Genomic DNA, 144,179 nt, shown 5'->3' on the forward strand with positions numbered 1-144,179 from the left:
TTTTTTTTTATCTATTACAAAGTAAGTTCCAAATAAAGTACCTACTAGACAGCATGCGATTTCTGAGCTCCTGTATTACACAGCTCATATGGGTAGCTCAATGGCGACGGTGATAAAAACTGCAATCTTTTTCATATAAACGCAGCTGCCGCCATCTTGTGTCTAATTTATGGATTGTAGTGACATTGAAACGTGGTTGCAGTTTGTTTCGTTGCTGTTTTGTACACGGTAATGGTCTGTTTTCTTCAGATAATACATGTAAAATGATAAAAGCTTTGTATGGGTATTGGTAAACGTGTCAACATTTACAATACAACACTGACAATACCCCTTATCATGTATTTGCTTTATTATATCAGACTTGGATTATAGCCGTTTTTGTAGAATAGCTCACTCGTTTACTCACATTTATGTAGTTCTAAACTATAGGTCCTTGTGTGGAACATATTAGATTTTTTTTATAATAATTCACTCGCCACAAACAATAAAAACATTAAATATGAGAAAAAAAAACAAACAAATAAAAAATTAAATGATGTTAGAACAACATTAGGGCTAGTAAATGCTCTTTTAAAGAATCATAATAATTTGTTCTTCACAATTAGGCTACAGTAGGCTATATTAAAAATAGGAAGTTACAATGATTGTGAATATTCAATATAATTCAATATTCAAATGATTGTGAATATTCACTCAAAAACAAAAATTCTCTCATGATTTACTCACCCTTATGCCTCGTATGTTTTATTTCTTCAGATGAACACACAATTCTACAAAAATAATGTATGTAATGACTATGAACCATAGGCCAACTGTCATGCATGACGTAAACATTTTGTGAAGCATGATGCAAGTGTGTTGTGAAACTTGTGGGAGAAGTGACGGGGCCTGTCCCACACTTGTGGTTTCTGCACTTGACCACTTGTTTACTTAAATAACCTGTTTCCTGTATTTTAAGTGTTCATATGGGCGTTAAAACTGCAAGTCTGGATAGAACATTTGATTAACCAATGGAACACTAACAACAGTGTAAAAGTTTTTACAAAGCTTTATTTACACATTTTGTACACTTAAAAATAAACTTATACGTTTCTGTCCAGCAGTCCCTGTGAATGACAATTTAATTGTGGTGCTTCTAAGTAATAAAGAAAAAAAAAACATTGGAAACATTTGACAAAATACACATACTAAACTCCATACCAATAAAATGTGCAACACTTTACATTTTACACAAACTATGTGATATCTAATTCAATTAACTTCACTACAAGTTTTGACATCTTGCTATTTCAGGACATGCCAGTTCCTAAACTTGAATTATGGAATATACTTAGCATAAAATTGGGCTTTGAAGCGCCATTAGAGATGTTAGAGTGTGGATTTAGTATGTGTTCAGAGTCAAACCTGGCGTCTTACGCACTTCCTGCCGCGTGTACGCACTCTCAAGCAATGTTTGAATAGTGTCAAAGCTCTTGGGGGGTCCCCCTAACCACAGCCACCCCCCCCCCCCTTCAAAAATAAATAAATAAAATTAAATAAAACCTTATAAAATTATTCATATTTGTTGTCTTGTCCTCATTATCGTTGAGAAAACCTAATTCTAAGATAAAAGCTTATTTTACGATGATCTGTGAATTATGTGCACCAAACAATCACTAAGCAAAGAAGAATGAAATATCTAGCCTAGGTGTGTGCGATATAGACAATGATATTATCCGCTGCAGGACTGCCTTGGGCAGCTGACTCCTAAAGTTTTTGATATTCTACATATTCTGAGTGGTCAGTTCACAGCAGTGACATAAGTGAATCTTTTCCAACAAGTTTACCTTGATTTTTACCCTTTATGGACATTTTTACCTTTATAAAGCCTTTTTTCTGTGTGCATTATCTTTTGCTCAAATTCTTTTAATCAATAAAGTCAAATAGAATAATAAGATTTTTGGGGCTGTTACCAAACAAATAAAATCATTATCAACAAAATTCATCTTTGCAATGCAGAGGAAACACAGAAGCTGCATTTGAAGAGGCATTTAGATGTATTTATACACTGTTTAATGCAGGACATGAATGCATTTAACCTGCAGTTGCAAATGCAGAAATAATGTTTTGATATTTTAATCCTAAAATGTTCAATACTGATACTGAAAAGGTACTTTAAGGCCCGGTTTCAGAGACAGGGTTTAGACTAAGCCAGGATTAGGCCATAGTTCAATTAGGACATTTAAGTAATTTTTATTAATATGCCTTAGGAAAAACATTACTGGTGTGCATCTTGAGACAAAACAAAGGCACTGATATGTTTTAAGATCAGTCAGTGCAAGTTTCTTTCAGTTGAAACAGCTCAGAATTACATTTTAGTCTGGGACTAATCTTAAACCTTGTCTGTGAAAGCGGGGGAAAATGTGAAATGAAAGCCGCCAGTAGGTGGCAGCAAATCATTGTTAGTGAGTCATTGCGATTGAACCGAATCATTTAGGAAATACAAATGTGAGTTGTTGTTTGTAACTATGGTAACGTCCGCCGCGAGACCGCGACTCCAGCACCGCTTCCACTACGAGAGAAAGCAGCAGCCGCATGAAAGGGCCTTTAATGAGCACAGTCAGTCTAGCTAGTGTTTAAGCACTCATAACTCCTCTTATAATCTGTATGATAAATGAATCTTTTACTTTGATCGTAGGTACATCTGCACTTTTGTTGCTTATGATGAGGGAATTCTCAAGTTTCAGTCTGAACAAAATTCAGCGATGACTAATCTGACCGCCTCTGATTGGCCACTGCATTCCTAAAATCAACAGAATGGTGTGTAATTGGTTATGATGAGCAACGCTGTACACATGCTTAAAAATAAAATACGAGGTAACACGAGCAGGTCTAAATTTAATACCGCAATCGAATCTTTTTTAATTTTCATTTTCACGTTTCAAGTATTATAGTTTTATTGAAAAGCCAGCCCCCCCCACCCCAATGCAGTTACATTAATGGCATTGCAATTAAATTTCTTGGCAAAACGGCCCGTTATCAGTAGATGCATGAATCACAACTCAAGTCATGATCTAATCTGCTTGACTTAAGCTTTACAGCATGCTTTCTACTGCAATTACTCAATTTTCTGAGGTAATTGTGGCTGCACATAAGGTTGTCAATTAAAAAATAATTTATAAATAATATAAGTTTTGGGTGAACTATTCTTTTAAATTATGCAGCGTGGCAGTTTCAAATAGGGATGGGCGATACCTCTTTATTTTTTTTTCGATCCGATACCGATATTTTCAAGCCCAGTATCGTCGATATCGATACCAATACCGATACCTGTAAACTAAAATTATCTTTTAAATTATTAAACGAATATAATCAGTAATTATACTCACTTAATATTAGATTTTAAAGCCATGTTTTTTTTTTTACATTTCACAGGCCTTTTTTGTTTATACTGTCAGAAATTAGATATACTAAAATGGTATTTTAGCCCTTTACTGGGGCAGTAACCTCAAAACCTCAGTACCTTTGAGGGTACCTCATGAAAAATAAACATGGTGTTACATATAGTAAGTACTAAAATGTATTATTATTATTATTACCATGGTAAATTTGTGGTTACTACAGTTTTACTACAAATACTGTTTACTTACACAAACTAGCCTATTTAAAATAAATATTACATGTACACAAAAGTTTGGGGTTAGTAAGTTTTTGTAATATTTTTTAAATAAGTCTCATGCTCACCAAGGCTGCACTTACTTGAACAAAAATACAGTAAAAACAGCAATATTGTGAAATATAACCATTAAAATAAATATTTTCTATTTTAATGTAGGCCTATTTTAAAAATGTAATTTAAAATGCATCTGTGATCAAAGCTGAATTTTCAGACATCAGTAAGCGAGCATGTGTGTGTGTGCTTATTCAGAACCACAATCATAAAAAGAGACACACTGCAGCCGCTTGGCTCTAAACAGGACATCCCAAACTTTATTTCCTGTGTAGAGGTGTACTAGGGGAGCAATCACAGTTAGTGGACGTCCATCTTATTAGATTGAGTGCAACACAAAAATAAATCAAAACAAAAAAATCTCGTATTTAATTATTCAGATTGAAATTAAAACAACCTAACGATCAAAACAAAACAGCGTGAAATAAAGCGAAAAGTGCAAGAGAGAAAGAAGAGATAAGAGAGAGTGAGAGGAGGAAAATAGAGTCAGATTTAATAAGCCCATGACAAGAGGATTGTGTAAGACACACTATGCCACAAGGCCACACACACTTGCATTAACATGACTCTCAGCATGAGCTTACAGCGATCAAACACACAATGATTTGAGCCCCTCGATCTGTACAAGACAGATACATTTAGACCAGCTATTACGTTACATACAATACATTCAGTCCTGCTTTGGCATGAGAGCTTTCTGCCATGTTGTTTACACTCCAAAAAACAGCGTCTTGTTTTCCTGTATAAATATTCCCTTTTTAACATTGAATTTTTACCCTCTTGTTTTTAAGCATAACCCTCATTAAATTGTATTAGATTTATGCTTGAAACAACAACAAAAACTAATTGTTTTAGATTTTTAGATATTTCTTACCATAAAACAAGACAAAATGACTAGTTAAGAACAATATTCTCTGCAGTATAAGTGGTTTTGCTAACCTTTATACATGCTATAAATTTATACATTATAAATAAGTTATATGTAGACATTTACACACATATATACGCACTGTTCAGGAATACCAGGAACATCGTTACACATATACACTGCGATTGTTTACAACATACAGCCTACATTATTTCACTGGACCCATTAATGCAAGATGTTAGTGAGGCCTTGGATTGGAGAGAGAGAAAGAGAGTGATAGAGAGAGGGGGGAGGAGGAGGAAATAATATTATCAAAGATTAGTATTAAACCCCTGAAAGACTAGAGTCCATCTGAGCAGTGAGGAAGAGAGAGGGGGTTTAGGAATGTAAGACATACACAAGGCAAACCCTGACGCTTCACACACATTCTCCTAATGTTTTACAGACATTTTCCAGACGGTTCACTGATTTTTGCAAGATGGTTTACAGACTCGGAGCAGATAAATAATAGACTATATGTTCCCTTAATTCTTACAGATATCACAGACTGCTCCAGACCGACCAAACAAACACACTCGTGCACGCACACACACACACACACACACACACTGCTCAGCGAAGAAACTAGAACAAAACAAGCTCTATGCAACAATCAATCCAAAAGGCAATATTTGTCATTCTGAAGTCTCAAATAAATACGTTGTATTCTCTCTTTGATAACGGCAGAGCGGTGACTCTGCCTTCATTCTACTGTACAGTATATACATACATACCTGAACGCTTCAGTGACAAAATATTTCATACTGTTAAATAATATAACCATTGCAACAATCAAGCAAAGGGCCTTGATATATTGCTTCCTTCGTTTGTACGTGCTCCTGTACTAAACGACAGATACTGCCTTTTTAATATACATGTGCAAGTTAAACAAAACAAAATGAAATACATTTAAATGAAACTTACGGATATCTATACAGCTTTCAAACCTCTGTCGACTACATTAATGAAGGGGATTCTGCGTACTATATACAGACAGGTTAGCATCCATGCATTGTCAACACGAAGCACATTAACATTCCAAATATGGACATGGCAAACAAGGGGGCGGGGTAAAGGGAGGGGCTAGGTTCCACAGGGGGGCGGTTTTAATGCAGCCACGCCCTGATTTACAGAGCACAGACGCACAATTGCTGACCCCTGCTCTGCCAAAGCAAAAACATATACAGTATAAACCATAGAGACCATGTACAGTTTTAACGCCCCGTACGGAGAGGCGCACCTGTGGTCGGTTGGTGTGGCGGCTAGCGAGCAGCACGGACAGCAAGAGTCCGTGAAAAACTTCTCAGCAGAACTTGGTATGGCTGTAATTCACATGGTTTCACCAACTTCCCTCCAACTTCATCTGTTTGTTTATTAGTTAAATAGATATTAGGCTTCAGGAAAAAGTCTTTTATTGATGTTGGTTTTGTCCTTTTGTTTGTAGTGTCTTTCTTGTGGATTTTAGAATTAGCAAGCAACAGCGGACCATCTTCATCAGGGACAGAAGGTCATCATCGAAGGCTTCCTACAGAAATGCCCTGGAGCTGGTACAGTATAGTTTCCTTTCATTCAAAATGTAAAACAAAATAAAACAAACACAACAAAAAAAGAAAGAATAAACAGCCATTCAAGCTAAATTTTTCTTCTCTTTCAAAATCAAGCTTCTGAAACTACAAACCCCAATACAGAATCCCTTTAAAAACACTCTTTCGTTACAAGAAAAGGTGTTCAGATGCAGTAAAAGAGCTGTAGGCTGGATCCCTTCAGTACAAACACCTATAAGAAATGTCACCAAGGCCTCTTTATCCTTGCAAGGACATTTTTGGTGTGAGTAAAAAAGGTACGATTGGAAATACAAAACCCACATCAGGGGCCTGTGTGGCACACTGCAGTTCTCCATTAGAAAGATTTTCCCTTTGGCAAATTTGGCGCAAACTACACAATAGATGAAGTCCAAAATATCTACGTCAGATCTACTGTACTCAGTCCAGAAACACGATTTCATATATTTACTTACCCACTAAGACTGAAAACTGAACTTTGGAAAGGAGAGTGAAAAATCCTGCAATTGCATTTTCAAAACTTTAAACCGAGCTACGTTTTTTTTTTTCAGTTCATTTGTGTTAAACCATGCTATCCTAAAGATGTTTAGAATCAAATTTAGATTAGTTCTACAATTTCTGCTTTTAAAATCGACCTACGTCTAAAATCGTGACTACTCTATGAGATTTACCTTACAGCTCCGTATGCAGCGAATCTACAAAGTACAAAGAAGCAATCTCAGCAGGGCTGGAGGGAAAGCATGCCCTCGTAAACTCCACATAGATGAGTGACTGACTGTATCTGTATGAGCAAGTTTATCAAGCAAAAGACTATCGATTATACATGCTTGCAAATTGTGTGTCTGAGAACAAATCGCTGAAAGTATGGTCACTGGTTTTGCGCATTTCTTGTAGTGTGTGTCCGTAAATGTATGCGTGTAGGCTTGGACGGAAAGTAACAGTCATAATTGTAAACTCTCGATGTGATGTTGGCAAAAGCATGTCACATGCTGGATTATCTTCACTACGCGGTCCATCGATTGCATAAATTAATAATCGAATCAGTAACAAACTGCAGTGTTTGTATTAGAAAATTCAGGATGTTCCTTAACTCGAGCTCTTTCGATAGCACTTTACGATCTTTGAGAGCGTCAGATCAAGGCTTTTAAATCAAAGTCTTGCACTAGTGCACCTCTGGTCTCTAAAGCTTCAGCGTCGGGAGAGATTAGAGCTGGCGTACTGCACTCTCCTTATTGTTATTCTCTTTCTGAACTAGAATGAACTGCACCAGTGCAAGAGCGGGATAAAAACCGCCTTCACACGAACTACAAGCTGCTCTTGAGAACAACAAAAGCTGTTTAGGACCGCTCCGATTACATCATCTGTAAACACAAAGTAGTGTGTCTGAAAAATCACCCAAGCAAAATTACAGTACCGCTCGGTCCCCATTAAGATAACAAACCTATAACACACAGCCACATTACCCAAAGTTCCATGGCACTATGATGGGAGCTTACAGATTCCACGGTCCCACGTGGCTTTTATACTGGTTTAGGTTAAAAAGCACAACTACAGTAGTTAAAGGTAGCAATAGTAGCTTTTCATAGTCTATTTTAATGTTTGAACACTGTGGTCACACCCCGTCCAATCAGATGCAGTTACACAACAAACAGAGGACGATGAGGATGAAGGAATGGCGTGTTGAGAGAACAGAAGAACGGGCTGATGGTCTGCGGAAAACTATTATCCTCATGAACCCGAAACCGAGTCCGCCGCTGTTGCCTTCCTCTGCAGTCTTTAGTCTTTGCTTATTTTTCCACAGAATGCATGATCGTGTGTGTCACTGTGTGAAGGTGTGTAGTTCTGCGTGTATATGCATGTGTGAGCGCGTGTACGTGTGTTTAGAAGCCCTTGATGTGGCAGTAAGCCTCCAGAGAGGAGAACAGGATGTAGAGGAGCCAGAGGCTGATGAAAAGCATGGTGGTCAGCCCTTTAGCAGTCCGCGGACCCCCCAGCTCGCCGCCGATGTCGGGTCGGCGGCGGTACATGAGCACCGCCACACAGATAAAGGCGAAAATGGTGAAGAGGGTGACGGAGAAAGCCAGGCTACCCGGCTCCACCCTGAACTCGTGGCCCTTTGAGTTGTGGTAGATGGCGGCGATGGACCAGGCCACTCCGATGCCCAAGAAAACGTTGACGGCGTTGCTGCCCGTCACGTTTCCAATGGATGCGTCGGCGTACTGATCCTGTGTCGCTGCCACCTTACTGGCAAAGGTGTCTGAGAGGAAAATGAGAAAGAGAAAGAAAGGAGAAAGAGAGGTATTAGTAGAGTAAAAAAACAGTTATGATTCATTGATAATAAATAAAAAATAATAACATAGAATTATAATTGTTCTATAAATGATCAAATAAATAAACTAATAAAATGTTTAAAAAAATAATTAAAAAATATGTATCTATTTATTTGATTCTGAGAGATTTAGAGCATTTCTGAGGACAATTTTTGTCCAACCATAAAACATAAAATGCATGAATGTAACAAAAATACATAGATGAGTGAATAAGCATATACTGAGCAAGTTTATTTAGGCTATTGTGATCGGTATAAAATAAATAATCACAAAGTATTTCAAAACTTAAGAATTTTTATGCATGCATTTATTTATTTTGCCGTAAATCACAAAAAGCATTAATGTAAAAAAATGCATAAATGTGACAAATTTAGTGAGGTTTATGCTTAAAACAAGAACCAAAGATAATAAGTAAATAAAATAAAAGTAACAAGTAATTAAAAATATTAAATTAACATTAAATCATTAAAATTAGTAATTAAAAGAGTTTTACTTCAAGTACTTCTTGCTTGTCTAAATATATTTATATCTTTCTTCAGAAAACGAAACAAAAATAACGATTGAGAATTTTTTTCTTGCAGTGCACACACAAATATATACACACACACACAGCACTCGTCTTCTCTCTCTTGCTCGTCTCTCCTTTTTTGGTGAGGATATAATTTTGTAATAACAGCCTGGTTAACCTCTGCATTGAGCTGAAATCTGCTGTTTAAACAGTGTGGTTTCTCTCGCAGAGACAGCTGCATGCTAACAGGGTGATCTACTGCAGACAGCTGAGAAACCATGAGGATGCTGATTGTGCGTTCTGTCTGGAAAGGCCTCTAAATAATCCTAGATGTACATACACTCCCTTTCTAACTCTTTCTTCCTCTCTGTCTCATTTAATCTTCCTCTCTTTCTTTCGTTATGCTAATATGGTCCATAACACATTACGCTGCGGAACTGCTCTGGATATGCTGATATTATTCTTTGCAGCCTGTGGTCACAAAGAGCCATTATCCTCATTTAAAGGTCTTGCTATCCTGGGGATATACACTTTATTATTCACACATTCATATTACCATATTTGTGTTCCTGCAGTGGATCTCAAGTGAAAATATATCCAAAAATATTTGATCCCTGAACATTATATCAAACAAACAAACAACTTGATTTAAAGACAATTTGGTTCCCCAAAAACACTAAACAGCACATGTTCAATTTCTGAAGGATCATGTGACACTGAGACCGGAGTAAGAATATATTTAATTATTAAAACAAAAAGCAGTTATTTTAAAAAAGTATTAATATTTCACAATTTAAACTGTGTCTTTGATCAAATAAATACAGCTTCAGTGAGCAGAAGAAACTAAAGCACAAAATGTTTAATATGCCATTTTATTATAAAGTTATCAAGTTCTTTTTAGTTTTTGCATATTTATCGAGAGCTTAAAGAGGTGTTTTAATGTCACCACTTTCTGCACTCCACAATGAGCGTTCCCACAGAAATGAATCATTTCTGAGTCCACGAATGTGAACAGCTCAAAGTTGTCATCTGGTAATTACGGTAATTCCAGCTCGACACGACTGCAGCACTCAACATCTGTCTAAAAGTGAAGGTTAGAAACTCGCCTGACAAAGTATCTGAGAACAACATCAGCCATTCAAGGGCTTAAAGGACCAAAATTGACTCAACAACATCTCAAAGACACAGCATTATAAAGTGAAAGCTGGGTTTACTGTAAAGTACTTATTTCTGAAACAACATTTTCCTTCTCGTTATTCATCGCTGTCCTGTTGTGTTGTTGTAAACAACAGCATGGATGGAGCCGTTTCCATAGCATTACCATGGAAATTCTCAGTTAAGGCTCAGCTAACACCCAGTCTGGTGTAAAGTCCTGCCAAAGAGCCTGGCAGCGTGCGGACGACAACTGCCGTTAATGTGGGTGTCATGGCAATGAAAAGCTTCATCCCAGAAAGACGCTCGAGAGCAGTTAATCATTACGGACTTAAACGGATCGGCATTCCAGACTGTTATAGACTTCGAAACTGTTATAAACCTCACACTGCTTACATTTGCAAATGGACGCAAATTTGTATTAAAAAACGACCACACATATAGTTTATATTAGTATTTTATAGACTACAAATGTCTCTGTGGCTCAGCCAAGCAGCCGATGTATGTCTGCGCTGGGAAATGCAAAGCGGACTAAATAACATTTAATCCAAAGAGAAAGAATTCACTATAATTAACTTTTAATATCACCACACTTTAGCAGAACTGCATTCAGAAGATGCACGTCAATCATCAAACCCATTTCCATTTTAAATTAAATCGAGCAAATTATTGATTCAAGATACTATATGCTGAATCTAAAGGCTTTGTGTTCTGTTTAAAAGAATTGGTGAACACTGCCTTATCAGTCATTGTACATTTTTCTTCGCCTGGTTTCTGGCTGCTCACTTGGCTAATTAGAAGTTCAGTTGTTTGTTCTCAATACGGCTTTCATCTCCTACTACAGACTGACACAACTGCTCAATAACACTCTGTTCAGTATGCAACATGCAGCATTTGTTATTTTGTCAAACTGTGGAGAAACAGCCGGAAAATAAAAATCATTTGGATGTGGCTGTAACCTTTCACTTTTTAAAGTTTGCTTCATTTACTTACTAATGACTTTGATTTTTGACTAGTTAAATGTATAAGTACCACATTGTTTCTGGCACCTGAACCAGACTTTGTGACTTTATCATGACCATCTCTAAACAGACATAATACAAGAAAATTTAATTTTTAATTGTTTAATAGAAATTATTAAAACATTATTTCATCTGTAAAAATAAAAGGGCAAAATCAGGATGTTATGCAGCTTTTAAGAGGTAATTTCCAAAACTAAGAAATGAAGTTTTTTGGAGGAAAACATTCAAGGAGTTTTCTCCATATAGTGGACTTCAACAGGGATCGGTGGGTTGAAGGTCCAAATTGTAGTTTTAATGCAGCTTCAAAGGGGTCTACGCGATCCTGCTGAGGAATAAGGGTCTTATCTAGTGAAACCATTGGTCATTTTCAACAAAACAAAAAGTATATACACGTGCGTGATTACGTAATGCTTAAGGTCGAGTAAGCGCAAGACGAGCATTTGTAGTTAAAACATCTATAAATTTTTACTCTTCTCTCTCTCTCACACACACACACACACACACACACACACACACACGCAGTTGTAAGCAGGTAATGGTAATTTTAGCTGATAGGGTACAATGTAAATTATTTTTATCTGATAGGGTACAATGTCTCTAAGAGCTGCTGAGATAAAAGCTGCTTGGATGTAATTTTCTCCTAAAACAAAAACCACAAACAACAGCACTTTTATAAACATCTGTAGTACGCGATTATCTTGGACAAAGAATTCACGACAATGATTTCATCACTATATCTAGAAAAATCTGAATGACGATGATGATTAGATTTTGTGTTTGATCTTTTTTGGCCACTGAATAAAAGACTTAAATCAATAAAAACATTTGCTTTCAAAAGCATGTAGTGATGCCTGGAATCACTTTAATAATGAAAATACAGTTTAGGGCAAGATGTGCAGCACCAATCTGTCACAAACATAATATTATAATGAGAACACTATTATAAATATTTATTTTAAAAAGCACATTCACAGCATGAATTAAGAATTCTAACTAGCATGGTTAAGTTCACTTGTGCATTTGCATTGTTTTGTGCAGATGTAGGTCCTAATATTATATTTATAGTATATATCTGATTACTCTCAAACAGGATGCATTTGTGTGTTTTATTAACTCGCTGGCATTTATTGGATATGATTGAATTTAAAGCAATATTTATTTTAGATGTTTCTTTTTCAAATCAAATCAGTACATTACAAATTTGATGTCAGACCTATTTCCTTTTATAAAACCCCATGCTTATTGCCAATACACAATATATATTGCAAAACACCCATTAATATGATATCAATATTTAATTTCTTAAATATCAGTTATCAACAATACTGGTATACTGCAACACCCCTAACTTCCACAAATTGTTCTGCATAAATGTAGAAAAATGGATTTGTTATGAGAACAATATAAACATTTAATATAAAACAGAGCTATAAAATGCTAAAAGTGATTGAAATATAAAAAATGGGACACTGTTTACTAAAGATCTTCAAAACTGGTTTTTAATCAAACTGTGCTACTCGATCAATATTTAATTCATCTTTCTTTTTCTATTGCAATACAATTTAGGGCCAAAAAAGTCCTAAGAAAATTCATCATTTTGTTTTAACAGATATTTCACCTAAAAATAAAAAAAAATCATATTTTTATGACTTTTTATTCCATTGTTGTTTTGAACCCCATTGACTTTGAATGTATGGAAAAAAGCATTATTCAAAAAATATTTTGTGTTTCACAGAGTAAAGAAAGTAATGCAGGTTTGGATCGACATGAGGGTGAGTAAATAAAGACAATAGTAACATTTCTGGGCGCACAATCCCTTTGAGGATGTTTTGAATAAATACTAATTAAGAAAATGATATCCTTGTGTGTGCATGACATTGTCCACGTATGATGGCTTTTACTGGAAAGCAAGACGCAAATGTAAGAAAATTATTTTCTGCAGTGAGATGAGAAGAGCAAAAGGGCGAGAAATAGAGGATGAAAAGAAATGGGGTGAGTGAGGTAAAAAGGGAGAAGTACAGCATTAGAGAGAGAGAGAGATGGGAATGCTTCTGCGTTCTGCTCTCTCAGCGTTTTCTCTATGAGCAGTCCAGTGTGTCTGGAATACTAAACTCAGGGGAACATGTACTGCACTTCCAGTCTGTGTTCTGTACATGAACATAGCTGTGTGTGTGTCTCCTGTTTTAAATAACAGTTATCATGAATGATGAAGGTAATATATGGAGGTGCAATGTAGAAAGCTGCTTTACTCTGCATAATTATATGATATATCATAATCATAGCCTTGCACATATGCACACACACACACACACACACACACACACACACACACACACGAGTGCTTGGACATCCTCATTTTATGATAAATGACTATATGTAAATACAAACATGGGTGGCTAAAACACAAAAATCATGTCGCCCACTCCTCTCTCTCTTTCTCTCTCTCTCTCACCTGGCACTGAAGTTCCCAGCGCTACGAACACCACTGCTGTGACAGAGTCTTTGAGTCCGATGGTGCAGCCGAAGTGGCATGCCAGGTCTCCGATGAAAGCCGTCAGAACGCCAATCATAATGATCGACACCACGAAACACGCCCACCCGTTCCAGTAATCAGTGGGCGGGACAAAGGCAAAGAGAACTTTCCAGAAGACAGTGAGGAAATGCATGACGTAATCGAAGCAGGAGGGGAGCTTCTCCTCTCCGCATTCTTCATCATCATCATCCTCACCTGCAGGAAGATAATGAGAAATAATTAAATATGACTTTATAGAAGGTTAATAAATCCCTAAGTGCTGAAATTGGGCACATGCCTCTTCCACAGGTCAGCCGTCATGGCAGTATAGCTGAAACCTTCACATAAGCAGACACAGGGTTTATCGATATGTAGAGCACATAGTGTGTGTGTGTGTGTGTTCAGGAAGGTTGTAATCTGTTTGATATTCTGTTGGTGCTGCGTTTCCAGACGCCCACATAGTGCTCTCTGACAGGTAAGGCTGTTCCTTTAAAGTGAGATTAGATGCTACAGCATGTTCAGAAATCTCAGCTATTCACTGCAGCAGCTGAGAGCAAATGCATTCAAGCCTCTGGCAGGGGATTTAGTCATTGTTTCATCAAGACATTCATTCTGTTCACAGGCAAAAACCTGATTGCGCACTGTGATTAAAAGGATTATTGATAAACTAGATGCTTAGGCTTGAACACACACACACACACACACACACACACGTTTAGACAGAACATTCATAATGATCTGTATCAAATAAAAACAAATTCAAAAAGATTCAAAGAAGACTGAATCATCATGAGTCACTATTGAAGATTCAGACAGAAATGTCAGCTGATACGAGTGTATATGTTTATTTATCACAGCTCAAGAGTATTAGAATGTCAGGGTGATGTTTGCTGTCACTGCAGCACGTGTATAAATATGCACACATCTGTGCTAAAGAGACAGAGAAGGTCAACGTGACGTTTTATGTGCAGTCCATCAGTGTTTCTGAAGGGAGTAAATGCCTCATAAAAGACCATCAGTTTGCTTTCAGACCATAGTCATCATACATACATACACAACTGACAATGCAATTAAAAAAAACAAAAACGTTAAACAAGATAAATTGACTTGATAAGCAAAATTGTGTAACATCCTGTTCTATATAAATCTTTCTACAGACTGACCTTTACAGATTTCCACATTTGTCCATAAAGAGAGTTTTTTTTTCAAACTTAGATTATATTTGGCAATTGTTTTGCCCTAAATGAGGACATGCTATAGACATATAATGTAAACTTTTTATTTTTTATTATTATTGTTAATATTGTTTATATACTATTATACTATATATATTCATAATTTGAATTGTAGTTGAATTTTGTGTGTGTGTGTGTGTGTATATATATATATATATATATATATATATACATTATTACCTTCATGAATCATGTCCAATTAAGGACATCTTCAAATGTCTCCAAAGGGAGGTTTGCGTCACATGTAACTTCTGGCGACAATTTTGTGTCCAGTCTATAGATAAGTGAACCCCCACACACTCGGTGTTGTGTTTACTCTCTCCTTATCTTTCGATATAAATCATCTCGCTATGCTGCAGAGTCTGACATTTAGCAAAGCTTTTAAACTTTAAACTCTTCAATTTACTGCCATTAGCTGCAGACCTTTTATGCTTCTTTGTCCCTATCTGTGTACACTTGCGTATATGTGCATGTGTGTATCTGCGTGTCCTGATAAAAAGTCCCAGAGAAATTTCTGTTCCATTCTCAGTGGCGCTAGATAAAAAAATAATCCAGTTTTCCATTTGTCATCTGTCAATGATGGCAATCATTAATGAATGTTTGATGTTAGGTAGGATGTTCATACTACTTTTTTCCATAATGAAGGTGAATGGCGACCAGTGGCTACCAAAGTCCAAAAAATGTGTCTTGACACAACAAATCTGAATAAGATTTGAAGGAAAAGACTCACAAGAACAAATCACACTTTAAATCAGATACTTCAAATATAAGTAATATGGGTTTGGAATGACATGAGTGTGAGTAAATGATGACAGAAATTTCCCTTTCAACTCATTTACATACATTAAAGAATATTTAACATGCAAAAAAAGATTGGTTGAAAACAACCAACATCACTGTAGATACTTTATGAAAAGACTTGGTCTGTACTGGTGCTTACAGGTCAGTTCTGACAGCAGACAGAGCAACATACACACACACACACACACACACACAGGCTTTTAACCTTGCTTTGCCCCAGAGCACAAATTGGCGCACTGAGAGGTGTTCAAGTGTGAATCACTAAGTCACCAACACCTGATCCACACAAACACATGCACACACACTTACACGGCTAGAGAAGCAGCCTCTATGATCATTAGTCTCTCTGAGGTCGTGCTGCGAGTGCTAATTACTTCAGAGAAAACAAACCAAAAAAAATCGCTCTCTCGTTTTCTCTTTCTCTGTCTCCATCTACTTTCTTTCTCTCCTTTGCACAGAGAATGAAGACTCCTTTGTGTAGCCCCAAGAAAGTTGAAGCTGTAAAACAGATTTTCTTGAGAAACACAGCAGCCACCAGGGGGCGCTTCACAGCTAAGAGTACCAGCGCTTTTGAAATTTCAAATGGAAACCATAAACAACAACATCTGATGCAATCTATATAACCCACTGATGCCTAATCCTGCTCCTGGATGACCACTTTCCAGCGGAGCTTAGCTTTATCCTTATTAAACACACTCGAACCAGCTAATCAAGCTTTTTAGGATTACTAGAATTCTCCAGGCAGGTGTATTAGTGCAGGCTGAACTCTACAGGAAGATGGCCCCCAGGAGCAGGATTAGACACCCCTGATAACCCAATCGAGACAACGGTTAGTAGAATTTAACTAAAATTGTATTTTAGAATAGCAATAATAACATAAAAGTCTTGCAGGCACTTCTGTCGACACTTACGAGAGATTATCATCTCGAACGAGATGTTCTTTTTTAATGAATCACTAAATCAGACCTTCCAATGTTCCTCACAAACTGAAACACTCACCGGCGCTGACTGTGATGGCCTCGATGAACTGGTCCCTCCAGCTATTGGTGCCAACCAGAAGAGCCAAGTTTGTCTTTTTAATCAGCTTATCAACTGTATTCTATAGAGAAAAGTGAGAGACAGCACACAAAGAAAATGAATGGCCGCTTCATTATATTCCAGTGCATCTTAACAGGAATGAACAAACATAAACACACTTCAGACGTGGTGGACCACAGTTCATCGAGTGCTTCTGACTGCTCTCTGGCCTGCCCCGCTGTGAAGTGTGTGTGGGATCAGAGAGTGTGTACGTTTCAGCACGGCGAGTGCGTGTGGGCTAAAGTGCACGCGTGTGCATGTGGATCGTCCTGAAGTGTGTGGAGGCGATTGATGATATGCCAACGTTTAAGATCTCTGAACTTCCCCAACAGAACGATAGTGTCTTGTGTGTTTCCATAAGCAACAACACATTTTTATACAGAAAAACAGGTATTTCTGAATTATACGTGACCTAAAAAGTTAGTTAGTCAATTCTAAATGTAGCAACCTAGAGTCATGTTTGTGCACTGCAAAGATTAACAGCTATTTGGTAAGTGAAAATGATCTACAAAAATAATAAATGTACATGTTTAAAGTATACTGCAGTAAATAACTTAATGGGAGCTTATAATTACCATTTGACATTATAATTGGCTAAAGTGGTAAATTTATGTCAATATACTATATACATGTAAATTAATAGTTTGTATAAAAATGAAACATTTTGTTGTTATCCACTCAAACTTCATGTCATTACAAACCTGTTGAACTTTTTTCAGAAGACCATAACAAAAGATATTTTGAAGAAATGTTTGTCCAAGCAATGAAAGCCAAAAGGGGTGCAAAACCACATCGGACAATCTTGAATTTCATTGTACGGACACATGTACACTAAAACATTCTTCAAAATATCTTCTTTTGTGTTTTACAGGTTTAGAACAACACAAGGTTAGTATATGTGACAGTCATTTTTGGGTGAAAGTTGCTTTAATGTGATTATGAATAAATGGGAAATATGCAGCTAAATTAACCCACCTTGAATTCATAAGATTCCTCAATGATAACCTCCAGTTTAGGGTGATCTCCTAGCATTGGCTTCCCCATTTCAGCGATACGTCGTTCCTCTTCCTCTTCGCCTGTCAGAGGCTCCGCCTCTTCCTGCCCCGCCTCTTTCTCTTCCTCTGAAAACAAAAGCACCAGTCAGAGAGTAGAAAACAAATCTGCCAAACCAGCCACCTTATATTTCAAATGATCATCGTGTTTGTGGATCAATAGGTTTCTGTGGATAAACTGGATTGTGTAAATAAATCCATTTCATGAAAATGCTACAGTGAACACAAGAATTTGGCTTTGTGGTGGAAAGTCCTCTAAAAGGTCAAAATCACAGATATTTGTTGATAAATTTAGAAAATGGGTCCATTTCATGAAACAATTTTATAATTGAATACACACAGACCACTGTGACCCTGTATATGAGAAATATGTCAGGGGCAGGATATTTTCTTCATTTCTTTCATGCGATGAACCTTCTATGGGCCAAGTGGGATTCTGGGTAAGTATAGTGTGTGATATAAGCAACCCCTGACCATGTGACTGGGTTTAGCCCAATCAATCACCCACATTCACACACACAGTGAAATGAGAGGGTCAAAGGAAAGCAGCAGATGCAGACCTAAAGGCACGGAGTGTATGATGAGGTTTGGAAAGGAAAACTATTAGGTTACAGTAGAAACACATGCACACACTGATGTGGACAGACAAAAGGGAAGGCCTGGGAAAGGAGAAAATGAAAATCCTTTGGGCAGCACCATGGTGATTTCAGTGGAAATGTAATTTTTCCTATCACATATATTCTCTCTATCACTTTCTCTCTCTGTCTCATTTATTTAATATTTCTTCTAAACTCATGAGCTCAGCTGGCATAACGGCTACGCCAACAACAGCAATAGTCATAAAACAATGTTATGATGACTACATTCCCAAGCTCAACACAAACATGAGCCTCATAGGCAGAAATCGCTGCATAAACGAATGAAATATCTAATGGAACAAATAAATCTCAAGCCACAAATGAACCCTGAGGCATTTAGTGGAGGATTCCGGCGCAAGATTCTCTGTCAGATTAATGGCAGAGCAACTCGTTCCTGTAGCCTAAACTGTCTCCCTCTCTGTCTTAATATTTTATGTTCATCTTTTCCAGTGTAATCTGTTCATCTTTTTCTGAGACCGTAAGTTCTCTTTTTTATGAATTACTCAGTTTTCCTCACTTTTCTGCCTGTTGATTTGTGAGGTAACAAAACATTCACATATCACCATGTGTTTCTGTTTCTGTCCCTCTGGTTGCATTATATCCACAAAGGTTTTTTTTTTTTGAGTCTTATACACTAATTCGCCTCTGCATTGTTTATAGTTTTAGCATGTACAGTATAACAGCCTCTCATTTTAAAGAGTTGTATCTTGCTTGGCTGATTGAAAAGGACTCACTAAATCAAAAACAAGAACTGATGAGACAAACTGTAATGGATCTGTTTGAACAATTCTAAGTAATGAAGAACAAGTCAAGATAAAATGAATAGCTGAAAATAGACTGGCTGGAGAACAACTGAAGAGGAACAAGATGAACAATAATCGGGTTTGACTGAAGTCATGCACAGATTCTGCAGTCAGTCACATAGATTATGATAGTAACTATACAGAAAACAAAAATGTGACCCTGGACCACAAAACCAGTCTTAAGTCGCTGGGGTATATTTGTAGCAATAGCCAAAAATACTTTGTATGGGTCAAAATTATCAATTTTTCTTTTATGCCAAAAATCATTAGGATATTAAGTAAAGATCATGTTCCATGAAGATATTTAGTAAATTTCTTACCGTAAATATATCAAAACTCCATTTTTGTTTAGTAATATGCATTGCTAAGAACTTCATTTGGACAACTTTAAAGGTGATCTTCTCAATATTTAGATTTTTTTGCACCCTCAGATTCCAGATTTTCAAATAGTTGTATCTCAGCCAAATATTGTCTGATCCTAACAAACCACACATCAATGGAAAGCTTATTTATTCTTATTTTTTATTTTTTTCGAAAAATTGACACTTAAGACTGGTTTTCTGGTCCAGGGTCACATATAAGAAACTAATTTGCCAATATCCTAAGAAATGAAAAGGCAGGAGATGTAATTTACTACGAAAATTTTTATATAAAAACTTTATTAGATATCACTATATTATGAATTGATTTATGAAATATAAGCAGTAAAACAATATTAAATATTACTAATTAAATCCAATAAAAATAATAATTGATTTTAATTTCTTACATGTAATGGGGGTTTGGGACCACTGAGATTTATTATTTTTTTTTAATAATCTTTAACCAGCTGGTAATCAAAGTAAAACATGTTAGGCCCACTGTTGATTTGCATGCATCACTGAGATGCGAGTGTGATATATCCACAGAAAAAAAGCTGAAAGATGCATAGGAAGTAAATCGAAAGATCAACAGAAAATTAGGCATCTTCGGTGTAATAAAGTAAGGGCAATTAAAAATGAAATGATTACATTTTGATATCGTGATTAGTTTTGGTAATTAAACGAGATGCTGCATATTTTTGTTCTATTGTCTGTAGACGTGAAACACAACATGAAGATAGTGAGTCATGTTTGTCTGATATTAATTTAATAGGCTAAGGTTCCCTCTTCCTTGTTTTGTCCTTGAAGACAGCTTGGTGCACAGTCCATCCAGCCATCCGTTCCTTTCATTTTCATCCAACCATCTCTTCAGCTGTCCTTTATATTTCTAGTCTTTTCTTTTTTGTTTCTTTCATACTAAACCATCTGTTTTCTCTTGTTTTAAATCATCCAGGGTACTTTCACATGTCTTACAAGCAAAGCTAATCAAAGGCAACTGGACTTGATTATTAATTATTTTGAAGACGATTTGCCACTCATCTGAGTTTCTTAATCAGTTTTTTTGTTAATCACTGATGAAGTTGTATGAATGAGTGGCGAAACATCATCAAAAAATGTATAATTAAATCCAGCTGCATTTGATTTGAACATCCAAACTGCACTTTCAATGAAGCTTCAAAGGGCTCCATGTGATCCCAGCTGAGGAATAAGGGTCTTATCTAGCAAAACGATTGGTCATTTTCTAAAAAAATTTAAATGTATAATCTCTAACCACAAATGCTCATCTTGAAGTAGGTCTGAGATGTGTGTCCACGACTTCACGCATTATGTAATCACGTTAGAAAGGCACAAACAAAGTGAATGTGTCAAGAGTAAATCAAACGCCCCCTTTTCAAAAAAGCTAAAATAACGATGTTGGACGATTTTGAAGTTGGAGGAGAAAAACAGATGGAGTTCGGTCCTCCTGCCTACGTCACACGCAACCTTTCTAATGTGTCTATATAATGTGTGAAGTCGTGGATGTGCATCTTAGAGCTAGAGCAAGACGAGCATTTGTGGTTAAAAAGTATGTACATTTTTTTTTTTTTTTTTTTTAGAAAATGACCAATTGTTTTGCTAGATAAGACCCTTATTCCTCAGCTGGGATCATGTAGAGCCCTTTGAAGCTGTTTGGACCTTCAACCCCACTGGTCCCTGTTGAAGTCCACTATATGGAGGAAATTCCTGATATTTTTTCCTCAAAAACCTTAATTTTTTTGCAACTAAAGAAAGAAAGACATGAACATCTTGGACGGCACAGGGGTGAGTAAATTATCAGGAATTTTTTCTTCTGGAAATGAACTAATCCTTTAATACTTTTATTCCCTAAGGATGCATTAAAAGTGATAGTAAAGCCATTTATAATGTTTCAATTTCAAATAAATGCTGTTCTACTGAACTTTTTATTCATCATAGAATCCTGATAAAAATTAATCATGGTTTTTACTAAAGCATATAAAATATTAAAACATTTTCAATATTTATAATAAGAAGAAATATTACTTGACACTGAAGACTGGAGTAATAGATGCTGAAATTTCAGTTTTGCCATCACAGGAATAAATTACATTGTAAAATTATATTAAAATAGAAAACATGATTTTAAATTTTAATAATATTTCACAATATTACAGTTTTTGCTATGTTTAATCAATAAAATGTTGCTTTGGTGAGATTATATAAATTATAAATATAAACTCTGACCCCAAACTTTGAATGGTAGTGTACATTGAAATAAAGCTGTTAATATGCACATAACAATGCCTTTTATGATAGATGTTATTGCTCCCAAACACCAGAAGACACTATTACTTTAAATTGTATCTAACTAAAGACAAGAGCAAGACATGGAGAAGGTCTACCAAAAAGTTCTTCTGAATCTGGCAAGGCTTTTGTTAAAAAAGAAAAGAAAAAGAAAATCCCTTGTTTTAGAGCAATGACTGATTGACAGGTGAGTAGGCAGTTCCACACTGGATGCATAAACATAGATTAACAGCTACATTATGATTGCAATATGGCCACATGGCCACTACCTCCATTATATTTGCTGTTAGCTCTGTCCACTTCAAAATTGTGTTAATTGGGTCTTAATTACATCGGTTTTGGAGCAATAATCATTGACTAACATTAAAACAAGTAGAATTTGGCTCCTACTGTATGTGTAATGTATATTTGTTAATGTGCGAGAAGTTGTGTGTTCAGCGAAATTGAATAAATGTCATTCAATTAGTAAGACAGCACACCGACACCAGGAGAGAAAGAGAGAAGGTGAGACTCTGCCCAGAGGAAGAGAAGAGTAAAAAGCAAAGGAGGCACTGTGAGAGGGAGAGAAACCTCTGTATACTGTCCATCCTCTCCTTCTCCAAAGTGGCGTCTGTAGCTCTATGCAAAAGCTGCATTGCTTATCGTATTCCTCTCGATTAAGAACCTTGACTGATATCGTCTTCCTGCAGAAACAAGACAACAGGAGGGGGTTGGAATAATGCATGCATGATACACACACACACATACACACAAGCAAGCACACGCGAGGGCCTGGCCAGAGGGCTGTCAATGGTGTAGTTTGGCCTGTAGTTGATCCCGATGATGATCCAGAGCAGAGAAGGTTCAAAGTGGACTGGTGTTCAGTGTGTCTGTGTGTGTGTGTTGTATCTGTGATTTCCTCTGCAGGATCAGGCCACGCCCCCCACCTTTCTTCTCATTGGTCTCTACGAGCTGGGGTTCTCCGATCTCCAGGAAGAAGCTCTTGTTCTTCTCGTATTCTTCGTCATCAATTATCCTGACTTTTATTATTTTGCTGGAGAGAGGGGGAGAGAAAGAGAAGGAGGGAGAGGAAGAAAAGAGTGAGGAAAAGACAGGCCAAGGGAAAAAGAAGAAAGATAAACGGCATGCAGTCATGCACAGGCAGTCCGTCAGAATAAGAGGATGATGCAAGAGAGCCAGAAAGAGAGAGCAGCCTCACAAGTCTGACTGTAAATACACATTCGCAAACACTGATACAATCTATAATCCCTCTAATTTTTCTACTCATTCCACAAAATCTATTTATATATAAATATAAATAAATATTTTGTTAAATAATATATACAGTAAATATTCAGATATATAATGTGGCTAATAGTTATCTAGAGGCCATCGTCTTATTTACAAAAAGAAAATCTCAAGATTTTGTAAATGTAAGAATAACAATAATATTGCATGGCTTCTGGATGAATTAAAAATCTGTACTGTTCTAAGATGCAGTCCGTGTCTTGTGAATTAGTCACCGCTGCATATTTACAAGATTTATAACAGCTTCAATTAGTTGCATATTAAATAAAATCAATGGATGTGCAGATGGACTCCAGTTTAAATGTCTATTCATTTAGCTCGGACTCAAGAACTCTCAAGCTTATTTTCACATTTTTATTTTGCCTGAATTCTTCCTCATCTGCACATCCAGCCCTGTATGCTTAGAGGGAACACTGAATACAAACCTCCTTCTCAGAACTAGACACAAAATCCTTCATACACACATTCAGACCACTTTCTGCTATAGGTTTGCATGACCTTTCTCCAAGAGCACCCGCAGCGCACAACATTACAACCATAAAATCTCCACAACCAACCATGTCACATTGGCCTGATGTCATGATTAAAGTCAACAGGAAATCTAAATCGACCCTCTTGGCCTACATTTTTTTTCTCACTGAATATCAAGTATCATGGCTGACGTTGTAGTAATATTTCATTAAATGTTGTTTGTGCTACACGTTTGTGTAAACATTTAGTTCACAATTTAAATAATCTTTACAGGGAAAATAATGTGATAAAGCTCTGAAAATTGTGGGGAGTGATTATGAAGAAATAACCTTTGCTCAGTAAAATGTTTTTGTTATAAAACATCAGTGCCAAGCCAACTGAACAATATCCAGATTTACAGTGTCTTACAAAAACGCACAATCACTTCCAACAGTCATCGATCTTCAATTAAGACAGGTGCTACAGCAAGAAAGACAGAAAGTGAAGAAAATGCATGGAAGAATGAGGTAAGACAGACAGAAAAGTTATCAAATGCTGGCATATGCTGGCAGGGAAGACAAACAAATGCAAACACCCTCTATTTTTGTCTCTCTTTATCTCCCGCTTCTCAAAGACAAATTCATATTCTTTCCATCCCATTGGTTGTCAGAAACACAGTGTTAGATTATTTCCAGATCCACACTGTCAGGTGCAGGAAGCTGTGTGTGTGTGTGTGGGAATGACCCTCTTCACTTCTCATCTGAATGTGGGTTAGGTTCAGCTGAGGTCACGCCAGCGCTCTAATGCTACATCAATAAGTCATAGAACTGCTTTTACACGCACACAAAGGTTTTAAAATGACAGCACATGCCGTTTTAGTATGTGTGTGTGTGTGTGTGTGTGTGTGCGCGTGCATTGTTCTATTTATTCTTTGTACCTTTTGTTCTTATCAAGTGTCTATGACATCTGTCATCTGTAGTTACTGGACACACGCTTTATTTAATTACTCCTCTAATATCTCCCTCTCTCATTTCAAATGATGTATCACGTTTATAATTGTATTAGACAATGGCTATTGAATCTGACAGAAAACAAAGAGATTTAGTAAGTGTGTGTGTTGTAGATGAGATGTTAATTAGAGGTGTTCTCGAGCTCTGTGAATAGCACCAGAAGTTTTATCGTTCAAAAGAATGAACGCATAACAAGCATAATGTTTCACAAGCAGACCCCAGTTAAAACATGTTAACAGTTTGTGCTCTGGAAGAGAAAAAGTGTGACCCCATGACACACAATTCCTTGCTAAACATACTGTCAGATCATCCTTTCACACCTTTCACAACCAGTGTTGCCTGCATCGCTTTTTAGCGGCGGAACAATTTAACTAGTGTGAATCTCCAGTGTGACAGCAAAATAAATCATATTTACCTGAGTTGAGAATATCGAAGTTTAAAAATAATGCAATGAGTTAAAAAAAGATGCGTTTATCATGAAATAATGATGACAAAACACATTTATCAAGCTGCATGTAAACACAAACATACAGCGTGAGATGGGTAGTCTGATTCACAAGTGAAGGACTCTCAGTCTGACAAATCATTTGCTACATGAACTCACTGACTCACTGTTAATGACTATGTACATTTTGTTATTAAGCAGCAAAGTTTACTAAAATTAAGCAAGTCTGTTTGTGTTTAACAATAACTGTAATTAAAAAATAAAAACAATTCTTTACTGAAGGGTTGTTCAAATAGTGTGTAAGTAAAGTGTTTTTTCTATCCTAGTGGACTTATATCATTCTGAACTTATTTATATATTCGTTTATTTATTTTCTCATTAAATCTAACTCTCAAACAAACCTGTCTGCATTTATATATTCATATATGTTTTTTTTAATACATGATTTAGCATGTACCTTATATCAAGCCTCATGCAAACCATTGGCTCGTCTCAACAATGAGGGCAATCTCAATTTTTACTATTCATGTGGGCACGTTTGGTGACCTGACACACACACACACACACACACACACAAACACAGTGCACTTGACGTGATCGACATGAACACACACACCTTGAAGCCTCTTGGATTCAATACAGCATTTCTCTCCTTATTTTCCATTACATTAGATGACAGTGGTTTTATGTGTGTGTACCACATTCCCCTCCGAGAGTGCCTGTCTTACTTTAGCAGCTCAAATTTGAGCCTGCAGGAAATCAAAGCGTCCTTTAGATTAAGCCAAACGGGCAGGGGTTTGTGGGATATGCTCAGGGTCTTGAATCTCTGATCAGGGTGTTACATAAAGCTGCTCTAATTCATGCCTGACCAGAAACCAAGCACTGCAACACAAGATCATACATATGAAAAGTCTTATGAAAGACAGAGAAAAATAATGCAGCACACACACACAAAAGATATGACATTATCTGTTCATTAGCATATCTGCATTGCAGTAGTCTTGATTGGAAGAGCTCCTGACACACACACAACAACAACAACAACATAATTCAAATTCACTTTCAAACTGCTCTTTAAAATACATATATAGCTTATACAGTTCATCGACCGCTTCCTGTTTGAAATTATCTTCGGATTGATCCTTCTAGAGGATGTGCAGACACGTTTTATAGACCAGCTGTGGGGCAGTCAGGAAGCTTGGACTCAAACAGTCTTGCTGCAATGCTTGCAGCTGATCACCCATCGCTGCTGCATTACAGTGAGTTAGCGACTGCAGTGATGTGAACACACCTTTGGGTCTGATCCATCATCTGCTCCATGTTCAGGTTTACCAGGGTTAGGTCAGTGTAGCTGGACTGGAATGAGATCCAGACCTACTAGCTTAATTTATATGCCAAAAGCACACATACACACACAGTTTGACTTACAGCGTCCAGAAACATTTGCCAGCAATTAGATCTGTGCTTAGCAACCGGGAAAGAGACAAAAAAAAGCCACTTTTCAAGTGTGATTTACCAAAGGCCACATTACACCGCATGTAAGAGAGACAAGAGAGCGAGAGAGAGAGAGGGAGTGAAGTAATGTACTAACCTCTTTAAAATTCAAATCATGTCTGCTCCTTAACACAAGGAGGAGCCATACCAAATTGATACGAGCTGACTTGTGTATGTGTGCGAGTGGATGGGTGTGAACATATTTAGAAAGAATATAGAATAAATATATGGGTATTTACTCTTTTACTTGTGCCATGGTGAGACAGAGGGCGGAGATTCACTGAGAATGATTTGCACCCGCTGATAACGCTGCTTATTTGCACATGTTGCGCAAATAAACAATATTGTTTTAGCAGCCGATTCACTGCAGGAATTATGCAAATCAGGTAACAGTGCAAATCACTGTATAGCATCACTACTGCAAAATAGACACCTGAACTGGCTCCTTAAAAATGGATAGAGAACACTTTTCTCCATCATTTGATGAGTTACTGCGATCATGATCAATAAAAAAGCACACAAACTGCTCGTTTTAACCAAATTGCAACAGGCATGATAGTCATTTAATTTAAATATGCCTGGTTAAGTGCTATACCAGTGCAAGCATCTTCTGGTTAAACTGTATAACAAATAATAATAATTTATAAAATAATATTAACATTAGTAGTATTATTAATTTAATTTAAATAATAACATTTTATTTCATAAAAACAAACAAACAAAAACTAGATTGGATATGTTTAAGATGCAGCTGAAATACAACATGCATTTCTCCTCAGACTGTACGTGATAATGAACGATGAACATAAAAACCATTAAACGATGAACATAAAAACCATTAAACTATGGAAAATTAAAACCGAGAGTACAGGAGTACAGAGTGTGTGTATTTGTGCACGAATGTGTGTCTCAAAGCTCAAATAAAACCCTTTTCAACATGACCTGAAGTACAAGGTAATGCATAAACTCATGTAGGCAAATGCAGTCTCTTAATATACTCTGTACTTGGATTCAAGTGTGCATGCAAAAATCTTATGACCTGTTTGCATGCTCACTTAAGCCTATGTAGCCCCAACACGCACACAGTGCAGGTATTGATTGTGGTGTAGTGGGGTGAAATGAGAGCTTGCTGCAGAGACCTGCTAGTGAATAATGGAAGGAGAGAGAAGGGAAGAGAGAGGAAGGGAAAACAGGGATGGAAAACTGAGAAGATTTCAATATGAGCATTACAGGGCGCTGAAGCACAAACATCATCTTCAATGTAATTTTCAGTACTTTAATGATTCGAATTTGTTGACGTTACAAGCTGATTTGTGAGTGTTTAAAATTTTTTCAAGCTCTTTAATAAAACACACACACAATGAATCACCCACTTGTGACATATTTTGTGCATTTGCTCATTGTCCTTTTACAAACTGTAATTATCACACAATGAAATGCGTCATAACTTACAATTCCATTTTTTTGGTAAATACTGATTCTTCATCATTAATGTGGATGTTTTAGAAAGGCCCGTTGCCAGGGAGAAAGTCACATTTTGTAATTTAGTGTAAAACAAGCATAGAATTAATAATGTTTAATGTTGTATTACATATACAGTATATATATATATATATTGTATACGGTATTATATGTATTTGTGTGTGTTTGTATATTTGTACTTTTTGATGCCACAATTTATATAGATTTGTACATAATTAGACTACATGCACGCCAAAAGAGGTGATTATTCTTACAATTTTTTTTTCACTTTTTTCATGTGAGTTTCAGTTTTTGCTCAAGAGGTTTTTTTAAAGTCATTTGATGGAAGTGCAAAAGTGCCAGGAAACCTGCATTCCACGACCTTAATTTGGAAGATGTATCTTGTATCTTTTCTTTCTTTGGTTCGGTTAACTTTTTCTGCTCTCTGAGTTCTCCGTTCCGGGTCAAGGTGAATCCAAACTGAATGAAAGATTTTTGTTCTTGACACAATTTCTCAAGTCTGAACTGTCACAAGAGACTGAAATGACAAGAAGGCCCAATTTCAGAACCACAGCACTTCAAAACCTCCATTGCTTCTGTCTGCTGATATCTGGCTCACCCCGCCCCTCTCTATTGCTCTCTCTCTCTCTTCTCAGTGTCTTCCTCTCTCGTCCTCTCTCGGGTAAGTTTTGATGGGCAGGTCTTAAGTGAGACAGTTAATTAGATTAATGGTAACTGGCTATGTGCCTCAGGAGACTAATGTATGCTTGTGTGTGCGTATATGTATGTGTATGTGTTCTGGTAAAGTGAAAGAACTTTTTAAACTTTAGTGATAAAAGCATTTCAATATTCATGAACTTTGTTTTGCTGATTATTAATAATGTATTAATTGAAAGAGCTGCAGTATGTTCAGATGGGAGGGTGTGTAGACACAGTTCAACAAGGCAGTGTGTGTTGATAGTCCTTACAGCAGGCAGCACAAGGCACATCCATGCCTTCAAGCATGTACATGTCACACACACACACACACACACACACACACACACGGGGGGGGGCACAAGACAGTGGAACTTTTCTCTGTAATGAACAAAAGCTATGTGTCTGTTCGTGTGTGAGAGCTTCAGTGGCTTTCAATCTAGTTCACCTGTCTAGAAACACAACAAGACATTCAGACCTGTCCAGAAATGAAAGACAAAACAGAAAAAAAGAACAAAGGAAACAAAGATAGAAAGATGCATTTTTAATTTTCTATTAAAGGGATAATTCGCCCAAAAATGAAAATTCTGTCATTAATTACTCACCCTCATGTTTATAAAGTTACGAGAATACTTTTTGTGTGCAAAGAAAACAAAAATAACAACTTTGTTCAATAATTTCTTCAAATCTTTTGTTTTAGCACAAAAAGTATTCTCGTAGCTTCATAACATTACTGTTGAACCACTGATGACACATGGACTATTTTATTGATGTCCTTACTACGTTTCTGGGCCTTGACTGTGGTAGCTGTGTTGCTGTCTATGTAGGGACAGAAAGCTCTCGGATTTCATCAAAAATATCTTAATTTGTGTTCTGAAGATAAACGAAGGTCTTACGGGTTTGGAACGACATGAGAGTAATGACAGAATTTTAATTTTTTGGGGTGAACTATCCCTTTAAGGGCAACTGGTAGTGTGTTAGTGTATTAGTGTTGCTAGGTGTTCCTCGTTTAACAATTTTATGAAGTTTTAAGTCCATTTTATTATAAAACATTGTGCAACATGACATTATCAGAGTCAGAGAATACTTCATGTCAAGAAACAAGCAAAATGTTACAATTATGAGTAGTGGGATTTTGGACCAATGAAATTTCACAATGGACGGGCTAATATATTAAGGTTCTGCAATATATAAATATATTGTGGAAATTTAATTTCCTGTAGAGCTGCTTTGCAACGATTTGTATCGTAAAAGCGCTATACAAATAAACTTGAAATGTCCAGTATACAGTACAGACAGACAGAGAGATGCATAGATATTCATCTCACACATTCATAGTGCTGTAGTCTTTTTCTCTGCTGGATTCTCTGGATGTCCATATAAGGATGCATTTCTCAGCTCTGACCTCTTGACCTCTCCTCCTCTAAAGATCCCACGTACATCACTGTAGTAACAGAGTGTACCCCCCCCCCCCCCCCTCTCCAGAATAAGAGCTTTAGAACTGACTCCAATAGCTGCTCTACATACATATGGAGATGCTTAATTTGTGTGTGTGTGTGTGTGTTTGATCCTCCTTATCAAGTGTCTCTAGATCAGTTTGTTGAAGGATTTGCAGAGGTTTCCAATTCTGTTTTGCTGCTCTATTGAACACACTCATACTCCTACATACTAGCAAAAAAAGCCATCATATATTTACTAGAGGTCAAATAACAGCAATCTCTCTCTCTCTCTCTTTCTCTCATCTCTTTCTCTCGTTCCAGTACTCACTCTGGATTTCTTTTCTGGGAAGAGCAGAGATATCCACTTTTCCTCAGATTACTGTCTACTACGGAGCTGCATATTGCATACAACTCTCTCTCTCTCTGTCTCTCTCTCTCACACACACACGCACACACATACACACACTCTTAATCGAGACCCCGGCAGCTACTGGACATTCAGCAGAGACTTGGCTAACCAGAGAGGCTGAGTTCAAGACAAACTGACAGGACACAAATCAAACAGAGCAGAGTCCCATCCCACCAGATCATTATCCACCTAATTTCCAAACAATTCAGCACGGATCGAGAGCAGATGAGGCCCATCAGCTCCGGCCCGCAGCCCCTCAGACGAGTCATGGAGGCCCTGTTCCACCCTGCTGCTCTTGTTAGCACCAAAGATACCCAGCAGCTTGTTTAGATGATCCTCATGCTCACCTCAAGTCATGTCAACATCAGACAAATGTGGCTGTAACACCTCTGCCACAGGAAGTAATGACTGTGTGAAGTGGAGGAAAGATAAATGAACTGATTCGTTGGAAGGGTGCAAGGCAAGCACAACTGCTTAAGAGAAAATTCTACTCATTAGTGTGATAATAATGACAAACAGGAACAGATTGACTGGCCTGGAGACCCTGAGGCCATTTGCACCGTTCTACTGATAGATACAATAATGCAATTGAGAGAGAGCAATGAGTCTACTAGAATAAAGAGGTTTCTACAAATGCTCCAATCACACTTTCCATCTGACAGTTCACTAGTCTTGCCTCAAACCCGTGCCATTGGTTAAAAGAGAAACTGACATAAGTTGCATTTTAAAATATGTTATAAATTATTTTTAATATCTATTAAAATATTAAACAGTTATTTAAGTATATACATTTCTACAAAATAAAAATATTCTACAAAAAAAAAAAAAAACTCTGACTTTTAGACTGTAGTGCACTCTGTTAAGTAGCTATACCCAGAGGCATATAATTCATACATATATATTTGTTATTAACTAAATATAAAATCCAATATTAATTATTTTATTTAAGAAAATGCAGATAATACACTTTTTGAGTGTGTTTTTAGTTTGGAGATAACTGTTCTCCTTGCTTCTAACTGGAATATAGGAGAGCTGAGATCAACAAACCTCTTACAATGCCTCTCCTCTCATGGGTTTTCAGTCTGACTGATGTCAAAGGTCACACAGTGAGAGCCGCAGAGGGAGAGCGTACTCATCACCCCACTGTATATGCAAATAACCTGTAACAAGGTAATTAAAATCTCCATATAATGAAGTCATGTTTGGGCAGGAATATGGAGCCTATAGAGAGAGTTACAACAATGAAGAGGAAAAATAAACAAGCAAGAAGAAAAATACCTATAGATCCTGAGGAATCTTGTGGAAATCTATCATGTTGAAAATAATCCTACGTATATGTGTCTGATATCAAAGTGAGACAGCTGGATCTGGAAAAGGCTCATGGGACTGAACTAAACCTGCGGACCAGAGATTTTCAGAGATTCTGAATCATCGTGCCTTTGAGCAAAACACTGGACCCCAAGTTGTTCTTTAGGGACTGTCCACTGACAGAGCTTTACAGTTCAGTATGTGGCTGTGACAATATCTCGAAAAGTGATGTTTCGTCCCTGAACAATTGTTTTTGATTACATCCTTTAAGTGAACAAACGGATAACTGTCATGCACTGATTGATATGTGTGTCCCTGCATATAAAGACTGACTATTACAAACACATCAGAAATAAAGCAAATAGGCAAGCTTTTAATCGACTGGTCAAAGTTACTGAACAAATATCCTGCTTCAGTGAACCAAGTTGAATCAAATATCTTTGTTAATTATTATGACCGACGATAAACCAATGGGATGGGGAATGCTGTACATTCAGTTCGGCAGGGCATAAGCAGCCCGATGAAAAGAGTGTAGCACTTCAAGAAGTTTTATAGGTTTACACACAGCATAATCCCCAATTTATGAATGTGTAAAAATGACTGATGACCATACACAATTTTCAAGGAGCCTACTGGAAATATATTGCTATGGTGCCTAATGTAATACAATGTCTCAATAACACTCTTTAAACGCTTAAAGTACATTACTGAAACTAATAAATAATTTTTAGGCTATTGCTGTTATCTTTTACTTGATAAAACACCTAGAAACGACGAAGCTGACAAAATGGAGATAAAAACAATCTGCTTTGAAAACACGTGACACTATTTGTCAAGTCTCTTAGTAGATCACGTAGACATGCAACTTTGAATGAAAAATAATGAAATTGGTCACAAACAACTTGATTTTGAGTGAATCTGAAGTGAATGACTCATACTTATTTTAAAACACTCATTGGTTGTAGCCGACTGGTGCAATGATGTAACCCACAAAAAAGTAACTAAATGAATTTCAGAATGAATCAGAGCAATTTTTGTTATTGTTGAATGGACTCAAAAGATGTGAGTAACTGAAATGAATCCAAACCCTATCACTAATATCAAATAGTTATAAAAACTAATCAAAAGGGAAAAAAATCCCACAAAAATGGTTAACATTTAGTAAAAGCCAACTTCATTGACATAATAACAATCTGGAAAGATTGGTCACCAAGGAGGTCTAAACTACATGGCAAATATTGCAAAAATGTTATTTCATCAAAATACATGGTTACTTTTCAGTGGCTGTCAATGGAAAAACATGCTTTTTTCTCCACATAGTACCGACATCTTCCAGCAGGGGCAAACTGCAGAAGCTCTGCTTTAGAGACTGTCCACACACTTAATGTACTGTAATGTGCTTTTGGTAAAAGCATCTCCTAAATGACAAGTAATGGTACTTCGGAGTGCATACTGAAACATTTAATGCATAATTAATAGATTATGCTAATCAGGTCCGCATTCCTCCCACTGTCTTTTTCTCTGCAGACCACTGAACTAATTTAACCTGCTGCAGTACTCCGACACCCTCTATCTCATCACGTTTAGAGAAAGATGTGGTACATTGAGTGAAAAATTGGTCTTTGTGACTACATGAACTGTGGTGAGAGGCGGGATTTAGCAAACGTCAATCAAATCAGAGCCAATCCGATTTCGTTCTACTACATTGATGTCATCGAGCTGTTTGTTTCCTGAAGGTTCAGTGAAGTCATAGCAACTGATTTTCCGAGGCCACTAGGGGAACTTAAAAACATTGCCACTCCAAGTTTTCAATGGAAAACTTGTAATTGCTCCCTCTTTCTCTATAGTCCTTCCCTACTGGCATGTTTTAATAACTCTTTCCTCTTCTTCTCCTTCCTCCATCACTCTTTCACTGTGTGTGCGTCTTTGGAGTCTGCATCTGTTACTGTACCACCCGCCCACACACACACACACACACACACACACACACAGCTATTACTCATACAGCAACACACACACACACACACACACACAGCTATTACTCAGAGAAATACACACACAAATGCATTATAAAAGCTTGTGTCAGTTTTTTTTATTTTATTTCAAAAGGTTGTCTGCAAAGCCAAAGAAGCTCTCAGGAGACAAAAACTAGTAGAAAAAATAACAGGAGAGGACAGATGACAAAAAACAGACCTGTATTTTAATACCAACTGCAAAAAGACGAGGCTCCTAACCTGTGTCTGTGCAAGAACGCATACACAAATATTCACACGCACATATATGTATTCATACCATGCACATTTCTGGAATGACACACATACATATTAAATTAACAGTTTACTCAAAAATGTACATCTTGTTGTTCCCAGCTTAGTTTTCTTTAGAAGGAGATGAAACGTCCAAGCTGCAACTTTCTATTTAACACAAATGAGTGGAGACTACAGCTGTTGTGCCCAAAAAATGTTTAAAACAAGTTCTGTTTCAAAAGAGGTTTATACGTTTAGTGCACTATATTCCAAGTCTCCTAAAGCCAGGCAATAGAAAAAGGCAGAATTTAAGTCAGTGATGTCAAATATTACTCGTTTTCCTTGGGTCCTGTGAGCAAACTTGTATTCTAATGCAAATGTGCAGACAAAATGACTGAAGAATTCCAACAAATGTCACCAGAGAGAAGTCTGACATTTTCACCGGAAGATCAAGTTATGGCATTTTGCAAAATTAAGCTAAAAAAAAGAAAATTAAACATGATTGGCCAAATCGTTCTCAATAAAATCAACATGCATTAAGAAAATAGGGATGAAATATTTTCATTTCATGCCTACTTTAAATTTCAGTGTTTTCCTCACACAAAGCTAACATATTACTGTAGAAGATTTGAAATATAGTGCAAAAGATATATAGATTACATGTATACTATTATTCATTTTGACATTTTTAAAACTGAACTGCACCAGCCCTCTTTGTTCATTGTATGTCAAAGAGCAGCTTGAACATTTTTCCTTTTGTGTCATACAAAAGACAGAAAGCTATATAGGTTTGGATCATATGGGTGATTTAACTGAACTACTCTGGTAATTTATCTAAAAAAAACAAAAAACAGCAATCCAAGCTTTTTTCTGTTTTTCATTAATTGACTTCCTAGTCTGGGTTCAAAGATGCTGATGGGTCAAGGATGAACTATTGTTCGATAAGTGAAAAGATTGAAATATCGATTACGTAACGACCACCACCATCCAGCTCCTAAACGACTCTGTCTTTGTGCTACACAAAACCTCAATTTTAAAGGTCAAATTGCAGTGATCAACACCAGTGCCTGATGCTTCTCTCTCTCCATATGCAGAATGAATGACAGCTCCAGAATTTTTTAGGAGTCAGGTAATTCATGACACTCTATTCAACACCTGTTTTTTGACTCGCAGGCTGATCTAGCAGCACCAACCCATGGAATAAGCCAAAATATGGATGCGAGAGAGAAAGAAATAGAGGGAGAAAGGTACTGTAATAACCATAGGAGGTAGAAGGCTTCACAGGAGCAGGCTTTCAAAGATGCAGAAAAGAAGAAAGAAGGAATAAAGGTAAAAGGAATGTGCTCTGCAGGAAAATGAGACCTCTGAAGCTGTTTGGGACTTTTCAATAGAGCTCCACTGAAGGTTCAATCAATTCTCCAGAAACCGTTTGGGGCATAAATATCACACTAGGCTACATTTTCCATTAGCGCGTGTGTGTGTCTGTGTGTGTGTGTGTGCATGTGGACCTGTAACCTATAGAACATGTAATCATATGAGAAATGCGCCTGTTTTTCACGCTTTTACTAAACTCAGACCTGGTTTAACATAAACACTCTCCGGCTGACTGCACAGCTACTCTACATGAGTTACCATTGATCAACTAGCTAGGACTGCATAAACATGTCCGTTAGTGTGAGCAGTCATCTGAGCACACACACACATATGGAGACACTAACATCAAAGTACTTAAAACCCCCAAAATGACAGGTTGTACTTAACACAGGCTAGTCATCATCCCAGCAACCATCTGCATGGTCAAAAAAAAAAAACTAAATCAGCAATGAGACACTTAAAATGAATGAAAAATGGCAAAGGATGGGATAAAGAGAAGTGAAGTGAGTGTTTCACTCGTTTGATTGAAAGATGGCACTAGTCAGCTTTCTGGTGAAAACGTCCCCCTTAGTTGTATCAGCCCAGCTGTGTGATAATAGTCCACGAGTGAGAGTTCATAGTTTTTGGCACACAAACCCTTTAGGACTGATTAGTGTCTCACTCTATGTCCATCTTAATGTGCACAGTCAAACATCCTTGAGGACTCATTAGTTTCTGCTGCTGTCCATGCTGCTGTCACTTCCACCTCACGTCCACCCAAGACCACTTCTACATCCCAAATCATATACTTCTAGTGTACTGTACTAAGTATGCTGAGAATGGGAAAGTACTTGAGTAATTTCAGTATTTATGACTATATGGTCACTACTATTGCAACATAGTAGCACATCATGAAATTACATTTTACAACTCGAATTCTGGAAATGTTGGGATGTTTTTTAAATTTGAATAAAATGAAAACTAAAAGACTTTCAAATCACATGAGCCAATATTTTATTCACAATAGAACATAGACAACATAACAAATGTTTAAATGGATAAATTTGACACTTTTATCTACTAAATGAGCTCATTTAAAATTTGATGCCTGCTACAGGTCTCAAAAAAGTTGGCATGGGGGCAACAAAGGGCTGAAAAGCAAGAAATTTTGAAAAGACTCAGCTGGGAGAACATATAGCAACTAATTAAGTTAATTGACATCAGGTCTGTAACATGATTAGCTATAAAAGGGATGTGTTAAAGAAACAGAGTCTCTCAGAAGTAAAGATGGGCAAAGGCTCTCCAATCTGTGAAAGAGTGCGTAAAAAGATTGTGGAATACTTTAAAAACAACGTTTCTCAACATCAAATTGCAAAGGCTTTGCAAATCTCATCATGTACAGTGCATAATATCATCAAAAGATTCAGAGAAATTGGAGAAATTTCTGTGCATAAGGGACAAGGCCGAAGACTTTTGTTGGATGCTGTGGACTGTGATGCCATGTAGACAGAAAAGAGAATTGATCCAAGAACTGAGCCCTGAGGCACCCCAGTAGCTAGATGTTGCGACCTGGATACCTCACCTCTCCAAGATACTCTGAAGGACCTATCAGAGAGGTAAGACTCAAACCACTGGAGTGCGGTTCCTGAGATGCCCTTTCTCAATAGGGTTAACAAGAGGATCTGATGGTTGACTGTATCAAAAGCAGCAGACAGATCCAGCAAGATAAGTAATGAAGATTTGGAAGCCGCTATTGCAAGTCTTAGGGCTTCAACAACAGAAAGCAAGGCAGTTTCGGTCGAATATCCACTTCTGAAGCCAGATTGGCTACTGTCCAGGAGGTTGTTCTGTGTGAGAAAGACAGAGACATGGTTGAACACAACTCGTTCAAGTGTTTTTGAAATGAAAGGAAGAAGGGAAACCGGTCTATAGTTCCCTAAAAGAGTTGGGTTAAGAGTGGGTTTTTTAAGAAGTGGAGTTATACGAGCCTGTTTAAATGCTGAGGGAAAAATTCCAGTGTGCAGGGATGTATTAACGATGTGAGTGAGTGCAGGTACAACTGCAGGAGAAATGGCTTGAAGGAGATGAGATGGAATAGGATCAAGCAGACAGGTAGTAGGATGACTGGAAAGGATGAGTTTAGAGACCTCTGCCTCAGAGAGTGGAGAGAAGGATGTGAACGAGTGTATGTTTGCTGGTAAGATATGTTTGATAGATTGTGGTGTGGAAAATTGTGCAATGAGGTTTGTAATTTTATTAATGAAGAATGTGGCAAAGTCGTCAGTTGTTAGAGATGATGAAGGAGGAGGAGGACAAAGGAGGGAGGAAAATGTTTTAAAGAGCATGCGATAGTTAGGCGAATTGTTAATTTTGTCATGATAGTATGTCCTTTTAGCAGTGGAAACATTAGCAGAGAAGTCAGAGAGGGGTGATCGATATAAATTAAGGTCAGAAGGATTTCGTGATTTGCGCCATACCCTTTCTGCGGCCCTGAGTTTAGCAACGATGTTCGCGGAAAACATCAGATAGCCAAGGGGCAGAAGGGGTGGTATGGGCTGGCTTGGAAGATAAGGGGCAGAAAGTATTTAAACAAGACGTCAGAGGGGAACAGAAAGTATCAGTAGCACTGTTAGCATCAAGAGAGGATAACTGTTTAGGGGAAGGAAGTGAAGATGAAACCATAGCAGATAGCCGGGAGGGTGAGAGTGAACGCAAGTTATGTCAAAAAGTGACATGTGGAGGGGTATGTGATGTGTCAGGAATCATGTTGAGGTTAAGAGTGAGGAGGAAGTGATCTGAGGTGTGTAGTGGAGTAACCAGCACATGATCAGTGGAGCAGTGTCGTGTGTAAATAAGGTCCAGTTGGTTGCCTGATTTGTGAGTAGCCGTAGTTAGCACTCTCGTGAGATCAAAAGACGCAAGCAGAGTGTGGAAGTCTGCAGCCTGAGGTTTATCTAGGTGGATGTTGAAGTCTCCAAGTAAGACAAAGGGAGTACCATCCTCAGGAAAGGTTGAGAGCAATAAATCAAATTCTTCCACAAAGTTACCTAGTAATCCTGGAGGACGATAAACAACTACAAAAAGATTTTTAGAGGGTAGGTAATAGTAACCGAATGTGATTCAAAAGAGCTGTTGATACTCAGAGATGGTAAAGGAGTAAATTTCCAATTATTAGAAATGAGCAGACCAGTACCTCCACCTCTTCCAGTCAAACGAGGGGTGTGGGAAAAGGAGAAATTATTGGAGAGTGCTGCAGGTGTAACATTGTCTTCTGGTTTGATCCAGGTCTCTGTCAGGGGCATGCGGTTTAACCTTGAATGACTAGTAATGGAAGTAATGAAATCAGCTTTGTTGACAGCAGACTGACAATTCCAGAGACCAATAGAAAAAGAAAGTAATGTATTAGCAGACATAGGCAAAGTGCGCAGGTTGATAGGATTGCGCTGTCTACAGTGTGTGATGCGTGGTTTGCGAGTGGTACTGATAGTATTGATCTGGAAACACATAGTATGAATTAGTTATAAAAACTAAAACAGAAGTGAAACAAGTAGTAGGAATAATATAGGATAATTAAAAGTCTTATGTCCTCTGCCGGTGTCCCTGTCCGGTAGAGTCGATGGTCTTTACACTCTTCGGTCTTCACACTATTAGGGCTTTACACGAGGGCTGCCGCGACCGCTGCAGCGGTATAATAACCTTTTTTATACCCGTCTAACAAATCACTATTACAATTCAGCTGAACCCACTTTCCTGTTTATCACTAAAAATGGCCAAGCAAGTGCACACACATGTAACACACATGTTATCTATGTTCTATTGTGAATAAAATATTGGCTCATGAGATTTGAAATTCTTTTAGTTTTTATTTTATTCAAATATAAAAGAACGTCCCAACATTTCCGGAATTCAGGTTGTAACTTAATTTTAATTTAATTAATATTGAAAAAAAAAAACCATTTAAAAGATACATTGAAAGTAAAATATATGTAATATGATATACTACATATTTATTACATAGACTACCTTTCAAAAGTTTGGGGTCAGTAAGTTAAAAAAAAGAAAATTACTACTTATTTAATACATCTTTCATAAAGATGTATTAAATTGATTAAAAGTGGCAGTATTTATATATGTATAATGTTACAAAAGTTCAACTTTCTATTCATCAAAGAATTCCAAAAAAACAACAACAAAAAAAAAAAACCTGATCATGGTAACATATTAAGCAGTAGACTGTTTCTAACATTGATAATAATAGGAAATGTTTCTTGAATGTTTCATAGAATCATTTCTGAAGGATCATGAGACACTGAAGACTGGAATAATTGCTGAAAATTCAGCTTTGCCATCACTAAATAAATTACATTTTAAAATATATTAAAGATAAGTTTGAAAACAATTATTTCAGTGCAATATTATTCCACAATATTACTGTTTCTATCATTTTTGATCAAATACATGCAGCCTTGGTGAGCATAAGAGATGTCTTCCTGACCCCAAACTTTGGAACATACATTTGTTTTACCATTTAAAATGTTGAAAAAGTACCATTATAAATGTCTGTAATATTGTAATATTATGTAATATTACCCCAAACAGCACATATGGATCCATATCTTAAAATTCTAATCTGTAGAATCTGGCATTTTTCACAAAATTTAGGACACACTAAACATAATTTTGCACAGTATACAGTATATAGAAAGTGTGCGAATTGTAAGCAGCCCACAATCCCACTGCCTACAAGACAGCTACATGCAGACCTAAAGCCCCTTTTTAAAGGCAGAATATGTTCAAATTCACAAACATTATGCTTCACAGACAGAGAAAAACACTGCACTTATCCCACTTGGATACAGCGAGCAGCGAATTCACCTCCTCACCTCCACCGTCCAGTCTGAATGAGAATTAGCTCTGACAGCTGGTTGTGGGGGCGCGTGAAACAACTGCACACTCACAGACTGCTTGCTATCAAACCTGAAATGCTACAGCCACACGCTGAGCATGTAACTGTGCCATCTGTCAGGTTTGTTGAGGATTGGCATTTTTACTGTGGCTAATTAATTCAAAACTAGCTTGTTAGTCCGCTTGATAAATACTATGTAATGTTTTAGCAACATTTATTAGCTACTCTATTCTACTTTATCTTAATATTTGCTTTGAAGTGTCTAAAAAGGATGATAAGAGGAACCCTACAGCTATTTTAGAAGACTCAAATGTGACTGAAATAAGTAAATAATAAAATAAAACATACAAAAAACACAAAAATCTAGTTAAATGTTTTTCAATTGCCACATGAAGACTCCGGAGAACATTTTTGAGCAACAAAACATTAGCGTCTACGCATGTGCATTTGGAATTGAATCATTAAAATCAACAGTTTAAACTGATTCACAGAAATTAATTAAACTAACCACCTCTAGTTTACGAGACTTTATCAAATCATTCATATTAATGATGAATTTTAATGATAATTCTACACAACACAGATTTTCATCCAGTCAAATGCTTTACAAAACAAAAATTAAAAATGTCATGGCTGTGATATAAAAAATTATTAGATATTAATGACTATTTAAAAAGTCTGTCTAAAGCTCTCAAAAGCTACTCAAAAGTCACAATACAAAATTGTGAAGCTAATTCTTTAACAGGAAAAAAACGTAATTAAAAACACTGATATTCATGATTCATCACATATTCATCTTATATCACCAGCAAAATTGATGCCAATATCATCCTACAGCCCTAATGTTCATTCATGCTATATTCTAACTAAATGCCTTTTAAAGGCCAAACATTCTCAAACAGCTGTGATGAGCAGTAAGAAACACAGTAGATGTGTGTGTGTGTGTTTTGTCAGGCCAAACTGCTTCTCTTTTCCACTTGGTTACAGAGGCCACAATTATCCTCCACTCATTCCTCCATCTGTTCTTACAATACGCAACATCTCTCCTTCATTCTGCTCTTTTCTACAAAATGAGCCACTGAAGCAGTATGTATGTAAGATGAAGTGTGTGTGCAGTTTAATCAGTGGATATATGCATGACTTAGTGAGAGAGAACGAGAGAGAGAGAGGGGCAGAAAGAGAGCACTGCCATGCTAGCATAGAGCAACACAGTTTTTTTGCTGACAAAAACTAAAGATGTAAATTGAAATAGCTCTGTTTAGTTATTTGTCCTCTATGGTAGATGGGTTTGTAATCATAAATACCCATGGTGACACACAACAAACCACAGTACTTTTTGATTTGACATGGGCATTGAGAGAGCAGAATCTGTTATGCTTCAAACGAAAATACCAATTTGTAACTCTGCATCAAAGATCAAAGCTGCCTGAATCTGTGTCTATTGTAAAAATTTAATGTTTCTCTAATAAAGGGCACAGAGTTATACACACATACAGATTTAGCATTTTTCTAATTTGTTTTCACATTGTAAATTAAATAAAATGACTATTGAGCGAGAAGTTGAACTGAAGAATGAACATGAATTTCAGAAAGTCATTGGTTTGTCCCTATATTGTTTTAGTGGAAGCAGCACTAAAACTGCATAAACCCCACAATTTTGTTGCTTTCCAGTTTTTAAAGTTGAAATGTTAAATCTCAGATTCCCAAAGTGGTCTCAAGATTTTAGACCCCAATGTATGTCCAGAAACAGTCTTTGTTAAAGAACGGGAGATTCTTTGCTTTTCTCACACACTACTGTTCAACAATTTTTAATTTTTTTTTATTATTAAAACTCCCCCAGCAAAGTTCCAAAAATGTAAAAAATTCTATTAAAATAGAAAACCATTATTTCCAATTGCAATAATAATTCACATTATTACTGTTTTGTTTTATTTTTTATCAAATAAATGCAGCCTTGGTGAGCATAAGAGACTTCTGTCAAAAACATTAACCTCTCATATTTTACACATAAACAATTCATTTTATTGCCTAAAGTTCCATCAGAAAGACAGAGAGCTAATAAATGAAAGAACTATGGCTGAACTGTCATGTGTGTGGTTCCTGGGTCCACTGGTAAAAAGGAAATGGGGTTGAACTTTGGCCTCATCTGAAAATGACAATTCAAAATATGTTGATGATAACTGACCTCCGGTTGACCTTTAGCCTGTTCATTGTTTTGCTGTTCTCTGTTCTATTGAGATCTCTTAGAATAAAGAAATCTTTCAACCACTTACAGTATTATGGTCATTTATGGTCAATATCTATTTATTTCTCCATCCTGCTGTGCTCTTTTTCATTCCAAACTGACCTACAGTACCATAATTGACAGGACTTTCAATTCCCCTGGAGCTAGCTAAGTGCCTTGCTCTAAGCCACAATGATGATTGGGAAAGACGGTGACCCACTTCCTTTGTCACCCTTAGCTGGATTTAATCCTGCAATAGTGTTGTCGCAGCCCAGATTATCAACCATTCAAGGAATAGTTCACCTAGTTCTATTATTTTGCTCACCCTCATTCAGGGGAAGTCGTGGCCTAATGGTTAGAGAGTCGGACTCGTAATCGAAAGGTTGCGGGTTCGAGTCCCCGGCCGGCAGGGATTGTAGGTGGGGGGGAGTGAATGTACAGCGCTCTCTCCACCCTCAATACCACGGGACTGAGGTGCCCTTGAGCAAGGCACCGAACCCCCAATTGCTCCCCGGGCGCCGCAGCATGGCTGCCCACTGCTCCGGGTGTGTGTTCACGGTGTGTGTGTGTGTGTGTGTGTGTGTGTGTGTGTATTTGTTCACTACTCACTGCTGTGTGTGTGCACTTGGATGGGTTAAACGCAGAGCACCAATTTCGAGTATGGGTCACCATACTTGACAATACGTCACGACTTTTTAACTTAACTTCAGTTCCAAACTCATATGACTCAGAGTAGACGCTGCATTTAAAAAAGTGTGAATGAAAATAAAGCTGTGAGGGTTACAAATGAGTACAGTCTGTTCAATGGTATAGACAAGGGCTGTGAAATTAGATGTGACATATTCAGACTTTGCTTATGAAGATGCATTACATAAAGTATGACATGTCTAAGTGCATTTAAATTCGCAAAAATAGACTGAGAACTATCAAAAATCAGCTCATGCTATAAACAATGTATGAAAAGATTAAAAATTATCAAAGGTTTTTTGACATCAAAACGAAAAAAATAAAAATGCATAAATTGAACAAGCCTGTGGGGGTGCTAGAGATTCTGTAGAATAGTTCAGAGAAAAGTAGTGTAACGTTGTAAAATAATAATAATAAACAAAATACTACTATAAAGTTAATGAAGATGAATTTCATTCAAATGAACAAATATATAACTAAAATTTCACAAACTTATTTAATTCTACTCTCTTAAAGACAGGTCAGAAACCATGTGATTGTGATCACAAATGATTTTATCATAATACAACAGTTTTATATGTTTATTTCCCGAGGAGGTGCTAAAGGGTCTGTAGGACTGTTCAGAGGAAAGTAGTGTAAAAAAACAACAAAATAAATAAATACACAAATAACTACCCGCATAAATAACTAAAGGTGTTACTATAAACATGCAGAGCAAAATCAAGGTAATTGATTTAAGTTTTAAATGTATTTATTTAATATTTAAGTTTGGTGAATGGACTGTTTAGGCATTTATATCAATTTACCAGTGCTGGGTTGTAAAGCATAATTTTGAAATTCAGCAAAATACCTTTTTTTGTGTTCCACAGAAGAAAGAATGTTAGACAGGTATGACAAATGTTTTAATTTATGGTGAACTGTCCCTTTAAGAAGATGACTACTACTCTGCCTGATGCTCTCTGTGTATATTCACACTCCTAGACTCTCTGGAAACCAAAAGAAGAAGCTTGACTGTCACACACATGAAAACTCACGCTTGTGTGAGAGGGGGAGGGGTGTATGTACACATGTTTTTATTTATCATGTTGTACTGGTGCGTGTGTATCTCACCAGTGCAGAGAGGCCTTCCTCTTTTTAACACCTTCTAATTTTTCCTTTGGCTTTCATAATAATCTGAATTATCCAATCATGCAAATTGTTCCTGTAGCAAACATAAAATGAAGAGAGAAAGAATGAACATGCAAAACAGACTGACTGTGCAGTGCATTTCCATATCAATGCTTCTTGGGTGTTTTTAAATGAACACGACAACACACACACTTGAAGACGACCAATCATATAGCTGATTTCATACATTCATACCCCCCTCGATTTACAGCTGAGAGTGACATGTTTATTAGGGCCCAAGCCAGTAAGGCGCAGGGCCCTATTGTTCTTCTAAGGATTATTATTTTTTTTTTTATTTTTATTAGGGCCCAAGCCAGTAAGGCGCAGGGCCCTATTGTTCCCCTAAGGATTATTATTAGGGCCCAAGCCAGTAAGGCGCAGGGCCCTATTGTTCTTCTAAGGATTATTATTTTTTTTATTATTTTTTATTTCGACTATCCGGGTACTTTTGGGGGCCTTAACGTGCCCGAAAACTCTTGAAAATTGGCACGCACATTGGAACCTGCGGCCATTAGGACGCCACAGACGCTGGGACCCGGGCGTGGCACAGGGGCTCTACGGCGCCCCCTGGAAGATTGTCAGAAAGCTTGATGTATAGCTCACACATACTTGCACGTATTCATATGAAACGCGGTACACATATAGAACTCATTGAGCCGAACAACTTTCACGCTGCATGTCTTAGGCTCCGCCCAACAGGAAGTCGGCTATTCAGGGCTGTTTAAAAAGCGCATGCTCTGGAATTTGATATACTCCTCTGAGGATTTCCATACGATTGCCACCAAACTCGGTGAACATGATCTCAAGACATTGGGGACGCTAAATTGCGAAGATATTTTTGATATGTCGAACGGTTTGCCCGTGGCGAGGCGATGAAGTTATGGCGAAAAATGAGACCCAGGAAATGCCTAATAACGTCCACATACATTGTATGATGTAGATCAAACTTCAGTGGTTTGTTCGTTGTATGATGCCGATCGGATAGATGTGACTATTATGACTGAAAGTTATAGCGCCACCAACTGGCTGCAGGAAGTGTGTCATTTTCAAAATGCTTTGAATTCAGCATCTTATTTTTACTCGATTTGCTTCAAACTTCACCAGAATAATGTCAAAACACGGCCGATGTAAAACTGTGAAGGGAATATTGATATCTAAAATTATGTTGCCATGGCAACGTGTCAAAGTTGAAAATTCGTTTCTGGTGATTTTGAGGCAGATAACATGTTTAGAATGTCATGAAACTCAACACACATATCAGTATTAATGATAGTTAGACACTGGAAAAAGCTCATAAACGGGCGTGGAAGAGGCACTCTATAGCGCCACCTTTTGTCAAAAATGGGGGGGTTAGTTTTAGCTACAGACACCAAACTCGGTACATAAATTGTTCTTATTAATCCGGACAACTTTCTAATTTACAGTCATTAGCTACGACCAACAGGAAGTCGGCTATATTTATTTTAAAGTGGGTTTTTTTTTAAAACAGGCTGTAAACAAATTCATACTCCTCCAAACAGAAACACGTAAATCACACCAAACATTTTTTCTCATGATGCCAAAATACTGAAGATGCTAAATTGCGGACGGATTTAGGATATCTTGAACGATGATTTAATGGCAATTTATTAAAGTTACTGTAAAAAATAGATTTTTTTTTTTTTTTTTTTTATCTTTTAAGAGCAGCTTCCAAACACTTCATAAAAAATTACATGCACATAACAATACAGTCTGAGGATATGTGATTAATTTCATGAATTTACAATACACTATGGAGAGCAGAAAATTAAAAAACTATCAGAGAGTTATTAAACTGCTGAGTGAGAGCTCCTGCCAGTCTGCCTCTGATTGAGGGGTGGGGGTGGGGTGGGCTGTCAGTGACTGTGTGGATTGAGGCAGTGGGTGAGAAAGAGAGAGAGAGGGTCTGTTTTTTAAAATCTTAAAAAAATGCTTATAAATCATTAAAGATTTTTATAACACTTTATAATAAGGTCTCATTTCTTAACATTAGGAAATGCATTAATTAACTGAACTAACAATGAAAAATATATTTTTACAGCATGTTAATTCTTCCATGATAGTATGAACTAACAAAGAACAATTTTTTTTAAAGCATTTATTAATCTTTTTAATGTTAGAAAAATAGTCATGTTCAAAAGATAAACTTTAAAATTTAATAATATATTAACACATTTTGGAATTAATATTGATCAATATTAAATGGTATATAATTATTAATGATTTTATATATATATATATATATATAATGATAGCTACAGACACCAAACTCGGTACATAAATTGTTCTTATTAATCCGGACAACTTTCTAATTTACAGTCATTAGCTACGACCAACAGGAAGTCGGCTATATTTATTTTAATGTGGGTTTTTTTTTTTTTAAACGCGCTGTAAACAAATTCATACTCCTCCAATCAGAAACACGGAAATCACACCAAATATTTTTTCTCACGATGCCAAAATACTGAAGATGCTAATTGCAGACAGATTTAGGATATCTTGAACTGCGTTTTAATGGCAATTTATTAAAGTTACAGTAAAAAAGAGAAAACTTTTTTTTTTTTTTTCTTTTAAGAGCAGCTTCCAAACACTTCATAAAAAATTACATACACAGAACAAGACAGTCTGAGGATATGTGATTAATTCATGAATTTACAATACACTATGCGGAGGAGAACATTTTAAAACTATCAGAGATCTCCTGTCTCTGTGCTTCTAATGTTTGCGGTGGGTGACTGGGTGGGTGAGTTCAGTGAGTGTGGAGGGGGAGAGAGAGAGAGAGGGGGTCTGTTTAAACATCTCAATAAAATCCTTAAAAAATGCTTATAAAGCATTAAAGGTTTTGATAACACTTTATAATTAAGTCTCATTTGTTAACAGTAGGGAAGGCATTAATTAACATGAACTAACAATGAAAAATATATTTTTTACAGCATGTTAATTCTTCATTGATAGTATGAACTTACAATGAACTAACAATGAACAAAATATTTGTAATATTAGAAAAATAGTCATGTTCAAAAGATAAAACATTAAAATGTAATAATATATTAACACATTTTGGAATTGATTTTGATCAACATTAAATGGTATATATTTATTAATGATGTAAATTAACAACAGTTAAATAATGTTGTTTTTTAACATTGGTTAATTCACAAATAACATTAAATATTAACAATATATTTTTTACTTTATTCATTTGTGTTAGAAAAAATTATTAATGTTAGTTAATGGAAAAATAAATCATTAAAAAATGCTTATAAATCATTAAAACCTTTGGTAACTATAATAATTTCTCATTTGTTAGCATTTGTAAATGCATTAACTAACATGAACTACCAATGAAAAATATATTTTCACAGAATTTAAAGTTTTATATGTTGTTCTGTGTGTGTGTGTGTTTCACAGAGTTGATGGTTTGGATTAACCCTTTAATTGCCGTATCCCTTAAAACCAAACTGCCAGAGGGTTACTGTGATGCGTGTGCTCGCTGGGCACCGTTTTATCGATGCCACCGGGGTGGCGTATGCTGACGGCTTGGGCCCGTCATCGCTGCTTGCAGCTATATTTTTTTTTTTTTTTTTTTTTTTTTTTTTTTTTTATTATTTTTTATTTCGACTATCCGGGTACTTTTGGGGGCCTTAACGTGCCCGAAAACTCTCGAAAATTGGCACACACATTGGAACCTGCGGCCATTAGGACGCCGCTGAGGCTGGGACCCGGGCGTGGCACAGGGGCTCTACGGCTCCCCCTGGAAAATTGTCAGAAAGCTTGATGTATAGCTCACACATACTTGCACGTATTCATATGAAACTCGGTACACATATAGAACTCATTGAGCCGAACAACTTTCACGCTGCATGTCTTAGGGTCCGCCCAACAGGAAGTCGGCTATTCAGGGCTGTTTAAAAAGCGCATGCTCTGGAATTTGATATACTCCTCTGAGGATTTCCATACGATTGCCACCAAACTCGGTGAACATGATCTCAAGACATTGGGGACGCTAAATTGCGAAGATATTTTTGATATGTCGAACGGTTTGCCCGTGGCGAGGCGATGAAGTTATGGCGAAAAATGAGACCCAGGAAATGCCTAATAACGTCCACATACATTGTATGATGTAGATCAAACTTCAGTGATTTGTTCGTTGTATGATGCCGATCGGATAGATGTGACTATTATGACTGAAAGTTATAGCGCCACCAACTGGCTGCAGGAAGTGTGTCGTTTTCAAAATGATTTGAATTCAGCATCTTATTTTTACTCGATTTGCTTCAAACTTCACCAGAATAATGTCAAAACACGGCCGATGTAAAACTGTGAAGGGAATATTGATATCTAAAATTATGTTGCCATGGCAACGTGTCAAAGTTGAAAATTCGTTTCTGGTGATTTTGAGGCAGATAACATGTTTAGAATGTCATGAAACTCAACACACATATCAGTATTAATGATAGTTAGACACTGGAAAAAGCTCATAAACGGGCGTGGAAGAGGCACTCTATAGCGCCACCTTTTGTCAAAAATGGGGGGGTTAGTTTTAGCTACAGACACCAAACTCGGTACATAAATTGTTCTTATTAATCCGGACAACTTTCTAATTTACAGTCATTAGCTACGACCAACAGGACGTCGGCTATATTTATTTTAATGTGGGTTTTTTTTTTAAAACGGGCTGTAAACAAATTCATACTCCTCAAAGCAGAAACACGTAAATCACACCAAACATTTTTTCTTATGATGCCAAAATACTGAAGATGCTAAATTGCGGACGGATTTAGGATATCTTGAACGATGATTTAATGGCAATTTATTAAAGTTACAGTAAAAAAGAGATTTTTTTTTTTTTTTTTATCTTTTAAGAGCAGCTTCCAAACACTTCATAAAAAATTACATACACAGAACAATACAGTCTGACGATATGTGATTAATTTCATGAATTTACAATACACTATGCAGAGGAGAAAATTTTAAAACTATCAGACAGTTGTTACAATGCTTCAATGAGTGAGAGTTCCCTGTCAGCCTGCAGCTGAGTGAGGGGGTGGGGGTGGGGTGGGGTGTGAGTGACTGTGTGGATTGAGGAGCTGGGTGAGAGAGAGAAAGAGAGAGAGGGTCTGTTTTTTTAAAATCTTTAAAAAATGCTTATAAAGCATTAAAGGTTTTCATAACACTTTATAATTAAGTCTCATTTGTTAACAGTAGGGAATGCATTAATTAACATGAACTAACAATGAAAAATATAATTTTTTACAGCATGTTAATTCTTCATTGATAGTATGAACTTACAATGAACTAACAATGAACAAAATATTTTTAATGTTAGAAAAATAGTCATGTTCAAAAGAGAAACTTTAAAATTTACTAATATATTAACACATTTTGGAATTAATATTGATCAACATTAAATGGAATATAATTATTAATGATTATATATATATATAATGATAGCTACAGACACCAAACTTGGTACATAAATTGTTCACATTAAGCCGGACAACTTTCTAATTTACAGACATTAGCTACGACCAACAGGAAGTCGGCTTTTTTTTTTTATGTGTTTTTTTTTTTCAAAACGGGCTGTAAACAAATTCATACTCCTCCAAGCAGAAACCAAAAATTCACACCAAACACAGAACAAGACAGTCTGAGGATATGTGATTAATTCCATGAATTTACAGTACACTATGGCGAGAAGAAAATTTTAAAACTTATCAGAGATATCCTGTCACTGTGCTTCTAATGTGTGCGGTAGGTGACTGGGTGAGTGACTGACTGTGTGAGTTCAGTGAGTGTGGAGGGGGAGAGAGAGAGAGAGGGAGACAGAGAGAGAGAGAGAGAGAGAGAGAGAAAGAGAGAGAGAGAGAGAGAGAGAGTCTGTTTAAACTTCTCAATAAAATCCTTAAAAAATGCTTATAAAGCATTAAAGGTTTTGATAACACTTTATAATTGAGTCTCATTTGTTAACAGTAGGGAATGCATTAATTAACATGAACTAACAATGAAAAATATATTTTTTAAAGCATGTTAATTCTTCATTGATAGTATGAACTTACAATGAACTAACAATGAACAAAATATTTTTAATATTAGAAAAATAGTCATGTTCAAAAGATAAAACTTTAAAATTTAATAATATATTAACACATTTTGGAATTGATTTTGATAAACATTAAATGGTATATATTTATTAATGATGTAAATTAACAACAGTTAAATAATGTTGTTTTTAACATTGGTTAATTCAAAAATAACATTAAATATTAACAATATATTTTTTACTTTATTCATTTGTGTTGGAAAAAATTATTCATGTTAGTTAATGGAAAAATAAATCATTAAAAAATGCTTATAAATCATTAAAAGCTTTGGTAACTATAATAATTTCTCATTTGTTAGCATTAGTAAATGCATTAACTAACATGAACTACCAATGAAAAATATATTTTGACAGAATTTAAAGTTTTATATGTTGTTCTGTGTGTGTGTGTTTCACTGAGTTGATGGTTTGGATTAACCCTTTAATTGCCGTATCCCTTAAAACCAAACTGCCAGAGGGTTACTGTGATGCTTGTGCTCGCTGGGCACCGTTTTATCCATGCCACCGGGGTGGCGTATGCTGACGGCTTGGGCCCGTCATCGCTGCTCGCAGCTATATTTTTTTTTTATTTTTTTTTTTTTTTTATTTTTTTTTTTTTTTATTTCAATTATCCGGGCACTTTTGGGGGCCTTAACGTGCCCGAAAACTCTCGAAAATTGGCACGCACGTTGGAACCTGCGGCCATTAGGACGCCGCTGAGGCTGGGACCCGGGCGTGGCACAGGGGCTCTACGGCGCCCCCTGGAAAATTGTCAGAAAGCTTGATGTATAGCTCACACATACTTGCACGTATTCATATGAAACTCGGTACACATATAGAACTCATTGAGCCGAACAACTTCCGCGCAGCATGTCATAGGCTCCGCCCAACAGGAAGTCGGCTATTCAGGGCTGTTTAAAAAGCGCATGCTCTGGAATTTGATATACTCCTCTGAGGATTTCCATACGATTGCCACCAAACTCGGTGAACATGATCTCAAGACATTGGGGACGCTAAATTGCGAAGATATTTTTGATATGTCGAACGGTTTGCCCGTGGCGAGGCGATGAAGTTATGGCGAAAAATGAGACCCAGGAAATGCCTAATAACGTCCACATACATTGTATGATGTATATCAAACTTCAGTGATTTGTTCGTTGTATGATGCCGATCGGATAGATGTGACTATTATGACTGAAAGTTATAGCGCCACCAACTGGCTGCAGGAAGTGTGTCGTTTTCAAAATGCTTTGAATTCAGCATCTTCTTTTACCTCGATTTGCTTCAAACTTCACCAGAATAATGTCAAAACACGGCCGATGTAAAACTGTGAAGGGAATATTGATATCTAAAATTATGTTGCCATGGCAACGTGTCAAAGTTGAAAATTCGTTTCTGGTGATTTTGAGGCAGATAACATGTTTAGAATGTCATGAAACTCAACACACATATCAGTATTAATGATAGTTAGACACTGGAAAAAGCTCATAAACGGGCGTGGAAGAGACACTCTATAGCGCCACCTTTTGTCAAAAATGAGGGGGTTAGTTTTAGCTACAGACACCAAACTCGGTACATAAATTGTTCTTATTAATCCGGACAATTTTCTAATTTACAGTCATTAGCTACGACCAACAGGAAGTCGGCTATATTTATTTTAATGTGGGTTTTTTTTAAAAACGGGCTGTAAACAAATTAATACTCCTCCAAGCAGAAACACGGAAATCACACCAAACATTTTTTATCATGATGCCAAAATACTGAAGATGCTAAATTGCGGACGGATTTAGGATATCTTGAACGATGATTTAATGGCAATTTATTAAAGTTACAGTAAAAAAGATAATTTTTTTTTTTTTTTATCTTTTAAGAGCAGCTTCCAAACACTTCATAAAAAATTACATACACAGAACAATACAGTCTGAGGATATGTGATTAATTTCATGAATTTACAATACACTATGCTTAGGAGAAAATTTAAAAACTATCAGAGAGCTCTTAGACTGCTTCTGAGTGAGAGATCCCTGTCAGCCTGCAGCTGAGTGAGGGGTGGGGTGGGGTGGGGTGTGAGTGACTGTGTGAGTGACTGTGTGGATTGAGGAGCTGGGTGAGAGAGAGAAAGAGAGAGAGGGTCTGTTTTTTAAAATCTTTAAAAAATGCTTATAAATCATTAAATAAGGTCTCAATTCTTAACATTAGGAAATGCATTAATTAACGTGAACTAACAATGAAAAATATATTTTTACATCATGTTAATTCTTCCATGATAGTATGAACTAACAAAGAACAATTTTTTTAAAGCATTTATTAATCTTTTTAATGTTAGAAAAATAGTCATGTTCAAAAGATAAACTTTCAAATGTAATAATATATTAACACATTTTGGAATTAATATTGATCAACATTAAATGGTATATAATTATTAATGTTTATATATATATAATGATAGCTACAGACACCAAACTCGGTACATAAATTGTTCTTATTAATCCGGACAACTTTCTAATTTACAGTCATTAGCTACGACCAACAGGAAGTCGGCTATATTTATTTTAATGTGGGTTTTGTTTTTAAACAGGCTGTAAACAAATTCATGCTCCTCCAAACAGAAACACGGAAATCACACCAAACATTTTTTCTTATGATGCCAAAATACTGAAGATGCTAAATTGCGGACGGATTTAGGATATCTTGAACGATGATTTAATGGCAATTTATTAAAGTTACAGTAAAAAAGAGAAAACTTTTCTTTTCTTTTTTTCTTTTAAGAGCAGCTTCCAAACACTTCATAAAAAATTACATACACAGAACAATACAGTCTGAGGATATGTGATTAATTTCATGAATTTACAATACACTATGCGGAGGAGAAAATTTAAAAACTATCAGAGTTCTCCTGTCTCTGTGCTTCTAATGTTTGCGGTAGGTGACTGGGTGGGTGACTGACTGTGTGAGTTCAGTGAGTGTGGAGGGGGAGAGAGAGAGGGAGAGAGAGAGAGGGTCTGTTTAAACATCTCAATAAAATCCTTAAAAAATGCTTATAAAGCATTAAAGGTTTTGATAACACTTTATAATTAAGTCTCATTTGTTAACAGTAGGGAATGCATTCATTAACATGAACTAACAATGAAATATATTTTTTACAGCATGTTAATTCTTCATTGATAGTATGAACTTACAATGAACTAACAATGAACAAAATATTTTTTATATTAGAAAAATAGTCATGTTCAAAAGATAAAACTTTAAAATTTAATAATATATTAACACATTTTGGAATTGATTTTGATCAACATTAAATGGTATATATTTATTAATGATGTAAATTAACAACAGTTAAATAATGTTGTTTTTTAACATTGGTTAATTCACAAATAACATTAAATATTAACAATATATTTTTTACTTTATTAATTTGTGTTAGAAAAAATTATTCATGTTAGTTAATGGAAAAATAAATCATTAAAAAATGCTTATAAATCATTAAAAGCTTTGGTAACTATAATAATTTCTCATTTGTTAGCATTAGTAAATGCATTAACTAACATCAACTACCAATGAAAAATATATTTTCACAGAACTTAAAGTTTTATATGTTCTGTGTGTGTGTGTTTCACAGAGTTGATGGTTTGGATTAACCCTTTAATTGCCGTATCCCTTAAAACCAAACTGCCAGAGGGTTACTGTGATGCTTGTGCTCGCTGGGCACCGTTTTATCGATGCCACCGGGGTGGCATATGCTGACGGCTTGGGCCCGTCATCGCTGCTCGCAGCTATATTTTTTTTTTTTTTTTTTATTTTTTATTTCAATCATCCGGGCACTTTTGGGGGCCTTAACGTGCCCGAAAACTCTCGAAAATTGGCACGCACGTTGGAACCTGCGGCCATTAGGACGCCGCTGAGGCTGGGACCCGGGCGTGGCACAGGGGCTCTACGGCGCCCCCTGGAAAATTGTCAGAAAGCTTGATGTATAGCTCACACATACTTGCACGTATTCATATGAAACTCGGTACACATATAGAACTCATTGAGCCGAACAACTTCCGCGCAGCATGTCATAGGCTCCGCCCAACAGGAAGTCGGCTATTCAGGGCTGTTTAAAAAGCGCATGCTCTGGAATTTGATATACTCCTCTGAGGATTTCCATACGATTGCCACCAAACTAGGTGAACATGATCTCAAGACATTGGGGACGCTAAATTGCGAAGATATTTTTGATATGTCGAACGGTTTGCCCGTGGCGAGGCGATGAAGTTATGGCGAAAAATGAGACCCAGGAAATGCCTAATAACGTCCACATACATTGTATGATGTATATCAAACTTCAGTGATTTGTTCGTTGTATGATGCCGATCGGATAGATGTGACTATTATGACTGAAAGTTATAGCGCCACCAACTGGCTGCAGGAAGTGTGTCGTTTTCAAAATGCTTTGAATTCAGCATCTTCTTTTACCTCGATTTGCTTCAAACTTCACCAGAATAATGTCAAAACACGGCCGATGTAAAACTGTGAAGGGAATATTGATATCTAAAATTATGTTGCCATGGCAACGTGTCAAAGTTGAAAATTCGTTTCTGGTGATTTTGAGGCAGATAACATGTTTAGAATGTCATGAAACTCAACACACATATCAGTATTAATGATAGTTAGACACTGGAAAAAGCTCATAAACGGGCGTGGAAGAGACACTCTATAGCGCCACCTTTTGTCAAAAATGAGGGGGTTAGTTTTAGCTACAGACACCAAACTCGGTACATAAATTGTTCTTATTAATCCGGACAATTTTCTAATTTACAGTCATTAGCTACGACCAACAGGAAGTCGGCTATATTTATTTTAATGTGGGTTTTTTTTAAAAACGGGCTGTAAACAAATTAATACTCCTCCAAGCAGAAACACGGAAATCACACCAAACATTTTTTATCATGATGCCAAAATACTGAAGATGCTAAATTGCGGACGGATTTAGGATATCTTGAACGATGATTTAATGGCAATTTATTAAAGTTACAGTAAAAAAGATAATTTTTTTTTTTTTTTATCTTTTAAGAGCAGCTTCCAAACACTTCATAAAAAATTACATACACAGAACAATACAGTCTGAGGATATGTGATTAATTTCATGAATTTACAATACACTATGCTTAGGAGAAAATTTAAAAACTATCAGAGAGCTCTTAGACTGCTTCTGAGTGAGAGATCCCTGTCAGCCTGCAGCTGAGTGAGGGGTGGGGTGGGGTGGGGTGTGAGTGACTGTGTGAGTGACTGTGTGAGTGACTGTGTGGATTGAGGAGCTGGGTGAGAGAGAGAAAGAGAGAGAGGGTCTGTTTTTTAAAATCTTTAAAAAATGCTTATAAATCATTAAATAAGGTCTCAATTCTTAACATTAGGAAATGCATTAATTAACGTGAACTAACAATGAAAAATATATTTTTACATCATGTTAATTCTTCCATGATAGTATGAACTAACAAAGAACAATTTTTTTAAAGCATTTATTAATCTTTTTAATGTTAGAAAAATAGTCATGTTCAAAAGATAAACTTTCAAATGTAATAATATATTAACACATTTTGGAATTAATATTGATCAACATTAAATGGTATATAATTATTAATGTTTATATATATATAATGATAGCTACAGACACCAAACTCGGTACATAAATTGTTCTTATTAATCCGGACAACTTTCTAATTTACAGTCATTAGCTACGACCAACAGGAAGTCGGCTATATTTATTTTAATGTGGGTTTTTTTTTTAAACGGGCTGTAAACAAATTCATACTCCTCCAAACAGAAACACGGAAATCACACCAAACATTTTTTCTCATGATGCCAAAATACTGATGATGCTAAATTGCGGACGGATTTAGGATATCTTGAACGATGATTTAATGGAAATTTATTAAAGTTACAGTAAACAAGAAAAAACATTTTTTTTTTATCTTTTAAGAGCAGCTTCCAAACACTTCATAAAAAATTACATACACAGAACAATACAGTCTGAGGTTATGGGATTAATTTCATGAATTTACAATACACTATGCGGAGGAGAAAATTTAAAAACTATCAGAGCTGCTTTTGAGTGAGAGCTCCCTGCCAGCCTGCCTCTGAGTGAGAGCTCCCTGTCACTGCTGCTGAGTGAGGGGTGGGGGTGGGCTGTGAGTGACTGTGTGAGTGACTGTGTGGATTGAGTGTGGATTGAGGCAGTGGGTGAGAGAGAGAAAGAGAGAGAGGGTCTGTTTTTTAAAATCTTAAAAAAATGCTTATAAATCATTAAAGATTTTGATAACACTTTATAATAAGGTCTCATTTCTTAACATTAGGAAATGCATTAATTAACGTGAACTAACAATGAAAAATATATTTTTACAGCATGTTAATTCTTCCATGATAGTATGAAATAACAAAGAGCAATTTTTTTTAAAGCATTTATTAATCTTTTTAATGTTAGAAAAATAGTCATGTTCAAAAGATAAACTTTAAAATTTAATAATATATTAACACATTTTGGAATTAATATTGATCAACATTAAATGGTATATAATTATTAATTTGTATATATATATATATATATATGATAGCTGCAGACACCAAACTCGGTATATAAATTGTTCTTATTAATCCGGACAACTTTCTAATTTACAGTCATTAGCTACGACCAACAGGAAGTCGGCTATATTTATTTTAATGTGTGTTTTTTTTTTTTAAACGGGCTGTAAACAAATTCATACTCCTCCAATCAGAAACACAGAAATCACACCAAACATTTTTTGTCATGATGCCAAAATACTGATGATGCTAAATTGCGGACGGATTTAGGATATCTTGAACGATGATTTAATGGCAATTTATTAAAGTTACAGTAAAAAAGAACACTTTTTTTTTTTATCTTTTAAGAGCAGCTTCCAAACACTTCATAAAAAATTACATACACAGAACAAGACAGTCTGAGGATATGTGATTATTTCATGAATTTACAATACACTATGGCGAAAAGAAAATTTTCAAACTTATCAGAGTTCTCCTGTCTCTGTGCTTCTAATGTGTGCGGTGGGTGACTGGGTGGGTGACTGACTGTGTGAGTTTAGTGAGTGTGGAGGGGGAGAGAGAGAGGGTCTGTTTAAACTTCTCAATAAAATCCTTAAAAAATGCTTATAAAGCATTAAAGGTTTTGATAACACTTTATAATAAGGTCTCATTTCTTAACATTAGGAAATGCATTAATTAACGTGAACTAACAATGAAAAATATATTTTTACAGCATGTTAATTCTTCCAGGATAGTATGAACTAACAAAGAACAATTTTTTTTTAAAGCATTTATTAATCTTTTTAATGTTAGAAAAATAGTCATGTTCAAAAGATAAACTTTAAAATTTAATAATATATTAACACATTTTGGAATTAATATTGAACAACATTAAATGGTATATAATTATTAATGTTTATATATATATATATATAATGATAGCTACAGACACCAAACTCGGTACATAAATTGTTCTTATTAATCCGGACAACTTTCTAATTTACAGTCATTAGCTACGACCAACAGGAAGTCGGCTATATTTATTTTAATGTGGGTTTTTTTTAAACAGGCTGTAAACAAATTCATACTCCTTCAAGCAGAAACACAGAAATCACACCAAACATTTTTTCTCATGATGCCAAAATACTGAAGATGCTAAATTGTGGACGGATTTAGGATATCTTGAACGATGATTTAATGGCAATTTATTAAAGTTACAGAAAAAAGAGAACTTTTTTTTTTTTATCTTTTAAGAGCAGCTTCCAAACACTTCATAAAAAATTACATACACAGAACAATACAGTCTGAGGATATGTGATTAATTTCATGAATTTACAATACACTATGGAGAGGAGAAAATTTAAAACTTATCAGAGTTCTCCTGTCACTGCTTCTAATGTGTGCGGTGGGTGACTGGGTGAGTGACTGACTGTGTGAGTTCAGTGAGTGTGGAGGGGGAGAGAGAGAGAGAGAGAGGGTCTGTTTAAACTTCTCAATAAAATCCTTAAAAAATGCTTATAAAGCATTAAAGGTTTTGATAACACTTTATAATTAAGTCTCATTTGTTAACAGTAGGGAATGCATTAATTAACATGAACTAACAATGAAAAATATATATTTTACAGCATGTTAATTCTTCATTGATAGTATGAACTTACAACGAACTAACAATGAACAAAATATTTTTAATATTAGAAAAATAGTCATGTTCAAAAGATAAAACTTTAAAATGTAATAATATATTAACACATTTTGGAATTGATTTTGATCAACATTAAATGGTATATATTTATTAATGATGTAAATTAACAACAGTTAAATAATGTTGTTTTTTAACATTGGTTAATTCACAAATAACATTAAATATTAACAATATATTTTTTACTTTATTCATTTGTGTTAGAAAAAAATATTCATGTTAGTTAATGGAAAAATAAATCATTAAAACCTTTGGTAACTATAATAATTTCTCATTTGTTAGCATTAGTAAATGCATTAACTAACATCAACTACCAATGAAAAATATATTTTCACAGAATTTAAAGTTTTATATGTTGTTCTGTGTGTGTGTGTGTTTCACAGAGTTGATGGTTTGGATTAACCCTTTAATTGCCGTATCCCTTAAAACCAAACTGCCAGAGGGTTACTGTAATGCTTGTGCTCGCTGGGCACCGTTTTATCGATGCCACCGGGGTGGCGTATGCTGACGGCTTGGGCCCGTCATCGCTGCTCGCAGCTATATTTAGCAATTATCTCCTGTATATCAACTCTGACTGCATGAAGAAGAACATCTGGATGTTAGAAAAGGTTAATGTAATGTCAAAGGTCTCAAAGTGACCTACATTCAATCAAGAGCCACTGAAAGGAACGAGGGAATGTCACAAACATATCAACACACATTCATTTCATTCTTGGAGCTGTATGAATCAGTGTTGTGAGAGCATTAGCATGGCTGCAACAAACGATAAGAAGTGGTTTGCATTTGTTCCCTTCTGAAGACTCTCTCTCTCCCTCTCAATCTCTCGCTGTGTCTCAGGCGGCATGGTAAAAAGACCTTTTGGAGCATTCAATTCGCTCCTTTGTGGCTGCTGTCAGCGTTTTAATTGAACCAGGCAGAGATGAACAATACCACAGAGAGTTATGGAGTATGTGTGAGTGTGTGTGTGTGTGTGTGGCAGGCGGGGCAGGGGGAAAGGAACGTTTAGTAAGACTGAGAGAGCTACTTGCTGTGATTCGATGTGAATTTGTCTACTAAAACAAAGTACCAGCTAGAGTCACTGTTGAATAACTCTCATGACTTTTAGTTCAGTTGTTTGATTTACAGTTGCACCTTCACAAATATGACTGGATGAATGTTCTGTCATCATTTACTCACCCTTTAAAAACCCATATGACTTTTTTTTTCTTCCATGAAACACAAAAGGGAATGTTTTGCAGTATGTCTGGCTGACTTCATTCTTTACAAAGAAATGGGAACTGGTTTGGAAAGTGAGGTAACTGAGGTTTTTGGTAAATTATCCCTAAAGAAAGAGCAAAACATTTATTTAAGATAATTCACAGTGCTGGTTTACATAGAAGTTTGTTGAGGCAGTGTGAACCTGCCTTTAGGATCAAATAAACTAAGTAGAGTAAAAAAAATGATAAAAAAAAAACAAAAAAACAAACCAAAACAAACAAAATAAAATAAAATAAAACAAAATAAGGTACTCTACAGTTCAAAAGTTTGGGGTCGGTAAGATTTTTTTTTACGTTTGTAAAAGTTCTTCTTGGCATTTATTTGATCAAAAATACAGTAAAAACAGTAATAATGTGAAATATTATTACAATTTAAAATAACTGTTTTCTATTTATACAATAATGTTTTCTATTAATATATTTGAATTTATTTCTGTGATGGCAAAGCTGAAGTTTCAGCAGTCATTACTCCAGTCTACAGCGTCACATGATTCTTCAGAAATCATTCTGACATACTGATTTGGTGCTCAAGAAACATTTCTAATTATTAACAATGTTGAACAGTCATGCTGCTTAATTTATTTGAAAAAAAAAAATATATATATACAAATATATTTTAACATTATTAATGTCTTTACATCAATTTAATGTATCCTTGGTAAATAAAAGTATTGATTTCTTTAAAAAAAATTACTCATTTGAAACTTTTGAACAACATTGCACTGATATTTCAGATAATATAAATGAGTTCAATTATACAGGTCCTTTTCAAAAAAATTGCATATTGTGCTAAAGTTCATTATTTTCTGTAATGTACTGATAAACATTAGACTTTCATATATTTTAGATTCATTACAACACAACTGAAGTAGTTCAAGCCTTTTATTGTTTTAATATTGATGATTTTGGCATACAGCTCATGAAAACCCAAAATTCCTATCTCAAAAAATTTGCATATTTCATCCGACCAATAAAAGAAAAGTGTTTTTAATACAAAAAAAAGTCAACCTTCAAATAATTATGTTCAGTTATGCACTCAATACTTGGTCGGGAATCCTTTTGCAGAAATGACTGCTTCAATGCGGCGTGGCATGGAGGCAATCAGCCTGTGGCACTGCTGAGGTGTTATGGAGGCCCAGGATGCTTCGATAGCGGCCTTAAGCTCATCCAGAGTGTTGGGTCTTGCGTCTCTCAACTTTCTCTTCACAATATCCCACAGATTCTCTATGGGGTTCAGGTCAGGAGAGTTGGCAGGCCAATTGAGCACAGTAATACCATGGTCAGTAAACCATTTACCAGTGGTTTTGGCACTGTGAGCAGGTGCCAGGTCGTGCTGAAAAATGAAATCTTCATCTCCATAAAGCTTTTCAGCAGATGGAAGCATGAAGTGCTCCAAAATCTCCTGATAGCTAGCTGCATTGACCCTGCCCTTGATAAAACACAGTGGACCAACACCAGCATCACTGACTGTGGGTACTTGACACTGGACTTCAGACATTTTGGCATTTCCCTCTCCCCAGTCTTCCTCCAGACTCTGGCACCTTGATTTCCGAATGGCATGCAAAATTTGCTTTCATCCGAAAAAAGTACTTTGGACCACTGAGCAACAGTCCAGTGCTGCTTCTCTGTAGCCCAGGTCAGGCGCTTCTGCCGCTGTTTCTGGTTCAAAAGTGGCTTGACCTGGGGAATGCGGCACCTGTAGCCCATTTCCTGCACACGCCTGTACACGGTGGCTCTGGATGTTTCTACTCCAGACTCAGTTCACTGCTTCCGCAGGTCCCCCAAGGTCTGGAATCGGTCCTTCTCCACAATCTTCCTCAGGGTCCGGTCACCTCTTCTCGTTGTGCTGCGTTTTCTGCCACACTTTTTCCTTCCCACAGACTTCCCACTGAGGTGCCTTGATACAGCACTCTGGGAACAGCCTATTCGTTCAGAAATTTCTTTCTGTGTCTTACCCTCTTGCTTGAGGGTGTCAATGATGGCCTTCTGGACAGCAGTCAGGTCGGCAGTCTTACCCATGATTGCGGTTTTGAGTAATGAACCAGGCTGGGAGTTTTTAAAAGCCTCAGGAATCTTTTGCAGGTGTTTAGAGTTAATTAGTTGATTCAGATGATTAGGTTAATAGCTCGTTTAGAGAACCTTTTCATGATATGCTAATTTTTTGAGATAGGAATTTTGGGTTTTCATGAGCTGTATGCCAAAATCATCAATATTAAAACAATAAAAGGCTTGAACTACTTCAGTTGTGTTGTAATGAATCTAAAATATATGAAAGTCTAATGTTTATCAGTACATTACAGAAAATAATGAACTTTATCACAATATGCTAATTTTTTGAAAAGGACCTGTACAATGTAGGTGGTCTGTGGCATCAAATCCTTGAAAACTTCTGCACTAACAGATAAATACTCACACAGGCACATGTAGTATATTGTGAACATGCAGCTCAGACTCAATAACAGGTCAGACCGTGATCCGGTAGGCAGCTGGATTATTCTCAGTATAATGGGATTATATGAAGCTGGTGTGCGATTATGACAGATAAGGATGTGGCTGTGAGTTCTGCTCTTGAGCAGCCAGATTAAGGATTAACCAGAGACAAGATGCTCTCATACTAACCCATACTATCCAGCAGGAGTGTGTGCTAACTCTCTCTCTTTCTATGCACTGCCTTGACCTTTTCATTTCATCTCTTATTTTTGCTCTCTGACTCCAACAGTGGAGCTCCAGGCACAGAGAACCCATGAAATTAAACTAGTATATCATCTCAAACACCCACACGCACACACTCAACATTTCCTCATTTAACACCGAAATGGTTGTGGAATGATATGGAGCGTCTACCTCGGTGAGTGAGCGTGTGTCAGTGTGACATTAATGTGTGAAGTCATTGATCAACTTCATCCCAGATTCCCTCAAGCAGTCAGGCACTTTAAAGTTCCACTAAACCGGATGCCAGACGCATTGCTGCTCTCTCAGGGCCTCACGCACACACGAATTGCTCACACGCCAGCCAGAGTGAGTCCACAGACACCCCTGTCAATTTAAAACACATGCTGGATATGAGAAAAGAGTATCAAGACCAAAAAAATTCCCACAATGTCACTCTGCAAAACGACGATGTGTTCATCTCTGTCGCGCACGTCATTTCGCCGCGGCCGCATTCCCCGGCGACCACCCCTCAGACTTCCTCTGATGCTGAGATTTCCCACGAGGCTCATCCGTGTGACAGCACCAATGACAGCGGAGGGGCTGAGTGGGAGGAGCTGTCACGCTGCATGACAGCTCTGAGCCAATCACGACCCAGCTGCAGTGATTGACAGCTCTGAGAGGGCTGTCAATCTCCTCTGTTGTCTTATGTTGATCACAGTTGACATTTAGCTGTTCAGTTTTGAAAGAATCATTTTTTCCATAGCCAAATGCATACTACACAACTCACAATCTTGTTACTGTGTTTGATCTTTTGAGATGTAGTATAAAAATGCTGATAGCACTTTAGTATAGGGACCAATTCTCACTATTAACTAGATGCGTATTAGCATGCCTATTAAAAAGCACATATTCTGCATGACCATATTCTACATTCCTAATACTACGAAATACCTAAACTTAACAACTACTTTACTATTAATAAGAAGCAAATTAGGAGTTTTTTGAGGCGAAAGTCATAGTCGTGGCCTAATGGAAGTCGTGGCCTAATGGTTAGAGAGTCGGACTTGTAATCCGAAGGTTGCGGGTTCGAGTCTCCGGCCGGCAGGAATTGTAGGTGGGGGGGGAGTGAATGTCCAGCGCTCTCTCCACCCTCAATACCACGACTGAGGTGCCCTTGAGCAAGGCACCGAACCCCCAACTGCTCCCTGGGCGCTGCAGCATAAAATGGCTGCCCACTGCTCCGGGTGTATGTTCACGGTGTGTGTGTGTTTACTGCTGTGTGTGTGCATGTTGGATGGGTTAAATGCAGAGCACGAATTCCGAGTATGGGTCACCATACTTGGCTGAATGTCACTTCACTTCACTTCTCTTCACTTCACATAGTTAGTGCTTTGTTAATAGCGAGAATTGGACCTTAAAGTGTGACCAAAACACTGCTAGTATGCACACTCTCTGCTAAGCATACTTGTGATTAAGTGTGAGCACCATCCCAATAAGCAAGAAAAAAAAAAGATAGCGAGAGAAAAGAGCTAAGCATTTGGAAGCCTGTTTCCACTACAGAATAAAATATAAAAAAGCCAATTGTGACTTCTTAGTTCACAATTATGACTTTTACACTTTTGAAAACTTATGAATTTTACTCACAAGTTTATAAATCACAATTCTGATTTTTAAACCTTTATATAAATAATTCTATAGAATATCCTCAGATAAATAGGGACTGTTGTTTCTTGGAATGTCCTCCTTATACTCGAAGTTAAAACTTTGCAGACATTACTAACAAAAGCACAGCACGAATCATTAATAACATGACCAACTGATCAGTCAAACACTGCCTAACTAATCTTGCTGAAAGTACAACTTATCAGGGCTGTTCCCGGTAGCCCCGCCTCCTTTCTCCATGGCAATAGGCTCTGTTTTCTGGTTAATTGACTTTTTGAGAGCAGAGGCAGTAACATCAGTCTCTTTAATGGGGAAAAAAAACAACATCAAGAAATTAAGTCTCTCTCTTACACACTCACTCACACACACTCCCTCTCTAAAGCAATGCATCATCCCTGCTAAATAATAAAAACACTAAATCCCAGGCACACAAAACAAAAATCACATCCAATAGCACGAAACAAAACCCACATCCGAACACTCACACATGCACTGTACCAACAGAGACCAAACTTATCCAAAAATCCACATCCTACCCCCCACATGTCTTTCTCTTCACGCTTCTCTATCTCACTCTATCTTCAGTGCGTGTTGGTTGGACTTGTGTTCTATGTTCTCGGGTTTCATGAATAATTGAGCTAACAGGTCGTTAATTTAATTTAATTAACAGCCTACAGAGGCGTTTGGCAGAGTAAACGAGACCAAAAGAGAGGCAGAAACAAGGTTCTGACCATGGAATTTCAGTACTGACTGAATATTTGACATTTAGTGTGATTGTGTTTAATTACACTTGTCAGCTGCTTGTTTTTCATTTTTCCAATATTTTAATAACAGGCATGCTAATAAGCAACTAATCGTGACAATCGGTCCCTATATACTATAGTGTTCCTAATTAATTTCCACACTGGACAATTTGATCCTCCCTAATTGTATGCCATGGTTGGACCACAAACTAAGCTAGAAAGAGTGTACTTACAGTCCACTTCAAAATACATGGGTGCAGATTGTGAGAAGACCTTTTAACAGCTGGAGGGTCTTGAGTCGTGTCTCATGTCTGAACAACTCCTTTACCTACAGTAACTTCTTCACCCGCCTATCCTTCTTCTCCTAGAGTATACTACCAGTTGAACTCATAAAACTACAAACTGTTCACGAAGTACAAAAATAGACATGATGATACGATCAATATTTCCACAAAACTTGTATGGGTATGTGTGTGTGCGAACATGGTTATTCTGATCATTTCTCATGGGGGATTTCTTTAAGTTCCCAAAGTTAGATGTCTTGTACTCTCAGAAAACCTGCTCTGATAGTTTGCATTTACAAAAAAAAAATCACACACACACAAAGCCATCATCTTCCTGACATGGACCCACATAGAGAGTCTGGAAGTTCACTAGAGGGAGAGGAATGAAAAGAAGTCTGCAAATAGATAACTGGAGGATACAGAGAGAGAGTTTGCCTCATATGGACTTCAACGAAACAGCAATGCCTCGACCCCATTTTCATTTGGTGTGGGGGAGTGTGTGTGTGTGTGTGTGTTTTCTTTGCTGGTCTTCTATGGCAGGGTATCATTTCTGAGACAACCATCTGGATCAAACAGCATCAGATGCTACAGAACAGCACACATGCTTTCTTCTCATCTGTCTACAGGCATCGATGCTTCCCTCTTTCATCATAACACCGTATCCGTCCACCTCTCCTGCTGCTATTCTCTCTTATACTGGATATTCTCTCTCGCCCTCGCATTTTAATAGTCTTGTCATCTCTCCTGCTCCTACATCACCTGATTAAATTAGACGGTAAACCTGTGACACACACACAGACACACACATACAAGCAGTCCCCAGTATTGGCATGTAAGAGCTGTGCAATGTGATTGATGTCATTTTGGGGAACCACTGAAATGAGGTTAGAAACGGTTTAGCTTTTCGAACACATTTAAGACACAGGAGGCACGTGCTCTGAATGTTCAGAAACTGCAGATGGTCCTAAAAAAACTTATTACACACATTTATGCCATTATTTTTGATTAAATAAATACAGATGTTTTTGTCTGTAAATATATGGTTATACACATACAAACATATACATACAAGCACATTGGATTCCATGTTTCATAAGGCAAAAACACTGGTCAGAGGACAAACACAGATGGGCTCTGGGGGTCTTGTTGCCCGGGTGACATTGCTATTTCAACTCATGCACTCTGGGCAACACCAGACAAAGAAGTTTCACAGGGGGGCTGTGTGTGTGTGAGTGAGTGAGTGTGTACAAAAAAGACTGAAGTCATGGAAAAAATGCTGCAGTTTATGTAGCTTTTCAAAACAAGAAGCTGTGCCAGCAAGAGACAGAGAGACGCAGAGCGAGACAGAAAGGGAGAGAGAGATTAATCAGGGTTAGTTATCTTTAAACATTCTTTAATTTTGGTGAATACCAATGATGGTGAAGATTGCTGTTCTTGTTTTGCTGCTTTTGTCATTTTTGAATTAACACGGAACTCAATCAAGAACTACGAAAATTACAAACACAAACAAAATGGACAGAAGTTTTTTTTTTTGTGTGCTGTGAGAACTGTATGTGTCTATATGTGTGTGTGTTTAGGGGATGTCTGGGCATTCCTGGGGGATTCCGACATTTTCCATTCCCTCTCAGAATATCCCAGACTCTTTTCCATGAAACCGGAGCAACGGCTAATTCAGCAACCAGCACAAATGTAATCAGTCGCTGAAACACGAGTCTAATGAATGTATCAACAGAATTTATTTAGCAATCAAATAAATCTTTCCACACACAGGGATGTTACTGAGTAACAACTACTGGGATTTGAGTGCCCATATGCATACCCTGCCACTTAAATTATTTAAATTGAATTTTAAAGACCAGCGTTGAAAATTTAATATGGGGTCAGGGCAAAATGACCTTCACGCTGATAGGGGAATTCACCAAAAATTCATTTGCACACACCGTCTCCATTGTTTTAGCACCCAATTCACTAAAAGAATTATGCAAATCAGGTAACATGGCAACAGTTAATGTGTGTTTCTCATATAAACACATTAAACCTCTATATGTTGTGTTTTTTACTTCATGTCTTCTAACAAACTAACAAGTAAACAAAGTTTTATTGACCTCCTAAAGCCAGAACACATCTGACACGTAGAATTTGTGGTGCCTCTGCGGGCTGGCCTTAAAACTGGAAGATAAACGAATATCAGAGAGAAGAGAGGATCTGATTCATAACTCTGCTGGAGGAGAGACAGAAATATTGCATTTCCTCTCCCTTTGTTTCAACTGAGTGAATGGACACTTCACAGTGATGATTAGATGGCAGAGAATTTAAGCAGAGTGTATTTGTCATAGAATTTGCTAATTATATGCAAATGTATGCACACACAATGATGATACAAGATTAGGCCCATACATAATTGTTGAACAAAAGCTTTTTTATTTGTGGTATTATTTTCCAAGGTACTATCACAAATCATATTATGTTGAGAATTAGTAGATATACCATTAGATTTACTCAATTTATTGACAATTTTAATTTATATTTAGTTACTGTATAATTTATATATTTATATGATATTTGTGATATACATATAATATATTTTTTCACTAAACATATGTTGAAAAAGACGGAAAATGTTTTTTTTTACCTGATTCGAGGAAAGTGCCAGACTTGCACACACAAACAAACAAGTCCTTTTCTTTTTTGACTGGTGTAGATTTCTTAGTGACTTTCATGTCACACCAATATTCTTTCTTCTCAGTGTGAGAGCATTGAAAGGAGAGAGAGAGAATGACTGGAAAAGAACCACAGCAGATAAAAGGAAAAGGGAAGGAGGGAAGACATAAAAGAGTGCAAATGTGATGCGCACATCAAAGCTTCACCATAACGATCATGGCATTTATGATGACATGTACAATAAGTGTGTGTGTGCGTATCTGTGACATTCTAAGGTACAGTCTAAGGGGGATTTTGTCCATTACAATCAAATATCTTTCCCACCCAAATTGCTCCGCTCTTCATTCAAAACACTGTTATGACCTTGACTGCTGATCTGAGACCTGCCTCAATGCTCTCAGAAGTGTTGAAGTCCCATGCTACAAAATCCAGAAAAAACAAGCTTCTGGTGGCAGTAGGTATAACATATTTTCCAGCTGGTCTGAGCTGGTTTAGTTGATTGATTAGCTGCAATACCAGCATTCTTCAACAACCTTTTCAACTGTTAAATTCTCGCAGTATAAAAGGTAAAACAAATATTTTTCTTTAATCTATGGGAAATAAAAATGTATCAGTGACTAGGATTAGCTTTGTATCCATTAAAGATCAGATTTTAGTTAAGTTTTAGATAGATTTAATATGCCACAATGACCAACAGAAAACTTTTACATTTGCAAGTGACTTCTGTGTGACCTATGATTCAAACATCGCTACACTATACTACACTATTGACAGTTAGCATGCCAAATTTGGCTAATGTGATCACTTCTTTGGTCAACCTGGTAAAGTGGTGGAGACATGGCTGAACTGGTTAACATACTTAACAATAATGTTAACCAAACATAACTTGACCACCTTAAAACTTCCTTCGCTCACGACCCCCTTTGAGCAGAGCCAGGCTGTTCATCTCACTGCCTACCAAAATAAGCCCAACAGAACGGACAACAGCGATCTTTCACATTCTGAGTTCCTGTCAATTAGACAGCGTTTCTACAGCAACAAAAGCCTCTCTGCCCACCCACCAGAAAGCTTTGATTCTGGAGACAGACGGACAAGGCGTGCGTGTGACATAGAGCAAAGCAGAAATAAGGGTGCAAAAATAAATATGAGCGTGTTTTATTAATGAACTCACGTCTCGCACTGAGCAACCCAAAATGCTGTCCGTATACCGTGCGTCATGTCACAGCGTCATATCATATCATGTGTGGAGCCTTAGAGGAGGCGTTTAACTGATCTGAGTCAGTCCGACAGACTAACCAAGCCCAGTACAGCTAAGGCTGGCTTATTTCTAAACCATCTCTGTTAGCACCAATGAACATCTTTTGATTTGGCTGTAGTTGGAATTTCAGGACGAGTCTTTTGTCAAGAGCTTGTTTGACACACAGTTAACTAATAAAAGACTAATTTTTAAAAGATACAGATGAATTATGGGATCAGTTCAGTGGAGTGGGTTACAGCTCTTCTGTGGTTTAATTGGCTTCGGAATATGAGAGAAAGAGAATCTGGGGAATTTCACACAAACTGACATGGCATGTGTAAGTATGTAAATGTGTGTGTGTGGAAGGGCTCGGAAAAGACGGTTGCTTAAGCGGAACACCAGAGAATTCTGGGACGTGAGTTGCGCCTTGGGTAAAATCATTGCAGAGGGCTGCAGTGACGCACTCCAAAAGATCACAGTTGCTCGCACACACACCGGGAGCAGTTATTTGGAGAGGACGGGCTGGAATATGACAACAACGATTCAAGCGCTGACAATTTACGACAATCTTGCTCACCTCCCTCAGCGTCACCAGCGTCACTTCTTGTTTTTCATTTAACTAGCCCTCCCTCACCATTTTCTCTGTGAAACGGCATCCAAAAATAGAAGCCAAATATCATCAGGAGATCCAGACGGACGAGTTAAATTGCTCCGTTCTCCATCCAAAACACTGTAACAACAGTGTTGCGGAGGAAAATGCAAGTGTGGTAGCTGGTTTTACATGATTTCTTGTGGTTTGGAGCTGGTCCAAAGTGGTTTAGTTGATCAACTGGAATACCAGATGGTTTATTTTAAAGACCATCTGGGTCAACCTGATTATAGACCATGCTGACTAAATGCTTGAATACATGCACAACTTTCTGAATCTAAACAGATTTTAAAACACTAGGCAACTTTGGACAACTTTGTAAAATGGAAAAAGAGAAAAACTGTTTAAAAAAATATGCATTCTAAAATCAGCTCAAAATGTCAAACATCCTCCGACTGGATGGAATCATTGTCTGAAGTTCCCCTCAATGGGTTGAAGGTCCAAATTGCAGTTTCAATGTAGCTTCCAAGGGCTCTACACGATCCCAGCGGAGGAATGAGGGTCTTATCTAGTGAAACCATTGATCATTTTCAAAAAAAGTAAAAATTTATATACTTTTTAACCACAAATGTTCGTCTTGCATTAGTTTGATGTCACGTTGGAAAGCTCACACGTGATGTAGGCTGAAGTACCGACCCACTGTTTACAGCAAACATGCAAAGAAACTCAAACGCCATTAAATACAGCAATGATGAGGTAAAATAATGATGTTGGATGATTTTGAAGTTGGAGGAGAAAATGAGATGGAGTTTTTGGCAAAATCTTTTGAACCTGTGCACACCAACGAAGAACTAACCACGAGCAACCTTTCCAACATGATCACATAAAGTCCTGGACACACATCGCAGAGCAAATACAAAATGAGCATTTGTGGTTAAAAAAGTATATACATTTTTATTATTATTATTATTTTTTTAAAGAAAATGACCGATTGTTTTGCTTTATAAGACCTTATTCCTTGACTGGGATTGTGTAGAGCCCTTTGAAGCTGCATTGAAACTGCAGTTTGGATCTTCAACCCGTTGGCTCCCATTAAAGTCCACTATATGGAGAAAAATATTGCCATGTTTTCCTCAAAGACCTTCTTTTTGACTGAAGAAAGAAAGGCATGCACCTCTTGGATGAAATGGGGATGAGTAAATTATCAGGACATTTTTATTCTGGAAGTGAACTAATGGTCAACTCTTGCCAAAATCTGTAGACTGGCTCTGACGCTCAGCAACTAGCTTATTCAAAGTGCAAACTGAAGCTAAATTCTGGGTAAAATCGTTAGTGTATTCCATCCTTAGGCTGACAGCGACCCAACTATGTTCCAAAACACAATTTGACCTTCTAAACTATCTCCAGGTATACCTTGACTGAACCGTTGAAGACCTGATTGAGCTGGACAATCTACTGTTCAAAAACAACTCGACTAGCTTGACAGTAAGCCCTGACTCTCCCCTCATGACCCTTTTGGAAAGGACTAGAGCTGTTCGCTTCACTGCCTGCCAATATCAGTCCAACAAAGAAATGGACAGCAGGAGTGTCTCGAATTTAGAGTCAAGGCCATTAAAGGCCCACTAACACCAGCAGCACTAATAAGCAAAAACGAAGATGGATATGCTAATTCTCCATCTTATTCCCTCACTCCTACTTAGTTTCTTTTCTTTTCCCTCAGTTCCCCCCTGCTGTGGCCTGCTCTTACTGCAGTTCACACTCATTACTGTGGGAGCTGTAAATCCGTTTGCCGTTTTCTCACTCAAGAAGGAGGGAGAGAGAGACAGAAAGGAAGGAATGATAGAAGGACTGATGACTGAGTCAACTCCAGTAACCACAGATGGGAAAATGTGCTCAGATCTGAAAGCAGCAACATTAATGTGACATTTTAAAGTCAAAACAGCGTTCTCAACAGATTTTCTTCTTTAATCTGACGTATTCCTGAGTGGATTTGGAAGTTCATTGAGAAAAACATGCAGGGAGGGATTTGATATTATTATAACTTAATTTTGATTTTGTTACAAGTTAATTTATCTTAATTTATCTTTTCTTGAAATAAGTCTGTCTGATAAAAGAGTGCATTATATCATATTATATATTAATGTAGTATTGTATGCTATCCAATACTGATGTTATTACCAATAATAAAATTCTACACTATTTTGACATGGTGGCAAAGGTAATCTAAATGTAGAATACAGGGACATGAGCACGCACAATTAAATATCCTAAATCACCTGGTATATATCCATTATGACTAATTTATATTAATGAAATCTCTGCCAATAACCAATATGGTACCGAAATATAGTGTTTGCAAAACAGCTCTTAATATCTCGCAGACAAAATTTTGCTTCAAGTAAATGCATCTTGTTTAAAGAATGTTTACTTTTACAGGAAACCAAGACAAAATGAATGACAAATGATTTCCTTTGTTCTTTAATTACTGCATCAAATGTTAAGTCACGTTTCACTCACAGTGCAAGACTGAAGTTTAAACAAACTAAAGCTGGTCTGAGCCTCAGCTGACAGAACTGGACATAGACCTCAGACTACAGGAACCATCGAGAAGGACACACGCAAACACAGATACACATACTTATCAGTGTCTCTGTCCTCTTAGTGGACTGGACAACCTGCCCTCAACAAACAGAGAAAGAGAGAACCAGATAGAGATGAAGCAAGAAGAGAGATGAGGAAGATCTATGTCACTGGATGCTTATTGACTCAGAGCAGTTTGAGTGACTGAAGGTCTCAACCCATCATGACAATATTCAGATCACACAGACACAAGACCCCAAGCGCAATGTGTGTGTGTGTGTGTGTGGCGGGTGGCTGTCCTTGCCTGTCCTGGCCACACCCTGCAGGGCATGAGTTATAAAAGGAGCAGAGCTGTCTACACACACACACACACATACACACAACAAACACAGTCTCTTGCTCTGCGAGTGTTGCTCTTTTCATGTTACACCATCCCCAGGGTGACAACGACACAATGAACACCCTAACCTTAAATCTGTCCTCCACCTAAACCCTTAACGTAATCCCCAATCCACAATCCTAACCTCTGATCCTAACCATTCGCTCATTTCCAACCTTATCTTTCACTCTAACTCTGAATTTTAATAGTTCACTCAGTCAATTCCAAACCCACCCCAAAACCTTAAATCTAACCTTAATCTTAATCCTTTAAGAAAACCCTACATTTCTCCAACTATAATCCTGATCTTTTGTACCCTTCCTTTCATAACCTGTCATGATTACAGACAAGACTTCTGCTTATTTCTAAAGTTAATCTAAGTTTTGTTATTAAAATAAAACGCACATATGAGATGAAAAACTTCAAAGATTATTGTTATTTTAGAAACTAGCATAAGTATGACCAAAATAAATAAATAAAAGCTAAATAGCAACATAAAAAACTAAAACGGACAAAAATGACACAAGCACATAAATTATCTAAAACAAACAAAAATTAAAACTGAACTAATAAAATATTAAATAGTAACATTATATAACATTAAATATACTATATAAATAATACTAAAATAACACTAAGTCTATGCAAGATATGTGTGTTTGAACAGTTTGTAATTTTCAAAATTTTGCCAAAAAAAAAAAGAAATTAGTAAAACATGATTAATACAATGTACCCAGAAAAGATGGGTAACTTTTTTCAAATATTTACATAAATCTGGAGAAGCACATGCTGCTTTCTCTGCCCTCATTACTTAATGAACATGCAGAACATCAGTAACAGCATCTACATTTGCTCCAAGGTAAATTAATTTGAATAATTTAATGGTGATTCATGTACATACTGATTCAGGTTGTTGTGTTGACAGTAACTAAAGAGTTCACACTGCCACAGTGAGTATGTTGCAGAAACATTAGAAAAAGTTGTGTTCACTTACACTGATGTTCTCACTTGTAATCACTTTCAAAGGACTGGGATAAGCATTTGCCTCTTCCGTTTTTAATTTAATTTAATTCCGTTCTTAATTTACCACTTTTTTACATTAAAAGGGAAAATGTTTCACAATGTCACGATTCATTCCAACCTATCTAGGAATGCTAATCAAAGGCATTTTTGCTACTTTCTGAGCTCATTTAAATGATCCTGTTTTTAGCACATTCCTATAGAGTTAGCAACACAAACCAAGAAAGGAGGAGCTTAACAAAAGGTCAACTGCATAAAATAAACTTAACTTATACTGATAGCATCTTCCCATTACATTATTCTTATTTCCCCTTCTGCAGCACACCGGAAGGATCCGATTTAACACCAAAATGTTCACTACACCCATAAACATCACTGCAGCCATTGCAGAACAACTCAAGATAATAGAGCTAGCTAAAGATAGCATTTTATTAGCAATTACAAGGATGCTAAAGGGACAGACAGCTATAAAAGAAATGACAATTTTCCTCCTGCCGTTGTAATCTCTGTTGATGTACTAATGACTCTAGACTTCACTCATGAAATCCTCATATTCCACAAATCTGTTCAAATAATCAAATTTCAAGACAATCCCCCTGGATATTCACATTTGACTCAAAGGTTTAATCAGAGGTATTACTGCTGATGTAGCGAAGCAATGCAAGTTAGTTCGGCCAGAGGACGCTTAAAATTAATGAAAGCACTTTTTTAGTCTAATGGCGTTATTGAACAGTAAAAGGACGTAGAAGATCTTTCCTGTAATTATACAGCAGCAGTGATGGTTGTCTGGCCTCAGATCAGTAATGGAAGTAAGATTTAGTGCCGGCCCTTAATCAGTCTGATTAATGAAGCATCTCAGACTCTATTGATACAGACGATACTTGTTTTTGAATAAAGCTTTTCAAAAACTGTCCTACTAGAGATCTAGAGAGAAGGGTATGTACGGTATCTGGAGACTGTGTGTATATGTAAGGAGGCTGTTTGTATAAGTCGGGCGTGTTTTTGCAGGTGATTGAGTAAACGCTGTAAATTATTTGCACGCTTGTGTGTGTATGATTATAAAGCTGTAGCTGTGTTTGTGCTCATCAACTCACTCAAAGTCCAATTTTAGCTGTAAGATAAAATCCTGCTGAAATGTGCGCAGCATTATGCATGTAATTTATTAAACGATAATAATAAATGTCTTATTTCACTGTAACAAGCTTTTAATATTTTTAATAAATATAGTTACAGTGAAATAAGACATTTATTATTATTGTTTAATAAATTAAATCCATTTGGAATACATCCAATCTCATTGGGTGGGCCACAGATGAAAGTGGGTGGGCCAGGCCCACCAGTAGCTACGCTACTGCACTGCTGTCACGGTGTACACACGAGGGAGGAACAAGGAACACGCATACGAGGACGTAAACCCAAACACAAGACTTTAATGTTGACATCACGGCAAGACAGGACAGGACAAGGCAGACATCAAACACCGGGGAGTAACGAGTAGACCAGACGAAATCTAACAGAACAGACAGGACTAATATACTCAGGTAAATCATGAGACGAACACAGCTGGACAAGCCTTAACTAATAATCACATCAGACAAGGACAGGAAACAAACCAAATAAGGGCACAAGAGGCAGGAACACATGACACACACGACAGAGGTCTGACAACTGCATCATTCATGATTTATTTTATCCACCTGCAAATAATCAGAATGCATTTTTTTATAACCCGACCCGTGGATTATTCGCAGCACCAGTGAATAGCCGTGAAACTACTCCGTTTTGTTCTTTCAGTAGTTTAAATGTTTCAATTTCTTTTTTCCTCTTCAGTCTTATGTTGGACAGTATTAAACCTTATGAGTGTACATCAGACTTCTCCATATTGGAGTTTAAATGTTTCTATTTATTTTGTCCTCTCTCTAACATTGGACAATCAAAACGTTCTCATCTTGAGCAGAAAAGAAAGATAACCGTTTCAAAGTTTAAATTCCAACCTAGCCATCTAACAACAATTATACATATATGTCTTACAGATTAATAATTCTAAATGTAGATCAGAAACGTCTTGCTACATCTGGTTTGAGTATTGGTTATAGATAGATAAATAGATAGTAAGAAAAATAACTGTATTTGCAGCATTGTTTTTTTTTCTGCTGTATTTTAGTGAAAGTAATCTATCATTTTGCATCTCACCGTGTTTCAGTTGTTGTTGTTAAAATAACCGTGGCAGCTCTTGAACTTGGCGCTGGCATGCGTCCAGAGAGAGAAAGTGCACGGAGCTGAAAGGGCTTGAATAAAGCGTGTTTACCTTTAGATAAAAATAAGAGGATATAGTGCTGAAAGATATATACCATAAACGACCTTGAGGACTTGTTATGTGATCCGCTCCGCTGTTTTGACGCGCTGCTCACTTAAAATGGTGCTGCTCTTACGGCTCGTGGTCCGGATGGATGCCGGGGTGCGGATGCGGCCTGCCTTTTTAAAACCAGTTAGATAAGTATTTAAGGATAAAAGACTCAAGTTGCTTTTAAAATATTCACAAGTCCTTTTCCTCGAGTCGAGTAAAGTCTGGAGTCATTTCAGGTCAAGTCAAGTCTGAAGGCTATATGAGACTCCAGTCCGAGCCCATCTCTGCCTTGGGTTGCATCAGGCACATTTTGTTTGCATTTATTTTTATCTTATATTAAGTATCCTGATATACATAATGTTATGCATAAACACCATTTTAAAGGAATATTAAAATGTTCACTGTATAAGGAATAATTCTTGTGATTATTTATATAACATTATTAGGCTACATGTTATATAAAGCTTGAATCATCAGAATCGGCTACCTTTTAGCATCCCTAAAAGGTAGCCTTTCGGGGCCTTGAACGTGACAGTTGCATCGTGTTCCGAAGATCTTATGGGTTTGGAACAACATGAGGGTAATTAATGACCAAATTTTCATATTTGGGTGAATTATCCCTTTAAATGTGAGCCACGTTTTTAATGTTGTCGTTCTGAAAAACAGAAAATGAATACAAAAAAGGACAGAGTTAACAGTTCAACTATAGGCTATTTACTTTGATTAACCAACACAAACTTGCTGGCCCAACCATCTTGCCCATCAGTTCACCAACATTAAACCAGCTAGTTAGTCATTCTAAATCAGCTTGAAAATTCATGGAAATTGCAGGAAGCTTTGCAACGTACACGCAATAGTCACATTCAGTACCATCATGTCCATGCTAATGCCCAACTCAACCAAAGCACTTGCTCACCGATGTGCAGCTGACACCTGGCTTATTCTGTGCGACAGAATATGATTGATTATCTTCATTGACATTAGCCGTGGGCAGCTGAAGATACGATGAACGTCTCTTCCAACACTAACGACTGAAGGTCAATGATACAATTAGAAGTGACGTGAACAGCAGCCAGGACAAACAACAGTTAGTGTCTCAACTGATGCTCTTCTAGAAGTAGAAAAGTGCCGGGTCGCCTTGTTGGGTTTCGCTTCCTCAATCAGGATCTGTCTTACGCATCACTAGTCAGATTTTATGGTTCATCTTTTATGGTTATGATAGTTTCATGTCCTTATCGTTTATGTTGCCGTGTTACATCTAATACATTTAACATGATTTCAATGCAGTCGCACGTTTGTTTTTCCATCACAGTGGGAACTTTCTACTGACTTTTATTGTTTTTAAACTGAGATACTGTACAAGCAGTTCTACAGTATCTAATCTTCATAGAAACCTTCAGAATTTTTACATTTTCAAGACATTATTTAGTGCATACGGGTCGGCACTGAAATTTATTCTGCTCTCATACATACTGTACATACAATCAACATCAACTGTCTACTCGATTTAAATAAAACAGATTTGAACCCCTACAGTATCTCTCTCTTTTTCATGGTCAATGTTTCTGTGAACTAGCTAATGTGTGTGTTTGAGTGCATGCATGTGTGTTTGAAATCCTGAGGGGCCGGGTTGTCTGGCCAGATAACCGAGTCTACCCTTCAACCTGTTTCATTATTTAAGACATGTTCTCCCTCGTTTCTCTCTCTCCCTCAAAAACTGAAAAGCAGAATAAGGTGTGAATGAATGAAAGTGTGAAAAATATAAGACAGATATTAGATATAAAAGAAAGAGTGAGTGTGAGAGGGAAAGTGAGTCCCTGGGAAATCAATCTGCTTGTAGTCGTTCATTTCAAGAGTGGAAGAGGAATAAACTGCCCTCTGGCTTCCCAGCATGCATCACCAATCCTAAAGTCTTCAGCAAGCTGAACTCAGCAACTAGATTTATGTTTTTTTTAAAAAGTGCAAACAACGAATTCTCAGTAAAGAAATTCACATAGGTTACACATGCCCAGCTGTTTAAGCTTTCATACAGGATGTAAATTTGCGTGTGCCAGGGCTCAATGTGGCCAAGCTAACTTCCAGGTCACAGCTCTGATGTAAATAATTTGCTAACATGGTGTCCTAATGTGACAAGGCACAATGTTGACATGTTTCCAGCAAAAGACGAATTGTGTGCCCGGGTTGAATGTTAATATAGCCTGTCACTCGCAGCCAATCAGAAGATATTTTAAATTTAAATTACAATACAGTGCAGCAGTCACCGCCCACTTTTTAGTTCCCGAAGTATCCCCTTTCATTTTCTTCAATTAGTGTTCTAAGGCATGAACCAAATCAATCAGCTTTGAGATTATGAAGTGTTTGAAAATCAAGAGAAAAGACAAAGGTGAAAGAATGTGTATTGTACATAATATCTTTCGTAAAACAATGAATTACTCAGCCCATTAAGCACTGTGAATGGCATAATCAAAGAAAATCAGATAGTACATTTAAAAAAAGATTGATTATTAGTATAAAAAGCAATATATTAGCAAATGTGATTATGTATGATTTGCAATTCTTCATAGGAGTTCACTGCTTTCAATGCAGTTTTTGTTTCTATGGTAACAGCAGCTTTTATGATTGTTCAATTTAAAGAGTTTCCCATTTCAGGATTGTGGGTGTTGTAGTTCTTCGATTCAAATCAGACACATGACTTTTTTTAAAGAAATAAAACTGAAATCACACTGACTTATGGCTTCTACCTAAGCATATATTGTCATTTAATGATATCGGAGATCAATGTATGATTGTCTTGAAAGGTTATACTGTATATTAGTGTTAAAGACTTTGACATTGGTGAGATTTTTTAAATGTTTTTGAAAGAGATATTTTATGGTCACCAAGGCTTATTTATTTAATCAGAAATACAGTAAAGCAGTAATATTGTGAAATATGATTTTTTTCAATGTACAGGGTGGGCCATTTATATGGATACACCGTAATAACATGGGAATGGTTGGTGATATTAAAGTCCTGTTTGTGGCACATTAGTATATGTGAGGAGGCAAACTCCTCAAGATGGGTGGTGACCATGGTGGCCATTTAGAAGTCGGCCATCTTGGATACAACTTTTGTTTTTTCAATAGGAAGAGGGCCATGTGACACATCAAACTTATTGGTAATGTCACAAGAAAAACAATGGTGTGCTTGGTTTCAACGTAACTTTATTCGTTCATGAGTTATTTACAAGTTTCTGACCACTTATAAAATGTGTTCAATGTGCTGCCCATTGTGTTGGATTGTCAATGCAACCCTCTTCTCCCACTCTTCTAAGGGGGTCAGATCGGGAGACCTTGGGGGCCATTCAACTGGCCCACGACGACCAATCCACTTTCCAGGAAACTGTTCATCTAGGAATGCTCCAGGAAACTGTTCATCTAGGGATGCTCGGACCTGGCACCCATAATGTGGTGGTGCACCATCAATGGAAACCTCAAGGCCACTGGATATTTGAAATTGCTACATGATGATGTGTTTCCCTCTTTATGCACTGAAGCTGGCACGTTTTTCCAGCAAGATGGTGCACCACCACATTATGGGTGCCAGGTCCGAGCATTCTTAGATGAACAGTTTCCTGGAAAGTGGATTGGTCGTCGTGGGCCAGTTGAATGTCCCCCAAGGTCTCCCGATCTGACCCCCTTAGACTTTTATCTTTGGGGTCATCTGAAGGCAATTGTCTATGGTGTGAAGATACGAGATGTGCAGCACCTGAAACTACAGATACTGGATGCCTGTGCTGGCATTTCTCCTGCGGTGTTGCTATCAGTGTGGGAGAAGAGGGTTGCATTGACAATCCAACACAATGGGCAGCACATTGAACACATTTTATAAGTGGTCAGAAACTTGTAAATAACTCATGAATGAATAAAGTTACGTTGAAACCAAGCACACCATTGTTTTTCTTGTGACATTACCAATAAGTTTGATGTGTCACATGGCCCTCTTCCTATTGAAAAAACAAAAGTTGTATCCAAGATGGCCGACTTCTAAATGGCCACCATGGTCACCACCCATCTTGAGGAGTTTGCCCCCTCACATATACTAATGTGCCACAAACAGGACTTTAATATCACCAACCATTCCCATGTTATTACGGTGTATCCATATAAATGGCCCACCCTGTATATTTATATGTACAATTTTTAAATCGCTGACTTTTCAGCAGCCATTACTCCAGTCTTCAGTGTCACATGATCCTTCAGAAATCCTAATATATGGTGCTCAAGTAACATTTATTATTATTATCAAAGTTGAACAATTCTACTGCTATTTTTTTTGGAAACCATGATAAGTATTTTTCCAGGATAAAACAAAAAAAAATATTTTTTTTTTCAGAAAATCTGAAACAAAAATCTTTTATCAAATATTATGTTTTTGCTTTCAATTTTGATCAATTTAATGATCAAATTCCTTGCTCAATAAAAGTATTCATTTCTTTTGAAACAATAATATTAATAATAAATAAAAATCTTACAGACCACAAACTTTTGAGAGGCAGTAAAGCAGGGCCATTTTTTTTAAACATTAATAAGAAAATGACATTTGTTCTCCACACAAACCACTTTGGTTTCCCATAGGCTCTACAAAACAAAATAAATCACACATTATCAGATTTATTCCATAATCTGCTCTTGATGGTCACGTTAGCGCTCAAACACGCCCATGCACCCCATAGAGTGCATCCTCTCTGCGCTTTCATAATTACCTTGTGTTCTGTCACAGAATGTTTGGCATTTATCGCATTTCTGCGCACAGCATGATATCCTCTCTTGCTCTCTTTCGTCCCCTCCTTCTTTCTCACTCTAATATAAGAAACTTGGCTGCACCTGTCAGGGCTCTTATATAAGACTACAGTACAATACAACATCCCTACTGCAAAACAACTGAAAGCGCACAAACATCTGATCTGATGCAGAGAACATTTATCGTGCCATGGCAAGACGTGAACAGATCAACCCTGCTTTACACGTTACTGAATCAGGAGATGGTGCATCTAAGACAAAAACCAGGGGAACACGTGTGTGTTGCCAGGGGCCTGAGGAGACATCTATAAATACGTTTGTGAACCAGGCCAGAGCGGAAATAGGGAAATGAAGCAGGACAACCTCCACTGAGCCAGGACTAGAAAAGAAAGTGTAAGACAAAGACAAGACTAACAAAGAGAGAGAGATATGAACTGCTTTATATAACACATGACATATCTAGGAATAAAAACTGATTTTTTTTCTGAAAGACACCATGGGGCCATGGCCCCTATAATTTTAGTCCCCTGAACCAAGTAAATAAGTAATATACTTAAGCATAATTTTGGAGAATTTCTATACTTTATTACAGTAATACTGAAACAGAAAATTTCACAGGCAAATATACAGTGGTGTGAAAAAGTGTTGGCCCCCTTTCTGATTTTTTATTTTATTGCATGTTTGTCACACTTTAATATTTCAGATCATCAAACAAATTTAAATATTAATCAAAGATAACACAAGTAAACACAACATGCAGTTTTTAAATGATGGGTTTTTTTATGAAGGGAAAACTAATTCCAAACCCACATGGCCCTGTGTGAAAAAGTGTTTGCCCTGGTTTTTCCCAAAAAAGTGGTTTATCACCTCTGAGTTCAGTTTCTTTAGCCACACCCAGGCCTGATTACTGCCACACCTGTTCGCAATCAAGAAATCACTTAAATAGGACCTGCATGACAAAGTGAAGTAGACCAAAAGATCCTCAAAAGCTACACATCATGTTGAGATCCAAAGAAATTCAGGAACAAATGAGAAAGAAAGTAATTGAGATCTATCAGTCTGGAAAAGGTTATAAAGCCATTTCTAAAGCTTTGGGACTCCAGCGAACCACAGTGAGAGCCATTATCCACAAATGGCGGAAACATGGAACAGTGGTGAACCTTCCCAGGAGTGGCCGGCCGACCAAAATTACCCCAAGACCGCAGCGACGACTCATCCAAGAGGTAACAAAAGACCCCACAACAACAAGAACTGCAGGCCTCACTTGCCTCAGTTAAGGTCAGTGTTCATGACTCCACCATAAGAAAGAGACTGGGAAAAAATGGCCTGCATGGCAGAGTTCCAAGACGAAAACCGCTGCTGAGCAAAAAGAACATAAAGGCTCGTCTCAGTTTTGCCAGAAAACATCTTGATGATCCCCAAGACTTTTGGGAAAATACTCTGTGGACTGATGAGACAAAATTTGAACTTTTTGGAAGGTGTGTGTCCCATTACATCTGGCATAAAAGTAACACAGCATTTCAGAAAAAGTGCATCATAACAACAGTAAAATATGGTGGTGGTAGTGTGATGGTCTGGGGCTGTTTTGCTGCTTCAGGACCTGGAAGACTTGCTGTGATAAATGGAACCATGAATTCAGCTGTCTACCAAAAAATCCTGAAGGACAATGTCCGGCCATCTGTTCGTGACCTCAAGCTGACGCGAACTTTGGTTCTGCAGCAGGACAATGATCCAAAACACACCAGCAAATCCACCTCTGAATGGCTGAAACAAAATGAAGACTTTGGAGTGGCCTAGTCAAAGTCCTGACCTGAATCCTATTGAGATGCTGTGGCATGACCTTAAAAAGGCGGTTCATTTCTCAAACCCTCCAATGTGGCTGAATTACAACAATTCTGCCGAGATGAGTGGGCCAAAATTCCTCCACAGCGCTGTAACAGACTCCTTGCAAGTTATCGCAAACGCTTGATTGCAGTTGTTGCTGCTAACTGGCCCAACCAGTTATTAGGTTTAGGGTGCAAGCACTTTTTCACACAGGGCTGTGTGGATTTGGATTTTGTTTTCCCTTCATAATAAAAAAACTTCACTCAAAAACTGCATGTTGTGTTTACTTGTGTTATCTTTGATTAATATTTACATTTGTTTGATGATCTGAAACATTAAAGTGTGACAAACATGTAAAAAAAATAAAAAATCAGGAAGGGGGCCAACACTTTTTCACCCTACTGTATACTTATAACACCTGACAATTTCATTTAAACCTCTAATATACAAAGTACACGATTGCAAGACATAATGACTAAAATCTGCCCTCTTTTTGTCCATTTTACTGAGCTTTCCTGATAGAGCACATTAGATACAGAAAAAAGTACCAACATACAAAAGTAATATTTACATTTAAGTTTGTGAATTCTGGAAGTTTCACAGATTAAACTGTTCGTTTGTACTTCTCAATTGAGGGAAAAGAATAATCTCACAAATCGACTACTAATAGGTCTACTATTGTAAAGACTTGGTTTATGAATATTAATTAGTTTACAGGATTGGGAGGTCCATGGCTCCTACGCATGACCAAATGAACCAAATATTAATGACAGGTCACAAAGTCCATAGGAGTTTCAGAAAAAAAACTGTAATCTGCATACTGTATGTTTACTGTAATTTTCTGTAATTAACTGTATTTACATATTTTAGCCAACATACATTTTCTTATCAGATTATTTCAAGACTCAATTATCTGGTTTGATAGTAATTTTGTAGCTTTATAGTCTTACTGTATGCAAACACTGCTTCTATCTGTCTTATTCCTCATGGAAAACTGAAGCTTGAAATCTTTCAAATCCAAAAAATAAAAATAAAATAAAGTTTTGAATGACTTCAGTGTGAGTACTGTAAATTCCTTGTCTTCATTTTGGGTTGCTTTTATTAAAAAACACGACAGAAGTCCATTAAATTTCCAGAGTTTTGAAAGAACAACCACTGAGCAATAAAATTTTCATCTGGGTAAACCAATAGGCACAACCTGTACCAAATTGCAAGCAAAAGCAAAACCTCTTATAAAAATGGCAGCAGAAACAACAGCTGGCATTTTAGTGGAGCTAAAAAGCTCTCAATGATTACAAAACAGAATGAGACACTATCAGGGCATGTGCTCCCAGAATTCACTAATAACTAACCCACTCACACTCTCTCTCTCATTCACACCGCTACTGGACAGTCAGTACCAAGAGACACTAACAGGATGGCAGACAGACCACAGTGGCACCCTGACATGTTTCAACCCTGCGACTCACTGATTGCGACTGTGTGTGTGTGTGTGTGTGTGAGTGTTGGCTGAAGGACAGGCTGATTGCTGTGTCTTCATGTTAACCTTTCAGACAACAGAATAAGTGGTGTTACTTTATAAGAGCCTTTCCTGCTTCTGTAACAAGCCACCCACATCAGTGAGAACTGACAGTACCTTATCAAGTTTTTCACTCTGCTGCCATTTGATTACCATAGATGTACTCAAACTCAAAAATATGACACATCATGAGAGAACGACAGTTAAAAACAGAGACAGAGAGAATTTGCCATTCAAAGATCTCTGACATCTTCTGTGTGCTACTGCCAATCATACCTGGGGCGTATATTTGAATTTGAACCCAGTGTGTGTATGTATGTGTGCGAGAGAGCTAGATCCACACATACACACACATTTCCAATGGGAGATGTGTAATGATGTTCTGTCAATAGAGGGTGAATCTTTCTGTCTAATCCTTTTAGAAAACTCTGCCAAAGCCAGATGAGCAGTGAATGGAGAACAGAGAGAGAGAAAGAGACAGAGAAAAGGTGGATGAATAATGCAGTCACACAGCACATCCTCTTGAGCCCTCTAGACATCAAATGAAGGGATCAACACTAACAGACTGAATGCACACACACACACACACACAGACATACACAGAGAGAGACATTTACCTCACAATTTAATTAAAGACATACCATAGGCTTTCGTTTTTACAGGGGAGGTGTGTAATTTCTGTGCCACTACTGAATTGCAAAATCAACAACTGTTTCCAAACACGTTTCCCAATCAATCCTACTTATGCTCTTTTAACTTCAGATGACTATATTGTTTCCAAAATATAGCTGTATGTAAATATATAAAATCACAAACATAAATTGAAGACTTCACAATTTAAACACTAGTCTGAGATATTAATTAGTAGTGATACTCACCTTCAGTCATAAAAAAGATGCCATTAAACAAATATTAAAACAAAACAAAAAAAGATAAAAATATACTGTCTTTATCTTATTTCTACATCAGTGTTTCCCAGCCTTTTTTCTGCCACGGCACAGCTTTGATATGTAAAACAAATTCCACGGCACACCACTAAGAATTACATTCTAAGAATAATAAAAAAAAAGATAGAAAGGGGAAACATTTTTTTTTTTCCAATAATTAAACATTGTGTCATCAGAGTTGGTAATTTGGCTTTATATATGATCAGACACTTGCACTTAATTTCTGAAAATCATACTCAAATGGAGTTAATGAGGTTTTTGACAAGCTAGTGACAGAGATCTGTGTTTTGTTTATCATTAGAACAGCCGCCTCTGAGGCAGTAAATTAATAGCATCGCGTTTTGACCAGTTTGCAGATTATAAAGTTTATTGTAGCTATATGGACGCTCAGTTTCTCTGGTTGTTAATACATTTGGCCAAAATCTCACAATATAAAAGACGAACAGCTATGATGTTTAAAACGTAACTTACAAAAGTGTATTGGCTACAACTAGACAGCAAATAAGACTCTTCTCTGCACTTTATACACACAAAACCATTACCCTTTAAAGACTGTTTCTTGAGTACAGAAAACACTGTACTTATTCAAACATCAGTTCTTTATTTACCCTTGCATTGCAAAGAAGTAGACGTCTGTCTTTAAACTGCGCGTCGCGGCGTTTCATTTTGAATAGAGGCGGGGTGGAGTTATGAGGTTTGACTGACAATTTGAGGATCCAATTGCGTTACGAGGTTTAGCCACAAGCTCTTTTGAATGCTTTTCATTGGTTAAATATTTGTAAAAACCCACAAACCAACATAACAATGATTTAAAATAATAACGAAATATAATAGAGATAAGGAAGTTTTAGATAATTTTCCGTGGCACATTAGTGGTTGCAAAACACTGTTCTACATTAATAGATTTAATGTGAAATTACTGCAACAAAAGTATATTTAAAAACTTTAATGTTAGGTTATTAATTAACAGAAAAAAATGTGCCATTAATTAGTTACTTTTTTTAATTGATTAAACGATTAATCACATCCAAAATAAACGTTTTTGTTTACATAATATGTGTGTGTCCTGTGTATATTTATTATGTATATAAATACAAACACATGCATGTATATATTTAAGGAAAATATGTTATGTTTATATATTAAATATTTTTGTATATAATATAAAATATAAGAATATAAATATGTAAATGTATATGCATATAAATATTTCCAAAATATATGCTGTGTGTATGTATATATACATAATACACACACACACACACACACACACACACACACAACAACAACAACTAAAGTAATTCAGCGATTAAAGGATAAAAGCACATAACAAAATTACATAAGTAAAATTAAAATGAAAACTGAAAATATAAAGATAATTCAAAATATTAATACAACTATAATAGTATTAAAAAAATTTACTTAATACTACTAATGCATTAAATGATGCTAATAAATTCAAAAAGTAATGTGCTACCAGATCACCCATCCAGTGAAATGTACACAAAACACAGATGCATTTTCAAGTGTTTATGCACATTTTGGGGGAATTCACAAAAACATGAGGGAGTTATGCAAATTAGGTAGCAGTATAAACATACCCAAAAAGTGCTGCAATATGTACAACACAAGTCCACATTGTGCTGATCAGTTCTGTTTTGTGGAGAATGCATCAACCCAGCATATCAAGTCTATTTAACTACAATGACTTAACTGAAATACTCAGTGTGCATTTAGTGCATGCTTAACCTGGATAGCAGGTAATGAATGAATAAGATGCAGTATTTTTTAACTGAAATACAGCATGCCAAAAAGATGAATGATTTAGTTATTTTGCCCCATCTGTATTTTTAGTCTGCATGAACACAAACATAAAATAGCCTTTTTAAACCAGTACACAAAACAACACAACAGAACACACAGAGAGATACTGAAGTACCAAAAAAAGAGAAGACTCATTTGACCACAGTAAAACACCTCCAATAGGCACACAGACAAGAACACTATGACTTTCCACAAAATGGAATACATCAGATGAAAAGTGTTTGATTAATTTAAATGGCGTGTTTGATCGATTCCTCTCTCAGGACAAGCACTGATAACTGGGATAAGCGTTATTATCTTGTTATTAGCCTCCCAGGAACTGGACCGAGCCGATACATGAAGTCTATTGTGCGAAGAAAAAGATCATCCCCAGCACGTCTCCATCTGCTAGCTTTGAAACGAAGCAACCTGAAGAGGGGACGCGCGCACAACACGACATAAACAAGAGGGGACGTACAGGATAGCTGGACCTCTGAGAGGGCCAATTTACTGTCAGTGGATTACAAACAAAACTTTAAATACATTCTGTCCTTTTGAACTTTCTATTAATCAAAGAATTATGAACAAATGTATCATGGTTTACACAAAAATATTAAACAGAACAATTGTTTGATAATAACAAGTAATGTTTCTTGAGCACCAAATCAGCATAATAGAATGATTTCTGAAGAATCATGTGACACTGAAGACTGGAGTATCACAGGAATAAATTACAATTATTAAAATATATAAAAAGAGAAAAGTGGTTAATGTATTTCTATTTCTGATCAAATGCAGCCATTCAAATCATTTAAAAATCTTTGACTATTTTGACTATTGTCTACTCGCTGTCCAGCTTTAAAAATAATAATAATAATAATGTCAGTTATCACATATTACCAACATACACAACATTGACACAACAGAGTGAGTGTTCTTGACATTGCCAAAAGACTTGTTTATGAAACTAAAAGTTGAAATCCAACCAAAAAAGATGTAATATTACATATGAATAAGAATCTAAACATTATGCCTCTCTCTCTGTGTTACTCTCTCCCTTCTCTGTCTTTTTTATTCTCCTCCTGCCTTTCTTCTTCTATAATGAGGATGGATCTCTTCTTGTGCTTGTTTCAACATCATGAATCTAAAGCTGAGCTCATTACTGAACCCTGGACATTTAATAACCTCCTTTTCAGGGAGCTAATAAGCATTAATGCTCCTTCCTTAGCTCCAGGCCAGAGTGTGAACTGACATTCAGCAAATCACTTGTGTCGGACAGAGGAATCGCCCTCGCTTTCAGCCTAACTCTGGGAACTTCGACGTAAAAAGTGCCGCATCCAGCTACGCCTGGATTTGTTCGGAAAGAAATGGGACCTGCGGGCCACCGTAGATTAGTGCGGGAAGTTTTAATCCTTTGAAAAAGTCACAGGAGAAAGATCAGCAGCTTAAAAGTTCCACTGCAGAAGGCGAAAGGCCAACTTAAAAGAAGGATGATAGCTTAAGTGTGTGTGTGTGTGTCATAAATCTGGTAAAGGTGTGTAAAATTGATCTAATCCAGGGGGATCGGTCTCCACCGGCAGCAGGATTTTCCTGCTCCACTAATCTTTAAAGAGAACCATGCCAATGTTTCCACATGCACCAGCTCATTTATAAAGCACCCCTTTTTTGCCTCCCTCTCAGTGCTATTTTCTCCCCCTTGTTCCTCTTTCCTCATTTGTGACCTGTAGAATGGCAGCCACTTCATTACGTCAGTTGCTTAGTGATGACTTTTTGTAAGTTCAGCTCTCTCTCTTTCTTCATACATATAGAAAAACACACTAACTCGCTGCTCCTGACTGAGCTTTACTGCGCCACTCTGGATTTAAGGGGGTCATATCTCACACTTTTGTGACATTTTATTATTTTTTTCCTCTGAAGTCAATTTATATTGGTTGCTAAAGGTTTCTTGCACCATAATTTAGTCTTTGATGACTATTTTCCACCCGCTTCAATCCTTAGGCTGTTTTTTTCCACGGAACTTCTGTTATGATTGGCTAACTTCTAAGTAAGTGAAAAGAATAGAGTAGTTTTTAACTTTCATCTCAGTTGGTATTAATGGGATCAACCAAAAAGCTCACTCTGAATTAAATTCTGTCATCATTTACACACCTTATGCCATTCCAAACCTGTAAGTCTTTCTGTGGAAAACAACAAATGATTTGTTTTTCTGATTTTATTTTTTGTCCATCCAAAGAAAGAAATTTCCTTTTAGTGTGAACAATCTTTTAATTAATGTATTTATAAAGATGGGTGTTTTATTTTACACCTGGCAGTGTGACAAATTTTGCTTTAATTCAGTATTCAATGATGATCAAAATAAATGAGCAGCGCTGTGAAAAAATAATTGACTACTATCGTTGACATTCCTCCTATTCTAACAATGAGTGAGACAAAAAATAAATAAATAGATAAATAAATAAAGAAAAAATATAAAGCAATTTACCCTATAATTTTTAACAGATCGTACAGATGAAAAAACATGATTGATTAAAAACACAAAGTATGCATGCAATACAAATTTACCTGACCTCCTCAGGAAAGAAAACGGGCCCCGTACGAACAGTGTTTTAGTGTATTTTTATGCAGTACATCAAACTCTGTAATTTCACCAGAGCAAGTAAAAGCCTGTTTTCCATGATATGCACCCTTTAACTATTTCCTTTTTAATCCAGACACATTCATTCTGAGTGAGTGGATGAAGGAGTGATTTTTTTCCCTCATGTTCAGGCCCAGACTGAATCTGCAGACTTTTTCCACTTTCTCTGCACTTATTTTATCAAACATCTGCAGGACTCTGTAAAATGGTTGTTGTTAAAACACTGCATTAAATGCAGCTGAGAGTACTGCACTTGTACTGGCAACTGAAATAATGAACAAATTATTTAATAAACAAACAAAAAAGCAACCGGCATATGCATGAATGATGGGCGTTTCAATTCATGCGGAAATCTGCGTGGGTCGTGTATAAACATAAAACATCTGAACAAGGCCCAGGCAGGAAAGAGAACGAGAGAAGAAGAGACAGTGTAATGGGTCCTACTCTATTATGTCCAACCACTATGAAACTACTTCTATAAATCAATTCACTTCTAGCACAGGAAGCAGATTTAAAAAGAAGCATTGGGTCTATCTGTGTGGCTACTGTTAGTGTTCTCCTGTAATATTTCAGGTCAAAAAGAAGAAACTCTTAAGGGGAATAATGCACACACACAGACACACACAAGTGTGTGTTCTCTGGTTACAGTAAATAGTAATAGCAGTGTTTTGGCAGAAGTAATCCCCACCTGTTAGCTCAGCACCTGCCAGGGAAGCTGAAACACAACAAACATTACACACCAAACCTTCTCACCCACCTCTGTGACGGACTTGCACCAGTGTGACCCATAACAAACACACACACACAGTAAACATACACCTTTTCACATACACACAGAGAGAGAATTAACTGAAAAATAAAGTGAAAAAAAGATAATGAAAAAACAAAGTAGGGTAGTAAATATGAAATATATATATTACATATATATATATATATATTTCAGCTTTAGATTCATATATATATATATATATATATATATATATATATATATATATATATATATATCATTAATATATTATATTATATGTAAATATGCAAGAAACAAATGCACATCAAGATTATGGCAGTACATACTTAGATATAATATAAATATATATTATTTTTTATTATTAAACTTATTAAACTACAAAGCTTTTATTTATAATTCCATTTAGTTATATTGATATTTTACACATGTATCCATTATCAATATCAATAGTAAATTTAAATTATATACTTACATTATATACTGTTTCTGATCTCCAGATGTGGCATTTATTTCTTAAGGACAGGTGTTTGCTCAAATCCCTAAGCCCTAAATATTAGAGTTCTAAAGAGTGATAGAAAGCAAGCAAGGAAGAAAGAAATGAAGGCAGTTGATAGAGCTAAAAGGGGACTGGAGCGAGGGTGACAGTAACAGTATGTCGGGGTGTTCATTAGTGAGGCTTGACTCAGCTCTCGGGGTGAGTGAGGGTTCAGGATATCTGACAGAAACACTCCCTTCCCACCTGCACAGGAAGCTTGTGCGCTAATTGAAACATCACTGTTAATAACCCTCTCATTACAGACGCACACTCTCTGCCCAGAATGCAACATTTTTCATGCCACTGTCAGAGTGAGGAAAAGAGACAGAGGCAGAAAGGCAGACGCCAACCGACAGAAGGAGAGAGACTAGAAAAGCAAAAAAGATTCTGAGGAGACCAATATGAAATCTTGGTTAATACTGGTTTCATTATTAGCATTTAATGGAGTGCTATTATACACAGTAACCTATTACAGGGTTTACACATCATTAAGAACAGTAATCAGCTGCACTCATTACTTTTAAATATCATAATGGCTTTAAAATGAATGAATGACACTTGCAGGTGAAGTGGGATTTTTTTTCTTTGCCCCATTAGTTTATGGAAAATAATATAAAAATATTTATCCTGTAACGTTTAATTGAATAATATCACTCTTAATTGTCAATTATGAGTCAGCTAATAGCTCTTATAGGCATTTAAAGAGTGTGCAAGTAAGTGTGTGCAAGAGTGTGTGATGAATGCATTACTGAATTGTGTTACAAATGGCACGGTGCAAATCTTGATGCCCCGCACAAAACAATGAGACATTCACAAGTGCTTATAAAATTTAATCGATTATAATTGTAGAAAGTCAGTGACATTAACTTGGCAATCTTGTGACCTCTTAAACATTTCTATTAATTTAGCCTTTTCTCTCAAATATTTTCTGTTACATTTTGAAGATTTTTATCATTTTTAGACAGTTAAATCAGGTGGGCAAATATGGCAGTTCAGTGCTGATGAGCTTTGTAATTTGAGTCACAATTTATTAATGAAATTAAATTAAACAAAATTAAAATAAAACAAATAAACAAAAAAAACTCAATCATTCGGTCTCGAAAAATTATTAAACAAAAAATAAATAAATAAAAATATACATAAAAAAATTATAATATTCAATGATAACTATTAGTACAGATACATTGCATTCCTAAAAATCAATCCTAATCTTGAATCTTGTTAAAATATTTTGTCTGTGCAACATTAAAACTTATTATTACAAAACACACCACAATTTAATTCAAATTAAAATCGAACCAAATTTAACCAAAATACTTCTTACTCGTAATGATGTGAGAATGACCCCTGCATAGGATCGGGTGCATCCCTTACACCAGTGTGTGTGTGAGCCTGTGTCGTTTGAGTGTGTGTGTGCTGCTGCGTGAATGTTCTAGTTATGCTTTTTCCTGCAGCTGTTATTGGCTCTAATGAGAAAGAGCAGATTAACACTTCAAACCTGACCCTGTGTCTCTCTCTTTCTCGTTCTCACTTTACCCCTATAGATGTATCTCTCTCTCTTTCTATCTATCGCCCTCTTCATCTCTCTCTTCCTTTTTCTTTACTTCCTGCCAAAAAACAAAATTGGCACTTACCAAGCAACAAATGGCTTTGGCAGGTAAATCAAATTACTTGCCATTTAGGCAGTAAGTCAAACTGCAAGAATGACCTTCACATGTTAAGTCTTTTAAATAAAAACACCTAGAAAAAGAAAACATCTTTTTATCTATGACAACTTTGTTTACATTTTTTGTTCTCCAAAACCCAATTTGGAGCCATAAAATAGAACAGCTAGAACTAATATGCAAGGAAAACAATTAGATATTTCCTATATTTAACCTATTGTATTTCAGAACATATATTCATAAAAATAGAATACAATTAATGCAAAATTTAAATTTATGACCTGGTTGTTTCAAAACCTAGCAAGATGACTACCTAGACAGCACTCATTGGGCATCATAGTCTGTGATGCCTAAAATGCTGTCTATTTAGGCAGGTAAAAGGTTTTTAAACCCATATTTGCTTTTATATTTCTTCATCAGCTAATCTGTTCTCAACACATTTCTCTCTCCCTTATGTTTAGCCTTCATTTCTTCCTTCTTTCATCTCATTCTGAGCCTGTCCAGCGGGACGGTCTGATGATTAAGTTGTCAGATACAGATTCAGATGTCATTTATCATACCGTTTTATTATTTGCACCTGCAAGCTTTTTGTACTTACACACACATAATCCCATAATGTTGGCTGCTTTATCTGATCTAAAGATGATTTTAAGGACATCTTACCAATGGCTGATTCAAAACAACATATACTACATCAACATACACACATAGACACACAAATACACCTGGATGACCATGTGCAAACCTGCAAATAACAGATGTACAAGCATTAGCATGACTCGCCTTGCCACCCACTGCCCTGGCATTTCATGAACACAAATGTCAACATGCCAGTTAGAGCCGATAATGCAGCAGTACCCTGAATCTGTGTACACTGTGACTGCTTATATTTTATGTCTGGCAAATACTTTTAAAGTGGGATCTGGTGGAAATTAATATAAACCAGTGTTGTGCAAAAGTCAGAACTGAATAATTGGTATCCTTTCAGTATTGAGTTGGAGTTTGAACTGAATAGTCACATTAGGCCTGTGCAATAAAACGGGATCAATATTTATCGACGGTACACCTTCATCGATAACGACAGAAAAAATTTGTTTTAACGCACAATATAGGCACGTGCTATGAGTGACGCAGACAGCACACACAAACACATGCTGAAATGAGTGCTGTGCCTGCCTGTGATGAGGAGATTGTGAATAAAAAAAATAATATTTTTAAAACAAAAAAATGTGTTGTTGTTTGCCTTATAAATTGGGTAAATTAAAAATACAGTGGTTACATTAAAACTTTTTTTTTCTACTGCTCTTTGTTTTCAAAAAGGTCGATACCGAACGATATGAAACATTATATCTTTGATATATTTTTTATCTATATCGCCCAGCCCTAAGCCACATCACAAATAACTGAATTGGAATTGGAATGACAGGAAGAAGAATGAAGGAAATGAAGTGTTCTTTCCATTCAGATCCACAAAAGTTAATTTATTAAGTAGGTTTAAATAGATCAACTAAATACACATTCATAAAAGTGACATTTTAAAACATCTATCTGTCAGTAAGGCCAACAAATCTAAAAAAGTATTTTTTTCCCAAAACGTCAAAACAAACCTTTGTTGAAACAATATTCAAAATTTGTCTTTACAAGCTTTGCTTTTCTAGTAAAAAAATAACAGTTGAATTTTGTTACACTTTAAATTGCAATTCTGCTTTCTATTCGATACATCAGATTAAATTATATTAAAATTCAGGAGTTGAATTTGAAAGTTAAAGCCATTAAATGCAAAAACATGAATTACATTAAATTCAACACAATCTGATATACCGTATAAAACACTCATCAGCAGGCTCAGGGAGAATCTGTGAATTTTTTCAGAATTTTTTATGCACAATCTTCAGTACTGTATGTATTGTGAGCCGAAAGAATAATCAATAAGCCAAATATTTCATGAGCAAACAAGCAATGATCAGGGGATGCGTAGGACATTGTGACTGACAGGTGTTCTAGCTCTGCTGAAATCTGCTTATCAGTTAATGCCAGCACTCCTGACTCACGGAATAATCCAATAGGAGCAAAGAAACTCGAACTTTAGTTCTGTGTTTTCTCTTACAAACTGCAACACTGAAATTAGGGTGGAGTTTGCCTCTGGCACTGGGATGTAGATCATCTATTTTCTCAATCCCTTTTTCTTTTTTTTCCTCTCTCTTTTCCAGAGCAATCCATTCTGCCTTGCATCTGGGTTTTGTTCAAGGGCATCGCAGCACATTGGTGCTTCACAGCCTTGTCTCCCTCCATGAGATCTGGCCTGGAATTCTTAACATCCCATGACACCACCAAAACACAACCATTAGACCCAGAAGCCACCACAATAAAAGGCATATTGAACTGATATTTACCACATTATTTAGAATTTTGATGATCTACTGTGTGACAGTGAGACCACGATCCTGTGAGGAAAATAAAAGTTGTGTGTCTGCAAGCACATCTGTGATGTTAACAGTTTGGCACTAAAGAGAGATTTTGGCAATGCATTCTTCTTTCACTGACATCCAGAATGTTTCTAAGCATGTTCAAACACTGTTTTGGAGTGAATAACATTCACAGGCCTGTATTTAGTAAACAGAGCGTCCAAACGGTTCCAAAAGGGCTCAGAAAGTGCAATGAATCATGGTCCTGCACAGTGAGGTAACCCTGCATTCCAACCTTGTTCCACACTCATATTCCAGAATGTTGAGATAATGTTCTAATTATATGTTCTGGAAATTTTTAAGATCCCAAGGAAATCAAGACATCAGAGTTCTTGAATGCGAATTGAGCTGCAAGGCCCCAATCCAGTCTATAGTCCTGTATAGCACACAACACACCCCCTATCCCTTCATCATTTCATTACAGGAGTGTTATTAAAATCCACTTAAAGGCATGCACAGCTTTGCTCTATGGAAAGTATGCAACAGGCCAACAGGCCCCTGAAAGTCTGACCCTCAACATCTGCTTTGAATCTGGTTAAAATATACACGGCCTGTTACAATCGGTCAATGTGCTTGCCTAACGCCTTGTATACCAGGGCAGATGGACGGTTTTTTGTTTTCCCATATGTCTTATGCAGATGGGCTGATTATTCACTTTCAATAACCTTTGCTCAGGTGCAGGAGACATGTTTGAGATAGCTTTGAGGCTTCCCTCTCATGTCAAGCAACAGCTTGTCAGCAAACAACAAAACACACTCACACTATGATCTGTAGCCTAGAAAATTGATGTTGTCATAATGTCAGCATGGCAAATCCATGAGTCACATGGCGAGGAACCTGTGCAAACTCTGTTGAAAAAAAAAATAGCTTAAACCAGTCTGGCCTACCGAACTTGGCTGGTTTAAGTTAGTCTCCCAGCCTGGTTTAGCTAAAGTGCCCAAAGCTACGGTGGCCGAGAGAGCTCAACGCGCTGCAAATAGAAAAAAACACCTGCAAATTAAGAAAACAACTTCGTCAATTTGACAACACATGCACGACAAATGCTCACAACACAACCAAATAAAGAAACACACTGCAAAATAGAAATAACCCAACTTGCAAATTAAGAAAACAACTTCATCAATTTGACAACACAGGGGCTGCAAATGCTCACAACACAAACAAATAAAGAAATGCACTGCAAATACTCACAACACAACCCAACAAAGAAACTGCAAATTACATTTTTTATTTGTTTGTGTTGTGAGCATTTGCAGTGCGTTTCTTTATTTGTTTGCATTGTGAGCATTTGCAGCACCTGCTGTCAAATTGATGAAGATGTTTTCTTGATTTGCTGGTGCTTTTTCTACTTGCATGTGTTTTCTGAAGTTGCAGTGCGTTGAGCTCTCTCGGCCATCTAACAAAGCCCCTCCTAAACCAGCCTGACCAGGACTAAACGAGGCCAGGTTACTAGCTCAGTCTGGTCTAAGATGTTTTGTTTTTCAACAGGGAATATACACATGAGATCAGCAACACGCATGCATGCACCATCTCCAGAAACAACAAACTTGAGTCAGAAGCTGCAGTCAAAAGCAAAAAGACGACTCATTAAACATTTACGAAGATTACACGAAGCAGTCGATAAAATAATAAATAAACAGGAAACAAAACAGCAAAACATCTGCCAAACAGAATATAATAATCATTATCATTCACACTGACTCTCGGGAATCAGGCTTTGAGGCTGAAAAATAAAGAGAGAGAATTGTGAAAGATACATAAAAAGATGGAGAAGAGAAGAAGATGAGAAGTAGATATGCGGAGTTTTTTTTTGATGACATCCTCCATCGGCTGCTCTTTGCACATAATGCTTCTGATATCACGGTGACATCACAATGATGTCACACAGCAAAATACTTAGCATCAAGCATGCCGCTCCATCAAGCACATACAATTCAAAAATATCTTACATGCATTACATTCCCGTTCTGACAGGCCACTATATTAACACAAATGAAATTCAGATTCTTCTTAACTATAATATTTTAGGAGTGACCCATCAGGACAGGACCCCCCCCCCCCCCCCCCCCCCCCAAAAAAAAAACCCATTTTACTGTAAATGTAAGACTATGACTTACAAGATTTCGTCGTTTTGGAACTCCAGAACACCGTGGGAGTCTTCAAAGTCCTCTCCCCCTCCACGCGCAGTTCCCTCAATGGTTTTATATGGCAGTGACACCACCCCACGGGCGCCAGACGTACGCAGGACCTTCACCTCCATGACACCCACACTCTCACTAATGTGGGTCACTGGCTCTTCAAATGTGAAGATTCCAGCATGGTCATCGTCAAAGATGGTGACTGTTGCTGTGGAGGGCACACCGAGTGTTGCGATGGTCTCCACGTGATTGACTTCAGTGGTCTCTGGCTCATCACCCTCATGAAGCACACGGACATTGCTGAGGTGGATCAGGAAGTTCTCGTCCTCTTCAAAGATGTCATCGTCAATAATTCCAACTCGGATCTCCTTTTGCGTCTCACCTGGCTTGAAAACGACAGTGCCTTCTGTAAATTCGTAATCTGAGCCGGCATTTGCGGTTCCATCTTCAGTGCAGAATTCCACAGACACAGTCTGGTTGAGATCGCCTCCACGTCGGATCACATTCACTGCCACGGTTCCACAGTTTTCCAGGCACTGGTAAGAGCCAGGGTCAAAAAAGATCTTGGAAATCGGGTCATTCTCTCCAGTGTCACTGCGCACCTCATGCATGCTCACTGCTTTACGAGCTTGGTCCGCTGCATGCTTCTTTAGAATATTACCTGCTCCGGTCATTAAACGGGTCGCTTGGCATCGGTAGAATGCACGGCTCTTCTGCTGCTGGCTGAGCACCTGGTAATTAGCGAGTTCAATCAACTGCTCCACCTCTTTATCAGGATGTTTCTGCTTCAGTTCCTTCAGGATCTTCGCCATTTCACGTCTTGCTTCATCCTCATCTAGATCTTTGTCCTCCAGTTCCAAAGCCAGAGTCCCATCCAAGAAGTCCACCGCGTGAGAGTTCAACATCTTCCCGTCCATCTCGATATCCACCTTGGATGGCAGAGGACGGTCCCCCTCCGTTTCAATGATCATGCCACGGTGCTTGCCAGCTCGGTAGCGCTTGTAAACATACTTGTAAAACAGGAGGCGGCGGTCAGCGATCCAAGCAAAGACCACGCAAATTGGAAAGAAGAAAAGAGTGAGAAGACCTTCCCACACCTGAACGACACCTGGCGAGATAACAGCCAAGATCAGGTAGAGCCACAAGTAAGCGAAGATGCTCCAAGTGGCGGTGACGAAGAAAACACGCAGGTGTTTCACTTTGCGATGCTCTCCGTCGGGCACCACGTAGACACAGATTCCAATAATGACGAACATGTTGAAAGCTGCACTGCCGACAATGGTAGAGGGTCCAAGGTCACCAGCTTCAAAGTTATGGCCGCACACTTCAATGACCGAGAGCAGAATCTCAGGAGCAGAAGACCCCAGAGCCATGAGGGTGAGGTTGGACACAGTTTCGTTCCAGATGCGTACAGTCGTAGTGGTCGTTTCACCATTGGGTTTCTTAATGGTGATCTCCTTCTCCTGAGAGGTGATGACCTCAATGGATGCCATGAAGCGGTCAGCAATAATCGAAACTCCCAGAAACATGTATACCAGTGCCACAAAGTAAACCGTGGCCCGGGCTACCTTGTCTCCAAACGAAGGGTTTGGGGGCTCCCACACTGGAAGGATGACTCCTGGGGCACATGAAACTGACCCACCACAGCTCAAAGACTTGTTGGATGGAGAACTATGATCCTGGCTGTGGTCTGGAGCATGTTCTGCTGTCACATGGTGGACATTGCAGAGCAGTATCACCATGATGACTAGACACTGAAAGCTCAGGAAGAGGCGTGGGGAGGTCTCACGATGCCTCATCGTTCCTTACTCGGCGACAAACTTCTGCTATAATAGAAAAAGAAAAGGGGGATGAAGAGAAAAATAGATCAACCAACTAGGACACTGATCACCAACAAGCACTGACACACGTGTTCTCAAAAACTGTTGCATTATTACGACGTGTCTGACATTGATTCAAGGCTGACATTTTTGGAACATTTCATCAGCATTTGCTGAAAGGCACGTTCCCAAAATGTCAGGTAAAAAAAAAACCAACTAATTCTGGAGCATCTGGACTTGATTATCTATTTGTCAGTTTTGTTTATCAATTCAATCATCAGGTTCATTTGAACAGAATGCATATGCTAGTTGTACTCGCTATTAGTCCAGAGTAGTTGGTTCCAAAAAATAATCCAATGAAGTTCAGGTTGGGACGCTGGTGCTTGATTGCAAGCAAGCAGAGCTGACTTAAAACAATGCCAGCAAAATGCATCATCATACAATGGGTGACAATCAGCCCCTGAAGCAAGAAGAAACACTTATCATGGTGCAAAACACATGCATGGACACACACCCACAGTGTCTCACACACACACTCATTTCTGCAGTCATCAATGAGCAGAGTGCACAGCAAAAGCATGCAGACCTTACTCACATGAAACTAAAACCACTAAACTTTTAATAGGCCTACATAATTATTTAATCATACGCATTTCGGTAGCTTTAACGATCGTTTAACCTCGGTTTAGCGATCTGAAATGCAAAAGAACCGAATACAGAGCGCTTTAATTCAGCACTGCTCAAATCTCGCTCACTCTCATTCACATCTACCGCAACCTACTGCTCTCATTCAGCACCTCTACCCCATCCACTGATTAAACATCTGTTATCCCACAAGGTATGCGATGCGGACACGCATCATTTCTTATTTGGGTGCTCTTATTGTTCGGATAAACGTTGGCTACGGTTGCCTTAAGGGTTTTTTTTCGTGATGTGCTCATAGAGCGCGGCGGTTCTTGCAACCAGATCGCGTTTAATACAACTTTCACGTGTACATCAGAATCCCGTAAAACGAGGTGAAAGCGAACGGCCGGTTAAATCATCATCAGCGGACCACTGCGGACCGGACCGGACCGCACCGGACGGGCACGAGAGCGCACCTCTGTATCAAATGGGTCACTCTCCGTAACGTTATATGAATGTGATACTCGATTTGTCGGTGGCCCCCTATTAACCCTCGTGTAACGATATCGCCAACATAGCTGCATGCAAACCCATAATATATACAGAAGTGCTCTTACTGTGACGGTGTTCCGTGAAGTAGTCAGTCTGTGGGAAAACGGCAGCAGGAGTGTTAACGGAGACAGTGCGTGTCGGAAGCCGTCAGTAGTATCCCAGCTCGCATTAGTTTAGGTTTTTATATAGGAGATGCAAGATTAGAGACCCACGCGCGTATTATGCACCCTCCGATTTCCATACACGCGTGTTTTTCCCAAACAGACCCGTAGCGATCAAATATCTGATGCTTTATCAGCAAATCTGTGAGAGCTGAAATATGCGTGCGAGTTCTTCCTCATTCTTCCCTCTCTCTGCTGGTTCAGTGTGTGTGTGACTGTGTGCGTAAGTGTGTGTGTATAAGCGCGCGTGCTGAGTGGGATACGAGCTCTGCGTTCGGGAAGAGAGAGAGAGAGAAAGAGAGCATGGCATCTACGTCAACGTTTCTCTTTTTTCTCTTCTCCCTCTGTTGCCCTCTTTTACACAGATGTATGAACGCAAACGGTCCTTTATCCGTGTTACTGAAGATCAGTGAATGAATTATCAATCACGGTGACCACGTGATAGGCCTACAATACCGTTTTCATTTGTAGTGGTGTAGCCTAATACATCACACGCTCGACATCCCATTCATTTTCTATAGGCTACTGCAACTTCTCCGGCCGGCTGTAAAAACCACACCATTTCATGATGAACGGGTTTGTCTGTGTAAGTAGTAAAGCGGGAAATCCCACTCATTCTCAATTTATTTTTTATGTTCTTCCGCTCTATTAAAATAACTTTTAGCACAATTAATTCGAAACAAATATTTCAAATAATTAACAAAAAGCTGGCGTCCGAACGAAATTATACTTAGTTCAATAGGTCAGTGATTTGTGGACTTGTGAAAGCGCGGTTTACGAATTTTTAAAATACTTCCAGAATAAATCAAAACTTTTTCAGCCTTGGTTGAGCAAAAATAGAACAACAACAAAAAATAAGCGTTCAAATAAACCGAACTAAACCAGAAAGAAAAATAAGAACAACAAAACGAATTATTCAAATCGAAATTTAAACTTGCTCACTGAATGATCCGACTCAAAATAAGTTCCTGAATGGATATACTTTTTAAAAAATTGCCTAAATCGCCATATATGTGAACTTCAGAATTTCACACTATTTAGCTATTCATTTGTTCGTGTGTGTGTATGTAGCTGTATGCATGCAGGTATATATGTATGTATGTATGCATGCATGCATGTATACACATACATACACTCACACACGAACAAATGAATATAGGCTAAATAGTGTGAAATTCTGAAGTTCATGCATGCGCGCACACATAGGCCTACACTTTAATCTCTAATTTACATCTTAATTGCATTATTTCATTAAAACCTAAGCAGATTTATTTTAGCTCTCACCCTTTTCTAAACGCAACCCCCTAGCTTTCTCTTTAAATTATTTAATGTGCAACATGACTTTTTTCTAAGATGCTGACAGTCACACATGTATCAAGATGATTCATCTGATATATATATATATCCTATATATTTTAAAAACATAAAAATAAAAAAAAAACATTACTGCGCATGATCTAGAAACAAAATGGCAGGTCATTACATATCTGCATCAAAAAAGGAGAGCATTTTGCAGTAATCTGTTTCTACCTACTGCCTACCTACTTTTTTGGTTTGGCTGCAATAATGCATTATGTCAACAGAGGCGCCTTAGGGGCATGAAGCTCCGGATTACAGCACAGGTGAGGATTCAACTTTGATGGTCTTAAGTGAATTGCTCATTTTCTCACTCACTCAAACTGTTAGATCATTATATAGGATAAGCAAGCCTTCAGTTCAGAGTCAAATAAAACATACATGGAATTAAATCTATCAAAACAAACATTGTTTAAACCAACTGAGTGAAAACATGCATTTTACCTCAACTGATTTTTACTCTGTGGAATCAGGCAGGTGTGGCAAATAATGTAAGACTTGTAAACAAATATTTGCTCGGGCTCTTTTTTTTTAAACAATTTGTTTAATTCATCTGCATTTGGCTTAGATGTGAAGGCCACATCTGATGACCAGAGAAACTCAATGACAGTGATCGAACCTAAACTACTAAGCACACTGCCACACACACAAAAAGTTACGTCCTTGCGGCTCTTCAGACACCACTGTGGTCAGAGTAGAGGACGCTGAGCTTTGCCACTAATGTAAAAATAAAGTTACAGTAGTCGTTTTTTAATCTAAAGGTGAGTTAAAAAAGAAGCAGCTGCAGTTTTGGCTTTGCTCAGGTGCGGTACAGCGTGGCCTAGTTCTTGTTCATTTTGGCCAGAGGGAGATGTCTCTCTCTTTCTCTCCTTCCCTCTCATTGCTTCTCTACTCATCCCTCATTCGCCCTCTCAGTCTCTCTCATTCTCTAGTGTCGCTCCAGCAGTTTACTGCCAGTTGAAGCAAACCTGATGTGTAAAAATGTCAATTTAAAACCATTATCTATTTCACACACACAAATAGATGTAATAGTTTTCATGCAAAGACAATGATATTTGCAGTACTCAACCTTCACACAAACCTGTTGACATTACTAGATCTAGAGTCAAACATGATTTATGAGCTATTCAAATAGTATTTATGAGCTAATCAAAGAGCGCTTCTTTTTGTCACTATATCTCTGAAGCCATTTTCACAAACTTGAGCAGTACTATTTTTGTTCCATTGGTTTCCATTCATACACATGCAAATGCATAAGATCAGAAACACAAGCTCATGCGAATTTGAAAGTTCAAGTTTAGTGAACTCTGATCTGCAAATTCGTATCACGTGAAGACATAAAATCAATAAGTCATGCCATGATCTCGTAGCAGAATTAAAACGCAAATTTTAAAGCTGCAGGGTTGCAGCGTTGCAGTTAAGTTGAGTAATATTTTTACAATTGGATCTTTTATTATTTGCTCTATGTTGAATTTATGCTTGTTAAAAATACGCAGTTTCCATAGAGATTTCTACTGCTCAAAGTCTAGTGTGTCCATCAGTATATAGCTAAGCCAAAGACACAAATCAATGAAGCTAGTATTTTATGACACAAATCAACTCAGATTCTAACATTATACAATCTGCTAATTCTGTAATGGTATAATTCTGTTTTAGGCCCCACAGGGAATTTTGCAAAATGGAAGCTTACTAATACTGAACAAAGGGTGAAAAGGCCAACCACTGAATATAATTACAGTTACTGAGTAACATTTTGTTGACAACTGAAAAATGCATTATAACAAAGATTCTGTAAGAATGCCGAGCTATTTCTCTCTTTCATACACTATTAGTCATATGATGAGGCCATATTCTTTGATAACAAGTACCCTAATCTGCGATAGACTCAGTGCAATTAAACAGGGAGGGGGTGTTCTCATCTCTTAACATGACAGAAATATTTCCTGTCTCTCTGATAACATTTGATAACTTAACCAGCCTTTTCCTGTCAGCCAAGTCTCATAACTCTCAGCTGTCCTCTTCACTCTCCCACCTTTTCCACTCAGCAGTTTCATCTCACTCAGACCTAATGTGACACAAAACCTGTTTGTCTTCTGTGCTGCTGGTGACATGCTGAATATGTTCTCAATGCGTGTACATGTGCATTTTCTCTTCTTTATGGATGAAAAAAACCTGTATACATCTCTATGTCTGAGCAGCGTTTGATATTTACACTTATGTAAATATGCTACTGACACACGGAAGTATTACCAAACCAAAACATATATTATATTACATTCTATTACATTGTATTTGTATAAAACCTCAAGTTATGGTTTAAACAGGATCGTTTAAATTAAAAATGTGTGTAATCATTGATCCATTCCAAACCCACATTAAGTTGTGACAGAATGTTGAGGTTTCTCTTTCGCCAAAATGATAAAAAAAAAAAAATAAACAATGGAAATGTTTTAATTTAACAGGTAATCTGTTACCAGAACTAGCCAAAATGGTGGAATAAAGGCCTGTTCTCACCAACACAAATGTTTGTGAAAATCTGTTCTGTGATTTATCTCTCCAGACCAATGCATATAAAATAACAGAGGGGCTGAATGAAAGTGCAAATTCCCTCTCTAACAGTAGGTGGCGTTGACAGAAAAACAGAAATACCCAGTTTACCCTGGTAAACAAAGTGCTGGTCAACTTTCCGTTTATGATACCCGCTTGATAAGAGTTTTGCATTCTTTCTCTGCTATTCATTGTTGCAATGTTGTCTGTTTGTGAGCACCACCAAGTTGTAGTTTTTCTGTAACAGCAGCTCTGGGCATGTGACCAAAAATGCAGTTCTCACTAATTGGCCTGATTTCTTTGTGGTACAATTAAAAAAATGTGTCTTTTATTGCTCCAAATATTTGTCTTTGTGTGAACAGGCCTTAAAACTTTGATAAAAACATAAACATGCACATTAAATTTCAGTCCATTCTTCACAATAAGGTATATACAGTACCGTGTGGAAAAGAACATTGAGCTAAATAACTTCTGTTCTGAAGTAAAATAACAATCACACAGGTTTTGAAAAACTTAAGAGCAAGTAAATGATGCCAGAATGTTCATTTTTGGGTCAACTATCGCTACAATCACAAGTGTAGCTGTTAGTGTGCATGTTTGAGGTTCAGTGGGTCTGGCTTTGCCTTCAGGGGCGTTGTGTGCTGCTCCTTTTGAGACCAAACCGTGTCGGCAGCACAGAGCGCCAGAGGTCATGACAGCAGTCACCACACTGGAGTCATTCTGCTCATTCTGGACACGCTCGTGTGTGTCAGTAGATATGTGTAAATAATCAGGAAATTAATTGTATTGCTTTGAAACATCACAAATTATATTCTAATACCCTAGCTATTCCTACTCTACCAATCAACAATCATCTGAAAGATTACTGACAAATGAAAAGGAGAATCATGTTTTGTGTTTACTGGTATATTTATAAGAGCTATTCACCTGACATTGACCTTCATAGGTTCACTTGCTGTAACCTTTTGTACATTAAGGTGTATTAATACTTGGTTATATATATTCAGGGGTAGATATGGCACAAATACATTTACGACTAATGTTTAGGGGTACAGTGGAGGTATCTTTGAGGGAACTGCCCCAGTGACAAAATGTGTACACAACTGTTCAAAAGTTTGGGGTCAGATTTTTATTGGTTTAGTTATTTATTTTGAAAGAAGTCACTTATGATTACCAAATCTGCATTTATTTGATCAAAAAAGTTATTAAATTAAATACTCAGAAATAATTCTTATATGCTGATTTGGTGCTCAACAAACAAAAATGTCTAATTATTATCAATGTAAAAAAAAATACAAAATAGTTGAGCTGCTTAATATTTCTGTGGAAACCATGCTACTTTTGCAGGATTCTTTGATTAATAAAAAGTTTAAAAGAACCGCATTTATTTTAAAATATGTATTTTTTGTTGCCAAATCTTTAAACTCACTTTTGATCAATTAAATAAATCCTTGCTGAATAAAAATATGAAAAAAAAGAAGAAAAAAAAGAAGCTTAAATGTAAAATTTCAGTCAAATTTTCCAGACATTGGTTTTGTATATTGGTGTGCACAAACTGTACCTGTTTTCATACATATGCATGACTGTTTACATGTTTAAGAGCCAATTAGATCATGGAAAAAAACATCTATGGCCACGTTCCAGAAACAACTTGATTATATGCCATGCGGTTTGCATCCAAACAGTTTATAAAATTTTCATTACTGCCATTCCATTAAAATGTGACAGATTTTCTAAGTTAGCTGTGATAGTTGCCAATATCTGAATAGGAATTGAGTTTGTTCAAGCACACCCAAAGACAAGCCAGCAACACAAACCAAACCGATCCAGCAGGAGTGTACTCAGCTGCAAGCAATTTGAGCTCAGATCAGCTGTGGAGTCATGGGATTTAGTATTATTCCAATTACTGGGTCATTGTGTGTGTGTGTGTGTGTGTGTGTGTGCCTAACATCTGTACTTGAACCCCTGCTGTGACTGTGAGGCTTTCTGCCAATTTGTTCCCTTATGACTAACAGTAACGATTAATCACTACTGATATCTTTTATCCCATACTGAGTCTGATCATCATAACTACATGTGTAATGTCTTAAAAACTGCAACAACCCCTAAGATGTTATTGGTTAAAAACCCAAACAACATCAAGGCTGTTGTGGCAGAGTAAACAAGAATTTTCTACTTCCATCAAATAACCTGCAAAGATACAGGCTAAAATATTAAACTGAAAACATTATATTTCTATGTATTGTACATAATAATAATTTGCATGTGTGTGTTTACAGCATAGTATTTCCCAGTACACTCCCGCATCTGTTCCCAAAGGGCCTGCTCCTATAACTGGCAATTTGACCATTACTGTGGCCAAATCTGTAAAAACACTTGCAGCTACAAACATGACATACAGCTATTAATAACCCTGCACTAAACCCAACACTGCAAAAAATATTATTAATTTTATTTTTAGCTTGTTTTCCAGTAAAAATAGACAAATATCCTTAAGATATCAAGGCTTGGTTTCAATTAAAGGGATACTCCACCCCGAAATGAAAATTTAGTCATTAATCACTTACCCCCCTGGTGTTCCAAACCCGTAAAAGCTTTGTTTGTCCTCGGAACACAATTTAAAATATTTTGGATGAAAACCGGGAGGCTTGTGACTGTCCCATTGACTGCCAAGTAAATTACACTGTCAAGGCGCAACATGGCGCTACGCAGACACAGAGAGACAGAAAGGAGACAAATTGTTGATTTTTTATTTTCTTTGTGTTCAAAAAGTATTCTCCTCGCTTCATAAAATTCAGATTGAACCACTGATGGCAGATGGACTTTTTTGATGATGTTTTTATACTTTTCTGTGCCTCGAGAGTGTAATTGACTTGGCAGTCAATGGGACAATCACAAGCCTCCCGGTTTTCATCCAAAATATCTTAAATTGTGTTCCGAGGACAAACAAAGCTTTAACGGGTTTGGAACGACATGGGGGTAAGTGATTAATGACAAAATTAAATTTTGGGGTGGAGTATCCCTTTAAGTTTATTTTTCTTACCCCACCGGCAATTCGTTTTTTCTTGTTTAAAACAATGTTTTGGGAAAATACAGTCTAATACAGTTTTGCAACTGTCTAATACAATTTATTTAGTTTTTAAAGATCTTATTTTTTTCTTGAAAATGACCAAGAAAAGTACATTTATTATGCACAATCCATTCCAAATAGTTTGAGATAACAATTATTGTGTCCACAAATCATTGAACAAAAGATTTTGAGTTCAATAGTCTATGATAAAGATGTATGTGGATAAAAAGATGACTTTTTATCACTTAGTATGTCCCAGATCACATACTTTTTACTTACTCAAAAGTTTGTACTTGGTCATTACAGTTGAAGTTTATATGTGATAAATATGCAATTTGCAGACAAAATCTCAGATATCTTTATATCTACTACACTCTTAAAAATAAAGGTGCTTCAAATGGTTCTTCAAGCGATGCCATAGAAAAAACATTTTTGGTTCCACAAAGAACCATTTCTTCCTTACCTTTTTATAATCTGAAGAACCTTCTTTCACCACAAACAAACTTCAGATATTCTTCATATTTTAAAGGTTTGTTATGGAACCATTTAGACAAAAAGGTTCCTATGGCATCGTAAAGCACCTTTATTTTTAATAGTGTAGTTGCAAACAGTCACCATAATGCTTGATTTATGTCTCCATGTGTATTGCTTAATTCAATTTTAGATAATAATCAGCCTTCTGCAAACATATTGTTTAAAATGACATGAATACAGACTACCAGATGCTCAAAAGCTCATACAGAAGCCAATCTCACAGTAACTCTCACTTTGTCTTATTAAACACAAGAAAACTTCTACAGATATGAGTGAACCTTTTCCGCTTTGCAAGACATGCAATATCTGTAAAAAAAGACTTATTCATTTTTACTCGAGATTTTGGATGTGATTATTTACTCTTTTCATGTACCCTCAACCTTTTAACCGATGCAAATGTGAATGAAAAACATTTATAATTTCATGCTTTTAAGGAAACATTTGAAAATAAAACTGGCAAACAACAAAACCTTATATGTTGCTTGTACAAAAAAGTCAGAATACATGACTAAAAATACTTTTTTTTTTGGCTTGGATGGTGTAGTTCTGGCTAATTGGGCCATGCTAACCAGCCAAACGCTGACCCTCAGGAGTGAGTCACCATGACCTGCCACCACTGATGACCTTCCTGCCCTCCCTGTGTGACAGAAATACTAAAAACCTGCTCAGGAAACGTGGGAGAAAAATTGTGTCTGTGCATTTCATGCCTTTGCTTTTTTACATTTACATTTAGTTATTCAGCAGATGCTTTTATCTAGAGCGACTTACAAATGAGGACAATGGAAGCAATCAAAAAAAAAATATATATAACAAAAGAGCAATGATATGCAAGTGCTATAACAAGTCTCAGTTAGCTTGACGCAGTACACTTGGCAAGGTTTAAAAATTTTTTTTAATTGATTTAATATTTAATTTAATATTTTTTAATAAATTTAAATTTTTTTGACCTTATAGCCATCAGGAATGTTAATGTTAGTGAATTAAACATAATCTGATCACTTTTTGCAAATATTTTCAAATAAGTAAATGCACATGACTTATATTTAATTTATATCCAGCCTATCCACTTCTCTCTTCTCCATAATGTATTCAGATACACCTACACAGTCCACATGTTTCAACAAAACTATATAACGTTCACTGTAATCAACAAAGCATGTCTATATTGCGAGGACCATATACCATGTTAGTGGGACCAATAGAATTTTATATGAAAATCAGTTGGAGCCTTTTCATCTAGACCTGTCAATTATGGTATAAAAGATTTCTCTTTTAAATAAATTTTGTTCTTTTGAACTTTCTATTCATCAAAGAATCCAGAAAAATTCACGGTTCATGGTTCCCACAAAAATATTAAGCAGCACAAATGTTTTAAACATAGGTAATAATAAGAAATGTTACTTGAGCACAAAATCTGGTGTAATGACTGCTGAAAATTCAGGAATAAATTATATTAAACAAAGTTAAAGTTTAAGTTTTTAGTTATAATATAGTTATTTTAGTGAATAAATGTTGCCTTGGTTGAGCATAATGTTAGTGTAAGTGTCAGTTTATCTTACTCCCATCACATTTCTTCCAATATTATATTATATTATTTTATTTTATATTATATTATACGGGTGCATCTCAGAAACTTAGAATATGGTGAAAAAGTTCTTTTTTTTTGTAACTTATTTCAAAAAGTCAAACTTTCATATATTTTAGATTCATTACATGTAAAGTAAAACACTTCACAAGTTTTTTTGTTTTAATTTTGATGATTAGAGCTTACAGTTAATGAAAGTCAAAAATCAGTATCTCAAAATATTAGAATATTTACATTTGAGTTTCAATAAATGACCATCCATACAGTATAAATTCTGGGTATCTCTTGTTCTCTGAAACCACAATAATGGGGAAGACTGCTGACTTGGCAATGATCCAGAAGACGAACATTGACACCCTCCACAAAGAGGGTAAGTCACAGAGGGTCATTACTGAAAGATGTGGCTGTTCACAGAGTGCTGTATCAAAGCATATTAAATGCAAAGTTGACTGGAAGGAAGAATTTGGGTAGGAAAATGTCAACAAGCATGGGATGAACGCAAGCTTGAGAATACCGTCAAGCAAAGCCGATTCAAACACTTGGGAGAGCTTCACAAGGAGTGGACTGAAGCAGGAGTCAGTGCATCAAGAGTCTCCACGCTCAGACGTCTTCAGGAAAAGGGCTACCAAGCCACTTCTGAAACAGAAACATCATCAGAAGCATCTTACCTGGGCTAAGGAGAAAAAGAACTGGACTGTTGCTCAGTGGTCCAAAGTCCTCTTTTCAGATGAAAGTAAATTTTGCTTTTCATTTGGAAATCAAGGTCTGGAGTCTGGAGGAAGAGTGGAGAGGCACAGAATCCAAGCTGCTTGAAGTCCAGTGTGAGGTTTCCAAAGTCAGTGATGATTTGGGGTGCCGTGACATCTGCTGGTGTTGGTCCATTGTGTTTTATCAAGTCCAAAGTCAATGCAGCCGTCTACCAGGAGATTTTAGAGCACTTTATGCTTCCATCTACTGACAAGCTTTTTGGAGATGCTGATTTCCTTTTCCAGCAGGACTTTAGCACCTGCCCACAGTGCCAAAACCACTTCCAAGTGCTTTGCTGACCATGATATTACTGTGCTTGATTGGTCAGCCAACATGCCTGACCTGAACCCATACATTGAATATTTTCAAGAGAAAGATGAGAAACAGTCAATCCAACTATCCAGATGAGCTGAAGACTCAATAGTGCCTCAGCAGCGCCACAGGCTGATCGCTTCCATGCCACACCTCACTGATGCTGGAATTTGTGCTAAAGGAGCCCCAACCAAGTATTGAATGCATAAAATAACATACTTTAAAGAACTTTAACTTTTCTGTTTTGCTAATCCTTTTTTTGATTGATCTTAGGAAATATTCTAATATTTTGAGATACTGGATTTTTGACTTTCATGAGCTGTAAACTTTTGAAATGTTTTACTTGACATGTAATGAATCTAAAATATATGGAAGTTTCACTTTTTGAAATAAGTTACAAGAAAAAAATGAACTTTTTCACAATATTCAATTTTTTTTAGATGAACCTGTATTATGTTATCAAAATATTCAATATTTAAAGAAACAGAACAATTCCTTTAAGTAGTCAAAAGCTAAATCTTAAAGCTCAATCAACTCAAAAATGAGATCATCGGGACTTATGAAATACCACTTTTAAGAAAAAAAAGCATCTTCTAGCAAATCATAATGCAAGAATGAAAGACTAGTAATGAGAGCCTCAGCCTGCTGATGGTAATGCAAAAGCAGCAATACAGAATCCTATTAAAAATATCAAACATAATATATATATATATATATATATATATATATATAGTAAAGCCCCCAGGATTTCTGATTTGATTTGCTTTGCTATCGACAGGATTAAATGGAAAAATAAATAATTTCTTTACAACTCCATTAACATTCCCCAGCAATGACCAGAAAGATGAAACAGAGAGATGAAACTCATATACACTCATGCAAATACTCCCATACTCAGGTCTTTCTATTCCAGCAACTTTATAATAGACAATCCATCAACCTAACTGTCTCATTGCCTTTGATAATAGCTGTCTGTCTGTCTGTGTCTGTCTGTGTGTGTGTGTGTGAGCATGTGTATGCGAAACAAACAAAAAGAAAGAAAAGGCGGAGAGTAATGGGGACAGAACTCAAAGCCAGCTGCGGTCTGTCATGTGCAGAAGGGACCAGAGATGAATAGAGGAGAAAGGAAGATGAGATGAAGGGACAGATTTCTGTGCAACTGTCTGCATATGTATGTGTGAATAAAGGGCAGGGGGTTGTTGAGCAGAAAGGTTTGAGTGGGCATGCAGGACCACAGGAACTGTCAGCTTCGCAGCACAAAAACGTAGCACACGTTGCACCGTCGTTTCAACAAATGTAAGAACATTTAATGGTCTCGGGCTCGGCTACTTAAAAGGTAATTACCATAATTATCAGAAACCCTCTCGTTTAGCATGACACGGGGAGTCGTTTGAACGACGTGCAGCGCTCACCAGAAATCCAGCACATTTCTTGGAAAAATTCATTCGTGTTTGATTGCTCATCATATGGAAAGTGCGTAGAGTTCATGGGTCATTCATCGAGATATGGAGAACTGACTATTTTGTGATTTTCTGTAACATACAATGATGTAAAGTAAAGCTTAGTCCAGCATGGTTCAGTCAGGTAACCTCTAATTGACTGGACACATACTGAGGGCCTAATGCTGATATTCAACAGAAATCAAAGACTGTGATTTAACATACTGTCTACATTCTGTGGTTATACAAATGAAACCAGACACACATTGAATAGATCTCTTAACAGGAGTGTTATAATGGCGTCAAGTTTTTGTTCTTAACCTGTGTCGGCCTCTCTCAGAGAGAGACTCTAGCCTACGCTTTCACCTCCATGTGAATAACACCCTGTCATTAGCACAGCGATTATGAGCATAAGCATGGGTAGACTCTCTACCTGTCAATCAAATAAACTCTTATTGTAAAATCTTAGACTCTACAGGTGCAAGAGGCTTTTTGTATGAAATGTGAGTTGTGTTTGAGAGAGAAAAAAAGCATAGTTCTAATACTATTCTAACATTTTCCCCAATAAGATGTGAATTATGTTGGGGTCTGACCCCCCTAATTAAGTCTTAAATCCCCTCAAAATTTGGGGTCTTGTCTTATTCTTTTTGCATACAAGTACCTGATTTAACTGTGTTTTCAAACAACATTTGTGTTAACCCTCTAAAGTGTTCATCTGAGGATGTTACTATAGCAACAGTACAGTAGGCTGCTCAAACCCCGTGCATTTGTATCAGTATCTAAAAAATTATCTTCTTTGAGTTTAATTAGGCCTTTTGACAGCGCTTGTTTATACTTAAAAACACTAATATTCAAGATATAGTCTATGAAAACAAGTCTTAATGTCTTATGCATTGTTGCTTCTCAAGTGAATTCTTTTTTTATTTTTTTTTACTGGATATTTTTACTGGAAAATTAAACAAAAATACTCATTTAGAATAGGATTTTTTGCAATACACATCACTTATACATAAAAAGGCCCTTTAAGGTACTGTTACACTTATTGTTGTTACAGGGGTGCGCGATATCACAATTTTTGATTGTGGATGATTAAAATGTCTCCACAATCTGCCTTTTTGAAGATATATCTGCAGTGCACATTCTATCAGTTGCAGTTCTGGCACTTCCGTCTCAATATTCAGTACAATGCGACAGATCACATCAAATGGTAACTAAGCGGAGTTACACTCACAGGACACTGCACTTCGCAATCACAAAAGTACATTATTTCCATGTGCTTTAAAGCCTTGCTGGTTAAACATCTCATTCACGTGCTGTTCTAACGAAATCTGAAGCGTGTTCACACTAAGAAGCCTGTCAAACAGCACCTGATTACAGGACTAAGTCATCATTCATGTCTAATGACTAATCATAGTATCAAGCTAATACTGTTAAAACACACAAGGTTTACATATAAACACATTTGGTTATGTCTAAAGTGAAAGTAAACAGTTGAGAGAAAAACGCATACGCCTGTATCTTAGATGCGTGCCGGTCTTAAAGTGACAGCATACTAATGGTGCTAAACATGCTGCCGCTTGCCATTAAAGGGATAATTCACCCAAGAATTTAAATTCTGTCATTATTTACTCACCCTCATGTTGTCCCAAACCTGTATTAATTTCTTTCTTGTGCTGAAAACAAAGGAAGATATTTTTAAGAATGTGGGTAACCAAACATTTGCTGGTCCCCAGGGACTTTGATAGTAGGAAAACTGGGGACCAGCAACTGTTTAGTTACCCACATTCTTCAAAATAACTTTTATGTTCAACAGAAGAAAGAAACTCATTCAGAATAACTTGAGAGTGAGTAAATGATGACAGAATTTTCATTTTTGGGTAATCTATCTCTTTAATGTTAATAAAACAAAATAAATGTTAATAAAACAAAACACAAAGTAAAAACACTCACTGCTCTTGACTGAAGAGCTTTAATACAGTTGCTTTAGTAAGAATCATTGTATAATTTATACAGTGACGTGTATATAGTGTTTTATTTTTATATTTGTTTATAAAATTTCTTAAAAACAGCTTTTTTATTTTAAAAACAGATTTTTATCTTCACCCCCTAAATATCTTCCATTCTTTTTTATAAATTTTATATTTTGTTCTCTTGTAGGCTTTGTTAATAAAAATAGGGAAATTATTTTACTCAGGCTCAGACTTGCAAAATAGTAAAACCAACATGACAAAGATGTTGTTCTTCGAATCTTCAAAATCCAATCATTTCAACAGGACTTCACACACCCAGATTTCACAATCGGTGTAAGTTGGTCATGTAGCTTTGCCATGTTGACCAACAGAAAACTGATTGGGTTGAAAACTTATGTGTGACCTGTGCTTCATAGATTGTTACATTGTAGACAAACGACAATAGTCATTTTTGTCTGTGTAAATTTCACCGAATTTGACCGCACCTTTGTTATAGAATTTAAAATGTGTAAGGGAGTTGACCTTAGCTACAGTAACTGCACTAGTGGCACTTTACTGCACCTAGAAAATTATGATTAACAATTGTAATTTAATTAACCCCTGAAAGGTTTTGAGTAAGTCACGCAGATTACCACACTAAACCAAAACCACTCCTAAAACTTCTCAAGAAACACCACCACTATTCACACATCACCTGAAGCCTATCCCAGCACTCCAATGTTATCTCTGCAGAACTATACTCCAAACTCAGGGATAGAAAGTATGCTGTTTTTCGAAAGGTTGCTGGTTCAAGCCCACAATGAATGCCACTACTGTGCTCTCCAAAACAACCCCTTCACTTCCTGGTCTTGATCAACAGCATAAGGATTCAGCAATGAATTTAAAATCACTCAAAAATGTGTGCGTGGAGAAACTGATGTTCAAAGCACGCCACATGGACATTTCAGCTCTTGTTATTCTCTCATAAATGCAGGTACTTTCCAGATGGTCCTCAACAGATTTTAGTGGCTTCCAATCAGATCAAAGGAATGGAAAATTAGCCTAGCAGCTCTTCTGATATTACAAATCACACAGGCACATATTCTCATGCATATACACACACACTCTCAGCTGGAAAATATGGAGAATGAGAAGTTAAGGAAGCAGAAATAACAATGCTCACAGCTCATCACCAGCTCTGCCCTGTCACAGTTTATGCCAATCAATTCTCAAACAAGTGAACAGCTAACAGCTAAAAGCTAACCTTTTCCCTAGAAACAGGTTTCTTCAGTTACCTTTTGCCTAGTTAGGATCTTGTGAGAAAAACAAGTTACCAGTTACCGTTACACAATGCCATGTTTTCAGCGAGTATCTCTTTCTTTGTTGACACTATCTGTCTTTTGAAGGGCTAACATATCAAAGTTTCCTCATGGACATTTTGCCTCCCTGTGATTGAGAGTGAGGGGGTCACAGCTTGTGCCTGCAGCTGTGATTTCAGAAGAAACAGCACCATGCTGACCAGACCACACAACAGAGCAACCGAGCATCAAAACAACACCTTTCTCATCAGGAGATGGGGCAAAAGACATCTGTTCAAAAGCCTGGAAAATGGCACTCTTCATGAAGACTGTTTCACAAAATTGTTCAATATTCTATCCAGATACTGTAAAAAAATAAATAAAAAATGATTGCAATTTTAAGTGTAAAACTGTTTATTCGCCGCTTTTGCTATTGTGGTGGTTTTCAATATATGTTAAAGGTATAAAAAAAAACTATGTAGTAGCACTGTGACCTTGATAATTCAGCAGAAAAGGGCTGCCGGATTTTCCAGTTTAAACAACCAGATCTCATGGCAATTCGTACATATTTTACTAAATGGCTAATTCATATGAATTCGTAAGACTTTCAGCTTCAGTAAAGAAGCTAGAGCAAGAATTATAGCAAATGTTGAAATTAGCTTACTGTGACAATATGGGGCTGGACATGAGGAGGAAGTGTGTTTTACAGTTCAAAAGAAAAAATGAGGAATACAAAATATTGCTCCACTTTGGAGTTGAAGAGGCTTTATGTAACACTTGGTTGCACAGAAACCAAAGTAATTCAAATTAATATTGTGACACCAGAGAACCTGTTAGGTTATTTCCAGGGGCAGTGCTGTTGTTTCAGGGCCCAAAACAGACATGACTGAGAGGTTATGCTGATTTAGTTAATGGAAAGATTTTAGTGAAAGACATTTCAGCATTCCTTTCAAGTTACTACACACTTTCATATTCCTTCAGTACTCATAAAAATGTGAAAACAACATATGATGCTCATATGCACATTACCATCCATGACAGGAAGTGGCTGTGTGTCAAATGGAGTTCACAGTGTTATCATTTACTCATTTACTCAATAGGACATAAATGTTTAAACGGAGATATTTTACACTTTTATCCACTAAATGAGCTCATTTCAAATTTGATGCCTGCTAGAGGTATCAAAAAAGTTGGCACGGGGCATCAAAGGGCTGAAAAAGCAAGACATTTTGAATAGATTCAGCTGGGAGAACATCTAGCAACTAATTAAGTTGACTGCCATCAGGTCTGTAACATGATTAGCTGTAAAAGGGATGTCTTACAGAGGCAGAGTCTCTCAGAAGTAAAGATGGGCAGAGGCTCTCCCATCTGTGAAAGAGTGCGTAAAAAGATTGTGGAATACTTTAAAAACAACATTCCTCGACGTAAAATTGCAAAGGCTACATCTATAGTGATCATCTACAGTGCATAATATCATCAAAAGATTCAGAGAAACTGGAAAAATCTCTTTGCGTAAGGGACAAGGCCAAAGACCTTTGTTGGATGCCCGTGGTCTTCGGGCCCTCAGATGACACTGCATCACTCATCGGCATGATTCTGTCATTGAGATTACTTATTGGGCCCAGGAATACTCCCAGAAACCACTGTCGGTAAACACAATCCACCGTGCCATCTGCAGATGCCAACTAAAGCTCTTTCATGCAAATAGGAAGCCATATGCGAACATGGTCCAGAAGCGCCGTCGTGTCCTGTGGGCCAAGGCTCATTTAAAATGGACTGTTTCAAAGTGGAAAAGTGTTCTATGGTCAGAAACTTGAGTCCAAACTTGACAATCTTGTTGACAATCCAGCATGTCATCAGCATTCAATTCAAAAGCCAGCATCTCTGATGGTATGGGGGTGCATAAGTGCATACGTATTGGGCAACTTGCATGTTTTGGAAGGCACTATGAATGCTGAAAGGTATATAAAGGTTTTAGAGCAACATATGCTCCCCTCCAGACGACATGTATTTCAGCAGGACAATGCAAAACCACATACTGCAGCAATTACAGTAAGAATGGGACCAAATTCCAACACCAAAACACCAGAAACTCATAACCTCAATGCCCAGACATTTTCAAACTGTTTTGAAAAGAAGAGGAGATGCTACACCATGGTAAACATGCCCCCGTCCCAACTATTTTGAGACCTGTAGCAGGAATCAAATTTGAAATGAGCTCATTTTGTGCATAAAATTGTAAAATTTCTCAGTTTAAACAGTTATGTTATCTATGTTCTATTGTAAATAAAATATTGGCTCATGTGATTTGAAAGTCTTTTAGTTTACATTTTGTTCAAATTTAAAAACGTCCCAACATTTCCGGAATTCGGGTTGTATTTAAATACTTCATACCACTGTCTACTATGCAGTCAAGTCCACAGATTTGGAATCTTTATCTTTGAATTGTCTCTGACTGAGTAAGCGGCCAAGGAGAAGGACGTTATAAAGGAAGCAGAAAACAGAAGTTACAGTCAGCGCTCAGCTGCTGCAGTGAGACACAGAGCTGAGCTCATTTTAATGAACCCAGAAGAAGACATAAAAAAAGATTCCTACAGCAATACGGTGCTTTTCTTTTTTTTACAGGAACAGTGACGCAAAATGAGAAACTTCACGCTGTCCAATATGGCAGCCTTGAAACAGCCTGACTGGAAGCAGCTGACTGGACTTGCGAACACAGACACAAAACGTCACTCAAAGTGCAAATATTGCTGTATTGATGGAAAATGACACGGTCGGAGTGTAAAACGTGTGTGAAATGAGTCTCACCTGCCATGTTCAGGACAGCTCTGCAGGTTCCCTCCTCACAGCACTGGAAAATGCCTGGTAAGATGTGAGTACCGGTTAGTCACTGGAAAATACTGAATCACCTGCTTAGGTAATATTTCACGAATGGAGTGTGTGAGTGAGGGAAGTGTGTGTATGTGTGTGTGCGTGTGTGTGTGTGTGTGTGTGTGTGGTGATGAAATGGTGTATTCAGTGTCTCACTGAGCACAGTAAGGTGGGCCGTATCGTATTTAAATAATAATATGGGTTTATGCATCACCTGTGTGTGTCTACAGTTTCAATGCGTCAAGGTCAACAGTTTCCATCTAGCCATAGAGTCCAAACCTAGTGACCTTTAAGGTTTAAAATATGATGGATGTGTCACTAGGAGCTGCTGTAATGTGTTCTCCGTTGCTCTCGAAGCCCTGCAGAATTCCTTGCGAGCGCAATCTTTTGAGGCCACTATAATTCTCCCATCCTGTGTCTATAATGGCTTTATTGAGTGAAACACATTTCATTGAGCAGCTCAGAAGAGCAGCGTGGTCAAGTATTGTCTGCTGTGTAATGCATGTGTCCTTCAGGTTATGCTTATCGATGTCATTAGCTATGAGAATCACTTTGAGTGGCCATTAAATGCATTAGATAAAAATCGTGAAGTTGAGTTAATAATGCTGGCAAATGGTGATCCATCCATCATACAGTGTTTTCTATATATAATAATTTACATGGGATGCATGTTTAGATTAAATAGCATTTAAGATCAATGTGCAGTTAAAAAAAATGGAACACTGAAATATTCATGTTGAGCCTTTCAATCTGCTTACACGTGTGTGTGTGAATTTAACTGTGATTGTGTTGTTGTCCATTGTGTGTGTATAAGAAGATAAAATTAGATACACAGACGCGCACACACACACACACACACACACACACAGTGCAGTAATCACACTTCTAATTATTAAGACGGGAGCACCGTCACACTTCCCACAATTACCACAATGATATTATTACGCGTTTTATCATTACCGCAGCAATAACAGAACTCCTATCGGAGCTGCTCCATCGCAAACATAGAGCAAAGTGCACAATTACTGTGGCCACAAAGGAAGGAAAAATGTCTGCAGTATTTTGGAGTTCTGCTTTGGTTTATGTCTCTATAATGGCTGATGACAAAGTGGAGGTCAGGCCTTTTATGAGAGCAGCCTTAATAACACACCCTGATGCACAAGCAAATGAAAACCATCTGTAGAGGATCAGCTAGTCAGAAATCTCACTGTACTATTTCAGAGTCACAATCAACGATTGGCACAAATGCTAACTTAATATTAACGAAACATACACAGGACTGACTGTAAATATGAAATGTATAGACTATACACATAATATATAATACATATAAAATAAAAATTGGGATATATAATTCAATATGTATTATGTAAATATTTTATAGATAAGTGCTGTGCATGCATATCGTTACATCAACATTCATGCTTAATTATTGCTTGATATATTTGTATATGTATTCATATAGGTTTGTCACAATATCAGATTTTCACTACACATTTATTGTATCGCAATATCTATAGAAATCTTGGAAAAACTAAACAAAAAATGCAGATATTTCATTTTGAATTTTTTTAAATATCACAATTATGATCACGATCATGACACCCCTAATTAAATTAGGCAGCGGCTATTTGCTCTAAGTGTAAATAGCGATAGACGCTATTTACACTAAGTGCAAATAGCAATAGATGCTATTTACACCAAGTGCAAATAGCATATTTTTTAGTGACAGATGCTATTTACACTAAGTGCAAATAGCGATGGATTCTATTTACACTAAGTGCAAATAGCAATAGATGCTATTTACACTCAGTGTAAATAGCAATTAGATGCTATTTACACCAAGTGCAAATAGCATATTTTTTTAGTGACAGATGCTATTTACACAGTGCAAATAGCAATGGATTCTATTTACACCAAGTGAAAATAGCAGTATTTTTTAACGATATGCTATTTACACTAAGTGCAAATAGCTATAGATTCTATTTACACTATGTTAAAATAGCAAGATTTTCTGCTATTTATACTACTTATTGCAAATAGTGGCAATTATCTGCACCTCAGTATTGTAGTACATTATAAAACAGTATGCAATAATAACGTACTGAGTGTAAATTATAATTTTAATTCAAATTTATTAAATGGATGCCACCTTATTGGGACAATAAAGCCCTCCCTACACCTACCCTAACCCTACCCAATACTTTATTTTCAACTTTTTGATTATTTCCTTAATTTTTATTGAAAATAAATGCCTTTCTGATGCGATATGAGATTTGAAAAGGGAGAAAAAAATGTTCGGCAAAAGGTGGGATCGAACTCGGGTCGCTCGCGTCAAAAAGCATGCGCCTTACCATCTACGCCACTGAAACTAATGTTAAACTTGCTTCTTTTTTTAATGTTGACTAACCCAATCACACGTTAGTGGGCGGAGTTAGTGTAAATAGCCTTTGCCAACAAGATGGGCTATTTGCACTTAGTGTAAATAGACACTCCGATTAAATTATTAAATCACACACAGAGCAAATAACGAGATAAGATGAAAACTTTAAAGGAACACTCCACTTTTTTGAAAATAGGCTCATTTTACAACTCCCCTAGAGTTAAACAGTTGAATTTTACCATTTTTGAATCCATTCAGCCGATCTCTGGGTCTGGCGGTAGCACTTTTAACTTAGCTTAGCATAGATCATTGAATCGGATTAGACCATTAGCATCTCGCTCAAAAATGACCAAAGAGTTTAGATAATTTTCCTATTTAAAGCTTGTCTCTTCTGTAGTTACATCGTGTAGTAAGACCGACCGAAAATGAAAAGTTGCGATTTTCTAGGCCGATATGACTAGGAACTATACTCTCATTCGTCGTAATAATCAAGGAACTTTGCTGCCGTACCATGGGTGCAGCAGGGCGCAGTGATATTATACTTTCAGGCGCTGCGTAATATCACTACACCTGCTGCACCCATGGTATGGCAGCAAAGTTCCTTGATTATTACGCTGAATGAGATAGCCGAATGAGAGTTCCTTGATTATTATGCTAAATTATCAAATCTCTTTGGTCATTTTTGAGTGAGATGCTAATGGTCTAATCTGATTCAATTATCTATGCTAAGCTAAGCTAAAAGTGCTACCACCAGACCCAGAGATCGGCTGAATGGATTCAAAAACGGTAAAACTCAACTGTTTAACTCTAGGGGAGTTGTACAATGAGCCTATTTTCAAAAAAAGTGGAGTGTTCCTTTAAAGTAACAAGTGAGTAAATAAATTCTTAAATTATTAAACAAAATATGGCTTTATACAAAATAAAAGCAATCATCATAATTTTTGCATCTTTCAAAGACATATTGGTTTAATATTTAATAAACCTCATTGTATAGGTATTACAGTGTGTAACGTTGTTGAAATGCCCACATATCGCATATCAAATCTTACACATCACCTCCTAGCTCATCCAATTTTTCCTGCTCATTCACTCTTTTCCATTCCCCCATCCTTCCATCGCTTCCTTCCAAGTCTCCCTCTGATAAAAACAACTGTCAGCCTCCTCCGGGCCTCACCACTGAGTAGCGTGAGCTTTAACTATAATCTCTGTGTGCAGCTGTGCGCAGTGCGTTTCTGTGTGTGTGTGTGTGTGTGTGTCAGGAGCAGAGCAGAGCAGAGCATTAAACTCACAGCCTGTGTCTGATAGGGTTCACCTTGACTTCTCTTAGACTCCAGATGGCTGTTTGGCCGCCATTAACTGGCTGTGTGTAGGGGGGCAAAAGACAACGAGCTCTATCTGTGGGAATCCATTGATTTGGTTCTTAAGCCTTCAGGGGGGTTTAAATGTCCAGGCTGTGCTCTTTAAATATGCGTGTTTATGAAGGCACACAGAGGGGTAGTGTAGTGTTAAGCACTTAAGTAAGAGAGACAGGCCCAATGTGAATGCATTTGTGTGTACGTGTGTGTATAGCCTCTAAGAAAATGACTTGGGGCACTAATAAAAAGGCAATTATTTTTATGTATAACTGATATATACATTCACATATTTATACACACATACAACACTAATCCTGTGGACAAAACAGGCTACAGGTCTAAAAATGGGGACATACAATGAGAGGAATTGTCTAAGAATCACAAATAAATTATTTATGATCTCAGTGATGGATTTGACACAAAATAATAATATACACACCTCCCAAAAATTCAGAACCAATGTGACTTTACTGAATTTTTTGATTATGATTTGATTATTGTTTGGAATTTTTTAAATAATTTTACTCATTTTAAGTATATAGTTTAGTATACAAATATTTTGCGTATTTAAATAAATAAATACATATTTAATATAATTTAAATATAAAAAGTTCCAAATGTTTTGTTGCTGCTGTAATTAATTATTTTATTCAGCTGGGATGCTGAATGAAAAAAAAAATTATATATATATATATATACACATATGTACATGTGGGTCATTGACGTATAGGGATTTTCGACAGGCAAATTTTAAAATACAAAAAATAATATTTTTTGTAGTTGTTCAAACATTAAGAAGGTTGTGTACACATAAATTCCTATTAAAATTTTAAATTAAGAATCAGCCGTGGCCTTAAAAAAATTCATGTGGTGCGACCATGATTTATATCATAACATTTTTTTTAGATGTTCTCAGTAATTAAAGTGTTTAGAAACAAAGTATTTGCATTTCTTTTGAGTTTTTGTACATAATGATCTCATATTTTTGTTCTATAATTTCAGAGTTGCCTTCTTAATTGTAGTAAGCGGTCTTATTTTTTCTGTAAATTGCATAACTGATAAAAATATTTTTTAAATACCATTCACTTAAGCATACTATAGCAGTGATTCATATTTCAGCTACATAAATTAGCCTAGATAATTTATTTATTAATTTAATACAGTTATTGCTATTATTGCTCACACCACATGATGAGTGATCACTCCAAATGACACAAAGACCTTACATCATTACAAATCTATTTAAAGAAACATGTATGAAAAGTTCAGCATATGGCATTAACTGCAGTAATTTTTTTAGACCCAGTTATTTCAAACTTTGCCCAACCTTGGCTGCTCAATTGACGGGAGTTGGGCAATCTGAGCAATCACAATGCCAAATCTGCCATTTTGTCCGACAAACACACCAGACAGGAGAGTAGATTAACGTTGGTGGACTTGAACTTGAAAAATTGTGTTTATTGACATCTTTTCACAGTCGAAACAAGATACCTTCTGATGTTCATTCATGTTTATTTTGTGCTATAACTAGATAAAAGAGATAAAAGAGATGATCGGTCACATGCCGCTTGAACTGACGTGCTACAGCGATCTGTCACAACACATTAAAGAGCCACAAAACAGTATTTGTTGTCTGAAATTCTTTAAAAAATTACAAAATTTGAACTCCGAGACTTTTTTATTACTGAAAGTTACCTGCTTTGTCTTGTATGTCGGTGTGTTGTCATTGTCTGCTCCGTGATGCATTTTTATTGCATGAGAACATGATGTGTGGCATAAAAGTGCCATGGTTTGTCGGTTGGTTTGTCTGACGTAGAAACAGTAACTAAGGGCGGGTCTTTGCTAAGGGTCAATTTTAGGTGGCCTTAACTACTATGTACTTACATTTAAATTAATCATTTGATACAGTGCACATATTGTGTAAATAAATGTTTTTACATTGTGCTTATATTTTTAAAAATACCTATATATAATTACATCTGTAATTCATTTCTGTAATTACATTTATAATTACATTGTTGAGCCATCCCTTACACCTTAACCCACCCTTAAACCTATACCACCAAACCTGCCCCTAACCTTACCCATATCCCACCTCAATAGCAGCAGAAGTGTTTTGCAATGCAATATGAAAACAATAAGTACATTGTACTTATTTTTTGATGTAAGTACATAGTAGTTAAGGCCTCCTAATATAAAGTGTGACCCATCTTTCTTACAGCTGGAGTTTGTGCTTGACTGCAGGGTCAGAATTAATATGCTGCCTATAGTGAGCGTTTATTTTACTTTGCTTGGCAATGGAATGGAAATAGTTATTAATAAATATATAATAAATAAAGACAGAGTTAAAAACCTGCTTGATGCTTCTATGGGTCCTTGGCAAATTGTTATATGATGCAACGTCCTTTCTTTGAATGGATTTTAACATAAAAGTACCAAAGTGGTAGTTTCTTGATGGTCGCACCACATGATGTTTCATAAAATGGAGATTATCGGAAAAGTTTGTTTGAATATTATGATGGAAATATAAATACTAATGCTTTGCAATTTTATACAGGATTACAAAGCACTTTGGAAATCATGCCAGATAGTGCAGAAAATTAATCTGAATAAATTTAGGATAATTTCAAAGATGTTTCCAAAACAACAGTTGTGGCCGGACGGTTGCACCACATGATGTTTTGACACTTTGAATAACAGAAACATTACAAATAACTGATGTTTTTTGAAAAATTCAAGTTGGTACATACGTGAGAGAGGTACTTCATATATGGCATTTTATGCATTTAAACCAATTTTTAACAGAAAAAATGCAATCGGACAGAAAATTCAGGGGGTCACGTCATTGACCCATATATACATCTATGTATATATATATATATATGTATATTAAAATAATATGGTAAAAACTCTGGCTTAATATTTCAATAAAATGGCAGCAACAATAAGATAAAGCACATTTTTAACTAATATTAGTATCCAGAAGTATCTATCTATCTATCTATCTATCTATCTATCTATCTATCTATCTATCTATCTATCTATCTATCTATCTATCTATCTATCTATCTATCTATCTATCTATCTATCTGTCTATCTGTCTGTCTGTCTGTCTGTCTGTCTGTCTGTCTGTCTGTCTGTCTGTGTGTCTGTCTGTCTGTCTGTCTGTCTGTCTGTCTGTCTGTCTGTGTGTCTGTCTGTCTGTCTGTCTGTTATAACCATATTATTCATCTACCATGTAATATAGTCCATTAAGCTAATTACCATATACTTGTCTGCACCTATTACAACTGGAATTATTCATATACAGATTTACATGAACAAAATCCACGTGTCTCCACCAAACAGGTCCGCAAAACAAACACTTTTAAATTTGCAGTTTCCTCTGAAGTGACACATCCAAATTATTTTTTTATTTAAGTAGATATTTAAGGAGGTCCAAAGTTAAGCAGTAATAAGGAGGGAAGGTTTCTCCTCAATGGTTTTTGAAGAGTGTATATCACAACAAACTGGTAACTTGCGAGCAAGAAATGCAAAGTGCTTCATAACACTTGGGGGTGTGACTAGTAAATGCCTGAAGCATTAAAACATCCCGTTTGATTGGTTAGCCAGCTTGTGACCTTGACTAAGGTTGCCCCTGGTTCCCCTTCACATTGCTGTATGGTAAGACCCTGTTTCTCAGAGAACGCTGACCCCTCCCACTCCTCTCCACGGTTACTGTAACCATGACATTGTGAGTAATCCATATCACTCACTAAAATTTAACACCTTCAGGGAGTGAAAGAGTGAAAGACTCCAACTGTGAGAGAAAGAAAGATGAAACCAAAGAAATGCAGGTTTCCAAGCCGCTGAAAAGCTCCTGTCATGTATATTATTCCAGCTTATTTTCTGGATAACTGTCTTCTGCTGTCTGTCTCAATGGCCTCTGCTCTGACAAAGCACTCATAGATCATTTTTACTTGGACACTTCAAGCCTCAGTCCCGGTGAGATTCAATACAAAGAGCAGATGGGAGACAAGGATGAATAGAGACAGAGTTTCCAGCATTAGATGATCTCTTTTCTTCTCCGAATGAGTGAGTTTCTGTCCTGTCTCTGCTCCAGGAGGGCCATCTGAGCTGACCAAACTAGTTTTATCTGTTCACCCTTCTCTTCTGAAGTGAAGGACATTAATCCTTTTTATTGACCCCTCTCTTTGGTGCTCACAACATTTAATTAGTTTCAGTGGTTCTAACGATCACTCAGACAGTCTGGTTCCTAGTAGCCTATCTGGGTGGCAGAAAAGCTTTAACTACCCATTTACCTTTCACTGAGTTACCCAGACAGAAATGGGTCCTCTCCAGGCTCATGAGCCAGTTATGCAGGATGCTACTGGATCAGCATTCTATGTTGGTCGTTGCTACTGACTACCGAAATTCTAAACCTTGCTTTAAAACATGTAACCTTAATATGATCATAATCTTTACTCTACATGCTAACCCAAACCTCAACCTATTATATAAATTACATACAGAAAAAATGCATTTTAGTCACTACACACAGTGCAGTTTTTTTCCGCAAAAAAGACAAAAAAAAGAAAAAATTCAGATTTGCTAAAAAGGCCTAATATTAGCTTACTTGATTATGCTGAGATCAGATATAACAATAAAAAATAAACCAAGTACATTTTTTTCTCACAAAATGAGAACAAAGATTTTTAAAATAATACACATGTATCAACTTCAATGCACTTTAATGGCCAAAATAACAAGACTAAACAAAAACAAAAGACAAGTTTCCGTACTTGTCAAAAGCTTTGAAAATATAATTTTTTCTATTCAATTTAACTTTGAATCTGCAAAGGAGTGGAAAAAGTCTTCAGAATCATTCATACATGTGAAAATTGACTGAGAATGGATTGAACAAATAGTTAAATAGTTCAAGGGCTTAGAGGAAGATTGTGGAAGTTTTTCTGGTGATTGGAAGATAATACAAGACTTCTTTCCATGCAAATGTTTGTCGAAAGCAAAAATGCTACAAAATGCATATCACATTTTGTGAGAAAGTGGCATGCTAGAGCAAAACGGGCTCTATTCTGGGAATCAGCAATCCATAATTAGTAAAAAAACGAGTATTGGATGCTATTCAGCAAATATGTTGCAGGGCTGTGTTATATACATTTACACATATATATAATAAAGCAACTTATAAGAAAGATGCTGAGTTGAATTTTTCTGAATATCAAAATAAGTTCTCACACTCTTGGTTTTGAAAAGCCTTATGAAGATCTTAAGAATCATTTCACACCAAAAACATTGGATAAAATCAGATAAAACCCAAATTTTGTGGAAAATACAGATTGCACGTTGTCAGAAACCACTTTAAAGAAATGCCTGTTACAATAACTGTTCAAACATAAAAACGGTTTGAAAAACAGTAATCGCAGAGAGCCGGGGCTTCTTTCTGTGTTGCTTATGGCAGTAAAAGGCTCACATTTGTGCTTTCAATGGCAAAGAACAATAGGATGTCAGGAAAACTTGAAATGACACGGGTGCTTTCTGGAAGATCTTAGGGCCTGTCATCATTTGTAAACAGCACTGTGGGAATACACAGAGGACCCTACAATTGTCACTAGACCTAAACAACAAAACTTCAGAAGTACATGGATGCTAAGATTCGTTTCATAACTATACACTGTTTCTCTTTCCCTCTCCCTTCAGCTCTTCCCACTCTCCTTTCCTGTTTCCTCTTTTTTTCTGTGTTTGTTTCATGCTGCTTCTCTCGGCAGGCCTCTGGCTCGTTTTAAACTGGGAAAGTGAACAGAAGCGTTTTCATACGTATGCTCAGCGGAAACATTGCTGCTAAATTTAAAGGATTTATGAGCCATGCACATCTCAAAACGTCACAATATCACAGCCAGACAAAGAGCTGTGACCGACAGGATCACTTGGCGACATTAAAACTACATTCAGATCATCACATCATGCCCATCACACTCGGATACGTACACACAAACACACACAGGCACATGCACAGCATCAATTGCGCAACCTTCCGCCTGAAAGCACAGACGTTTTTTTAATGATTCTTAACTGCACAACTGCAATTCAACCCCATCTCACAAACTTTACCACCAAGAGACACGTGACAATGTATGTTAAATAGTTAAACTACAACTACTAACATACAGTAAAATTGGTATATTCATGTTCAGTTGGCTATCTATCTATCTGTCTATCTATCTATCTATCTATCCATCCATCCATCCATCCATCCATCCATCCATCCATCCATCCATCCATCCATCCATCCATCCATCCATCCATCCATCCATCCATCCATCCATCCATCCATCCATCCATCCATCCGGTTTATTTAAATAGGGACAGTTATATATAAAACGGCAAAAAACAGTCATTCAATGCGAGTAACAGTGTTTATAACTAAAGCCAATTTGCACACTTGAAGGGCTTTTATAAACTAAAATAAAAGAAAACTGATCTATCTATAGTATCTAATGTATACTATCCATCTATCTATCCAGCCAATTTTATATTCCACAGTTTTCTGTATTCTATTCTATTCTATTCTAAAACAGGGATTACAAGGAGTTTGCATTTCGTTGTTGGTGTTTCAAACCTACAAAAACTAAGAAATATTTTTCAAAAATGAAATGTATTGAATCAAGGCTCTTTCCTATTTTCATGAAAACAGGCAACAGGTAACACATACACTGACAAAATATTGTTTTCTTAATTATAAAAATATAATTAATATCAATTATCAGTACAGTATTGTGAATAGAATATTAACTAATTGTTATAATTATTGATTTTAAAGAGTATAATATGAAATTAAAATATTATAACAAAATATTTAAAAATATATAAAATAAAAAGAATATTGTATCACAGAATCCTTGTCACAATATTTTTTATCATTTTAATTAAATTTTATGAGTTTCAATTTTACTTAAAAATTTGAAACAGCAAATGACAGCAGTTTTTTTTTTTTTTACAAAAAATGTCAATCTAAATGCAGTTATAAAATAAAAGATTGTATACGTGTAAACTATATTTTCCATTCTCATTGGTTTTTTTTTTTTGGTTCACTTTTAAAGGGGTCATGGGATCGGAATGTTGGGATCAGAAGGAAGGCAAAGCTTGTGTTTTTCCACAATCTGGCACTGCACAAACCTATGTAACTCCTAACATAACACAACATTTAAGTACTAATTTAAGTCTCTCTATCTTAATCTTGAGCAAAAACAAAGTAACACATTTATTTTCCTTGTTGTCTGATGCAAAGCATGCTGGGAACTAGAAAACGCAATCCATTTAATTCACCTTACTACAATGACATTTTGAGTTTATAGAACTTATTTCAATTAAGTCCAATGAACTATCATTATTATTTGAGTGAAATTAACTCATTTCATTTAATTCATTTCACTGTTCGGTTTTACAGTATGCCTTCAATATAAGCTGTTTTTAGACTAACAAGAAAGTTTTGAGTTCTGAAACTTACAGGTTGTTTTTATAGTACAGTGATCTCTTATATGTCAAAAGATCAAGGGAATATTGGTTTCTCAGTTCATGACACCTTTAAAGATGAATCATGACCGATGAAACCCTTGTACTAGGGCCTTTCTGGTGTGCCTGTAAGGCAAAAAAGGTTGAGAAATACTGTTTGACATTATTTCTATGTACAAGCACACTATTCCAGAGCTGGCAGCTGTTGTGTTCCAGCAGGAACTCATTTCTCCCTCAGAGGTGCAGTAGATCAGATAGCAGCGAGATGTTGAGCGCTCAGCTATTTGTAAACCTTTATTACTGTTTCCCTCATAGGACTCAAACACTTTCCGTACTGTTCTTGTTTAAAATGTGGTGAACAGAGTTTATCCTGGATTCAGGTGCTGAGGGTGGCGTTTCCTAATCACGCTGGCAGACCTCTGTTTGTGACGTTTGTTGTTCCATAGGGGTTATCATCAGTGGTCTTTATCGCTAATGTAGATCTACACACTCAGCTTCAACAGGGAAAGCAACAGAGATGACCGCAAATGCGAAGGCACGCGCTGACACGCCATGCACAAACACACACACACGGCTGTCAGCCCACATCACTCAGTGCGCCTCTCCATCATTTCACATGCACTCCAACTACACAGGATTCAGTATCCCAGCAACGGGCATCATAATCACTCAACTCTCTCCCTCTCTCTCTCCTGCCACTTCCTCTCTAGCTCTCTTTTTTTTCTCCCCGTGACTCACTCTTGCTCTCTCACTCTCATTTTCTCTCTTTATTCCTTTCTAACTATCTGTAACTGCCTACTGTATCTGTTCATTTTATCATTCCTGTTCTTTCTTGCCATAGTCAATTTCCAGCAGAAATACTAAAGAAGATTAATTTACGTAAGCAAAATTGTGCTTTCAAATAATATATCTTGGATTATAGGGACAGTTTTACACCCAATAAAAAGAATTATCATCATAATTTAATGAGGCTTTGTGCAACAAACAGGCTGAAACTGAAATTTTTTAATTGTTATGTTTGACATTCACTTTTATTATACAACTATGAATCATCAGTACTATATATTCTTCAAAAATGTAACAATTCTTAAATAGTTTTTATTCGGTTTCATGCACATTACTTTTTAAGACATTAAATTCCATTTTAATTAACTTTATTATTATTTTCTCTTTTAAATTAAATTTAATTAATTTTTACTGTTTTTAAGTACTTATCTCTGTAGAGCGCGCACACACACACACACACACACACACACATATCTATATATATATATATATATATATATATGTGTGTGTGTGTGCTCATACATTTTTGTTCAGCAAGGATGCATTAAACTGCATAATCAAAACTAAATCAAAAGTACATTGTTTTAATTTATATTTCAAATAAAAGCTATCCCTTTTGAACTTTCGATTCATCAAAGAATCCTGAAAAATGTATTACGGTTTCCTTAATTGATTATAATAGGAAATATTTCTTGAGCATCAAATTAGCATATTAGAATAATTCCTGAAGGATCATGTGACACTGAAGGATCAAATATAGCTGCTGAAAATTCAGCTTTGCCATCACAGGAATACCTTACATATTAAAATATAATAAAATAATAAACAGTTAAATTAAACGTGTCGTTTCCTCCTGATTCTGCCTCCCAATCTGTCAGCGGCTTTGGTCTGTTTAGACTTTAGGCTTGCAATGAGAAGAACATGACTTAAGTTGTCACACAAATCGTTTTGCTTTTCTGATCGCAACATATTTTCCCATACGTGTTTATACAGTGATCAGTCCTCACTTCTTTTCTCTTCCTCTCTCTTGCTTGCTGTCTGACTCTCCTTTTTCCCATATTCCCTCATCTCTCTCACTTACATGTGCAAACCGACGAGCGAACACATCATTTACTAAACTGATTTGATGGAATACATATTAGATAGAGCGAATATACCAGTGGTTATTTTACATGAATATAATTGCATTTGGGAAAATTGTACTTTCAAGCAAACATAGATGGCAGTGATTAAATCAGTGAGACAAAGCATATTAAAAACTAAAACAATATTTTTATTTCCAACTCACTGCACCAACAGAGCCTGGCGGTGAAGCTAAAGAATGTTTACTCAAACTCCCACTTACAAAGGATCCATTAACAAAAACTGAAATAACCACTGAAGCAAGAGGGCATAGTTACAGTATATGCCAACTGATGTGAACTCAGCAGGCATTGAATAGTAAAATCCTGTTTAAGCCAGAAAAAACAGACAGTTTTAAACTGCGGTTTGACAAAAAAATAAAGAGAAAATGCAACATATAAGGTGCAATTGAACCACGTCACATGGTTAGGTAACGAAAAAGATAAAACGTTATATTGTGTTGAGCGATTGTAAGCAAATTATAGTGAATTAATTCAATTTACATAATCTGTCACCGCAGAACCAGCCTCATGTCGGAAAATGTGGAACTGACATCACTAAAAGCACAAGGACATGTCTTGAAGACAATATGAGACTCTTTATAATATTAAATAATGTATATGATATGAACTATAATAAAAACACTTACTAGCAACTTTAATATTAATAAATAAAATATTAATAAAGATTATTAATAATAATAAAATAACCTATTCTTTTCACTATTAGGTTTGACTTGTCTCTCATCAAGAGTATATATCTTAAATGCTACTAAAATTAATTGCAAAAAACATCTCCTTGGAGACTGTTCAAGACTTTTTTTCCAGTATTCAATCCACTGAGTGTAACATCCCAGAAAGCACACGAGCAAATCCGACAATGTCTTTTATTCTGTTCTAGTGAAAAATGTCACCCTACTCCTCAGCTGTGGAAATGGGAAAATAAATGGCATACTTAAGGGACAGCATACCTCATTACACTTTTTACAGTATTCGTCTTTTCCAAATGGTCCATAGGCTTTTTAATACTTTCCCAGAAAGAGAAGACACAAACCAGGTGCTGGAAAGTTGGTATTTTGTTTAGTTATTTTTTTCTAAATGTCATTATGTAACTGAAGGAGTCAGAATTTAGACTGACAATATATATATTTTTTTTTACATGACCAAAAATGACTGGAATCAGAGGCTGTCATTTGTTGACGCTCCTTATATTTGACCTCTAAGTTTCAAGCAGAGGCAGAATGCAGAAGAACTTCAGAGAAACTGTGCAACTTTAACATCTTGTCTGTGTATGTGAGATTCTCTGGAAACTCTGACATCCATTAAGGCAGACATCATGTTTCTCCTAAGCCCTGTGCTCTGGCATTCTGGGTAATAATGGGCCTTGGGTGCTTATTATCGCCTTTTGGCATCTGTTATCTGAACAAATCACAGTCATAGTCTCGCTGTGCACAGGAGATTTTCAAAGAAAACTTTGCCACAATGTGCCGTAAGATCTGATTTTTGAAGCACGGCTAAAGGTTAAAAGTAATTTGAAAGTGCTCAGTGCTTTCCAAACTCATTATTTTACAAATGTTGCCCTGGTATAAAGATCTTTTGAGAATGTTTTTCATTACCCCAACGTCTGGTAGCTTTTAAAAAACCTGACTTTTCGAAGTTCTTTATATTCAGTCTGCAAGGTTCTAATTTAGAAACTGAATGCAGTGCATTAGAAAGCACAGGTCACTACTCTTTTCTAATACCAGTTACAAATACCAAACTGATTCAAACAGACAGTACTAAACAGACTGTACTGTATGTAATCATCTCGTTTCAGTGAGCTGGTGTGATCTCATTTACCATCAACATGACGCAATGGGTGGTACCCAGTTTATATACTTAGTACAACAAACAAATGTAATCAGATCTTTCTTCAGCTCATGAAATCTGTTGTAGGGCATTGGTATGCAGATATACGAAGTTGCCAATGTGTTGAGGTCCGTTCTTTAATATTAGGACATATCCAGACCTGTAGTTTTGTTTTTTATCAGAAGTGTCATTTATTTTTACAGATTTTCAAAAGAAAATGTGTATTTTGATGATAAATTATAGTATATAGTACTGACCCACAGATGTCATTTCCAAAGACTGTAGGGAATATATTGGTGCCATATCAGTTAATTCATCAGCCAATACCACTTATTTATTTGTTAATGCCAATTTCAAATTTTTTTATGATTTAATTTATCTTTTTTTTTTTTTTTTTTCATTCAATGATTTACTGTCTTCTAAAGTAATTTTTTTGAATGCATGTTAAAAATTATTCTCTGCATTTCTGAAGCTGATCTGAATTTCAGATGGGCAGTGGATCTATTGGAATCTGTCATCAGCTGGGACAACACTCCAATCTGTCACCTCTCTCCTTCTCCCTGCTCACTTCAGGCAGAACGTTACACTTTCGTTAGTACAACCGCCCACCTTCCTTCAGTTCCAGCTCTACATTTTCTTCAAAGAGAGATGGGTTTGTCTGCCATATTGATCTGGTCACCGTTTCTTTCATGTGTCTTTTCTCTCTCTCTCTCTCTCTCTCCATGTCATGAATAGCTGAGATGTAGCGAAAGAGCTGAGAGCCATGCGCCTCGAACGGAAAAATAAAGCCTTTAAACATCTTTGGGATCTTTGCGGGTTTGTCTTTTAGAACTATGAAAGCTACAGATTAAAGACTGTAGAGTTTACACACGGGTACTACAGATCTCCAAGGCAACAACACAATCTTGATCTGGCTGTTAGCTTGTCACCTCTCAAAAGCAAATTAAGTCAGTTCACTATCAGAATCTCAGATCTCCTGTTGAATATGTTTTACAAAAGGAAGTAGATATGCAAAAACAAAAATAAAAAATAATAATGAAAATGCATCGTTGTGATTTTTTTTGGGGGGGGGGGGGGGGGGGGGGGCTAGACACAAATAATAAAAAAATTAAATGCAAATTCAAACTAAATTACGGAAGTTCTTACGGAAGTTCTTGACGACTTACACATAAGTGTTCGACACTTGAGAAGGAGGCTGTCGGGTCTGCAACTTTATCGTCGAAGACAATATAGCGACCCTGATTTTCTCACGATAGCTACAATTACGTTGTGAGAAAACAGTTTTTACGTTGAGATCAACAACTTTCATTATGTCCAGATAACCACAAAACAACTTTCGTTATGTCGAGATCACGAGAAAATTAAGTCGTGATAACGACAAAACAACTTTCGTTATGTCATGATCACGAGAAAACAAGACAGAAAAATTATAATAATGCATGGCCGCTTAGAACTAACTAAATTATTTCAGTTGTAAAAAAGCTGATTTATTGACTCTGGTTGACAACTACTGTTGTAACTCTACAAGGTTACTGTCAGAGTCACTGAAATGAATCAAAAACCTCACGATTAATCATTTCCCATACAAAACTCATAAATCTGATTACTAGAAAAGTAACAGCAAACCTCTCCTCAACAAGCCACATGATTTAAGATATCACTGAAGCACAAATATAAGATTCACTGGAAAATATTCCTGTGAACCAGGTGCTCACAGTCCAGTCACTGCCCTGTTTTTCAGAAACCACAGGATATTTATGTATGCGCTTGTGTATGTTTGCAAACACGCTTCAGTGCTTTGTGAGTGCTAATTACAACAACCTCCCACAACGGTGTTAACACATCCATTGAAAACAGAGAGCAAGTGAAAGAGCATGAGCTCTGCACAAAGGAAAGCTTAAACAAGGAGGACAAGTGAGCACTGATTCTTCTATATAAACACACAGTTGGTCAGGACGTCAGGTGATCACTGCACCAGCTGCTGAGTCCTGGAGGCTGAGTATAATCTGCCCAAGGTCTCATGGGTAATAGAGTCTGGCAAAAGAAAAAAAAAAAACTGAATCAGCTATGCGTTTGTTGACAGATAGTGATGTACATTATGGGCTTGTAAGAATTAGTTCCTTAAATAGTCAATTCAAAGTCAGTGCAAGTGTGTGAGTGAATATGTACAGTGGTGTGAAAAAGTGTTGGCCCCCTTCCTGATTTTAAATGTTTTTGCATGTTTGTCACACTTTAATGTTTCAGATCATCAAACTAATTTAAATATTAATCAAAGATTACACAAGTAAACACAACAAGCAGTTTTTAAGTGAAGTTTTTTATTATGAAGGGAAAACAAAATCCAAACCCACATGGCCCTGTGTGAAAAAGTGCTTGCACCCTAAAACTAATAAATGGTCACCCTTAGCAGCAACAACTGCAATCAAGTGTTTGTGATAACTTGCACTGAGTCTGTTACAGCGCTGTGGATGAATTTTGGCCCACTCATCTTGGCAGAATTGTTGTAATTCAGCCACATTGGAGGGTTTTCGAGCATTAACAGCCTTTTTAAGGTCATGCCACGGCATCTCAATAGGATTCAGGTCAGGACTTTGACTAGGCCACTCCAAAGTCTTCATTTTGTTTTTCTTCAGCCATTCAGAGGTGGATTTGCTGGTGTGTTTTGGATCATTGTCCTGCTGCAGAACCCAAGTTCGCTTCAGCTTGAGGTCACGAACAGATGGCCGGACATTGTCCTTCAGGATGTTTTGGTAGACAGCTGAATTCATGCTTCCATTTATCACAGCAAGTCTTCCAGGTCCTGAAGCAGCAAAACAGCCCCAGACCATCACACTACCACCACCATATTTTACTGTTGTTATGATGCACTTTTTCTGAAATGCTGTGTTACTTTTATGCCAGATGTAATGGGACACACACCTTCCAAAAAGTTCAAATTTTGTCTCGTCAGTCCACAGAGTATTTTCCCAAAAGTCTTGGGGATCATCAAGATGTTTTCTGGCAAAACTGAGACGAGCCTTTGTTCTTTTTGCTCAGCAGCGGTTTTCATCTTGGAACTCTGCCATGCAGGCCATTTTTTCCCCAGTCTCTTTCTTATGGTGGAGTCATGAACACTGACCTTAACTGAGGCAAGTGAGGCCTGCAGTTCTTTAGATGTTGTTGTGGGGTCTTTTGTGACCTCTTGGATGAGTCGTCGCTGCGCTCTTGGGGTAATTTTGGTCGGCCGGCCACTCCTGGGAAGGTTCACCACTGTTCCATGTTTTCACCATTTGTGAATAATGGCTCTCACTGTGGTTCGCTGGAGTCCCAAAGCTTTAGAAATGGCTTTGTAACCTTTTCCAGACTGATAGATCTCAATTACTTTCTTTCTCATTTGTTCCTGAATTTCTTTGGATCTCAACATGATGTGTAGCTTTTGAGGATCTTTTGGTCTACTTCACTTCTTCTTCTTCTTCTTCTTCTTCAGTTATGGCGGTTGGCATCCAACTTTTGGTGCATATCGCCATCTACTGGGGGTTTGGAGAATGAGCTCTGTTTTCATGAGGTAACGCAGGAAGTGGGGATTGTCTACTTCACTTTGTCAGGCAGGTCCTATTTAAGTGATTTCTTGATTGCGAACAGTTGTGGCAGTAATCAGGCCTGGGTGTGGCTAGAGAAACTGAACACAGGTGTGATAAACCACTTTTTTGGGAAAAACCAGGGCAAACACTTTTTCACACAGGGCCATGTGGGTTTGAATTTTGTTTTCCCTTCATAAAAAAACCCTTCATTTAAAAACTGCATGTTGTGTTTACTTGTGTTATCTTTGATTAATATTTAAATTTGTTTGATGATCTGAAACATTAAAGTGTGACAAACATGCAAAAAAATAAAAAATCAGGAAGGGACTTTTCAAAATCAGACTTTTTCACACCACTGTATGTGTGTGTGTGTGTGTGTGTGCACGCAACACAGATTAATCCACAACAGAACCTCAATATTAAAAGATTAAGGGTAAAGGCTCTGTTTAAGAGTGATTTCAGGCAAATCTACAACCCGAATTCCAGAAATTTTGGGACATTTTTTAAATTTGAATAAAATGAAAACTAAAAGACTTTCAAATCACATGAGCCAACATTTTATTCACAATAGAACATCGATAACATAACAAATGTTTAAACCGAGAAATTTTACAATTTTATGCACAAAATGAGCTCATTTCAAATGTGATGCCTGTTACTACTATGAATAAAATATTGGCTCATGTGATTTGAAAGTCATTTAGTTTTCATTTTATTCAAATTTAAAAAACATTCCTACATTTCCGGAATTTGGGTTGTACATATAGGAACTAAATTTTTATTGACAGGTCATCATTTTGCTGAGATAATATTTGCACTTGCTCTGTTCCAAAAACCGTCTGTAAAGCACGCTCCCAACAAGAAAGCTGACCCAAAAATAATACCTCCTAAAATACCTAGTTTTAGTGTAACTTTGTGGAAAAGGTCATCTCAGTATACATTATTTTACACAATATTTGTGTATTTTTATGTTAATTTTGGGTATCTCTATGAATTTTTTTACCATGGACCCTTATTAAAATTATTTTTTTCCACTTCCAAAATTATTTTCCATAGATTGAAAAGAGATGATTGACATTATCAACCTTTAAAATGAACAAAAAGCCTCCAGAGATCAATCATACATAAAATTTGTGCACTATATTTCAAGACTTCTAAAGTCACACAGTGGCTGCATGAAAAGACAGATATTGACAGATATACTAAAAATAATAATTATCTGCTATTGTTTTTCTAATCTCCTTTGTCCATATGTTCATTCAAGCATGAAGCTTCAAGACTGATCATGCCAGGTTTGACATTCATTTAAATCCAAATGAAAATCATATTTGAGAGCTATGGGGGAGGGGGCATTTTCAATGAGAGTCACATTCGGCTTTCTTGCTGGGGAATAATGACAAATATATTAAGGCATAATTTTTAGGAAGTTTAACTGAAGTTTTAATTTTTTTCTGTAAAAATGCTTTGAAACAATGTACCTTGTGTAAAGCATTATACAAGCAAAACTGACTTGACTAACATTTTAAATTTCTGTTTATTTCTAACACAAACCTATTATGGATTACTTCAGATTACTTGGAATATTTAAAAATGCCTTTTTGAAGTTGTAAAAATGATTGGATTATGTTTTGGAAAAAAGTACAATTTCAGTTTTTCTAAATTTCACATTTAATGTTTTATTACTTTTGTAGTTGTTTGTGAAAACTGAACATTATTTCAGCATCCAATTTAAAAAAAAAAATTTTTTTTGTACATCAAACAAACGCACTGCAGCTGTGGTACTTTTTCTGTGTGTTTTTATTTTTTCCTGGATCTCAACAGTCTGAAACAATAAATTATATGGAAAAGAGCAGGTCATTCTACATAGTTGTTCTTCATTCTCCTTATCCCTTTGACACAAACCCTTAAAATACTTCCTCACACACATCTCACATAACTTTCACTGAGATGTCTTTAACACACTGCTCCACATAAAACATTTGACCTCCTGAGAATACCTCAACACAAGGCTGCCGATCCAAAGGTTGCAAGTGCAATCTCAGGTATGGACGACATGCTCTCTCAAATGTCCTTTAGCAAATGCTTTCAACCTCTGGTCGCACCAGAGAACTGTTCTTGTAATAAGTACATAAATGAAAGAAAATGAGGTTGTGCTGGTGTGATGATGTATCTGTGCTGTAAGCACAAAGGTTGCAAGATCAATCCTCAGTGTGGTGAGTATGTGCAGAGATTTATTTAAAACTTAACTTGTTTGGTTAGTAAGTTTTAGCTCTTACTGGAATGGCATTATTTTGTGGTGAATCTTTGGACAATAGTAACAAGTTAGTGTCATGCAAGTTGTAAAGTCAGAATATATAGTCAGTATTTGGAGAATTTATGAGTTGAATGATTCATTTGTTTAGTAAGTTTTAGCTCTTGTTGGTTTTTCTAATATTTGGAGAAGTGCATCAGAACATATTTTGAAGTCAAGCTTCAAACTCAGTTTTCAACGCAATGTCTTTGCCAAGATGAAAGTGTATAATATACAAATCATACAAATTTGTTATACAAATCATGTTGTGCAACATAGCGTGGAATATAAGATATACACAAAATTATAAATGTATGATGTAAAAGTTAATGTTAACACAATTTAGTTTTCAATAATTTTTTGCTAATAATGAATTTCTTCGAAAAATATGTGAATACATTTAGTTATTTTACTATTGAAATACTGCAAATTTTACAAGTTTTAAAAATACAGAATATGTTGGTTTGTTTTGTTTTTGTGCCAATTAGACAAGTAAAGAACACTTAAGCATAAATTTACAATATGAGTGTTATCCACAGAAATCCTTGACCAATTACACAAAGGCGTGCTAAGGACCCCGTTTCATGCTCACTGACATACTACCACTCTTTCATATTTCTAAGTTGCAAAGCCAAAAAGTGACAGTGTGCATGTTTGCTTGAAGCCGGATAATGAATTTTTTTTATCATTACTAAAAGCAGCACAATTAGCGGGCTGGGTCGACAAGTGCGTTGATTAGAATTGCAGCATGTTGATTAGTCAACAAGGCATCAGACACCTAATGGGTGTTGAGCTCAAGGTTGTTAATGATAATGATGACTGTAAGCGGAACGATTATCTTTACATACAGTGTAATTGACTAATTATGGTGGTCATGTTGCAGCTAAGTTACGTAGTGTAAAAAAACAACGAGTGCAGCATCGAAATGTTAAAACATTTTCACACCAAAACAGATTAAAATTGATAAATTATTATTTGCAAGATAAGGACACAAGCTGAATTAAAATCTCAACATAGACGGTCATGTGACAACAACGTAGAATACTACTGACAAATGATGATCTGAAATTCATTGGTAGACAGCTGAATTCATGGTTCCATTTATCACAGCAAGTCTTCCAGGTCCTGAAGCAGCAAAACAGCCCCAGACCATCACACTACCACCACCATATTTTACTGTTGGTATGATGTTCTTTTTCTGAAATGCTGTGTTACTTTTGTGCCAGATGTAATGGGACTCATGGAGTTAAAAATTTTATTATATTTTTAATGAATAAGAAGAATTTAGTGTATACTATGCAATATTCAGTAAGTGGTAAGATGGTAACTTTATTCTCTTTAGCAGCCAGCCAGTGACCAGGGGAGGATGAAGTAAACAAATCTTGTAGCATACTTTAGTAAACATACAGATAGCCTGATGACAGTAAAAGTACAATAACTATCAACTATGGCATGTTTTAATTTACATAGGGGCAGCAGTAGCCATGTTGAGACCACATGATCAAACAAATACTAGCCTACTCATAATAGGACACTTTTGTGTTACCGAGTACACTCTATTTAGGCTACAGTTACTGCACACGGATGGTGAATAATACAGATAGAATTTGAGTCTTAAACATAAAAGATTAAACGCTCATTATATCTCTCATCAGTATTTAAAACCCAAATATGATTTCCATTCACAATAAAGCAAGAGCTACTACGTCTTCTACATTCCTACACATTCGACCCGCCCGTTGTTTAAATGTCACCGATTATATGACACGGTCTCAAATTAATTTGAATAGTTTAGTTATTCACTTCTCGTTTAGTCAGTCAAATCCTTTCGCACATTCGATGATATTACTGGAGGTTCTTTGCTTATTTCGAGTGGAACAAGACCGAATAAGTGGCACTATCAAACCACACGTGCCGACCAAATCTTTGATTCCGTGAGTTATTTAATGGAGAACCGCTGTGAACGGATTAGCGAAAGAATCGTTCTGACCGTTTCGGAAATAGGTTTATTTGAAAAAAATTGAAAATATTTGTTAAAAAAATCTCACATTTATTATTACATTTTATAAACTAAATTAAAAATAGAAAGTAAATTCAGTTAAAACAAATCTGAAAATGTACAATGCTACAATAAATGAAAGTACACTCATTCAGCAAAAATCTTTTGCTGCTTGTTTACTACTTAATTAAAATGTTTTAATGCAACACAAATCTTGAACATTTGGTCACATATTAAATTTACTGTGTGCAATAGGCCTACAACCAATTTGGTGGTGACTGGCCATGACCAATCTCCATTTCTTCTGCAAACACCATGCATTACATACAGCAATACAACTTACATTTGCATGATTATTATAGTCCACCTTTGAATATGGTATGATTACCATTACATTAAAATTCCATTAAGTTGATACAGCATAATTTGAGAAGTTCATATACAGTTAACAAAATAACACACCTAAAATAACTTGAAATATCACTGAACCAGTGAATCCTGATCTGCCTCTGATGATACAGTAGAACAAGTAATAAACATGGAATGGAACTAGCATATTAGATTCTGCCAGATGTGTCCCATATATTCACACGCATAACCTGCAATTAAACACACACACCCTCATATACTCACACTCAAAAAGCATATATGCTCATGCAGCAGTTTTTGACTAAGGGGACCAAGAGAATAAGGGACCTGCTGAGACACTCAGATGTGAGATATGACGCAGGCATAACCGTGGAGAAAAAAACAGGAGCGTTTGTCACCTCCTGAAGAATTATCAGGAGATGCGTGGTTAGGGGCCGTTCGAGGGCTGCATTACTTCACACACCCACACATGCATCTAACTATGTTTGTGTCTCAGAGAGCAACAATTTCTACTTCCATCCTACAGCACTGTATCTTAGTCTTTTGACACTCTTATGTGACTCACATCAGATGCCCTGTAGAAAGATCCGGAGTGTCCTGGAATAACACAATGATAATCTTAATAGCAACAACTGCTTTCAGGGCCTGGAGGTCAGCTCTTGCGTTACAGGCCTCATAAAGAACACATGAGATTTACTAAGGATGACAGGACCACCTTTGGATCAGGATTTCATGACCTCACAGAAGACATTAGTGTTAAGAAGATGACAGGAAAATACAAGCAAACCTGCCTGTTTATGCCCCGCTGATCACATGACGCACAAATCCATACTGACAGGATGACTAATCAAAACTGTCTCACAGACACACACACATATATTGTGCACAAATCTATCTATCTATCTATCTATCTATCTATCTATCTATCTATCTATCTATCTATCTATCTATCTATCTATCTATCTATCTATCTATCTATCTATCTATCTATCTATCTATCTATCTATCTATCTATCGATTAAAAGGTCAATAAATATACAGTATAAATAATATATAATTGTATATTTTATGTAAACTATTATTTATTATACTGTATATACATTTTTAAAACTAAATTCTTATCTTAATTCAAGATTTATTGTATTAATTTTTATTTCTCAAGTAAATTTATCTTGGATGTTTAGATATTTGTCCTGGATGAATTTATAAAATGATCTATCTAGCTATCTATTTTAAATAATTAAAAAATATACACTAAATCTAAACACTAGCATTAACATGAATTGAGTGTGGTGAGGCAAGTTTAGCTGTAGACACTAAGAGTAGCAAATGACAGTCTGTTCGAGCATTATTCATTCATTACAGAGGTTCAGTCAGTCTAATCCTATAAACCTGGGTCAGTTTTCTCCTCATCTGTTCTGCTGCTCATTAGAGGGACCAATGGACCACAAAGATCACAGATAGTGGAGCTGAACAGCACAGCTGATGAATGTGCCCTGCTGGTGCAGAACAGACTCACAGAGCTACACTTCCATGTAATACAGCATCTGCCAGAAACCCAGTGATATTGAAAAACTGTGAAATGTTACTGTGCTGAGAGGCTTGATGATACACTTTAAAAATTCACAAGAGTCTTGTTATACAGTAAATGCAAGCATTTATTTTTTATGAATATGATATCATGTTTGATGACCCTCAAATGATTAGACCACACCACCTGTTTAGACAACTATGTAACTACTTTAAAATTAAGGCTCTGAAAGGATCTCTGTTAGACATCATGAACAATGCATGATGTAAGCGGTTTCTACTTAACCTTGTCATGATGAAGTGGGAAAATAGTCAGTCTTAAAGTCATTGACACACCTGCATTTAGAGTAGCAAACAACTCCCTCTTAACAGCACAGAGAGGCATATGTTCAGAATAGTGTTCTACCAAACTACTACTGTATTTCAATAGTATGCATATGAATGTTTTGCATACATCATATATCCATGACATTAAAGGTTCTTCATTGGCATCTATGCATCCTTGGAACCGTTCCATCTTTTCTTGTCCATTCTTTAGGGTATTAAACTGTTCTTCAAGGATGTTTTATATATAAGAAAAGAAGACAGTTCTTTAATAAATGGTTCTTTTGACCACTACTCACTTAAAGGGTCTTTGGGAATATTCTTTCTTTCTATGGCATCACTGTGACAATTCCCATTTGAAACCTTTATTTTTAAGAGTGTAAAATATAGCACACTGAATGGAATCTTAAATCCCACAATGCAATGTGCTTACCACTCCTTTTCCAATATAACAAATGAATTACCAGTTGATTGGAATGCCAAGACCTTAGACGTTTATACATGAATTTGGATTCAAATAGGAATATTTATTTTTGAGACGATATAAGTAAAAAGTAAACACACACACACACACACACACACACACACACAAAAACATATTGTGTGGTCACGAGCCCACTATTTTATTCCATTTCTGAACATAGTATGAATAGGATCTTAAAATCAGTTTTAGTATGCCCTCTGTGACCCTTCCTATGACATAGTATATGCATGAGCCTTTTTTCGTCATTTTCATTTAATTTCTCAATAAAAGCTCAGGAAGAGAAGGAATAAGAGAAGCAAAAGAGAAAAAAAATTAAATAAAGTGCTTTCATAAAAACATATTTTTTTCTGATCTGTGAAGCCCAGCGAGGGACTGCATGACAGATTCCGAGGCTAATT

General features: G+C 36.7%; 1 protein-coding gene across 2 annotated transcripts; it reads right to left on the reverse strand.

Annotated features, from left to right (window-relative positions):
• Positions 1-3,944: 3,944 nt before the first annotated feature.
• On the reverse strand, positions 3,945-100,728 carry slc8a1b (solute carrier family 8 member 1b). 2 transcript variants are annotated; one of them, XM_079386173.1, is made up of 7 exons: positions 100,420-100,728; positions 97,338-99,184; positions 22,898-23,004; positions 17,791-17,936; positions 16,738-16,837; positions 13,643-13,918; positions 3,945-8,435 (listed from the first exon to the last, which is right to left on the reverse strand). In XM_079386173.1, the coding sequence occupies exons 2-7, from the start codon at positions 99,155-99,157 to the stop codon at positions 8,059-8,061; spliced, it is 2,826 nt and encodes a 941-aa protein (XP_079242299.1). In that variant the 5' UTR covers positions 99,158-99,184; positions 100,420-100,728; the 3' UTR covers positions 3,945-8,058. The 2 variants fall into 2 exon arrangements, with proteins under 2 accessions (XP_079242299.1, XP_079242298.1); XM_079386172.1 differs by lacking the exon at positions 22,898-23,004 and adding an exon at positions 22,542-22,654 and having other exon boundaries at positions 100,420-100,512.
• Between the last annotated feature and the right edge of the window lie 43,451 nt (positions 100,729-144,179).

This window comes from Barbus barbus, assembly GCF_936440315.1.
Source record: "Barbus barbus genome assembly, chromosome: 30".
Taxonomy (NCBI): Eukaryota; Metazoa; Chordata; class Actinopteri; order Cypriniformes; family Cyprinidae; genus Barbus; species Barbus barbus.

Coding starts and splice junctions, on each gene's coding strand:
- slc8a1b (XM_079386172.1), bottom strand. CDS start 99,157: ATGAGGCATCGTGAGACCTCCCCACGCCTCTTCCTGAGCTTTCAGTGT. Junction 17,937..22,541: donor AGGATGGACAGTATACAGAG/GTTTCTCTCCCT, acceptor TTTTGTTTTCAG/AGGAAGAGAAAGAGGCGGGG. Junction 13,919..16,737: donor GGCCATCACAGTCAGCGCCG/GTGAGTGTTTCA, acceptor ATCTTCCTGCAG/GTGAGGATGATGATGATGAA.